At 40.7% G+C, this 144,179-nt stretch overlaps 1 protein-coding gene across 5 annotated transcripts; it reads left to right on the top strand.

Annotated features, from left to right (window-relative positions):
- The first annotated feature begins 68,094 nt into the window (after positions 1 to 68,094).
- On the top strand, positions 68,095 to 125,682 carry LOC129857559 (receptor-type tyrosine-protein phosphatase epsilon-like). Of its 5 annotated transcripts, none has more exons than XM_055925923.1 (21): positions 68,095 to 68,333; positions 84,588 to 84,890; positions 94,004 to 94,075; positions 98,767 to 98,863; positions 99,300 to 99,373; positions 110,055 to 110,191; positions 110,362 to 110,452; positions 110,604 to 110,680; positions 110,813 to 110,849; positions 111,027 to 111,124; positions 111,659 to 111,778; positions 112,283 to 112,446; positions 116,917 to 117,052; positions 117,147 to 117,296; positions 117,387 to 117,480; positions 117,728 to 117,804; positions 117,896 to 118,030; positions 119,896 to 120,021; positions 120,275 to 120,426; positions 122,700 to 122,835; positions 123,178 to 125,682. In XM_055925923.1, the coding sequence occupies exons 2-21, from the start codon at positions 84,773 to 84,775 to the stop codon at positions 123,250 to 123,252; spliced, it is 2,166 nt and encodes a 721-aa protein (XP_055781898.1). In that variant the 5' UTR covers positions 68,095 to 68,333; positions 84,588 to 84,772; the 3' UTR covers positions 123,253 to 125,682. The 5 variants fall into 5 exon arrangements, with proteins under 5 accessions (XP_055781898.1, XP_055781930.1, XP_055781920.1 ...); XM_055925955.1 differs by lacking the exon at positions 68,095 to 68,333 and adding an exon at positions 72,334 to 72,689; XM_055925945.1 differs by lacking the exon at positions 68,095 to 68,333 and adding an exon at positions 83,565 to 83,644.
- Positions 125,683 to 144,179: the final 18,497 nt, after the last annotated feature.

The following is a 144,179-nucleotide window of genomic DNA, read 5'->3' as shown; positions in this document are numbered from 1 at the left end:
TGCTGGCATGCATCCCACTTTATTATAATTTTTTTCCTCACCGAGATTTACATGCTAAAATCACCACTGCACATAATGTTAGCCAGCGAGCCAGTCAGCGAGCCCGCCAGCTAACGTTAGCTAGCTACCTAACAGTACGCTTTAACTTGAAATGGAAATGACTTTCTGTTAAACTTTTTAGTGATAGGGAGCAGTATTCGGATGAATGATGTGCCCAAAGTAAACTGCCTGTTACTCAGGCCCAGAAGCTAGGATATGCATATAATTGCTAGCATTGGATAGAGAACACTCTGACGTTTATAAAACTGTTAAAATAATGCCTGTGAGTATAACGGAACTGATATGGCAGGCGAAAACCCAAGGAAAATCCATCCAGGAAGTGGGATTTTATTTATGTGAGTGGTTTTCCATTGAATGCCTATTGACTATGTAATGGGTTAGGGCCCAGATTGCAGTTCCTATGGCTTACACCAGATGTCAACAGTCTTTAGACATGGTTTCAGGCTTGCTTTCTGAAAAATGAAGAAGAGTGAGACCTTTTGGTCAGGGGACTATGGAATCATGCAGTACTAGTTTGCGCACTGGTTTGTTCTTTTTCCTTTCTGTTGAATACGCTATTGTCCGGTTGAAATATTATCGATTATTTAGATAATTGACACCCTGAGGATTAGTTATAAACATTGTTTCACATGTTTCGACGAACTTTACCGGTACTATTAGGATGTATTCGTCTGCATGTTTTGACCGCCTTTGAGCCAGTGGATTACTAAACAAAATGCGCCAACAAACTGAGTTTTTGGGATAAAAAGAAGGACTTTATCAAACAAAAGAACCATTTGTTATGTAGCTGGGACCCTTGTGATTGCAACCAGATGAAGAGGTAAGTGATTTATTTTATTGCTATTTCTGACTTTTGTGACTCCTATGCTTGGTTGGAAAATTGTTGTATGCCTTTGTGTGCTTATGTTATGCTTTCGCCGTAAAGCCTTTTTGAAATCTGACAGAGCAGCTGGATTATCAAGAAGTTAAAATTAGAAATGTCTATTATCTGAATGTAGCTAGCTGGACTATCTTACTTGTATAGATGGATGGATGCTTCTCCCTCTCTGTCACAGATTCCATGGTTGCCTTTAGTTTGAAGATGTAATCCAGAGACAGGTGTTTTATGTGCCTTATGTGTGTTCTTTTTTCGACTCCATCTGCATATTTGCAATCAAAGCCAGAATATTCTCCATCTCCTTAGCTATCAAACTAATTCTACCGGGCCTTCCACTGATTTCAAACCTCAGTCCTCCAGAAAGTGGACGACAACACTTGGATATCTTTCAAATAAAGCCACGTTAGTAAGGATTACCTACAAATACTGACTAGTTCATGTTATAGACAGAAGCGTGCTACATGGCAGACCAATCTGATATCTCGGCATGTCCAGCCCAGCCATTATCTCAGCCAATCATGGCTAGTGGGAAGGTTCCTATAGAAAATTTGTGAGCTGAACTGAAAAAGCGTGTGCGAGCAAGGAGGTCTACAAACCTGACTCAGTTACACCAGCTCTGTCAGGAGGAGTGGGCCAAAAGCTACCTGAAATGTTTGACCCAAGTTACATAATTTAAAGGCAATTCTACCAAATTCTAATTGAGTGTATGTACATTTCTGACCCACTGGGAATCTGATGAAAGAAATTAAAGCTGAAATAAATCATTCTCTCTACTATTATTCTGACATTTCACATTCTTAAAATAAAGTGGTAATCCTAACTGACCTAAGACATGGAATTTTTACTGGGATTAAATGTCAGGAATTGTGAAAAATGTAGTTTAAATGTGTTTTGCTCGGGTGTATGTAAACGTCCGACTTCAACTGTACACATATACTGTATATTAGCCAGAAATGTGCATAAAATGTGTGGCGTGTTTTAAACCCTCATGTGTTTGTCTAAAACAAAGTCTTATTTGATGGAATTATAAAGATACCAGTAATGGAAATATAGCCCTCTACTATGCTGAATAGGTTTATACAATAATCCCATCAGGAGCGAAGTTCATCGAAAAAGCAGGTCCAGGACAAGGTATCACATTCGTTGAACAGGTCAGGGTTCCATAGCCGCAGGCAGAACATCAGAAACTGGATCAGCAGCACGACCAGGTGGACATGGGACGGGGTGTCATCAGGCCAGGTAGTCCTGAGGCATGGTCCTAGGGCTCAGGTCCTCCGGGAGGGGAGAGAGAGAGAGTGAGATGTGATAATTAGAGGGCGCATACTAAAAATCACACAGGACACCAGATAAGACAGGAGAAATACGCCATATAGGACAGACTGACCCTAGGCCCTGCACAGACTATCGCAGCATAGATACTCAAGAATGAGACAGGGAGTTCGGGGGACACTGTGGCCCTGTTGGACGATTCCCCCGGACAAGGCCAACCAAGCAGGATATAACCCCACCCACTTTGCCAAAGCACAGCCCCCACACCACATCATCAGATCACCAACTTACTACCCTGAGACAAGGTGGAGTATAGCCCACGAAGATCTCCCCCACCACACGAGCCCATGGGTATGCATAATCAGATAGGAAGATCACGTCAGTGACTCAAACCACTCAAGTCTAGTATAGTGAAAAAAGCCTGGAACGACATGATGCACCCCTCCTAGGGATGGCATGGGAGAGCACTAGCAAGCCAGTGACTCAGCCCCCAAAATAACATCAGAGGCAGAGAATCCCAGGGGAGATGACCAGGCAGAGACAGCAAGGGCGGTTCGTCACTCCAGTGCCTTGCCGTTGACCTTCGCATCCCTGGGCCAGACTACACTCAATCATAGGACCTACTGAAAAGATGAGTCTTCAGTAAAGACTTAAACGTTGAGACCGAGTCTGCGTCTCTCATATGGATCAACAGACCATTTCATAAAATTGAGCTCGATAGGAGAAAGCCCTGCCTGCAGCTGTTTGCTTAGAATTTTCAGGAACAATAAGGAGGCCTGCATCTTGTGACAATAGCGTACATGTAGGTATGTACGGCAGGACCAAATCGAAGAGATAGATAGAAGCAATTCCATGTAATGCTTTGTAGACTAGCAGTAAAACCTTGAAATCAGCCCTAGCATTAACACAAACCACTGGAGTAATATGATCATATGTTTTGGTTCTAGACAAGATTTTAGCTGCCATGGTCTGGGGCGGTGTGTCACACCATCATCGGACTGAGCTTGTTGTCATTGCAGGCAATCTCAACGCTGTGCGTTACAGGGAAGACATCCTCCTCCCTCATGTGGTACCCTTCCCGCAGGCCCATCCTGACATGACCCTGCAGCATGACCCTGCAGCATGACAATGCCACCAGCCATACTGCTCGTTCTGTGCGTGATTTCCTGCAAGACAGGAATGTCAGTGTTCTGCCATGGCCAGCTAAGAGCCCGGATCTCAATCACATTGAGCACGTCTGGGACCTGTTGGATCGGAGGGTGAGGGCTAGGACCATTCCCCCCAGAAATGTCCAGGAACCTGCAAGTGCCTTGGTGGAAGAGTGGGGTAACATCTCACAGCAAGAACTGGCAAATCTGGTGCAGTCCATGAGGAGGAGATGCACTGCAGTACTTAGTATCTGGTGTGGCCACCAGCTGCATTGACTGTTACTTTTGATTTTGACCACCCTCCCACTTTGTTCAGGGGCATATTATTAAATTCATGTTAGTCACATGTCTGTGGAACTTGTTCAGTTTATGTCTCAGTTGTTGAATCTTATGTTCATAGAAATATGTACACATGTTAAGTTTGCTGAAAATAAACGCAGTTAACAGTGAGAGGACGTTTCTTTTTTTGCTGAGTTCAGCATCGGTGATTTGTCCGAGATTTAAAAGTAAAACATTTACCGTCATCCACTTGCTTATGTCTGAAACACAGGCTTCCAGGGTAGGCAATTTGGGGATTCACCATGTTTCACCGAAATGTCGTCTGCATAGCAGTGGATGTTGACATTGTGTTTGTTCATGACATCACCAAGATTTAACATTTATATTGTAAACAATAGTGGTCCTAAAACGAAACCTTGAGGAACACCGAAACACGCCATAGATTTTTCGGAGGACAAGCCCTCCACAGAGACAAACTGATAGCTGTCCGACAAATAAGATCTAAACCATGTAAATATTTTCCATGTGGACCAATTAGGGTTTCCAATCAGGGTTTCCAATCTCTCCAAAATAATGTGGTGATCTATGGTGTCATCTAGGGGTACTAAGGTCTAGGAGTACGAGGACAGATGCAGCGCATTAGACTGACACCATTTCAAGATGATTTACTACCTTCACGAGTACGGTCTCTGTACTATGATGGAGTCTTAAAACAGACTGGAGCATTTCATATACATTATTTGTCTTCAGTAAGGCAGTGAATTGCTGAGCAACAGCTTTTTTGATATAGGCCGATTAGTTTTTAAAATGTTCCAGATCAAGGTTTGGCTCTTTCAGGAGAGGCTTTATTACTGTCAGTTTGGTACACATCTGGAGGACAGGGAGATGTTTTTAAAAAATGTTTAACACAGGATGGCAAAGCACAGGAAGTATCTCCTTCAGTAGTTTAGTTGGAATAAGGTCCAGTAGACAGCTGGAAGGTTTAGAGCCCATGCCTATTTTCATGAGTGTATCGAGAAATACAGTGTCTCCATTTATCTGAGGTCCTGACGGTTCTGTGCAGACTCAGGACAACTGAGTTTTGGAGAAATACGCATATTCAAAATGGAGTCATATTTTAAAAAAGGAGTCCAGATAATGCCTCATTTTATGATGGCTTGTCTCTGTGTCAATGTATCATGACCAGTTACGAGACATTCCCCTGGGTTAATTATTTTTTACTTGTACTATGACATTGCACTTATAGAGTACATTTAATCAGTAAAACAATATTTACAGTTTTGTAAAAAGTAAACAGAGATGGATACAACTCCAACATGTCTTTAGGGCATGACATATCTCTCCATAACATGGAAATACTATTACCGGTTTCGACTTAATGTCTCAAAGACCAACAAAATCAATTCAAATCTAGTTACATAGCGATTTCTATCTCTATCATCATTTGTCATAGAGCTCTCTAAAAGAGACCTACGTTTGAATCCCTCTTAAGGACAGCCTCCTATAAGTCAAAAGTAGTATGTAAGATATCCATATCTATCTATGACCCTTGACCCTCCAGCATCAGTTAGCAGTGACTGACCCTTAGCCTACAGGAGGATGATCCAAGGTCTATAATGACAGTCATTCAGGGGTTAGGGTTGAACGGACTTCCATACCCAGGATATAGTGATGTTTGAAGCTCACTTGCATCCTGTCTTGTTCTCTCTCACATCCCAGTCCATTGCTTTCTCTTCTGCTCTCTTGCTTCTCTCCCCATTTCTCTCTCTTTTTCTCTCTTGCTCGCTCGCTTCCACGCACGCACACACACAACCACAGAATACACTCTCTCTCTCCAGGCATGATGAGACACTTTCAATGTGCCTCTTCTGTACCTGTACAAGGCTCTTGTCTATGAGAAAATTCTATAGCTATAAAGATCCCCACTGTGAGAAAGTTGCTGGCCCACTCAATTTTTGTCTCCACAAAAAAAGCTTGGTAGAGTGATATGGTTGGGAAGGATCATAACATAACATTACAAAGGGTAGGAGGCAGATGAGTGTTACATTAAACAGAAAGGCATTACAGATAAAAAATGTATAGATAGATTTATTCTTCATGAATGTCAACATAACTTTCTAAAGCAATAATAATGTTGGGTTTCTTTAGGGAGATTGAAGTACACATTCTGATGACACTGGCTTTGAATGTTACTATCTTCCTAGCCGTGATGCAACACGTGATAAGACTATGCAATTAATATGAACAGTTTATGAAACTGTCTATCTGACTCCAAATAGATGATTTAGCAATGTGCAAGCAGGACTATTGATGAGATTAGCTAACTAAGATCAAGAAATGGTCAGGAGAAGTGAATGCAAAACACAATTATTATTTAATAACTTTGTAAAATGAATGCATTCACATATAAGGCATAGAGCTTAAGTTACAAGGCAATATCAAATCAAACTTTATTTGTCACATGCGCCGAATACAAGTTTAGACCTTACCGTGAAATGCTTACTTACAAGTCCTTAACCAACAGTGCAGTTCAAGAAGAGTTAATAAAATATTTACCAAATAGACTCGAGTAAGAAATAATAATACAAAGTAACACAATAAAAATAACAATAACAAGGCTATATACAGGGGGTACTGGTACTGAGTCAGTGTACGGGGCTACAGGCATAGCGTTCATCTAGGCATACAGCTTTTACGGTTAAAACACAAAGCATGAAAAAAGAGACACCTACTGTACTAGCGCATAGCAAGACGAACAAATAGGTTCTCAAATCAAATTATATTGGTCACATACACATGGTTAGCAGATGTTATTGGGAGTATAGAGGAATGCTTGTGCTTTTACAGTAGTTCCAACAGTGCAGCAGTATTTAACAAGTAATGTAACAATTCCACAACTATCTAATACACACAAATCTAAGTAAAGGAGTGGATAAGAATAGATACATATAAATATATGGATGAGCAATGACTGAGTAGCATAGACAAGATGAAATAGATGGTATAAAATACAGTATATACATATGAGATGAATAATGCAAGATATGTAAACATTATTAAAGTTGCATTATTAATGCGACTAGTGATCCATTTATTAAAGTGGCTAATGATTTCGAGGCTCTATGTAGGCAGCAGCCTCTCTGGGTTCGTGATGGCTGTTTAACAGTCTGATGGCCTTGATGTAGAAGCTATTTTTCAGTCTCTCTGTCCCTGCTTTGATGCACCTGTACTGACCTCGCCTTCTGGATGGTAGCGGGGTGAACAGGCAGTGGCTCGGGTGGTTGTTGTCCTTGATGATCTTTTGGCTTTTTTTGGATTCTCATTTTCGTATTTTGTAGCTAAAGGCAGCCAAGTGCTCCCCACTCCTTTGCTTTAACCCTTCTAATTTAGTGTACCCTGTGAGCACAACTGAGGGTATGGAAGGGAATGCAAAACATTACATTTACAAGCACGATGAAGCCCTAATCAATCTGCAAGAAACCTTTCCAGTTGAAGGGGCAGAGACCCCTACACTGAGGAGAGGACGAAGTGGGAAAAGCGATGAGCTTATCAGCTTATCGTAAATTGAGACAATATTCTTTTCCCCCTGCTCCCCAATACAATCTATACTCTGCTTTCCCCAAGTAACTGTTCTTCTCTATGAAGTAACGATAGAAGTAGCCGATGCCCGGTCACTGAGTGAAAAAAAACGTGAAGAACACCTGCTCTTTCCATGAAATAGGCTGACCAGGTGAAAGCTATTTTCCCTTATTGTTGTCACTTGTTAAATCCACTTCAATCAGTGTAAATGAAGGGGCGGAGACGGGTTATATAAGGATTTTTAAGCCTTGAGACAATTGAGACATGGATTGTGTACAGTATGTTTGCCATTCAGAGGGTGAATGGGCAAGACAAAATATTTAAGTGCCTTTGAACAGTGTACGGTAGTAGGTGCCAGGCGCACCGGTTTGTGTCAAGAACTGCAACGCTGCCGTTTTTTTCACCCTCAACCGTTTCCTGTGTGTATCAAGAATGGTCCACCAACGAAAGGACATCCAGCCAACTTGACACAACTGTTGGAAGCATTGGAGTCAACATGGGCCAGCATCCCTCTGGAACACTTTCGACACCTTGTAGAGTCCATTGGGGTGTAAAGATGAGCACTTAACAATATGTCTCAAGGAAAAGCCTTGGGTGGCTTAAAGGTTAAAACCACCATCAGATTTAGGGAGATGTAAATGGGTACATGTTGAAGATATCGACAGAATCTTTTCACATGTCTATTTTCAAACGATAAAGCTAAGAACATTAACAACGTCATAGTTAAGAACACTATAACAATACGGAAGAAAATGAAACAGATTCTACAAGTACCAAGAACCAGTTAGAAAGTTGGCTGTCAGAAGTTTTACAATTTAAGATTACTTTTAATCCATCTATCTACATATTTCAAGACATGGCATATGAGGGTGTGGTGAGATACCCAATGGGTTGGACCATACATTCTCATCAATAATTTTGACAACAAAATTACTTAAACTGGAATTCAAATGATCCTCCATCGTTAAGACAGTGGATGAATCAAATGTAATATTATTTAAATATTGAAAAATGGGGGCTACAGAGAAAAACAGATGAGTGCAATTTGAGACTATATGGCATAGAATGTTACAAGCACTGGAAGCGCCCAAGGTATAAGACTGATAGGGAATGTTGGCGTGGGACAAACGGGATGGGTATGGATGTGGTGGGAGCGTGGGTTTGGGCAGGCGTGATGTCATTGATGTTTGTTAGAATTTGTGTGTGTCTCTCCATTGTATGCTGTCTATGTATGTTTTCAGTTTGAAAATGAAAATATATATATATAAAAAAAAAGAAATCTGAAATATACATTTGTTTAGGCAGGTCCTAAGAAACATTAGAAGACAAATAACATGTATTTAAAATAGAATAGAATAGCATTTTTGGGGGTTTAATTAGGTTGCTGGTCTGTGCAGCCTATGAGCTACTTTGCTGCGCCATGCAAATGAAATCTATAGTTTCTCTTTCCTACTCTCACTCCACTTTGTTAGGGAGCAGGTGGAGGGTCTTATATTGAGAGTATCTTTATTGTGATAGCGTTAGAAAAGAACACCAATCTATATTTTCAAAAGCATGTGTCTCATGTTCATTTTTCACATCGTCTGTGGGCATTTAGAATTGCCTGTACACGATTGAGCAAAATAATAGACCTACACTTGACTTAGGTTACATTTTTGCAAATGTTTCTGATCAGTGAGAGTTGAGCAAATAAATAGATATGTTGAGGTAGTAGGCCTATAGCTCATGATCCCAGTGAGAGAACAATTAAGCAAATATAGAGAGGATGATTCAGTGAAACAAAATCACATTGACTGATCAGACAAGTCACATGCTTTTGGTCAGGAGTAGGCCTAGCCTACTAAGCGGCTGTGAGTGAAGTATTCCACTTGTTAATGAACATAACATGCTGGCAAAATATTGGGATCAGTGTTAATTAATGAACCAACTAGACAAGATGATCATAAGCATCTACTCACCTCAACCTAGCTATTATTTCCCCTGCCTAATTGTATTTATTTATCAAGACAAGTCCCCACACGTCTCAAAGAAGTGTGATGTCACTGTCCCAATCAAAACAGTGCTGAAATTATAATAGTTAATAAGCACACAGGTAAGGCTTCTGCTTTATAACGATTGGATGACTTTGGAAGTTTCAGGAAGCATTTGAAACATGTCTTCAATTGCATTAGCCTACTTTATTCCTATAGGTTCTACATTCAATGATATTCATTCCCACAGTAATTCTTTATGGATCCATCCAGTTGTGGCTAGAAAACAGTGCATGATTAGTGGTGGGCTATGCGAAGAGATGGGCGAAGTGACATGCATCGCAAAGTTTAGAACTGCCAGGAGGATGGTAACAGACTAGTAACAGGCGCTGCCTAGCAACCATCAAGAGCAGTGCGTGCCAATGCCGCCTCAGCATTACGGTTACGTTCATGATAAGCCGTAGGCAGAACTTTACTGCAATCATGACTAGGTCGGTTGGTGGAAATAAAAGTTCCAGGCTTTGTTGCCTGTAATTCCTTTCAGATATTGTTTGAAAGGTGTAAGAGAGCACATAACCGAAGGTCGAGCCTATATAATAAAGCTCACGCCCACAGGTCCAGCCTTTAATCAATTGTAGGATATGAAATCTGTCTCGTCAGAAAACATCAAAGACAGAAATATGGAAATTCTACATCCTCTCTCAGCAACTAAGAGGTTTTTCTCCCTTTGCACCAATATGGTAGTTGAAGAGAAATGCAGTGCTTCATTTCAAAGAGAGAAACAGCCATATGAAACATCTAATTATATGGTATTTTGCCACTTATTTTACATGTAGCCACCATTTCCTGAAAAGGAAAGGTGTTGGTAAGTGTGATATACAGTAGCTGTATAATAACACATAAGTTCCTCTGCATTTAAACAACGCTAGCCATGTCAATTTGATTGACACTGCACAGGAAGAAGGAACATAATGTCAGAATACCTCTGTATAATTCATTAGATGCTATCCTGATTGCGGTAGAATGTATTGAAACCTATGGCAATTAATGTATATTTTCTCATACTAAAAGATAACCTAAGGCTGTTGTCTGTCAAACCTGTCATAACAATGTTTTCATGTTTTATTTGCACAGCTATCAGCGATACCTCTGCATGTCTACAGTGTCTTCAAAAAAGTACACACACCCCTTGAATGTTGGTACATTTTGTTGTGTTATAGGCTGAATTTTAAATGGATTACATTTAGATTTTGTGTCACTGATCTACACACAGTACCCCATAATGTCAAAGTGGAACTATGTTTTTAGATTTTTTTAATAATACAAAATGAAAAGCTGAGATGCCTTGATTCAATTAGTATTCAAACCCTTTGTTATGGCAATCCTAAATAACTTCAGGAGTAAAAATGTTCTTAACAAGTCACATAATAAGTTGCATGGACAAACTTTGTGTTCAATAATGGTCTTTAACATGATTTATGAACGACTACCCCGTCTCTGTACCCCACACATATAATTACAGTGCCTTTAGAAAGTATTCATAACCCTTGACTTATTCCACATTGTGTTGTGTTAAAACCTGAATTACAAAATGGAAAAAAATACAATTCTGAGCCATCTACACACGATACCCCATAATGAATAAGCGAAAACATGTTTTTAGACAGTTTTGCAAATTTATTGAAAGTGAAATACAGAAATATCCAATTTACATAAGTATTCACACCCCTGAGTCGATACTTGTAGAAGCACCTTTGGCAGCGATTACAGCTGTGAGTGTTTCTGGGTAAGTAAGTCTCTAATCGCTTTACACACCGGGATTGTGCAACATTTGCCCATATATATATTTTTTAAGCAATGAATTTCAAGGAAAGATTCAACGATAAAGACCAGGGAGGTTTTCCAATGCCTTGCAAAGAAGGGCACCTATTGGTAGATGGGTAAAACAAATTAAAAGCAGACATTTAATATCCCTTTGAGCATGGTGAAGTTATTAATTGTTGGATTTTGTATCAATATACCCAGTCACTACAAAGATACAGGCGTCCTTCCTAACTCAGTTGCCAGAGAAGAATGAAAACGCTCAGGGATTTCACCATGAGGCCAATGATGATTTTAAACCAGTTAAATGGCTTTGACATGAATACATTATAGTTACTCCACAATACTAACCTATATGACAGCGTGAAAAGAAAGCCTGTACAGAATAAAAATATTCCAAAACATGCATCCTGTTTGCAATAAGGCACTAAAGTCATACTGCAAAAAATGTGGCAAAGAAATTAACATTTTGTCCTGAATACAAGGCATTATGTTTGGGGCAAATCCAACACAACACATCACTGAGTACCACTTTTCATATTTTCAAGCATTGTGGTGGCTGCATCATTTTATGGTTATGCTTGTCATTGGCAAGGACTAAGGAGTTTTTGGAGATAAAAAGAAAAAGAATAAAGCTAAGTACAGGCAAAGTTCTAGAGGAAAACATGGTTCAGTCTGCTTTCCAACAGACACTGTGAGACAAATCCACCTTTCGGCAGGACAATAACCCAAAACACAAGGCCAAATATACACTGGAGTTGCGTACCAAGATGACATTGAATGTTCCTCGGTGGCTTACAGTAGTTACAGTTTTGACTTAAATCGTCTAAAATCTATGGCAAGATGTGAAAATGGCTGTCTAGCAATGATCAACAACCAACTTGACAGAATTAAAAAAATAGTAATTGGCAAATATTGTACAATCCAGGTTTGCAAAGCTCTGAGACTTACCCAGAAAGATTCACAGCTGTAATCGCTGCGAAAGGTGATTCCATCATGTATTGACTCAGGTTGAATATCTATCTAATCAATATTATTATGTATTTTCTTTCTATTAACAACAATTTATTTTGTATTATTATTCCACTTTGACATTAGAGTATTTTGTGTAGATCATTGACAAAAAAATATGATTAAATCCAGTTGAATCCCACTTTGTAACACAACAAAAATGTGCAAAAAGTCAAGGGGTGTGAATACTTTCTGAAGGCATTGAATGTACTGTCCCTGTCAGGTGGGTTTATCTCCTTTTCTTACAGTACACAAAACTATTATTTTGTTTTGTTTGAAAACAGGGAAAAGAATATGTATTACTATGTAAATACAGCAATGTGGGTTGGAGGGAATTGAGTCGCTGGGTATCAGCGAGGGATCTCTTTTCAGTCCTCCTCGCCACCCATATCCTTGTGATACTTTATCTTGCATGAATGCCACTGAGGTCCTGTGTCAATATAGATATTTAATAAGGATGTGTCAGGAGATGGTAATACCCTGAGAGGCATAGTCTGGAGAAGAGTTGACGAGGTGGCTGTTATCCTCCTTTTTAGAGCGGTTGTGCTGCTGACATCAACCCTGACACTTAAATATAGGGACACATTTCCGAATGCTTTTCCGACATGACTTCGGTCAAATTTTGATCAAATAAAAATGTATCCCAAAATACAAATGTATTCATGTGGTATTGGGCTTTTTAGTTGGAAGGATGAAACAAATCAGAATGTTTAACAGCAATCTAACTCTGCAATATTTCCTTTACGGAACTCAGTTGGGCTTTCAACTTTCTCTTGACATTTGTAACAATAGTTACAATTTTGAAATTGGGTAGTGCATCAACAGCTTTCCTCTTGTCATGTCAGTCATTGCAGACCTTAGAGATGTATTTATAACTTGTCAGAAATGTCCAGATCAACTAGCCCATGTCAGTTAATGTTTTTAGCTAGGTTTTTTAGCCAATTGATTTCATTATAAAGTTTGAGTCACAAAATTGCAACATTTTATCTCCATGTATAGAATTGCAGGAAATAAGCTTTAAATCATGCATGTGACAGGGTGAAGGGAAACAGGGAGGGGCAATTGAATGCAGGCAACAACATTTTGTAAATATTTTGAAAACATTTCTAGCCTGTCTATCTATAGGTAACATGGTTGACGTGTTATGCTCAACCTTCTCAGTTTTCCACCACAAAACACCAGAAAATGGCCAAAAGGAGTCAAACAAGCTCACCTGCTTTCACACAATGATTTGACTATAAGATGCTCAATGTTTCTTTTGAAATAAAATATTTTAAAAGAAAATACACTGAGTACACACACATTAAGGGCACCTGCTCTTTCCATGACATAGACAGACCAGTTGAATTCAGGTGAAAGCTATGATCCCTTATTGATGTCACTTGTTAAATCCATTTCAATCAGTGTAGATGAAGGGGAGGAGACAGAAGGATTTTTAAGAATGAGACAATTGATACATGGATTGTATTTGTGTGCCATTCAGTGGATGAATGGGCAAGACAAAAGATTTAAATGCCTTTGAACGTGTTTTGGTAGTATGTGCCGTTGGCACCGGCTTTTGTCAAGAACTGCAATGCTGCTGGGTTTTTCACACTCAACAGTTTCCTGTGTATCAAAAATTGTCCATCACCCAAAGGACATCCAGCTAACTTAACGCAAATGTGGGAAGCATTGCAGTCAACATAGGCCACCATCCATGTGGAACACTTTCAACACCTTGTAGTCCATGTCCTGATGAATTGAGGCTGTTCTAAGGGCAAAAGGTTGCCAATTGGATGGAAAGCTGTCACGTCTACTCCTGTTCCCCCCTCCGGCATTCAACGTCGCTGGTTTACTAACCATCTGACCTGGCTACCCATCATTACGCACACCTGCGCCTCATCATCAGGCAGATCTCGACTATATCACCTTCATGACTACTCCCAATATATATACCACTCTGTTGTTATTTCCCATCAGGCGTTATTGATACTGTCTCCACGCTACTCCTGTTTTTGTATTGTTTATTGTTTGTGTTCTATTAAACTCTGCATCTGCTTCCTGAATCCCAGCGTCTACGTTACAAAACCTAGCTAATGTTGTCAAAAACTTGGAGAAATGTTTGGATTAAGTGTGTTACAATCTTTCTAGAAGTCAGAGGGTGCAAGGAGGGCTGAATTTTGGCACTTTATCAAGTGTTTATTCATATGCAAAATCATATTAATTTAATGATCTATGTGTTCTATATTAAAGGGCACTTCATTTAATTGACTGGCTTTTACGATTCAATATTGGTGCACAATTTCTACTTAAAATATCAAAGGCTTGCAAAAGGACCTCATTTCGTGGAACGAGCCATCAATGTTTTCAAGGAGCAGGATTTACATCAACTAAATCAGAGGTCACTCTTCAACACTCTACTGTTCACGGATGGTTCATCAGTAGCCGTAAGTGCTGTTTAAGATGAGGGAGGATGATTATTATTTGTTACACAATTTCTACTTAAAATATCAAAGGCATGCAAAAAGACCTCATTTCGTGGAACGATCCATCAATGTTTTCAAGGAGCAGGATTTACATCAACTAAATCAGAGGTCACTCTTCAACACTCTACTGTTCACGGATGGTTCATCAGTAGCCGTAAGTGCTGTTTAAGATGAGGGAGGATGATTATTATTTGTTTTATGAGCATGGCCTTATTTCTAATACAGCATGATGGATAAATGTAATTTAAATTCCATTCACCCCAGCTCAATGTAACATCGATAGGTTTAGGCTACTACCTGAAACTCAAATGTTCACTATAACCATCATGAGGTTGCTACAACTTAGCCTAAGAATTAAAGTTTACAACGTAGGTACACAGGTCAATAAATTAGAGTAATCAAGGTGACAGACAGTGACACATTTAATACCGCCTTGCACACTTTGCCTGCTTCTAGATGATCGAGGTTGTAATCATTAGTCCAAAAGTTGCAAACAATAGTTTTTTAAATTCAGGAATGTTTATCCCCGTTTCATTCCGTTTGCTTCCTTTTAAGAAACGTTTTTCAACAGAATTGGCGTAATCAATACACCCTGATCACACACAAACACAGAACTAGCAGTGACTGATACTATAACCCGTATAATCAATTTGCTCTTTGTATATTGTGCCAGTCAAAAGTTTGGACATACCTACTCATTCAAGGGTTTTTCTAAAAAAAAAAATATAACATCTACATTGTAGAATAATAATGAAGACATCAAATTATGAAATAAAACATGGAATCATGCAGTAACCAAAAACGTGTTAAACAAATCAAAATATATTTTATATTTGAGATTCTTTAAAGTAGCCACCTTTTGCCTTGATGAAAGCTTTGCAAACTCTTGGCATGATGCCACCCCCGTGCTTCCCCGTTGGGACGGTGTTCTTCGGCTTGCAAGCCTCCCCCTTTTTCCTCTAAACATAACGATGGTAATTATGGCCAGGATTAAATGTCTAGGATTAAATGTCAGGAATTGTGAAAAACTGATTTTAAATGTATTTGGTTAAGGTGTATGTAAACTTCCGACTTCAACTGTAGATACTTTTGTACCTGTTTCCTCCAGCATCTTCACACGGTCCTTTGCTGTTGTTCTGGGATTGATTTACACTTCTCCCACCAAAGTACGTTCATCTCTAGGAGACAGAACGTGTCTCCTTCATGAGTGGTATGATGGCTGCGTGGTCCCATGGTGTTAAAAGGCTAATTGATCATTCGAAAACCCTTTTGCAATTATGTTAGCACAGCTAAAAACTGTTGTTCTGATTAAATAAGCAATACAACTGGCCTTCTTTAGACTAGTTGAGTATCTGGAGCATCAGCATTTGTGGGTTCGATTACAGGCTCAAAATGACCAGAAACAAGTCCGTCTATACTTGTTTTGAGAAATGAAGGCTATTCCATGGGAGAAATTGCCAAGAAACTGAAGATCTTGTACAATGCTGTGTACTACTCCTTTCACAGAAAAGTGCAAACTGGCTATAACCAGAATAGAAAGAGGAGTGGGAGGCCCCGGTGCACAACTGAGTATGAGGACAAGTACTGTACATTAGAGTGTCCAGTTTGAGTAACAAACGCCTCACAAGTCCTCAACTGGCAGCTTCATTAAATAGCACCCACAAAACACCAGTCTCAACGTCAACAGTGAAGGCGACTCCGGGATACTGGCCTTCTAGGCAGAGTTGCAAATGAGAAGCCATATCTTAAACTGGCTAATAAAAATAAAAGATTAAGATGGGCAAAAGAACAGACACTGGACAGAGGAAGATTGTAAAAAACTGTTTTGGACAGATGAATGTAAGTTTGAGGTGTTCAGATCACAAAGAAGAAAATTCATTAGACGCAGAAAAATTGAAAAGATGCTGGAGGAGTGCTTGACGCCATCTGTCAAGCATGGTGGAGGCAATGTGATGGTCTGGGGGTGCTTTGGTGGTGGTAAAGTGGGAGATTTGTACAGGGTAAAAGGGATCTTGAAGAAGGAAGGCTATCACTCCATTTTGCAACGCCATGCCATACCCTGTGGACAGCGCTTAATTGGAGCCATTTTCCTCCTACAACAGGACAATGACCCAAAGCACAGTCAACCTACCAGGGTAGTTAGAAACAGCACAGTAATTAAATCATCAACATGTATTGATCACATTTTTACTAAGGCTGCAGATATTTGCTTTAAAGCAGTATCCAAATCCATAGGATGTAGTGATCCCAATATAATAGCCATATCTAGGAAAACCAAAGTTCCAAAGGCTGGGCCTAATATAGTGTATAAGAGGTCATGCAAGAAGTTTTGTTGATGATGTAAAGAATATTTGCTGGTCTGTGGTGTGTAATGAGGTGCAACCAGACGCTGCAATTGATGCATTTATGAAACTACTTATTCCAGTTACTAATAAGCACGCACCCATTAAGAAAATTCTGTAAAAACTGTTGAATCCCCTTGGATTGATGAGGAATTGAAAAATTGTATGGTTGAGAGGGATGAGGCAAAAAGTATGGCAATTAAGTCTGGCAGCCCAACGGATTGGCAAACGTACTGCAAATTAAGAAATCATGTGACGAACTAATAAAAAGTAAAATAAACTACGCAATGAAACAAAAATAAATTAGATAAAGAATGATAGTAAAAAAGCTTTGGGGCACCTTAAATGACATTTTTTGGGAAAAAAGCCAACCCGCCTCCTTCATTTATTGAATCAGATAGCTCATTCATCACAAAGCCCACTGATATTGCAATCTACTTTATAATTACCTTTTCATTGGCAAGATAAGCAAACTTAGGGATGGCATGCCAGCAACAAACACTGACACTACACATCCAACTATATCGGATCAAATTATAAAAGACAAGAATTGTACTTTTGAATTCCGGAAAGTCAGCGTGGAAGAGGTGAAAAAATTATTGTTGTCTATCAACAATGACAAGCCACCAGGGTCTGACAATGTAGATGGAAAATTACTGAGGATAATAGCAGAAGACATTGCCACTCCTATTTGCCACATCTTCAATTTAAGCCTACTAGAGAGTGTGTGTTCTCAAGCCTGGAGGGAAGCTAAAGTCATTCCGCTAACCAAGAATAGTAAAGCCCCCTTTACTGGCTCAAATAGCCGACCAATCAGCCTGTTACCAACTCTGTGAACTTCTGGAAAAATTGTGTTTGACCAGATACAACGCTATTTTGCAGTAAACAAATTGACAACATAATTTCAGCATGCTTATTGGGAAGGACACTCAACAAACACAGCACTTACACAAATGACTGATGATTGGCTGAGAGAAATTGATGATGAAATTATTGTGGGGGCTCATTATCGATCATAGTCTGCTGCTGGAAAAACTTGTGTTATGGCTTTACACCCCCTGCTATAATGTGGATAAAGAGTTACTTGTCTAACAGAACACAGAGAGTGTTCTTTAATGGAAGCCTATCAAAGATAATCCAGATAGAATCAGGAATTCCCCAGGGTAGTTTTTAGGCCCCTTGCTTTTTTCATTTTTACTAACAACATGCCATTGACTTTGAGTAAAGCCAGAGTTTCTATGTATGCAGATGACTCAACACTATACAGGTCAGCTACTACAGCGACTGAAATGACTGCAACACTGCAACACTCAACAAAAAGCTGCAGTTAGTTTCAGAGTGGATGGCAAGGAATAAATTAGCCCTAAATATTTCTAAAACTAAAAGCATTGTATTTGGAACAAAACACTCACTAAAGCCTAAACCCAAACTAAATGTTGTAGTAAATAATGTGGAAATTGAGCAAGTTGAGATGATTAAACTGCTTGGAGTAACATTAGATTGTAAACTGTCATGGTCAAAACATATTGATGCAGTAGTTGCTAAGATGGGGAGAAGTATGTCTATAATAAAGCGATGCTCTGCCTTCTTAACAACAATATCAACAAGGCAGGTCCTACAGGCCCTAGTTTTGTCGCGCCTTGACTACTGTTCAGTCATGTGGTCAGGTGCCCCAAAAAAAGGACATATGCATGTCATTCTCTCCTGGCTGAAAATGAAGGCGATTGACTTCATCACTACTTTTATTCATGAGAGGTATTGACAAGTTGAATGCACCAGGCTGTCTGGCGCCACCTGTGCCGGCTCCACGCACTAGGCCTCCAGTGTTCCCAGTCAGGTGCGTCCTGTGCCTACTCCCCGCACTCGCCCTGAGGTGTGTGTCACCAGTCCGGTCCCACTTGTACCGGCCCCACGCATCAGGCCTCCAGTGCGCCTCCCCAGTCCTGTATGTTCTGTGCCTGCTCCTCACGCTCGCCCTGAGGTGTGTGTCACCAGTCCGTTACCACCACTGCCGGCCCCACGCACCAGGCTTCCTGCGACGATCCCCAGTCCAGAGCTTCCGGCGACAGTTCCCAGTCCAGAGCTTCCGGCGACAGTTCCCAGTCCAGAGCTTCCGGCGACAGTTCCCAGTCCGGAACCTCCAACGACGGTCCACAGTCTGGAACCACCAACGACGGTCCACAGTCCAGAACCTCCTGAGACGGTTCACGGTCTGGAACCTTCTGAGACGGTCCACGGTCCGGAACCTCCTGAGACGGTCCACGGTCCGGAACCTCCTGAGACGGTCAATGGTTCGGAACCTCCTGCGACAGTCAACGGTCCGGAACTTCCAACTCCATGGCCGGAGCCTTCCCCTGTGACGATTCCCAGTCTAAGCACGGCGTCCAGTCCAGCTCCAAGGCCAATGTCTTCTTCTGCGTTGGTGCCCAGTCCAGGTACAGCGTCCAGTCCCGCTCCATGGCGGGAGCCTTCCCCTGCGCCGATGCCCAGTCCAGGCACGGCGTCCGGTCCAGCTCCATGGCCGGAGCCTTCTCCTGCGCCGGTGCTCAGTCCAGATACGGCGTCCAGTCCTGCTCCATGGCAGAAGCCTTCCTTTGCACTGATGTCCAGTCCAGATCTGGTGTCCAGTTCCGCTCCATGGCAGGAGCCTTCCTTGACATCGAGGTCCAGTCCAGGCACAGTGTTCAGCCCGGGTCCATGGAAGGATCCACGGGATGAGCGGGTTCTTCGGCCCGCACCAGAGCCGCCACCCAAGCTGGCAGATCCATGAGCTGAGCGGGTTCTTCGTCCCGCACCTGAGTGGCCCCCGATGCTGGCGGATCCGCGGGATGAGCGGTTTCTTCGCCCCGCACCAAAGCCAGGCACAGTGCCCTCCCCATTTGGTTTCAGGTTTTGCGGCCGGAGTCCGCACCTTTGGGGTGGGGGGGGGGTACGGTCACACCCTGACCATAGAGAGCCTTTGTTTTTTTATGGTATAGTAGGTCAGGGCGTGACTGGGGGTTGTTCTAGTTAGTTATTTCTATGTGGGGTTCTGGGTTATTATTTCTATGTTGGTGATTGGTATGATTCCCAATTAGAGGCAGCTGGTAATCGTTGTCTCTAATTGGGGATCATATTTAGGTAGCCTTTTTTCCACCTGTGTTTTATGGGATATTGTTTTGAGTTAGTGCACGTAGCATCTCTGTAGTCACAGTTCGTTGTTAGTTTATTGTTTATTTGTTTTTGTCTTTGCTAAGTTTCACTTTATTCATTCAATTATGTGGAACTCAACATCCGCTGCGCCTTGGTCCGTTTCTACAAATGAACGTGACACTCTCACTCTCTCGATCTCTTGCTTTTCCTTAATTTTGTAAGAAATTAATTTGTTCAAAATCTTTCAACTATTGTCTTTTTAACTCTTTCACATTGTATTCACTGCAGTGCTAGCTACATGTAGCTTTCAGTGCTAGATTCATTATCTGACCATTGGAATGGGTGGATAACATGTCAATTCATGCTGCAAGAGCTCTGATAAGTCCTCCAGAAGTCATAATTACTGTATAAGTCTATTGAAGGGGGTGAGAAGCACAAGCCTCCTAGGTTTTGCATTGAAGTCAATGTACTCAGAGGAGAATAGAAGATACAGAGTGCAGTGGCTTAATAAATTATTTGGTGACGTGAATATATTTAGTATAGCTTTTTCAAAAATGTTTAACTTTTTTTAATGTTAATGTTTCACTATTTGTTTCTGAAATTCACTGAGGATGGTCCTCTCCTTCCTCCTCTGAAGAGCCTCCACTGTGGTGTGTGTGTGGAGTGATGAATGTGTTGCACTCTATCGTGAGATCTCAAGGACATGGCAGCATTTGTGGGACCTGCCTCTGTGATGAACCTGTTTTACACAACAGTAATGCTCATTCCAATTATTTTGAGTACACACGGTAGTTGCAGCAGAAGACATTCTGTAAAATTGTCATTTTAAGTTTAACAATACGATGTTATGATAACTCACTACTATGAAATATACAGTTACAGATGTAGGATCTTAATTTGATCACTCTTTTGTTTCTGAGAATGTTCCTGCACAACAGGAAATGCAAACTTGAAGTATATCTGAGGTTTAAAAAGATATAAAAAGGTTTATAATTTCCAACCCCTCAAAATTGTCCATTAATTATAATTAATAAAATAATTAACATTTCCTTTTGCTGCAGGATTATTTTCTTGCTTGTAACAAACTGTCTCAAATTAAGATACTACATCTGTACTGCATAGATTGTATATGGCTTTAAATATGTGATCGGTGCCAGTGAGTGTTGTAAGACCAAGGTGTTTACCAATATTATGATGTGCCATTGATTGGTAAAGATTTGATGACTGCCAGTAAATACTCATAAATACATACACAGGGGCTCGCATTAATCATTGTTTATGATGTATAGAAGTTGCAGTTGCTGCTGCGAAGTAATTCGTTTGAAGGGTAAATGTGTAGTAACAAACATTGTTTATAACTGAAAAAAAAGAATCTGCCAAGACGGAACTGCAAAGCTCTGTAAATATCTATATACAGACAATAAGGAACCAATAATATCTTGCTTGTGAAATGTTTATGGATACTATGTATAATTGTAGACACAGGGACCAGTAGACACCGGTGTTAGTGAAATATAATAATTGTCTCATCACCAGCTTCTCCATTGGACTTGCATTCACATTGATTCTGACGTGGAAATTAGGACATAACCGTATTTCATCAGAAGGAATAAATTACAATTATTGAACCTCTCTGTCTTTCCTCTTTGAATATTCATTTTGCTTCACATTGAGAGAATAATTACTAATTGATTACCAATGCTTTTACGCCCAGACTGATCGATCGTTCCTTTGTAGTGAGAAGAAACCTACATTTAAAAGCACTGGAATTCAATTGGTTTGGGAATGGAATGTACAAGATACAATTCCATTGCCTTGCAAAAGTTCAGACCCTTTGGATGTCTTTACATTTTAATGTCTTACAAAGTGGGATTAAAATGTATTTTATGTAAAAAAAAATTGTCAACAATCTACACAAAATACTCTGACAACGTGGAAGAAATTATATATATGTTTTATATAAATAAAACTTTCATAACTAAAATATAGTCGCTGCATAAGCATTCAGCCCCTTTGTTTAGGCAATTAAGTAGTACAATTAAATTAGTGAAGTAGTACAATTTGGCTTAACAAATCACATAATAAGTTACATGGACTCTCTGTGTGAAATAATAGCGGTTGACATGATTTATTTTATGACTAACCTTTCCTCGGTCCCCCATACATACAACATCTGTAAGGTCCCTCAGTCAAGTGATGAACTTCAAGCAGAGATTCAACTACAAAGACCAAGAAGCTTTTTGAAACCCTCATAAAGAAGGGCAGTGATTGGTAGATGGCTAACAATAACCAATCAGACATTGAATATCTCTTTAAGCAAGGTCAAGTTAATAATTATGCTGTGGATTAAACACTGAACGTAACATGTAAATATAAACGTAACATGTAAAGTGTTGGTCCAATGTTTCATGAGCTGAAATTTAAGATCCCGGAAATTTTCCATATGCACGTAAACTTCTCTCAAAATGTTTGCACAAATTTGTTTGCATCCCTGTTAGTGAGCATTTCTCCTATGCCAAAATAATCCATCCACCTGACAAGTGTGGCATATCAAGAAGCTGATTAAATTATCATTACACAGGTGCACCTTGTGCCCGAGACAATAAAAGGCCTCTCTAAAATGTGCAGTTTTGTCCCACAACACAATTTCACAGATGTCTCAAGTTTTGAGTGAGCGTGCAATTGGCATGATGACTGCAGGAATGTCCACCAGAGCTGTTGCCAGAGAATGTAATGTTAATTTCTCTACCATGTGCTGCCTCCAATGTAGTTTTAGAGAATTTGGCAGTACGTCCAGGTGTAGAACGTCATTGTAAATAATAATTTGGTCTTAAACTGACTTGCCTAGTTAAATAAAGGTGAAATCAAATAAAAAATAAAGAGTAGACTGCGTGAGCCAAGCCTTCATGGGCGAATTGCTGCAAAGAAACCACTACTAAAGGACACCAATAAGAAGTAGAGACTTGCTTGGACATTAGACTGGTGGAAATATGTCCTTTGGTCTGAGTCCAAATTTGAGATTTTTGTTTCCAACCGCTGTGTCTTTGTGAGACGCAGAATAGGTGAACAGATTATCTCTGCATGTGTGGTTCCCACTGTGAAGCATGGAGGAGGAGGTGTGATAGTATGGGGGTGCTTTGCTGGTGACACTGTCAGTGATTTATTTAGAATTGAAGGCACACTTAACCAGCATGGCTACCACAGCATTCTGCAGCGATATGCCATCCCATCTGGTTTGCGCTTAGTGGGAATATCATTTGTTTTTCAACAGGACATTGAACCAAAACACACCTCCAGGCTGTGTAAGGGCTATTTGACCAAAGAGAGTGATGGAGTACTGCATCAGACGACCTGGCCTCCACAATCACCTGACCTCAACCCAATTGAGATGGTTTGGGATGAGTTGGACCGCAGAGTGAAGGAGAAGCAGCCAACAAGTGCTCAGCATATGTGGGAACTCCTTCAAAACTGTGTTCATGTTTTTAGTGTTATTTGTGTTTTGTTTTGCTTTGCTCTAATGCATTGATGTCTGTCTGTGTAATGTAACATAAGACGAAATACTAAATGATGGATAATGTAGCAGTTTGTGAGTGCAGTAAAATAAAATATTTGGTCATCAGTGATATCAACTGCCATCAGTTGGATGAAGTGCACCATGACATAATAGAAGCAAAAATATGGATGTCAACAGCAAACTGCTGACATACATCACACTTGAGGCATTTGTAATTACAGATGTGTTTATCACTGATGCTAATCATTGTCCTGTAAAGAATTTAACCAATAAAAGTTATACCAATATAAAAGGTGTACATGATAGTATTACTAAATGGCCTTCAATCCATTCAAACAATTCAATCTTCCTCATTGTCCAATGATTTAGATGATCTTTCCAGGTCAAATGGCATCCTGTGGTATATGGACTGGTGCTTTTTATATTTGTGTGGCAATTTCATCTCCCTTTTTCACAACCTCTTGATATTGTAATTCTTTGTCCTTATCTGGAAATGCAGTACTTAATTTCTGTCTCTCATGACAAGGACATTGGGTCATCTTTTTGGGAGACAGGAGTCTTTCAACATCATTGTTAAGTTTCTGTTTCGTTATTTGGTTGTGCTTCATTATTGGATGTCTATTTTTAGTGTTCTGGTTGCCACTTCACTTTGTCACACACCAGGGTTCTCTTTCCTTTCATTTCTCCCTCCCTCCCCTCCCTGTTATCCCACAATGTCTTTACCCACAAGACATATTTCGTCCTAGCATTCTCTAGAGATTTTGTGCCCGAAAATGTGTTTTTCAATGGGTCATCTATTGATCGATGATGGATAACAGAGATGGGACTTTGTCTCTCTGTCAAGAAATGCATAATATGGGCAACTTTTTCCTCTCACTAAAATAGCTGTGCTTGAACTTACACACAGCAAAGTTCTAAATAATAGAGGCTCTGATACTGTACCTCGCGATTGTATTGTGTGTAACGCATGTATCGCACTGTAAATAAATATCTGGTTAAAGTAAAGTTCCTTCTCACAGAAAAAAGTCACAACATAAATCGCGCTGCAGATTCTAATTTCATTTATAGTGCGTTAGCTCACAGCTCAGGCGTCTTTGCCAGAGAAAAATGTCACCCCATGTCTGCTTTTGTGCCATATGCATTGCGTCTGTGTGGCCGTAGCGTAATAGTTTAATCCAAACAATGATTTGATACTTTCATTTTCATCAATAGCATCAAACATGAATCATACCTCCCATGATACACAAACCTGTCTTGTGTCTGCAATGAGATGACTGAATAGGATTTGGATGCACCAAGTGAAGAGGTGCGACCCGTCACCCAAGTACTGCGATGTGTAAATGCTCTTACACATACCACATAATGACAATATTGTTACTACTTTACCAAGTGTAGAGCGGTTCCTCTCTTTAGCCCTAGCCAGTGACAGGGTAGTTGATGGATGTGGTGATTAACCCTCTATCATTTCACTTGGGGACAGTCCCTGTTCTTAATCATTGAGAGAAGAGAGAACCAGAGAAGAAACTCACTCTCTCTTAACTAACCATGTTTTATCCCCTTTTGGAAAAGCATAGGACTAAGGCAATAAAATTCAGAACAGCACAGATAGATAACTTGCATGGTGAGGCCAGAGTGATTTATTGGGAACAAATGTTTCCCCTGTTAGACTGACAGTGCATCCTTCTCCAGTTCCCTGACGAAGGGAACAGACGCTGCAGATGGTCAATGTGCCTCCGGTCATCATTACCAAGGACCATGTTTAGAATGTTCTAGATTGAAGGTTTCCCTCTCCCTTACCTGCAATTGCCGTTGGAACATGAGAGTTGTGATGTGCCAGGTAGAGTGAGCTAAAAGGCCTACGTAGGTACGTACCAGATGCTTGTAAAGAGAGAAGATTATGAAGCAGGATGTGTGTGTGTGTGTGTGTGTGTGTGTGTGTGTGTGTGTGTGTGTGTGTGTGTGTGTGTGTGTGTGTGTGTGTGTGTGTGTGTGTGTGTGTGTGTGTGTGTGTGTGTGTGTGTGTGTGTGTGTGTGTGTGTGTGTGTGTGTAGGGGTAAACTTTAGATTTATAGATCGCCTCGACAGACAGTGAAGCAGTAGACATTAATATTTTTTATATATTTTTTATTTCACCTTTATTTAACCAGGTAGGCCAGTTGAGAACAAGTTCTCATTTACAACTGTGACCTGGCCAAGATAAAGCAAAGCGACACAAACAACAACACAGAGTTACACATGGAATAAACAAACATGCAGTCAGTAATACAATAGAAAAGTTGTGTGTGCAAAAGAGGTAGGATAAGGGAGGTAAGGCAATAAATAGGCCATGGTGGCAAAATAATTACAATATAGCAATTAAACACTGGAGTGATAGATATGCAGAAGATGAGTGTGCAAGTAGAGATACTGGGGTGCAAAGGAGCAAAAAAATAAAATAACAGTATGGGGGATGAGGTAGTTGGATGAGCTATTTACAGATGGGCTATGTACAGGTGCAGTGATCTGTGAGCTGCTCTGACAGCTGGTGCTTAAAGTTAGTGAGGGAGATATGAGTCTCCAGCTTCAGTGATTTTTGCAGTTCGTTCCAGTCATTGGCAGCAGAGAACTGGAAGGAAAGGTGGCCAAAGGAGGAATTGGCTTTGGGGGTGACCAGTGAGATATACTTGCTGGAGCGCGTGCTAAGGGTGGGTGCTGCTATGGTGACCAGTGAGCTAAAATAAGGCGGGGGTTTACCTAGCAAAGACTTATAGGTGACCTGGAGCCAGTGGGTTTGGCGATGAATATGAAGCGAGGGCCAGCTAACGAGAGCATACAGGTCAAAGTGGTGGGTAGTATATGGGGCTTTGGTGACAAAACGGATAGAACTGTGATAGACTGCATCCAATTTGTTGAGTAGAGAGTTGGAGGCTATTTTGTAAATGACATCGCCAAAGTCAAGGATCGGTAGGGATAGTCAGTTTTATGAGGGTATGTTTGGCAGCATGAGTGAAGGATGCTTTGTTGCGAAATAGGAAACCGGTGCATTGTGTAACAAACAGAGACAACAGCAAAAAAACATGAACAGTCCCATAGAGAGAGCCAGCTGGAATACACTCTTTGTTCTCTTCCTCCTCGCAGTTGGAAAGAGGAATCCCTCTATTCAGCTCACTAAAATTGCATTATTCCTCCCAGTGTAATGAAAAAAACAAAGGCCATTCATCAAGTCTTTGCATTGCACTGTACTTGTGATGCTACTCATCAGCTATGGTACATAATCATGGGTCAATACAACCCACCATTTCCTGGCTGTAACACTCATCAAACCTTGCTTTTATTTTCCCTTCATTCTGCTCTGCTGTCAATATTATTAGTTCCATAAAGAAATGCTAGACTTATGTATTCACTGCATATGCAGTGTCTAGACATTGGTTGGAATCTGCTGTTTTGCTCGCTGTAAAGAATATTAGTTTCATATTGGATCTTGCTGATACGGCTCCAGATATATTGAAATGTTGCATTCCATCCATTGTTCATTGTTCATTCCAGATAAGTTTGGTGATTTACAGGAAAAGGCCTGAACTACAGGAAAAGACGGGCCGAACAGGCCCCTATTAACATCAACGGGGCTATAGTGGAGCGGGTCGAGAGTTTCAAGTTCCTTGGTGTCCACATCACCAATGAACTATCATGGGCCAAACACACCAGGAGAGTCGTGAAGAGGACCCTTCAGGAGACTGAAAAGATTTGGCATGGGTCCCCAGATCTTCAAAAGGTTCTACAGCTGCACCATTGAGAGCATCCTGACTGGTTGCATCACCACCTGGTATGGCAACTGCTCGGTAACTGATCATAAAGCGCTACAGAGGGTAGTGCGTACGGCCCAGTACATTAGTGGGGCCAAGCTTCCTGCCATCCAGGACCTATATAATAGGCGATGTCAGAGGAAAGCCCAGAAAATTGTCAGACTCTAGTCACTCAAGTCATAGACTTTTTTCTCTGCTACCTCACGGCAGAGAAAAAACCAGAGCGCCAAGTCTAGGACCAAAAGGCTCCTTAACAGCTTCTACCCCCAAGCCATGAAACTGCTGAACAATTAATCAAATGGCTGACTCGGTACCGATACCCCCTGTATATAGCCTCGTTAGTGTTATGTTATTGTGTTACTTTTTATTTTATACTTTAGTTTATTTGGAAAATATGTTCTTAACTCTTCTAAAACTGCACTGTTGGTTAAGGGCTTGTAAGTAAGCGTTTCACGGTAAGGTCTACACTTATTGTATTCGGCGCATGCGACAAATAAAGTTTGATTTGATTTAACCTTCGATGGAATGCCAGTTGTTTGCACAGCTCAAAACAGTCAGGGTGTCATTGATGCCAAATCCAACAGAAACATTCACATCCACTCCATGTTTGAGTTATTTGTTCCAATACCCACTGCAAGTTCATTTGACATTATTATCTCCTATTATCTATGACCGTACCCCCCCCCCACCCCCCCTTAACAGAAAGCTAATCCATCTCAGTAAACAATGGTTTTGGCCTTCACCCATCAACACTGTCCCCAATCTCAAAGCAATACATTATCTGTAATGCAACCTCAGCGCAAAGGGATGGGTGTAGGCCTAATTGTACTTGCTGTAAGGCAAATTATATGTCCTCTATCGTTGTCTCCTATTAGGATGTTTAGTGGTGTACCTACAGTTTATCAGCGTGTTAAGTGTTGTTGAAGTATCAAAGCAGAAACATTGGTTTGGCAATAGATTTCCCTGGGAGTGAAAAGAAAGAGTTTGCAATGTCCATGTACTTTTCTGACTAAAAGTTTCAACCATGCTCTACAGTATGTGAAAGTTGTAACGGAGGCTCTGATGTGGTGTTTGCTCTGATATCTGAATTAGTGCTTTGATTGACACCATCAAGGAACAGCTAACTGTGGTTTTAAAAAGGCTGTATAAAGACATCTGTACTGAGTCATCTGCAGTATCCTAGTAACGTGGCATAGTGCCAGAAAGATACAAATCTCACCTTTCTGATAAAAATTACAGTAAAAAAAAACACAACAATGAAGAGACTGCTGTAACAATGTAGACAGACAATAGAGGCAGTATAACTGTAGGGAGTTAATCTCGCTCTTGCTTTCATGGTCAAAGCATTACAATGGTCCAATTACATTTAATCCTAATAGATTTGGTTTGTAGAAAACAAGCAAGAGTAAATCCTTGTTGATTGGTTTAACTAAACTAGTTCACTGCAAAACAAAAACAAAACTGTAACAGTCCTGACCTGTTTTATGTTGTTTTTATGTGTTTATGGTCAGGGCATGTGTTTTGGGTGGGCAGTCTATGTTATTCGTTTCTATGTTGGTTTTGGTTTGCCTGGTATGGCTCTTGATTAGAGGCAGGTGGTTTGCATTTTCCTCTAATCAAGAGTCATATTTAGGTAGGGCGTTATCACTGTGTGTTGGTGGGTGATTGTCTCCTGTGATGTCTATCGTGTTGTCGATGTTTTTTCACATTTGGAGCTGTTTTGCTGTTCGTTCGTTTTGATGTTCGTTCCTGTTCGTAAGTTTACGTTTGTCCATGTAAGTTTATGTTCAGGTTCCGTTGTACGTCGTTTTCTTATTTTGTAAGTTTTTTGAAAGTATTTTGTTTTGTTTCGTGTTGCCATCAGTTCATCGTGTTATAAATAAAGATGGCATATTTCCCTGACTCCGCATTTTGGTCCGAAGATCCTTCTCTCCTCACCTCTTCCGAGGATGAGGAGAGCGACAGCTCTAACAGAATCACCCACCAACACACAGTGATAACGCCCTACCTAAATATGACTCTTGATTAGAGGAAAATGCAAACCACCTGCCTCTAATCAAGAGCCATACCAGGCAAACCAAAACCAACATAGAAACGAATAACATAGACTGCCCACCCAAAACACATGCCCTGACCATAAACACATAAAAACAACATAAAACAGGTCAGGACTGTTACAAAAACACAAAATAAACTAACATTCTCTTTCATAAATATACTATGGCACAATAAAATTGTTGACATTACTTCTGTGCTAGATTGCTAAAAATAAACAATGGCTTACATTCTAAAAATGATTTCAAAACGTTTTTTGCAACAGAGCAGACATATTCAAATCTGACTTGAAGTAATCCCAATCCATTCAACTCCAAATGAATAACTGCAACAGGACCTGCCTTTGGTACCTTGACCATTTTGAGTGGTGTTATTAAAGGGGCAATCTGCAGTTGCTACATCCATTTTTGGACTTAATTAATTATACTGTATATACCCATTGATTCAACTGTCATACCCCATCAAAACCCAAAATATAAAAATTGTTTTACTCCAATGTTTGTAAACAAAGTAATTGTAAACTAACCGAATATAGCCTCAAAACATGGTTAAAACGAATACAATTGTGATATCATGGATGCTCAGTCCTTGCATCCATTGCTCTGTCTATGAATTAGAGTGGTTACATTTCTTCAGCCCCATCCCTCATCTTTCACCCAACCAGGGGCAGGGAGTACGTTTTGTTATTGTTTCAACCGCTGATTGCCCTTTAATGGCTTGCTGTGTACACACAGAAAGGAGGAGGCACTATGTTAAGAGTGCCTGTGACAACCCACTGTTTCTCTTCAGTCAGCATGGCATGGCTGCTAGGAAGCCTTGTAGTGGCTCTGGATGCTCAGTCAATATGTTTCCTTCTGTTGTGAGTGTATTGAATATTGATTAATCTTGGTGGTTCTTAAATTGATGTGAAGGAAACACAGAATATTCAAGTAGGATACACCAGAAATATACCTCCAATTAACCTATATCAAACATACTGTACATCGTAAGCCATGTTTAAAACTCTCCCATTGTGGAAATATGTACAACTGTGACTCTCTCTGCACATCAAAACACTGGTTGTCACTTGGGATGGGTGGGAGCCAGGGTTTCAGTTAGCCAGTAAAAGCCAGCTATTGGCCATAAAAAGAAAAAAAGAAAACCAGATTAATAGAATTGACACCGACCAATTGTTCAGAAGGAAAAAAATCCCATTGAAAAATAATGCTTTTTAGCCTATTCATTGATGGAAATACCAGTTGATGGAAATACATTTGACCAGACATGCTTATCGGTCTATGGAATTATGTGCGTAATTTAGTGGAATTAAATTGGGCTTGTGTATATTTGTTATTTATCTTATTTCTCACAAGCACAGCATACAGATGCAGAGACTTTTAGCAGAAAATATTTTACAAGCCCAATCGTTGCCCAACAATTCCAAAATGCAATCCTGGATAAAAAACTATTTTTGGGGACAATATTAAAAATAACAACTCTCACAGCTACTTCTTTAGCTTGCCGGCGCAAGGTTAGCTAGCTAGCTAATGTTAACGTGTTCTAATTAGCTCGATGCGATGGACAAAAATCTGCCACATTTGGCGGCCAAAACCAAATCTATGATTGAGAAATATACATTATTGTAAGGACAGTTTTGAGGGCACTATGGTGTTGAACGCTGAGCTGTAGTCAATGAATAGCATTCTCACATAGGTGTTCCTTTTGTCCAGGTGGGAAAGGGCAGTGTGGAGTGCAATAGAGATTGCATCATGTGTGGCTCTGTTGGTGAGGTATGCAAATTGGAGTGGGTCTAGGGTTTCTGGGATAATGGTGTTGATGTGAGCCATGACCAGCCTTTCAAAGTATTTCAATGCTACAGACGTGAGTGCTACGGGTCGGTAGTCATTTAGGCAGGTTACCTTAGTGTTCTTGGGCACAAGTACTATGGTGGTCTGCTTAAAACATGTTGGTATTACAGACTCAGACAGGGAGAGGTTGAAAATGTCAGTGAAGACACTTGCCAGTTGGTCAGCGCATGCTCGGAGTACATGTCTTGGTAATCCGTCTGGCCCAGCGGCCTTGTGAATGTTGACCTGTTTAAAGGTCTTAGAGCTGATGCTCTCATGCATGTTTCAGTTTTACTTACCTCGAAGCGAGCATAGAAGTTATTAAGCTCATATGGTAGGCTCGTGTCACTGGGCAGCTCTCGGCTGAGCGTCGGAGCCAGTGTAGTACGATTCGAGCTTAATCTTGTATTTACGCTTTGCCTGTTTGATGGTTTGTCGGAGGGCATAAGGGGATTTCTTATAAGCTTCCGGGTTAGAGTCCCGCTGTTTGAAAGCGGCAGGTCTACCCTTTAGCTCAGTGTGAATGTTGCCTGTAATCCATGGCTTCTGCTTGGGGTATGTACGTACAGTCACTGTAACGACGACGTCCTCAATGCATGATAAAGCCAGTGACTGATATGGTGTACTCAATGCCATCGGAAGAATCCCGGAACATATTCCAGTCTGTGATAGCAAAACAGTCCTGTAGTTTAGCAACTGCTTCATCTGAACACTTTTTTATAGACCAAGTCACTGGTGCTTCCTGCTTTTATTTTTGCTTGTCAGCAGGAATCAGGTGGGTAGAGTTATGGTCAGATTTACCAAAATGGAGGGAGAGAGAGAGATGTGTACGTGTCTCTGTGTGTGGAGTACAGGTGATCTAGAATTGTTTTCCCTCTGGTTGCACATTTAACATGATGATAGAAATTAGGTAAAACGGATTTAAGTTTCCCTGGATTAAAGTCCCCGGCCACTTGGAGCGCCTCCTCTGGATGAGCGTTTTTCCTGTTTGCTTATGGCGGAATACAGCTCATTGAGTGAGGTTTTAGTCCCAGCCTCAGTCTGTGGTGGTATGTAGACAGCTACAAAAAATACAGATGAAAACTCTAGATAGATAGTGTGGTCTACAGTTCATCTTGAGATACTCTATCTCAGGAACGACGTGCTTTCAGTTTGTCCCATTTATTTTCCAGATATTGAACGTTAGCTAGCAGAACGGAAGGCAAAGGCAGATTAGCCACTCGTCGCCTGATCCTCACAGGGAATCCTGATCTCTTTCCGCTAAACCTACGTTTTCTTTTCCAGCGAATCACGGGGATCTGGGCCTGGTCGAGTGTCTGTGGTATATTCTTCGCATCCCACTCATTGAAGAAGAACTCCTCATCCAATTTGAGGTGCGTAATCCCAGTTCTGATGTCTGGAAGCTCTTTTCGGTCATAAGAGACGGCAGCAGCAACATTATGTACAAAACAAGTTACGATCAAAGCGAAAAAACAAATAAAATAGCATGGTTGGTTAAGAGCCAATAAGATGGCAGCCCTACCCTCCGGCACCCTCTTGCTCCAGGTAAAGTATTCTCAGAAAAAAATCACTGTTTAATATTTAGCTGGCTGATGTTTGTTGCTGCAATTTAAGCCACAGGCCCTGCTCTGCTAGCCAAGCATTGTACGCATTTCAGTAACAGGATACCTGGATCGGTGAATGCATAGATTTCACTCCTTCACGTGCATAGATTCAATCCAATGAGAACAGTGATTTTATTCTATGTTAGGGTCATGATGTGAGTTCAGTGAGGAATTTTTGCTCAGTGTTACTGAGGACTTTTTGTTCAGTGTTACTGAGCAATGAGCAATTAATGTTATGTGGTTTGTGTTGAATACCTCATTTGAGAACCCAAGCAGTACCCCCATTGATAAGACGAGATAAGTGGTTTACGTTGCTTGATTGACTACCTGGCTGAAGATGGAGGTGTCCTCATTAAAGACTACCATATATGAGGGCAATAAAGCATTTCTGACCTGAATATTCTATCACCTGTGTGTGTGTGTGTGTGTGTGTGTGTGTGTGTGTGTGTGTGTGTGTGTGTGTGTGTGTGTGTGTGTGTGTGTGTGTGTGTGTGTGTGTGTGTGTGTGTGTGTGTGTGTGTGTGTGTGTGTGTGTGTGTGTGTGTGTGTGTGTGTGTGTGTGTGTGTGTGTGTGTGTGTGTGTGTGTGTGTGTGTGTGTGAGTGAGTGAGAATGTTCACTGCATTCTGATAAATATAAGGGCATATCGTAATCTATCTTGATTTAAATTTGCATGTAAAATTTGATCCCAACATTAAAAGAATATGTCTGTATTTTTTATATTTTTTACAGGAAGCTGAAGGGGATGATGTCCTGCAGGACCTTGCACAACATGATCAAGAAGGAGGTTGCCATGGTGAGTGACGGTCCAGAGGAGATAGGCTTTGTCCTAGAGCGTGTCCAAGTGATCACCGGTCTGGGCAGTGTTGCACAGGCTTTCTTCTTGGCATGACATGCTCTGAATATTAGCTACCCAAAAAAGCTGAAGTACACATTTGAGGCATTCCAGAAACTGTTTGTGGAGCTGGACAGCTGAAAGCTCACAGTCAAGAGTAGGCCGTCATTGTAAATAAGAATTTGTTCTTAACTGACTTGCCTAGTTAAATAAAGGTTAAATAAAAAAAGAATAAAAAGAAAGATGACAGCCCTCAAGAACAAATTGCTGTCTTAAGCAAAATGACAGCCCAGAGGACAATTGTCATTGACTGAATGTCAGGTTTACTTTGTAACACCTTCGTAGTTAAACACTGAGGAGCCTCTGGAACTCTTCTCTCCCGTCATTTGTGCGGGTAGCAGGTCAGACACGGTGTCCTCAACCACAGGCTTGCTTGTTGTTGTTGTTGTTGTTGTTGTTGTTGTTGTTGTTGAAGCCACCTGAGGCACAGAATCTGTGCCCACTGAAAAGATCTCGGCTAAATAAGTTACAGGTTAAAGACAACACATTTATTCTTCAAGATGTGATTTAAAGGGTCACTGCCATGGTATTTAAAAAAATATATATTTATTTACTTTTTACATATTTCTCTCCCCAATTGGTAGTTACAGTCTTGTCCCATCGCTGCAACTTCCCTACAGACTCGGCAAAGGTCGAGAGCCATGCATCCTCCGAAACACGACCCTGCCAAGCTGCACTGTTTATTTTTTTTAAACATTTTTTTTTTTTTGGGGGGGGGGGGTAGATAGATGGATATTAGATATTGCAGATAGATTGTAGCTTGCATCAATGTAATTGTCTGCATCACTTCCAATCCCCCATATATTTTTTTGCATATATATATATATATACACTACAATTCACACACTACTACCACACACCCTATCATTCAAAAGTTTGGGATCACTTTGAAATATCCTCGTTTCCCATTAAAACATACATGAAATGAGTTGCAAAATGAATAGGAAATATAGTCAAGATGTTGACAAGGTTATAAATAATGATTTTTAATTGAAATAATAATTGTGTCCTTCAAACTTTGCTTTCGTCAAAGAATCCTCCATTTGAAGCAATTACAGCCTTGCAGACATTTGGCATGCTAGTTGACAATTTGTTGAGGTTATCTGAAGAGATACCACCCCATGCTTCCTGAAGCACCTCCCACAAGTTGGATTGGCTTGATGGGCACTTCTTACGTACCATATGGTCAAGCTGCTCCCACAACAGCACAATAGGTTTGAGATCCGGTGACTGTGCTGGCCATTCCATTATAGACCGAATACCAGCTGACTGCTTCTTCCCTAAATAGTTCTTGCATAGTTTGGAGCTGTGCTTTGGGTCATTGTCCTGTTGTAGGAGGAAATAGGATCCAATTCAGTGCCATCCTCAGGGTATGGCATGGTGTTGCAAAATGGAGTGACAGCCTTCCTTCTTCAAGATCCCTTTTACCCTGTACAAATCCCCCATTTTACCACCACCAAAGCCCCCCACAGAACATCACATTGCCTCCACCATGCTTGACAGATGGCGTCAAGCACTCCTCCAGCATCTTTTACATTTTTCTGAGTCTCACGAATGTTCTTCTTAGTGATCCGAACATCTCAAACTTAGATTTGTCTGTCCATAACACTTTTTTCCAATCTTCCTCTGTCCACTGTCTGTGTTCTATTGCTTATCTTAATCTTTTATTTTTATTGGCCAGTCTGAGAGATGGCTTTTTCTTTGCAACTCTGCCTAGAAGGCCAGCATCCCGGAGTCGCCTCTTCACTGTTGACGTTGAGACTGGTGTTTTGTGGGTACTATTTAATGAAGCTGTCACTTGAGGACTTGTGAGGTGTCTTTCTCAATCTAGACACGCTAATGTACTTGTGCTCTTGCTCAGTTGTGCAACGGGGCCTCCCACTCCTCTTTCTATTCTGGTTAGGGCCAGTTTGCGCTGTTCTGTGAAGGGAGTAGTACACAGTGTTGTACAAGATCTTCAGTTTAGAATAGAACGGCCTTCATTTCTCAGAACAAGAATAGACTGACAAGTTTCAGAAGAAAATAAAGGCAGCCAGCACAATTTGTGCAATGCGCGCTGCAAATACAAAATAGATGATTGTTGAGTTGCACCTGTCAGTGAAAAATAGAGAGAACCAGCCAGGCATATGGCAATATTTCAAAATTCAATTGTGGGAATACATAGTTTGATAAGCAAATGGCTATTGCCGTAAAGAGAAGACAATGAAAATACTCAACATTTGTCTTTCAGTTGAGCAAACAGTAGTCCTATTGCCTATCATATTGGCACCAGCGAAGAGGATTGGCCATATCCCCTGGTGAGTTCTCACTGTGTAAATTCACTTTTTATCATTGTTGTGTCAGTGCCATGAGATTCAAACTCACAACCTTTGGCCTTAAGTAACCATATGTCTTATGTAACCATACCAAACTTAACATATCATGTTAAATGGTGAGTCTCGGATTTATGTACAGAATAATACGAAATGCTCTGAAACCAGGTTAATGCATAGGCTAGTGATTTTGCTGTTCAGTTACTAGTCTTGTTGTCTGAGGAAAACTAAGTATGGACAGTTATTCTAACATCTTCAAAGTGCGCAGACACGTCATTGCATCCTCGACTTGCATGTTCTGTTAAGATCAATTACCATAATCGAAATGTGATTTCTGTCATCCTGAGCACTGTGGATGCTGCCGGTCAAATGTCCGGCACCACATTTTCATAACATAAACCCTGGTGGGAGAATGTGCTGTGCACACAGACACATGAACACACACACATAGTCTTGTATAATTAACCTACAGCATTTTCCCTAACCCCTAACCCTAGCACGTAACCATAAACCCAACCCTAGCTCCCAACCCTAACTATAAAACTAACCCTAGCTCCTAACCCTAACACTAACACTTATTCTAACCTTAACCCTAAAACCCCTAGAAATATCATTTGACCTTGTGGGGACTAACAAAATGTCCCCAGTTGGTAAAATATTCATTTGTTTACTATTCTAGCCAGATAGGACCAGAAGTTGCTAGCCAGATAGCTAACATAAATAACATTCCTCTCTGTTTGAGTCAGGTTGTTGAGAAGGTTAAATTAGCTGCATTAGCTAAGTGAAAGGTAAACTAAGAAGAACAAAAATTACAACGAAATATAGTTCTCTGCTGCTTCTTTAATTTGTTAAAAACTGTTCAATTATTGTCTCTCTTTGAGTCAACTACTCACCACATTTTATGCAGTGCAGTGATTTTAGCTGTAGCTTATGCTTTCAGTTCTAAATTAATTCTCTGATCCTTTGATTGGATGGACAAGATGTTAGTTCATACTGCAAGAGCTCTGATAGGTTGGTGGACGTCCTCTGGAAGTCTCATAATTACTGTTTAAGTCAATGGAAGAGGGTGAGAACCATGAGCCTCCTAGGTTTTGTTTTCAAGTCAATGTACCGTACATGGAGAAGAGGACGGAAAATAGCTGTCCTCCGGTTACACCATGGTGTTACCCCAGAGTGTGCTGTTGAGGCTACTGTAGACCTTCATAGTAAAGCAGTGTTTTAAATAGTTAAATATGACTTTTTTAATGTTTCACAATTTTTACTTTTATTAAAAAATTAGGATGGTTTTCCCTTCCTCCTCTGAGAAGCCTCCACTGTTAGTGTGTTCACCTCCAGGTGGCAAGTGGGCAAATGTAATATATGTGTGTACTTAATGCAAGATCAGTCCTGGTTTCAGGAAAGAAAAGTGGTCATTTTCATTAGAGGATGTGCCAATTGGGAAGGTCAGAACTGTCTATAGAAAACAAATCAAGCCAGTATTCGCCATTACTCAAGCTCTCCACAGGCACATAAAAACGAGGCGCCTGTCAGAATAAAGGAATCTGGATTTAGCTCATCTCATACAACATTGAGCAAAACATTTCAAGTTTAAGAATTGTTATTTCGGAGCGATTTTTCTATAGAACTGTCATAGTTTAATATCTAATTTCTGTCTCTATGTACTGTATGTTTGTTATATAGCAGGAGTTGTTTCTGCATGCAGGAAATATTACACATCAGAACCAGAGATATACAAAATACAATTAGCTAAGTCTTACAACAATGTTACCATACCCCCAAATCATCTTCGCCTGCAGTAACCAATCGCTCTCACATTCATATCTTATTTTTGAGAATTCTTTAACAAGACTGTTCCGATGGTTCCTGTCCTGCCTGACCATCTCAAGGTCATCCGTGGCTGTGTGTGGAGCTGTTTGTGAGGGGGATTAGAGACCTAGTAGACAGTGCCCAGCTCTAATGAAAGGCCTCTGTATTGTCCCCGATCTACAGATCACAAGCTGCCATTTCCATTTTCATGCGTGCCCAGACGCATCACCAAGGGAATTTCATGGCGGATTTGTTGTTCTCTGTGGACTGATTGTCACAGGTGTGTGTAAATAATAGAAGAGGGTTTTGTGTGTGTGTGATCCTGCCTAAACAGTCGACATGTTTTAATAACAGTTATTTGGCTAATATCTGTGCACGGATCGATTACACAGACAAAAATATGACAATAAACATAGCATTCACACAGGAATATAAAGCACGAAAGAATCTCAGGTCCTTCCAGTCACTCAATCTGAAATACTTATATTATACATGAAGTATTAGAACCTGCCATTTGCTCAGGTAGTGTTTTCACAGGTAGATTCGTTTGCAGCAGATTCTGCTATACCTAACTTTTTTATCAGTAGAATCTGTAAGAGCTCAACTAAATAATGACCATATGTAGAGAGGAAGAGTGAAGGACAGCAGAATTCTCCCACTTGCTTGTTGTATCCTGTCTGCACAGTGTAACACCTGCCTTGTGACACTGATGGTTTTCACGGACTCAAATCCCCTCTCGATACCCACAATGTGAAGGTTAATGGGGGAGAAAGGACTTTGTCATAAAGCAGAGCACCTTGTGTCTCATTTGTGTCGACATGCAGTTAAAGAAGAGGGATGCAGTGACACCGATCACTTCAGAACAACTTGTCATAGCGTCCTACTTCAGAATACTATATCATGTAGCATTACAAGTGGATGTGTCAAGTACAAGGACATACAGATGAAGTCGGAAGGTTACATACACCTTAGCCAAATACATTTCAACTCGGTTTTTCACAATTCCTGACATTTATTCCTAGAACACATTCCCTGTCTTAGGTCAATTAGGATCGCCGCTTTATTTTAAGAATGTGAAATGTCAGAATAACAGCAGAGAGAATGATTTATTTCAGCTTTTATTTCTTTCATCACATTCCCAGTGGGTCAGAAGTTTACATACACTCAATTAGTATTTGTTAACACTGCCTTTAAATTGTTTAACTTGGGTCAAACATTTCAGGTAGCCTTCCACAAGCTTCCCACAATAAATTGGGTACATTTTGGCCCATTACTCCTGCAGAGCTGGTGTAACTGAGTCAGGTTTGTAGGCCTCCTTGCTCGCACACGCTTTTTCAGTTCTGCCCACAAATGTTCTATAGGATTGAGGTCAGGGCTTTGTGATAGCCACTCCAATACCTTGACTTTGTTGTCCTTAAGCCATTTTAACACAACTTTGGATATATGCTGGGGTCATGGTCCATTTGGAAGACCCATTTGCGACCAAGTTTTAACTTCCTGACTGATGTCTTGAGATGTTGCTTCAATATATCCACATAATTTTTCTTTCCTCATGATTCCATCTATTTTGTGAAGTGCACCAGTCCCTCCTGCAGCAAAGCATCCCCACAACATGATGCTGCCACCCCTGTGCTTCATGGTTGGGATGGTGTTCTTCGGCTTGCAAGCCTCCGGCCTTTTCCTCCAAACATAATGATGGTCATTATGCCCAAACAGTTCTATTTTTGTTTCATCAGACCAGAGGACATTTCTCAGAAAAGTCTGATCTTTGTCGCCATGTGCAGTTTTATAGCGGTTTTGGAGCATTGGCTGCAAAACCCGCGGCCTTTCAGATTATGTCGATATAGGACTCATTTACTGTGGATATAGATACTTTTGTACCTGTTCCTTCAGCATCTTTACAAGGTCCTTTGCTGTTGTTTTGGGATTGATTTGCACTTTTCGCGCCAAGTACGTTCATCTCTAGGAGACAGAACACGTCTCCTTCCTGAGCGGTATGACGGCTGCGTGGTCCCATGGTGTTTATACTTCCGTACTATTGTTTGTACAGATGAACATGGTACCTTCAGCCATTTGGAAATTGCTCCCAAGGATGAACCAGACTTGAAATATATCCACATGTACAGCTCCAATTGACTCAAATGATGTCAATTAGCCTATCAGAACCTTCTAAAGCCATGACATCATTTTCTGGAATTTTCCAAGCTGGTTAAAGGCACAGTCAACTTAGTGTATGTAAACTTCTTGACCCACTGGAATTTTAGTACAGTGAATTATAAGTGAAATAATCTGTCTGTAAACAATTGTTGAAAAAATTACTTGTGTCATGCACAAAGTAGATGTCCTAACCGACTTGCCAAAATTATAGTTTGTTAACAAGAAATTTGTTGAGTGGTTGAAAAATGAGTTTTAATGATTCCAACCTAAGTGTATGTAAACTCACGACTCCAACTGTAGATGTAGAGTGTTAGGGGAGGGTATGGCCGGGGGGGCTTTACAGGTATGCCGTCATTGTAGATAAAAAATGTTTTTTGCCTAGTTAAATAAATCAAATGTAGCTCAGTTAAAGTACTTGAGGTCTTCCACAACAGTTTCTTCTACCAAAATGCGATCCATTTTGGACCAGGTTCCTTTGCTGAGGCCAAAACATGCATTGAATGCATAGTGTCATTGTGCATTTTTTATATCACACATAAAAATGTTAAGCAAATTGAATTCGCAATTTCATCCACTGAAAACATTTAGAAAGACAGTAGTCACCTTTAGAAAGACAGTAGTCTATTTGACATGCAGAAGAAAAATATGTAACTCTCAAAAGGTCTCCTGGGCCTTTAGGGGAGTGACTGCACTCCATTGCATCTCATTCCCTTTCCAGACCACGTCTTTTTCTCGTGATATTTCCACAGAGCCAAAGTGCTTTGTCACTGTGATGACAGTATGAATGTCTCCAAAAATGTTGAATAATTCACATTTGCACTTAACTCTATGTTGGAGACAACATGGCAACCCTTTGACTTTTACACATTACTGGTTTTCCACTGTAAATAATTGTGTGACGGATCACAAGTTTCTGACTGCTAATCAATCACAACATTATATTTAGGAAGTTTGTACCAGTATTTTGACCATTTCCTATCCTAGAGAGGAAAATCTCTTTTAAGGTTCCATCTCCGAAAAATGACAAAGGCTACTTACAGTGCATTCGGAAAGAATTCAGACTCCTTGACTTTTCCACATTTTGTTACTTTACAGCCTTATTCTAAAATTATTAAATATATTTTCCCCTCATCAATCTACACACAATAGCCCATAATGACAAAGCGAAAACAGGTTTTGACATTTTTGCAAATGTATAAATATAAAAAACAGAAATACCTTATTTACATAAGTATTCAGAGCCTTTGCTATGAGACTCGAAATTGAGCTCAGGTGCATCTCGTTTCCATTGATCATACTTGAGATGTTTCTACAACTTGATTGGAGTTCACTTGTGGTAAATTCATTGGACATGATTTGGAAAGGCACACACTGGTCTATATAAGGTCCCATAGTTGACAGTGCATGTCAGAGAAAAAAACCAAGCCATGAGTTAAAAGGAATTTTCCGTAGAGCTCCAAGACAGGATTGTGTCGAGGCACAGATCTGGGGAAGGGTACCCAAACATTTCTGCAGTATTGAAGGTCCCCAAAACACAGCAGTCTCCATCATTCTTGAATGGAAGAAGTTTGGAACCACCAAGACTCTTTCTAGAGCTGGACACCCGGCCAAACTGAGCAATCGGGGGAGAAGGGCCTTGGTCAGGGAGGTGACCAAGAACCAGATGGTCACTATGACAGAGCTCCAGAGGTTCTCTGTGGAGATAAGAGAACCATCCAGAAGGACAAACATCTCTGCAGCACTCTACCAATCAGGCCTTTACGGTAGATTGGCCAGATGGAAGCCACTCCTCAGTAAAAGGCACATGACAGCCCACTTAGAGTTTGCCAAAAGGCACCTACTGTAAAGACTCTCAGACCATGAGAAACAGGATTCTCTGGTCTGATGAAACCAATATTGAATTATTTGGCCTGAATGCCAAGTGTCACGTCTGGAGGAAACCTGGCACCAACCCTACGGTGAAGCATGGTGGTGTCAGCATCATGCTGTGGGGATGTTTTTCAGCGGCAGGGACTTGGAGACTAGTCAGGATCGAGGGAATGATTAAGGGAGCAAAGTACAGAGAGCTCCTTGATGAAAACCTGCTCCAGGTTCACCTTCAAACAGGACAACAACAAGCACACAGCCAAGACAACGCAGGAGTGGCTTCGGGACAAGTCTCTGAATGTCATTGAATGACCGAGCCAGAGGCCGGACTTGAACCCGATCTAACATCTCTGGAGAGACCTGAAAATAGCTGTGCAGCGACGCTCCCCATCCAACCTGACAGAGCTTGAGAGGATCTGCAGAGAAGAATGGGAGAAACTCCCCAAATACAGGTGCGCCAAGCTTGTAGTGTCATACCCAAGAAGACTTAAGGCTGTAATCCCTGTCAAAGGTGCTTCAACAAAGTACTGAGTAAAGGTTCTGAATACTTATGTAAATGTGCCTCGACATAGTAATTCATCTTTTTTGTATTTAATACATTTGCAAAAATGTCTAAAAAATGGTTTTGCTTCATCATTATGGGGTATTACGTGTAGATTGATGAGAACAAAAAAAACATTCAATCCATTTTAGAATCAGGCTCTAACGTAACAAAATGTGGAAAATTCAAGGGTTCTGAATACTTTCCGAAGGCACTGTATATCATACAGTGGACACCTAAGCCTATAGCCTATTCATGCAATACCCTGATGCATTTAGTGTACATATTCACAAATTGGGTATGGGAATTTCCACGTGGAGTTGATTAACATCAACAAATAGGGCACTAACAGCTACTGTACCAGTGTAGCTAGCTGGCATGCTAACCATATCTAGCTAGCTAGGAAAGCCAAGTCAGCCTGTGCTCATGGTTCTCACAGAGGAAGTAAAATGATAGGCTACAATGACTTTGCTCATGATCATGCACGCTGCAAATGACATATAACTATATAAGTTCCTTAAATTTTCTATCGCGGGTGCCTTTTCATTATCTGGATAGACACTTGGTTTCTAGCTAATGTTATTTCAGTCAAAACAGTTGAATGTGTAGTGAAGCAAAACTTTGGTCAAATTTGAATTTGATCCATGGCTCTGGCCATGGTGCTAAGTGGACACGAGGATGTTTGGCTCAACTCAATCGCAAAGACGAATCACTTTGCATCTGTTTATGAATAATAAACATTGTCCTGTTGGTGGGTGGTAACATTCAAATAAAAACACAGCCCTAAAATGAAACATAGGTTGAAAAAAAATGTTATGTCATCATAGGAAAAGATATCGCATTAACAGAGATTTCCACGAAGTGGGCAGTTCGGATTTGTCACTTCAAGCCTTAATATATCATACTTTGACAAAAAAAATGCAACAATATATTTTTATATATACCTAAAGGGGTCCTAAAATTCAAAATCATATAGCAAAATGACCCATGGTATGACCATCTTAAAATAATTCCATATTTTGGTTTAGTTCCCCCCTACAGACAAAATGTACTACAAACAAAATCATTCTGAAGCCCTGTAACATGCTTCCCGCTGGGCACAGGAGTCAGTTCAACGTCAGAGTCAGTTCAACATCTATTTTTGTCAACTATCATGAATTCAACCAAAACGTTCACCCTGTCATTGGATTTAAGTTAAAAGTTGAGAGAAAAAAATACTAAAATTCCCTTGAGTTGATGACTTTTTGCAAATCCAATCAGTTTTCCACGTTGATTCAACGTCATCACATTACATGTTTTGGTTGAAATGTGGAAACAACGTTGATTCAATCAGTTTTTTCCCAGTTGGTTGAGTCAATGTTGTATTTTTAAATCAGCCATTAGACGTGTACAATATCAATCAAAGTCTGAAATAGCACATTCACACAAATCCAGACGTATAATACTTCCACTCCATGTCACTCAACTGAAGGGCATCTCCATTGCTATGCTACATGTTTTTTTTTGGTATGTGGGGAGGTAGATATGATGAATTGAAACCAGATGACCTGGAATTAACTCCTGGTCAGTTGGACAGAGTATCAGAATGACCCTAAGAAGAACCCATTGATGGTGTGCAGCACAGCGGTGCAGACTGGTTCAGAATCGTTCTAGGACATTGTAGTCTGAATGTTTCAGGTTATCCCTTATTACATGAAGGCCTACAGCAAATTAGTTCTAGTACTGATCAAACTCTAATACAATTTAAGCAAAACCTTATTTCATCTAAAAACAGACCACAACAAAACATTCACTTGGCCTTGCATTTCACCCTTTAAAGAGGGCATATCTATATCTATATTCACTCCCATCCTATTTGAGTGCAGACCACAGCATATACCATCCATCAAGTGTTTAGTGGAAGGTGTTGTGGCACCTCTAGGGGGACAAACATGTAGAGTGATATGTGTGAGCTGACCTCAAAGTGTCCATTTGATTAAGGCAGTAAACTGTGTGTATGTCTACGAGCGAGTCCAAATTATGAGTCAGGTTGAAGTTTCACTCAGTGTTTGAATAACTACTCTGGGATATGTAAAAGGACCCATGAGCATCAACATGTGAAGTTCATAGGAGCATGTCAAATTGGGTGTCAAGTGAAAGCTAAGAGTCTATATTTGAGAAATGAAGGCATAATACATTTTTCAACCATTTTCCATCCTAAGAATTGGGAATAAGCAAAGGCTTTGATTGCTGGTCAAACAGATGGAAAATAGGTCTTAGACAACATTTACCAGAAAAGCAATAATGTCGATGTAAAGACATATCAACACATATTTCATTTGAGAAATTATTTACCTTCTGTAAGTTTAGGAAACATTGCATTGTCTTTTAATTATGTTACCAAAAACCCACATTTTAAAAATATTTTCTAATTTCTCTCCATGAGGGGGGATTATGAGTCCACAGAAGTAACAAGTAAAGGTACACCTACAAATTAGTTTTTTTTACTGATATCAAATTTGATAATGAATTATCAAGTGATTAAAACATGTAATTCTGTTACAAAATCAGTAAAGGAATTACTGAAAACTTAGTAACGGAAATACTACAATTGAATTGGCCAGAGCTGCCTCTCTGTCCGGAGCTGCCCTTCAGTCCGGAGCTACCTCTCTGTCCTGAGCTACCTCTCTGTCCTGAGCTACCTCTCTGTCCTGAGCTACCTCTCTGTCCTGAGCTACCTCTCTGTCCTGAGCTACCTCTCTGTACTGAGCTACCTCTCTGTCCTGAGCTACCTCTCTGTCCTGAGCTGTCTCCTCTATCTAGGGGGGACCTTTATGAAAGTTCCTAGACCAGGGTCGGGGGCGAGGGTCGCCACTCAAAGGACGCTAAGGAGGGGGACAAAGACAATGGTGGAGTGGTGTCCTCGTCCTGCGCCGGAGCCGCCACCGCGGACAGATGCCCACCCAGACCCTCCCCTTGAGATTTAGGGGTGCGTTCGGAGTCCGCACCTCAGGAGGGGGGTACTGTCACGTCCTGACCATAGGTCTTATGTGTGTTGCTTGTTTTAGTGTTGGTCAGGACGTGAGCTGGGTGAGCATTCTATGTTGTGTGTCTAGTTTGTCTGTTTCTGTGTTCAGCCTAATATGGATCTCAATCAGAGGCAGCTGTCAATCGTTGTCCCTGATTGAGAATCATATATAGGTGGCTTGTGTTGGGGATTGTGGGTGGTTGTCTTCTGTCTTTGTGTTCTGCACCAGATAGGACTGTCTCGGTTTTCACATTTGTTATTTTGTATTTTGTATAGTGTTCACGTTATTGTCTCTTCTTTATTAAATCATGTTGAACAATAGCCGCGCTGCATTTTGGTCCTCTCCTTCACCCCAGGAAGAAGGCCGTTACAGGTGCATTTTAATGTTTGGAAAACAACAAGGAAAATGAACATCGGATAGCACAATCAAACCTCAAATCAATGTAAGGTAAAATGTAAAAAAATCTGAGGCAACTCAGAAAATGAATGCAAAGAAAATAACATAAATAAACTGGACTACCCTACCTCATGTAATGAAACAAAAAACGCTGCAAATAATCAAAAAGCCTAACCTTGCGGTGACAATTAAGATGCAGCCGGTCACTGCTATAAAGGGTGTGATTGGGTTGTGAGTGCCTCAGAAGGAATCTATTAGTCCTAAAATAAATGACACCATCGTTTTCATGTGACAGATGCTCTAAAAGCCGATTTGTTAGAGACGCGACCCACTCGTTCGTTCTTTGTGTTCACTTGCATTGCTCGCTGGCAAAGTTCTAATCCCTTGCTGCGGCTAACTAGCCAGCTAGCTACGACTAACTCTGCAGCCAGAATAGTTACTGTTTTCTATTGACATTCATTTGGATACATCCATAACAATGAGCTGATAATGCCTGATTATACCTGGCATAGCTAGAAATGTTTGACGCCTTGTCAGGACACTCGTCTACACTGACTGTTACTTACTAGGAGATCACATTGCATTTCAAACAAGATGCTAGAAGCTAGCTAAATAGTTTGTTGCTAGCAAACCTGCCAATATGACAACCCATATAAAACACTATCAGTTGCTGAAAACAGCTGGTCAAAATAGAACCATGTGGGAAGATTTGACAGCTTTAGCGGCGGAGGGGACCGTAGAAATTAATGTTCATCACTCACCACGTTAGGTCATCAGATTCTCCAAGAACATATGCCTCTGCAAAAAGCAAATCAATGCTAGCTAGCTTGCTAACTAAGTTTTTTCCTCATTGGACCTACATTTACAATGTATCCCATTTCTGTTTGTTTAGTTGTTGGATTAGCTTCCTGTGTCCCGATATCTTTTCCAACTGTCCCGTTATGCATTATCTGGTTGTAATGTCCATTCTAGAATGCCCTTCTTGCCAATAAGAAATGAGTATTCAACAATGCTGTGGTTTAATTCCCTGTAATGTGTGGTATATTTGCCCGGTAGAATTCAATGGCTATAGTTCATTCTTACATGTTCTATGTTTGAGCTGCCTTTGAAAGCAAAAGTCTAATTGAAACGTTATTGGCATTGTTGAATTTGATTTTCATAATAGAAATGATGGCTTGGTTACCTAAACTAGCAAGTAGTTGTGTGGTTACCAAGGCAACAACTGTCACTATCTAGTAAACTTGCTAGCTAATGTAAACTCACATAAACTCGTACATCGCCTTGGTCCGTACAATTGACCTTATTTTAGCGCCCCAAAAACGTAATACTTCCAGATCAACTGTAATTTCAATACCATTGTAAAGCACAATTTCCCCCCTTTCCAACACAATTCATGCCGAGACCTTCACGCTGCCCGTTTCTGCATAATTCAAGAAGGCAATGAGCTCCTTCGGGTCTTTTTAAAAATGGCGGGTGAGGAAGCCACACCAATGCGTTATAGTGAGAAGGACAGATGTCGTGTGGGAAGAAAATGACGAAAAAAATGACTAGGTATCCCCCCTTACCCCCGTCACTGTCCATTTCTTGTTTTTAAACGATGAGAGAAGTGCTACACCTGGTGGAGAGAGATTGTAAGACAGAAATAGTTGCTTTATGCGTGCTGTACGTTACGACATGACACGTCAAGATGTAACGAAGGGTCAGTTTTTTCAACTTTTCTCCAATACTATAGAGCCATTACCATGTCGATCAACGCTTGAATAGAGACCTAGTTCACACCCCCGATTTGGAAGTCAACACAGTCGCTAAAGTCCCATTCGTTTTCTTTGTAGCCTCGTTTGAATGTCACGGTTACGCACATTTGTACGGAATGGGGTGAGTTTACTTACTTCAGTGGAGTTTGAACACATTTCTACCTGCAAATGAACACATTTGTTAAATTATAGCCATGATATGAAAGAGAATCATCTCGGGGCTCTATGTTTTCTCACGAAAATAATGCAACTCCATTGAAGGTTTGTTCCACTACGAACACACCTTCCACGTCATTCATTATTTTTCCAGAGAACGCATAGCCCGTAGTTGATTATCCCTTACATGTTCATGGTAGTAACCAGTTGTATAAAAGTGAAAAAGCACTCGAAGCTGATGTTTGGAGGATACATTGGCACGGTTTGCCGGCACTCGACTTAATCTCGGTTCTAACAAAACCCGTGCAAATATATCCTCCAAACACCTGCTTCTCAGGCATTATCACTTAAATATTACATTGTTGCTGAACTCATAAGCGGAATGATTTTCCATGTTTGAAGCGGGCCTGTATAGGCCTATTTATTTGGCAAGACAGATGTACATGGCTACATCTCATTGTGGGTGTGTAACGGCTGTCCTCCTCTTCTTCATCCGAAGAGGAGCAGGGATTGAACCAAGGCGCAGAGAAGTTTGAACACATAATGAATTTAATGACAAGACGAAAAACGAACACGAACTACACTTGAAATGATACAAAATAACAAACGACGTAGACTGACCTAAACATGAGAACTTACATAAACACGAAGAACGCACGAATAGGAAACAGACTACATAAACCGAACAAACCGTATACAGTTCCGTATGGTGCAGACATAACACAAACACGGAAGACAATCACCCACAACGAACACTGTGACAACGCCTACCTAAATATGACTCTTAATTAGAGGAACGCCAAACACCTGCCTCTAATTAAGAGCCATACCAGGCAACCCAAAACCAAACACAGAAACAGAAAACATAGAATGCCCACCCAACCTCACGTCCTGACCAACTAACACACATAACAACTAACATAAATAGGTCAGGAACGTGACATTACCCCCCCCATAAGGTGCGAACTCCGGACGCACCAGCACAAAGTCTAGGGGAGGGTCTGGGTGGGCATCTAACCACGGTGGTGGCTCAGGCTCCGGGCGAGGTCCCCACCCCACCATAATCCATCCTAGCTTCCTCCCTCTAAGAATGTCCACCCTCTTTTTACCCCCACAAAATCCTCTTAATAACATCACTAAAAAGGACAGCACCGGGACAGAGAGATAAATCACGACAGAGGGATAGATAAGAATATAGAGGTAGATCAAGATAGAGAGGGAGATCAGGATAGAGGGGCAACTCCGGACTGAAAGGCAGCTCCGGACAGAGAGACAGCTCTGGACTGATGGGCAGTTCTGGGTATCTAGCCGTTTCAGGCTGAAGGGCAGCTCATGGCTGACTAACGAATCTCGACGCTCATGGCTGGCTGACGGCTCTCGACGCTCATGGCTGGCTGACGGCTCTCGACGCTCATGGCTGGCTGACGGCTCTCGACGCTCATGGCAGGCTGACGGCTCTCGACGCTCATGGCAGGCTGACGGCTCTCGACGCTCATGGCAGGCTGACGGCTCTCGACGCTCATGGCAGGCTGACGGCTCTCGACGCTCATGGCAGGCTGACGGCTCTCGACGCTCATGGCAGGCTGACGGCTCTCGACGCTCATGGCGCTCTGACGGCTCTGGCTGCTCATGGCGCTCTGACGGCTCTGGCTGCTCATGGCTCTCTGACGGCTCTGGCTGCTCATGGCTCGCTGGCGGCTCTGGCAGATCCTGTCTGGTTGGCGGCTCTGGCAGATCCTGTCTGGTTGGCGGCTCTGGCAGATCCTGTCTGGTTGGCGGCTCTGGCAGATCCTGTCTGGTTGGCGGCTCTGGCAGATCCTGTCTGGTTGGCGGCTCTGGCAGATCCTGTCTGGCTGACGGCTCTAGCGGCTCCTGTCTGGCTGACGGCTCTAGCGGCTCCTGTCTGGCGGATGGCTCTGTAGGCTCATGGCAGACGGGCGGCTTTGCAGGCTCATGGCAGACGGGCGGCTTTGCAGGCTCCTGGCAGACGGATGGCTCAGACGGCGCTGGGGAGACGGATGGCTCAGATGGCGCTGGGGAGACGGATGGCTCAGATGGCGCTGGGGAGACGGATGGCTCAGATGGCGCTGGGGAGACGGATGGCTCAGATGGCGCTGGGGAGACGGATGGCTCTGGCCGGATACGGTGCACTGTAGACCTGGTGCGTGGTGCCGGAACTGGAGGCACCGGGCTAAGGATAAGCACCTTCCTACTAGTGCGGGGAGCAGGGACAGGGCACACTGTATTCTCAAAGCCCACTCTATAACTGATGCGTGGTACCGGCACTGGTGACGCCGGCCTGAGGACAAGCACATCAGGATTAGTAGGGGGAGAAGATACAGTTTGTACAGGGCTCTGGAGACGCACTGGTAGCTTAGTGCGTGGGGCCGGAACTGGAGGCACCGGGCTAGATACACGCACTACAGGGAGAGTGCGTGGAGGAGGAACAGGGCTCAGGATACGCACTGGTAGCCTAGTGCGTAGTGTAGACACTGTAGGTACTAGGCTGGGGCGGGGAGGTGGTGCCGGAAATACCGGACCGTGGAGGCGTACTGGCACTCTTGAGCATTGAACCCGCCCAACCTTACCTGGTTGAATGCTCCCGGTCGCCCGACCAGTGCGGGGAGGTGGAATAACCCGCACCGGCCTATGTAGGCGAACCGGGGAAACCATGCGTAAGGCAGGTGCCATGTATGCCGGCCCGAGGAGACGCACTGGAGACCAGACGCGTTGAGCCGGCCTCATGACACCTGGCTCAATACCCAATCTAGCCCTACCAGTGCGGGGAGGTGGAATAACCCGCACTGGGCTATGCACTCGTACAGGAGACACCGTGCGCTCTACTGCGTAACACGGCGCCTGCCCGTACTCCCGCTCTCCACGGTAAGCCTGGGAAGTGGGCGCAGGTCTCCTACCTGCCCTTGGCCCACAACCTCTTAGCCCCCCCCCAAGAAATTTTTGGGAATTACTTACGGGCTTTTTGGGCTTCCGTGCCAGACGCGTTCCCTCATAGCTCCGGTTCCTCTCCCCGGTAGCCTCTGCTCTCCTCAGTGCCTCCAGCTGTTCCCATGGGAGGCGATCCCTCCCAGCCAGGATCTCCTCCCAAGTGTAGCAACCCTTTCCGTCCAATACATCGTCCCATGTCCATTGCTCCTTCTTCTCCTGTCCCTTTCTCCGTTGACTCCGCTGCTTGGCTCTGGTATGGTGGGTGATTCTGTAACGGCTGTCCTCCTCTTCTTCATCCGAAGAGGAGCAGGGATTGAACCAAGGCGCAGCGAAGTTTGAACACATAATGAATTTAATGACAAGACGAAAAACGAACACGAACTACACTTGAAATGATACAAAATAACAAACGACGTAGACTGACCTAAACATGAGAACTTACATAAACACGAAGAACGCACGAATAGGAAACAGACTACATAAACCGAACAAACCGTATACAGTTCCGTATGGTGCAGACATAACACAAACACGGAAGACAATCACCCACAACGAACACTGTGACAACGCCTACCTAAATATGACTCTTAATTAGAGGAACGCCAAACACCTGCCTCTAATTAAGAGCCATACCAGGCAACCCAAAACCAAACACAGAAACAGAAAACATAGAATGCCCACCCAACCTCACGTCCTGACCAACTAACACACATAACAACTAACATAAATAGGTCAGGAACGTGACAGGGTGGCTATGTTTTGGTTATTTAGATCTCCACTTGCCTTTTGTTTATTGTTAATGTAACTATCCTAAATATAGATTGTGTCATGCCTTTATTTTGCATTTACATTTTTGGCATTAAGAGCATTCATCTTAAGATAGCTAGGTTTGACAACCACATATCACAGGCATAGTATGTACACTTTTCCTCAATAAAATAGTTATTAGTAATTAGGGGGGGTGAGGTGAGAAAGAGGATTATTTAAGATACTCTTTGAAGAGGTAGGGTTTCAGGTGCTTTCGGAAGATTGGCAAGGACTCTGCTGTCCTAGCTTCAAGGGGAAGCTGGTTCCACTATTGGGGTGCCAGGACAGAGAAGAGCTTGGACTGGGCTGAATAAGTGGCAGGGGTTTGATGGCACAAGTGGGGAGCCCAGCCAACAGTGTGTTGCTGTAGTCCAGACGGGAGATGCCTGGATTAGGACCTGCACTACTTCCTGTGAGATGTGGGGTCGTACTCTACGGATGTTGTAGAGCATGAACCTGCAGGAGCGAATCACTGCTTTGATGTTTGCAGAGAACAATAGGGTGTAGTCCAGGGTCACGCCAAGGTTATTTGCACTCTGGGAGAAGACACTGTGGAGTTGTCAACTGTGATGGAGAGGTCTTTGAGTGGGCAGGCCTTCCCCGGGAGGAAGAGCAGCTCCGTCATGTATCTCAGCTTGAGGTGGTGGCTCGACATCCAAGCTGGGATATCTGCCAGGAACTCTGAGATGCGTGTCACCACCTGGGTGTCAGAAGGCATAGCAATGATAGGAGATACCATGTGAGGATATGACGGAACCAAGTGACGTGATGTATAGAGAGAAGAGGATAGGGCCTAAATGCAATCCAAGAGTGTGCAGAGCCTAAGACGGCCATTCCTGAGAGGGTAGAGAGGAGGATGTGATGGTTCACAGTGTCGAAGGAAGGGGATAGATCTAGGAGGATGAGTACAGAGGAGAGAGAGAGTCAGCTTTGGCAGTGCGGAGAGCCTCTGTGACACAGAGAAGGGCAGTCTCGGTTGAGTGACCCTTCTTGAAGCCTGACTTGTTAGGGTCAACATTATTGTTCTGAGAGATAACAAGAGAGTTTATCAGAAACAGCACGCTCAATTGTTTTGGATAGAAAAGAAAGAAAGATCATGCAGGTCTATAGTTGAGTTGTGTTGGTTTCTTGAGGAGGGGACTGACTCGGGCCATTTTGAAGTCAGAGGGGACGCAGCCGGTGGTCAGGGATGAGTTGATGAGGGAAGCAAGAAATGGGAGAAGGTCTCCAGAGATGGTCTGGAAAAGGGAGGAGGATGGGATCAAGCGGGCTGGTTGTCGGGCGGCCAGACATCACTAGTGGCATGATTTCATCTGGAGAGAGAGGGGAGAAAGAGGTCAAGGCGTAGGTCAGTTCGTTAACGATCTGATATTTTGTTTACTAGGCGGCCTACTACTTCGCACCGCTGTTTTGTTCTGTTCACATTTGTTTGCATTCGTTGTTGTGTCGGTATTCTAAGCCAAACTGCTGTTCAGTATTTCTTGTTGCATGCATGAATAACTAAGCTACGACTTTCAGCATTTAGTCTGCATTATTTTGATAAGATAGCTGTGTGTATGGCTGGATTCACATAGGCTGTTTGTAATAGGTGAATTGGCCTATTTATCTTGTATCTTATATTCATCACCAAAATGGTCTAGCTGTAGGGCGCTGTCCATTGTGCTGATACAGAGCAGCAGAGATCCAAATCTCTCAATGATCTCGGATTCCCTGCATTTAAACGTTATGTTTATTGTGGTATAGCTTGATTATATAAGCATAATTCAATATAATACCAATGGAAGGACCCCAGAAAATGTTGCACCCTGCCGATTTCAACTGCCTTCTTCGTTAATTTATCCTGGTGCTGGTGTGGTGATATAACTTGATCCCTTGGAATAAGGCCTGAGGAGCACTTATTTCAAAGAGTGCTCCGTAAGCCACGCGCCAGTGGGCAGAGCTAGGCATGATGGACTGGGACACGTTTTAATATGAAGAAAAGGCTCTAATTGTACAATGGGTCCGCCGTGGTTCTGTGTAAGCTAGTTATGCCACAATATTGGAATACATTGAGTGAGTTGACAAAACAGACCACGGGATGCCTTTCACACAGATATTTATATGTTAATGGTCCATGGTGGGTCTGTGTAAACTATGCGATTATATTGTAGACAGGTTTATAGCAGTGAATGTCATCTATTAATTTACTGTTATAGTATTAAGTAGCAGCATACCAGCAGGGGAAACTAACTGTTCTCACTTTATGATAGAACATTAAGATTTTTCTGCCTGACTGTGGTGCTCTTTACCTGAATTTGTAGGATTTCCTTGTGATCATAACAAAATGACTTTATTTTGTTCAAATAAACCACGTTTCCAATCATAGTTTTTATGCGAATAAGGGACAGATCATGATTTACTGGGTGGAGGGGGTGGTCCAAAATAGGGGAGGTTTGTCAAACCTTTTTCTTTTTTGCTTTGGGGAGGTTTGTGTGTTTTTTTACACCCTTGTTTACAGGTTTTACTGTATAATTTCCTCCATCCTAGACAAATTTCTTCATCTGCTTGCATGCACTTCCCCTATATCAAGGTGTTTTTGTACTTCCATTATGCACTGCGCTTTTCCGTGTTCTTACGTCAGTATAGTCTACCAGCCTAACGGTCCATCCTGCCCTCTTTGCACCATTCATAGTGACAATAGTGCTAGGTGGATCATTTTTCTAGATCTGCAATTGGCTAACTAGCAATCATACCACACATAAAAGCATTCAAAGCTGCATCAATTTTAAATATGAATCCACAAGAACAAATAGGAATAGCTGATAGGCAGTGGTGAGGCCAGGTGCATAATTTCACATGAAATAACAGTGAAGACATGACACACAGCTCAAAAAGCTCCCCTATTGATCTTGTTTAGGGACAATAAAATGATCCTACCTAGACTAGCCTAATTAATTAATAATTTAATTGTTGTTTTCAAGCAAGTACAAAATTATATTCTAGTCTGCAGTGAAAATTTAATTTCAATAACGAAACCAAATCCCTGTGATTTGAATCTTTCATTCAATTTGGATCAGCTGTGGATCTACTCTCAAAAGTTGATAAGGTCTAGAAAGCCACAATAGCAAGCCAGTCTGGCTGTATTCTTACTTCTGATACTGAATGCACTGTCGGTTGCAGATCATCACTCTCCCAAGTTGTTCCATGATAAGGTGGCTACATACAGTGCATTCGGAAAGTATTCAGACCCCTTGATCTTTCCCACATTTTGTTACGTTACAGCCTTATTCAAAAATGTATTCAATATTTTTTCCCCCTCATCAATCTACACACAATAACCCATAATGAAAAACCAAAAACAGTTTTTTAGAAATGTTTGCAAATTTATAAACAATAAAAAATGGAAACATTACATTTACATAAGTATTCAGACCCTTTATTCAGTACTTTGTTGAAGTACCTTTCGCAGCAATTACAGCCTCAAGTTTTCTTGGAAAGGGATTGGGGGATACCTAGTGGGTATGACGCTACAAGCTTGGCACACCTGTACTTGGGGAGTTTCTCCCATTCTTCTCTGCAGGTCCTCTCAAGCTCTGTCATGTTGGATGGGGAGCGTTGCTAAATAGCTATTTTCAGGTCTCTCCAGAGATTTTCGATCAGGTTCAGGTCCGGGCTCTGGCTGGGCCACTCAAGGACAATAAGAGACTTTTCCCAAAGACACTCCTGCGTTGTCTTGGCTGTGTGCTTAGGGTCATTGTCCTGTTTGAAGGTGAACCTTCGCCCCCAGTCTGAGGTTCTGAGCACACTGAAGCAGGTTTTCATCAAGGATCTCGCTGTACTTTGGTCTGTTCATCTTTGCATCGATCCTGACTAGTCTCCCAGAGCATGATGCTGCCACCACCATGTTTCACCATAGGGATGGTGCCAGGTTTCTTCCAGACGTGACGCGTGGCATTTAGGCCAAAGAGTTCAATCTTGGTTTCATCAGATGGTCTGAGAGTCTTTAGATGCCTTTTTGGCAAACTCCAAGTGTGCTGTCATGTGCCTTTTACTGAGGAGTGGCTTCCGCCTGGCCACTCTACCATAAAGGCCTGATTGGTGGAGTACTGCAGAGATGGTTGTCCGTCTGGAAGGTTCTCCCATCTCCACAGAGGAATTCTAGAGCTCTGTCAGAGTGACCATCTGGTTCTAGGTCACCTCCCTGACCAAGGCCCTTCTCCGATTGCTCAGTTTGGCCGGGCGGCCAGCTCTAGGAAGAGTCTTGGTGGTTCCAAACATCTTCCATTCAAAAATGATGGAGGCCACTGTGCTCTTGGGGACATTCAATGCGGCAGACATTTTTTGGTACCCTTTCCCAGATCTGTGCCTTAACACAATCCTGACTCGGTGCTCTAGGGACAATTCCTTTAACCTTATGGCTTGATTTTTGCTCTGACATGCACTGTCAACTGTGGGACCTTATATAGAGAGAGGTGTGTACCTTTCCAAATCATGTCCAATCAATTGAATTGACCACAGATGGACTCCAATCAAGTCGTAGAAACATCTCAAGGATGCTGAATTGAAACAGGATGCATCTGAGCTCAATTTCGAGTCTCATAGTAAAAGGGTCTGAAAACTTTTGTAAATAAGGTATTTCTGTTTAAATATATATATATATTAGCAAAAAAAACAACTGTTTTCACTGTCATTATGGGCTATTTTGTGTCGATTGCTGAGGGGAAAAAATATTTAATCAATTTTAGAATAAGGCTGTAACGTAACAAAGTGGAAAAAGTCAAAGTGTCTGAATACTTTCCGAAGGGACTGTATATCATAAAGTGGACACCTAAGCCTTTAGCCTATTCATGCAATGCCCTGATGCATTTAGTGCTCAAATCTCCGACAGCTGAACCGTGAGATGGACAATTATTGTTTTAGGAAAGTAGCCTAAACCCCCCCCCCCTCCTCCCCCCCAAAAAAGGCGATAAAAAATTTGCATATGCTACACATCGAAACCCAATGAATAGTGTTTTTGTAAGTTGTTATAGGCTGTTTGGAAATGGAAATGTGGCTCATTTGGCCAATATCCCTTGTTTATTGGTAGCGCGTGCTGCACCAGGTCGGATCTGAATGGATATAGATGTCTGGTAAATGTATCAAATGTCCAGTTATTTAAAATCTTCATGTGTACGCTGTCCAGCGGCAAATGCTCCTAAAGGAAACTCTGAAGTGTGCATATTGTTATTATGCAGATATTAGAATATTCACATGAAAATCTGTCACCAATTTGATGCAAAACTTGCTATAGCCACCCTTTGGGAGAAGGACAATGGATATGTAGCCAAAGTTAATGGTCACACACCTTTGAGTCATTAGTAATAAAGGGTATTCTATAAAAGAGAACATAATTGACACAAGTTGTTGTAGTAGTAACGTTAGGTAAGACAACGGATCCAGAGCTGTATAGGTTAACTATGGACTTTAAAGTAGCAGACAGGTAGCAGGTAGAGGGAGCCCAGGTGGGATTGGGCCAGGAACGTCCAGGTGTCAGGCCAGGGTGTCCTCAGTCGTGGTCCTCACTCCTCCCCCGGAAGGAGAGACAGCGAAATATATATATATATTTTTAAATGGTTAATGAGAGCATGGCTAAGAATAATCAAGTGTTGCAGTGGACACTGGATTATCTGACTAACACACACACACTTGTTTGACCTGGCTGTGATACTGTAGGCCTACTTATTTTACTTTTCTGAGTCAATTCAGGTAGCATTCAATATCCTCTTTTCAAAGAAATACCATTTATTTCAATTATTTTGCTTTCCTTTCTTGTTACCTGTTAAATAACAAACAACCATGGATGACCACAATGAAAGTAAGGTGGAGAAACACCCATGTCAGCCAGGCCCATATTTTTACTAAAGAAACACCATTTTTTTCAATCTCTAGTTTTATTAACATAAATCGTTTTGTTCTGGTCACAAGATAATCCAGAAAATTGCGGTAAATAGCGCCACACTCAGGCAGAAAACTGAATGTTCTATTCTCAGCCAGGCCCGTCTTTTAAAAGAAAACACAATTAAATTATACATCTATTTGAAAAAAAATAAGTAATTTTGTTTGATCATAAGAAAATCCTAATAATTCAGTTAAAGACTGACAAAAGTCAGGCAGACATCTGAATGGTCTATCAAAGTGAGAATAATTAGTTTCCCTGGCTGATATGGCTGCTACTTAGAAATACTATAACAGTAGATGACATTCACTGCTATAAACCAGTCTCCAATATAATCGCATAGTTTACACAGACCCACTGTGGACCTTTGACAAACAAAATCTCTGCGTAAAAAGGGGTCCCTGGACTGTTTTGTTAACTCAATCAATATATTCCAAACACTGGTGGTAACCAGATGATCCCAATAATTGATTTAGCCAAGTAAACGATGCCCCCCTTTGGTATGTTCTATTGCGAACTGTCTGGGACTTGTTGTGGTTTCCATGTTTACTACCCAAAGATATTTTACTTATTAAGTCAAAAAAGAAATGAACAGCAATACAATGGTCTCAAATATATTAGCATAATCAGGCTACACAGAATCACGGCGGACCCATCATAAAAATAGAGTTTTTTTCTTTGTATGAAAACGTGCCCAAGTCCAACATGTCTAGCTCTGCCCACTGGTCCGTGGATTATGGAGTGCTCTTTGAAATAAGTGCTTAAATCGCCTTATTCAAACTGATCGAGTTCTCACCACACCGGGTCTGCCTGTGATACGTAGCCTACATAAATAACGTGTATGTGCGCGTGTGTGATAAACGTTTTTATCATAAAACGACCATCATCATGTGACTGTAGAGCTCCGTTTCCCTACAGACAAGCTCTTTCACGTTGCTATTAACTATTAAAGTGTGTAGGCTACGCGTTATGCCCCACACTGAAACCATTGTGTTGGTTGTTTTGCAACGTGTGTATAAACTAATGTTTAGTTGATTACATGTTGCATTGTTTTTGCAAACTTAGTTCTCTACTCATCTGAGCAGATTGTGATTTGGCAACATCATGTCTTAGCCATATCCTTTCTAGCCAGTGGCTACCCGTCATTCAAGGCAGGTGGGTCTTTTGAGGCCCACATGTTTGGGGGGCTTTCCTGTTTTGCATGCTATTTTGGCAATAATACGTGTCACATATCAGTTTGCAAACAATGTAAAAAATATATAATTGAGTTAATAAGGCTGCATACAAACATGGTCTCTTTTTTTTGTTTTCTTGAGTAAAACAGCTCCAAAATGCAGCTGTTTCAGTCTAGCTCTGACTTTCTATGATGGTGGAGCAAGTCAGCAGAAAATACTGAGCGTTGCATTGTGATTGGCTCAAGGTTCTGTCACTCATGGGGACAATACGTCAAATCAAATTATATCTACAGTAGCTTTGATTGGACTGATCATGTCAACATCATACTTTCAAAATCTTAGCTCGCAGTCATCATCATGAATCAAGTCGACAATCTGCTGGCAAATCCTTTTTAATCCTTGTCATATGAAGATAAATAATAAGTATACATTATAGATAAAACGTATTGGTGCTCATCACCCATTCGACATAAACATTACACAACAAGTTGGAAATTGCAAATTCAACAATGCGTGGTTTGGAAGGTATCAGTGTGTCTAACTGCAAGCATTGCAAAGGTCCAAAGTTTAAGATTACGGCCAGGCACCACAGGCAAAAAAAAAATGATTTTGCTTTCATTTGTCAATTTTCAGATTTTGGGATATTTTGCAACTATAACATCCATAAAATGTACAAATAAATCGTCAATAATGTATGTAAATACTTTTTGTATCATTTTATCCCAAATCTGTCAACCACACCTACCATAAATGTCGTTCTTGATAGCATGTTTCATTTAAGACTTCAACCGCTGTCACGACTTCCGCCGAAGTTGGTCTCCCTCCTTGTTCGGCGGTCGAAGTCACCGACCTTCTAGCCATTGCTGATCCACTTTTCATTTTCCATTGGTTTTGTCTTGTCTGCCATCACACCTGGTTCCAATTCCATCAATTACATGTTGTGTATTTAACCCTCTGTTCCCCCCATGTCCTCGTCGGTAATTGTTTCTTGTAGTGCTTATGCACGGTCTGCTGGTATTTACCGGGTTTTGTTTGACCCATTTATTGTATTGTATTGTATTGTATTGTATTGTATTGTATTGTATTGTATTGTATTGTATTGTATTGTTCTGTTGACGGTGGTTTATGGATATTTAACGACACCGTTGTAAATCAGTTTTCGCTCTCCTGCGCCTGACTTCCCTACCACCAGTACGCACCTCACTACAACCGCTCTTTTTAAACTCCATGTTGAATCATACATCATTCAAACGCTTGTTTTCCGGAGCATATCATTAGCTAGTCCACACATGGTTATATCCTTTGTAGGCGTAGTGCTTCGTGCTGAAAGATTAGTAATATCCTGACATCCGATTGGTTACTGACATTTAAAGGCCCTTTCCGGCAACCTGATTGGTTAAAATGCCTCGAGTGCCGCGCTTTACTTCCGCATTTGAAAATATCTCCCGCGAAGATTCCATGTAAAGAGAGACAAAATGAGAACATCTCGAAGAATATACCTACAGTAAGTGAATAAAAATAGGAGATCTCAGTTAGCCAATGCGAGAAAAGCAGTGAATGAAAAAAAATTGCCTGATCGTCCGATCGAGGCGGTGGCGATATAGGTAGAGCAGCCCACAGCAGCGCGTCAAGATGCAAATTAGTTGAGATCAAGATGACAACTAGCAGCGATCAACCAGACAGCAGACATAGGCTTTTATTCCACATGTCACAAATAAACCAAAGTGTACATGATTTGATTTGCCATAAGTGTCTAAACACTGGACTGAAAATGACTATAGACCCCACCAACCAGGGATTCTGTGAGTTGAGAGAGCGGATGCTGCTTCAATGTACGTAGTGTGCCAAGCGTAGGCGCAGGTCCCTTGACACTGTCAAGAAAGTAAAGCCGCACCAGCAACTCAGAGGGCCTTACATATGGGGTAAGAATTGCTGATTAATGTTCTGCACATTTCAACAGCCATTCAAAGTCCTTGTATGTGACAAATTGAGCAAAGTGATATGAGAATTTTCCCAAAACTGCATATTTGCCCAACAGACCAGTATTCAAAGCATATGCTCAATTGCTTGAAACAAATGTATTAAACGTGGAAATGTATTTGAAAAGGTATATTTTGTTTATTTGTCAGTTTAGAAGTGATATATGAATAAGAGTTGAAATAATGTGACATAAATTGTCATATTTATGGAAAGTACATTTTAATTGCATTAGCTTATCATTATCGGCAATTTTCTCAAAATGACATGTTCCCCGTGCGCCAAATTATTTTTCTCAGTCTTCAAAGGACGTAGACGTACATTCACATTATCCCACACACAGGTTCTTAGGTCTTATTGTCAGACTTTTACAGGGGCTTTTTTTATATCTTGTGTCGTTTTGATTTTAAGTGTCATTTTATGTGTAAATATATGAACACTATGCATCCGACATACATGTGAATAGTGTTTAAATAATTCCATGAAATTACAACATTTTTATAAAATAATCTGTAAAAGTCTGACCATTGAGTGTCTTATCACAATAAAAAAAGATAAACAATTATGCCTTGAAGCAATGTGTTGAAAAACGGATTCTAGTAATATGGAAATGAGCTCATATTTAAGGAGGGTTTACATCATTTGCATAATATAATTTTTAAATAAATAAAACTTGTAATACAATAATATATTTTATTTATGTATACTTTCAACTGGTAAATAACAATATTAGCCTATGGTGCCTGGCCTTACTCTTTTCCTAGTTTAAAATTATAAACATTCAACATTGGCCATGCTGTCAATGAAGCATGATTTGTGCCTTGCTCAAAACAACTGTTAACTCAGAACTGCAAAATCTGACTTTAGTGAGTTCAAGACAACTGGGATCTCGGGAGAAAACGAGCTACGACTGGGAAAATAAGTTTTCAACTTTCATCCAAATGAACTCTGGCCTATTTCTAGAGCTACAACCTGAAGATCACTGACATCATCATGATTCAACCTTTTTTTCCCTGAGTTCCCAGTTGTCTTGAAAGCACCATAAATCCAGAGAATGCCAGACTTTGATGACAAAGTTTAATGACAAAATTTGCCCATGAAGGCCCACCGCGCCACCTTCCTGCTCAAGTGAACACACCACAACAAGGTGAGTCCAAAAATGTCTGTATGCTGCTGTATAAAAGATGTAATATGCCAGGGAGATATGTATACTGTAGCTAAGAAAGTAATACTAAGTGTATGTTGTGTAGTAAGCTGTTAGTAACCCATGTGCCTCACCCTAATACTTTGGTCTATTTTCACCTCTTAATTTCACCTACTGTTCTGACTTGGTGGTGCACAAGTAGCCTATAACCTGTTTTTGAGAAATAGAATCATTGAATATTGTAAGAGCATTCATTATCTGCTTATATGCCCCCTTTATTTATGCTACGGTTCTGACTTGGTGTACAGGGAGAACACTGTAAGAACGACCCATGTTCTGATTTCTGTTGCTGTACATTTCAAAAGTGCTGAACAAATAGTTATATTGACTACGTCCATCGTAGCTCTCTCATTAATGTCTCCCATTAATTTCTCCTTCTCTCTTTCTTTCTCTCGGAGGACCTGAGCCCTGGGACCATACGTCGGGACTGCCGGGCGTGGTGGCTCCTTGCTGTCCCCAGTCCGCCTGGCCTTGCTGCTGTTCCGGTTTCAGCTGTTCTGCCTGCGATTATGGAACCGCCACCTGTCCCAGACCTGTTGTTTTTCAACTCTTAATGATCGGCTATGAAAAGCCAACTGAAAATTATCCATGACTATTATTTGACCATGCTTGTCACTTATGAACATTTTTGAACATCTTGGCATAGTTCTGTTATAATCTCCACCCGGCACAGCCAGAAGAGGACTGGCCACCCCTCATAGCCTGGTTCCTCTCTAGGTTTCTTCCTAGGTTTTGGCCTTTCTAGGGAGTTTTTCCTAGCCACCGTGCTTCTTCACCTGCATTCTAGCTGTTTGGGGTTTTAGGCTGGGTCTCTGTACAGCACTTCGAGATATTAGCTGATGTACGAAGGGCTATATAAAATAAACTTGATTGATTGATTAATTAATCGAAATTACGGATTGCCTCTCATCCGCTTGTCGTCACCTTATGCCATAGTTTATACATCTCAATTGTCAGTAGAAACCACATTTGTTTAAGCAAGTCAGTCATATCAGTTATGTTTTTTAAAGGGTATTGATTTAACTGTTTTGCTGCCTGACAAGGCTCCGCTGATAGCCAGGTATTGCAGTGGTAAGGTGTTGGGACTGCTGTTTGCGACTCTGCTGTTGGGACAGCTTTATGTAGGCCCTACCAGTTTGTGGGCACCATCTGTCACCGTTATAGTGCAATTAATGTATTGTTTAGTGTTGTGTTGTGTAGTGGCTTTGCTGGCATGCATCCCACTTTCTTTCTTTTTTTGGCCCATCAAGATTTACATGCTAAAATTTCCACTGCTCACAGCTGTAATCGCTGCTGAAGGTGCTTCCACAACGTATTGACTCAGGGGTGTTAATACTTATGTAAATTAGATATTTCTGTATTTCATTCTCAATAAATTAGCAAAAATGTCTAAAAATATGGTAGCCTAGTGGTTAGAGCGTTGGACTAGTAACCGAAAGGTTGCAAGATTGAATCCCCGAGCTGACAAGGTAAAAATCTGTTGTTCTGCCCCTGAACAAGGCAGTTAACCCACTGTTCCTAGGCCGTCATTGAAAATAAGAATTTGTTCTTAACTGACTTGCCTAGTTAAATAAAGGTAAAATACAAATTATGGGGTATTGTGAGTAGATGGGTGAGAGAAAAAATCTATTTAATCAATTTTGAATTCAGGCTTTAACACAACAAAATGTAGAATAAGTCAAAGTGTATGAATATTTTCTGAAGGCACTTTAGCCTTCCATTTGTATTTTATATTTATACCTTTGCTTATTCTATCTGGTCATTAACACAGGCCTACGGCATTGCACCAGAATATTGTTTCAAAAACATATAATCTGTGCTTCAGAACCAAAAAGTTGTGTGTCTTCACTGTTGACAAAATGACCAGTCATCAGCACTGGCCACAAAGGCGGCACACACATCCATATTTGTGACCAGAAAGCCCTTGTTTAATTTTCTCCGGTATTGCCTGGCAAAAACAGAGTAGCGTACCTACCGGAACCTTAATATTATACATATAAAGTGCCGTTTAGAAATCTGCTATGGACGCATTTTTGCCACAACATTGATCATTTTCATATTTCAGATAGACATAGTTTGGGTATAATTCATATAATTATATTATAATTATAATTCAGCCTGGTCTCATAAACTACATGTAAAAGTAAATCCGTAACACTCAAATTTTGGTATGGTTACATAGTCTGCAGTGGAGGTTGCAGGATTGGATGGAAAGTATGAACAGTCTGTAGCTTTTTTATTACGCACACATATCGTAATTAATTCATAATTATTGAAGGTAGTGCGATGTTACAGCTATCTTTAGACATGCAGTGAAATATATACAGTGGGGAAAACAAGTATTTGATACACTGACGATTTTGCAGGTTTTCCTACTTACAAAGCATGTAGAGGTCTGTAATTTTTTATCATAGGTACACTTCAACTGTGAGAGACAGAATCTAAAAAAAAACAGTAAACAACATTGTATGATTTTTAAGTAATTAATTTGCATTGAGACTTGTTTGTTACTCGAATAATAGTGACTTGGTCCCAACTGTGCTATTTTTGTTGACTAAATTAACACTGCCCTAAAATCTACTTACCTGATGCAACCTGTTTACATATGGCAATAGTAGGCCTATATTCCACTAGAGTGAGCTTCCTGACACAGAGGGTATTTGAATCGGTTGGTTTCAGTCTTTGGGATGAGAAGGAGAATGTAAATGTGTGTGCTGCTGTGTGTTGCTACGTTAGCCATGTCAAGTGTGGGCCAATATATTTTGCTCCTTTTCTTCTTAATTTCTCCTTGGTCTTGAGCACATGAATGCTGTCGCCAATGATAGCTCCCTAACCCGTTATTGAATAAATCCGGCACCAATTGGAAATCATCTTGCAACCTGTGCTGCCGACCTACAGTAGGTATCATCTCTAGTGATGGGTCGTTCGCGAATGAGTTGGCTCTAAGAGCTGGCTCTTGTAGGTAAACGTTGGGATCCGGCTCGCACATCAGAAGAGCCGAATCTATTTAAAAAATAACATATGAATAATCAAAATATTGAAATGAATAGAATTAACTAATTCAAAGAACAAAAAATAAATAATAATAATATAGGCCTAAATGCTCAAGCACATACACATTCATTCGTTCTGTCTGCTCAGACTAACAGCCTCACCTGTTGTTCCTGTCAATCAGACACGCAGTGTTAACCAATGAACCAAAGATGCGTGAGGGAGGGCCGAGCCAACTCACTCACAATCACACACTTAGCAGCTGAGGAGAGAGAGGAAGGACAGCTGTGAAAACAACAGCTGGAAAATGAGTCGGAAGCACAGTGGCATTTGGATGTATTTTCATAATGTAGACAATGTTAGAGCACAGTGTAAAATTTGCCAAAACAAAATCTCATATAAAGCCAGTTCTACGCACAATCTACACCGGAATATGCAAACTGTGCACCCAAATATGAAGCTAGCTGTAGCGCCGCTTCGAGAAACTAGCGGGCCTGCTAGGGATAGTGGTGGAGCCAGCGTATCCACTCGGTCAAGTAGGCCTACTCCGCGACCCACAGCAGCGCAGTCTTCTATGGACGAGTTTATGCCAAAGTCTATGTCTGTAGCAAAACAAGGCCAAATTGATATTGCATTGGCTAAAACGATTGCCACCAATTTTCAGTCATTTTCGATCGTGGAGGTCAGAAGTTTTAGAAATTATGGCAATAGTCTAAATCCAATGTACACAATTCCAAGCAGGAAAAACCTTTCAAAATCACTTATTCCACAACTGTATGAGAGCACGAAGGCTTCAGTGTGGGAAAGAGTCCAAAAACCTACTGCAGTTTGCCTTACCACTGACTGGTGGACATCAAGAGTAACTACTTCTTACATGTCGGTTACATGTCACTTCATTGAAGATTTTTCGATGTCTAACTGTCTTCTAGACTGCTTTGAGTTCAGTGACAAACACACCTCAGAGAACCTGGCAGAGGAACTGTTGAGAGTGGCCAGAGAATGGCAAGTAGATGGAAAAGTGGTCTGTTGTGTTAGCGGCAATGCAGCTAACATAACCAAAGCCATGAACATTTTTAAATGGACCCGTCATCCATGTCTTGCCCACACAAAAAACCTGATTGTAAGAGATGCTCTGAAGGTGATGAAGCCCACTGTGGACAAAGTGAAAGCAGCTGTGGAATACTTCCACAGGAGCACAGTAGGTGCTGAAAAACTAAAGTCTACACAACGCCAGATGGGGATGCCTGAGCTGAGGCCTAAACAAGACTGCACTACAAGGTGGAATTCAATATTTTATATGTTGAAGTGGTTTCTTGAGTCAAATGATGCCATTTATCTCTACCCTGGCCATTGTCAATGCACCTGTTGATGCTCTGACCCAAGAGGAATGGGAGGTGGTGGAGGAGGTGTGCAGAGTCCTGGAACACTTTGAGCAGGTCACTGTGGAGATCAGTGGAAAGAAGTACAGTAAGCAGTTATTACTACATCATTATTTAATCCAGTATTATATATGTATATGAGCAGTAGATGAGAATGTAGTATCAGTAGACAAAACATGAACCTGAACTAATAAGTTACTGTTCACTATTTTCAGTTATGTGACAGCCTCAAAAATGGTACTCCTGTGTAAGGGTCTGCAGCGAATCACAGCTAGCTGCCAGAGAGAAGCAAATGTAACCATAGGACATGTGACAGAGTTGATGGAGACCCTATGTTCATCAATGGACAGAAAGTTCCACAGAATGCAACATAATCACGTGCTATCAGAAACCGCTGCACTTGACACCAGGTTTAAGAAGTTAGCCTTCTGTGATGCCAGAGCGATTGATGAGGCTCTTCAAAGAATAACCTCAGCAGCAGGGAGGGACAGCCCCAGCGGTCAGCTGGCTCAGGCACCAGGGCAACTGGAAGAAGAGAGATCAGATGGAGCAGAAGCACCACCAGTAGTGCCACAAACGTCTGCTGTTTGACGAGAGAGTAACTGGGGATGCAGCACGAAAGAATCCCTCAGCAGATGCCATAATGGAGGTCTGATCCTATTTGGAGGAGCCCCTTCTAGTGGAGCTAGTGCAAGAACAAGGCCTCTGTCTACCCACGGCTTACTAAAGTCATTACAGGGAGACTCTGCATAGTGGCCACATCTGTTCCCTCTGAGAGGGTCTTCTCGAAAACAGAACAAATAATTACTGAGAGAAGAAACCGCATCACCCCCTCGAAAGTGTGAATGCATTTCTGAATGCAAATCTCTCATAAAAGCAAAATATGGTCAGCATTGCTGTGTGCTGCTGGTTATAACATGGCAATAAAGGAGAGAAAAGAGGGACCAGTTTAATGTTTTAAGTGGGATGCTGCAGTTTTGCAATTCTTTTTTCTTTTTTCTGATATGGTGCAATATTCTTTTATGCTGGTCAGATTGTATTCGTTTTGAATGGTTAGATTTATATGCACTTTGTTTATATACATTAAAAAGTTACACTTTAAATGCAAATGTTTAATAGCATTCTTTTTCATAAAAAAACAATGCATTTTTAAATACATTGTGGTTAAGTATGATTTAATTTAATAATTTAATTCGAATAGTTTTAACACCAATCATAGTCAAACTATCGCAAACTGCCTTGAAACAATATAAAACATATTTTTTTAAAGAGCCGTTTGGGAGCCAAAAGAGCCGGCTCACTGAAAAGAGCCAGAATACCCATCACTTTTCACCTCCCTAGGCCCAGACACACTGTTGGCTATCCATTGTTTGTGTGTGTTGTAGGCTATGTTTGCTCTCTCTTACCAGCAGATGGCTCTGTTGATAGCCTACCGTAGTTATTGTGTGATTCTCGAACAAGATAACAACGTTAATCAACCTTTCAATAAAACGGTGTAGGCTAATAATTAAGTGTGTAGCTTATGTTCAGGAATTAGTCATTGTAGGCTAAACACCTTAGAAAGGCCTAAACATAAAACAAAAACGACATATTTAGGCTACGAGAAAATCATCTGACTTTAATTCTCTTCACTTCATGTGCTATGTGCCTGTTTATTATATATATTAGGCCTATTACACTTATGCTAGTAGCCTACTTGTGCGATGTCACTTTAATTTCAATACGTAGGCGTGTTTACAGGAAAAACAGAATCATAGAGAAAATTATTATCATGGAACGTCCAGCAGCTATCATCATTACGAATTGAGGGATGTAGAAGATGCGCCGCTCTGCAGTGACGCTCACTCCTACCTGCCTGGTGTAGATTCATGTAGCCCAGGGGTGTCAAACTCATTCCACGGAGGGCCTTGTGTCTGCAGGTTTTTGGTCTTTCCTTTCAATAAAGCCCTAGACAACCAGGTGTGGGGAGTTCCTAACTAATTAGTGATGTTAATTCATCAATCAAGTACAAGGGTGGAGCGAAAACCCGCAGACACTCGGCCCTCCATGGAATGAGTTTGACACCTGTGATTAGCCTATGCGCCCCGTGGGACGGACCAGGCCTACTTCGCTCATAGCGACTTTTGTACTACGGCATCATCGGCCGGGCAGCAAGATTAATCTTTTCCTAAGAGGTTTGCCGCATGGAAGATAGTCTTCATTTTCATATCCACTTCTCATTAACACCAGCGAATAAAAATACTGAGCTTTTTTCTCAGCCAATAAACCATATAATTCCTCAAGACGCTGCGAGATCACATTTCCTACATATCTACGGTAAGAATGTATCTGCTTTGATGATGCCACTTCTATTCATATGCCAGCCTGAGCCTAGCAGCCTGAGCCTAGTGAACAAAAAAAAAACAGTTCTGAGATAGGTTTCTAATGTAGACGTATCCGATATAGCCTACCCAACCAATCATGTTTTACAATTCAAATCGTGTCAACGAGCACTGTGAATAGGCCTAGCGCATTTATATATGGCAGATGTCAAAACATCTATTCTCATATTGTCCATGCAGCAGGCATATTGTGTGCTAGCTTTGAATGCAACATGAATAATTCAATATTTTGCGTACCGCAGTTCCTTAAATTGGCATGATAAGAGGTTGGCGACGTTCCTAGAGCAAACCCGTTCCTCTTGCGACCACCAAGAATGTTCACGAATGCATTCATTGATAACGTTTGATAACTGTGGATCTAAACCTGATTAAATGGCACTTTTCTGAGCCGTCAGAAGCTCATATTCACCAGCAGTATCTTACACCGTCACTAAGGACAGGGTGTTGAGGTTAGCCCACCCGGTTTAGACGGAATCAGGCAGGGGCGAGGAGCAGAGAACACATTGTATATTTATTGGTAGGCTACCCAATACAGCAGCAGGTTGCCTAATGTCACAACTGTGGTTCACCCTTGACCACCTTCAATGATAGATGCTGTATGAGACATGTGCATCTTTTAAAAGTAGATATTCTAGCTGTGTATCTAAGAAATTGCTCGATACTGTAATTGGTAGGGGTGCAGTAGATATGTTATCTATTGACATGGGTTTCTACAAGGGCTGGCAAACCATGCCAATATATCCTCCAAACACCACCTTCGAGGGCATTATCACTTTTATACAAAGGGTTACCAACATATTAACATAATGATTGACATATTTTCATAAAAAAACGTTATTTTTATGAATTTATTCATACCATTTCATCCTTCAACAATATATATCCCCGACACAAATCTAGGGTTGCTACCCAAGCCAGGCTGGTCGTTAAGTATGTTTATTCTATAGTTATGGACGTGACCCAAACGTTTCGTTCTAAATGTTCTATTGCAATGGTTATTTGGAGACATTTATTTCTAGTGACATTTATTTGGAGACATTCATAACAATTAGCTAATGATGCGATATTTCACCTGGCATAGAACATGTGCTCTCATCAGGACACTGCTCTTCATAGGAGCTAGCCAACAACACAGCTAACCCACTCAAGTCAAACCGAAGCTGGGAAGACTGCAAACTAGCTGCATTTCGTTTCACCTGTTTTCTATTGACTGTATATATCCATAAAAACTATGCTGATTCGTGATTTCGACTGGCTGATAAAAGCTGCCTGCCTGTATTTCTCGTCTCGACTCCCAACCCCTACATGTTCTTTACTATGGGACAGCTGGAGATCGAATTTCAATATTGAAACAATGTTGCCAATGTCAGAGCAACAGACAGCAAGGTTTATACACATTTCTGCTATTGAAAACCAATGGCTAGTCTAAAAGAAATGGGAGATAATGGCTAGATGCTTTTTACAGTGGAGATCAACTTTATAAATTGTCTTGCTGGACTGGTAGACAGTGGATTGCGCAGTCAGATGGAACAGAGTAAATAGACATTTCAACGTAATTGCTTTAGCCAGTGGTAATTTGTGGAATAGGTACCGGCTAGAATGTGGTTTTAATCAATCTACGTGCAGGATTAGACCCACCCATTGTATACGTAAGTGAGAACGCCCGAGAAGCCGGTGTTTGGAGGATACATTGGCATGGGTGTTCGTCTCAGGCCTGCAAACCAGTGCCAATATATCCTCCAAATACCGGCTTCTCGGGCATTATCACTTTTATATAATGGGTTACCAACATATTAAAATAATGATTGACATATTTTAATTAAAAACTTTATTTTGCTGAATTTATATATACTATTTCATCCTTCCACAAGATATAGTCCCGACACAAATGTAGGGTTGCTACCCAATCCGGCTGGTCGTTCATTCCATTGGTTCGGTTGCCAGAGACCGACCCAGTCGTTCAGTCTTTTTGTTCTGTGTATATGAACATGACTCAGTTGTTCATTCTAAATGTTCCAATTGCCATACTGGCTGGCAACGTTCTTATCCCTTGCTTGCTATTGCTACAGTGCCTTGCAAAAGTATTCATCCCCCTTGGCGTTTTTCCTATTTTGTTGTATTACAACCTGTAATTTAAATTGATTTTTATTTGGATTTTAAGTAATGGACATACAAAATAGTCCAAATTGGTTATGTGAAATGTAAAAAAAAATACTTGTTTAATTATTATTTTTTAAAACAGAAAAGTGGTGCGTGCATTGTATTCACCCCCTTTGTAATGAAGCCCCTAAATAAGATCTGGTGCAACCAATTACCTTCAGAAGTCACATAATTAGTTAAATAAAGCCCACCTGTGTGCAATCTAAGTGTCACATGATCTGTCACATGATCTCAGTATATATACACCTGTTCTGAAAGGCCCCAGAGTCTGCAACACCACTAAGCAAGGGGAACCACCAAGCAAGTGGCACCATGAAGACCAAGAAGCTCTCCCAACAGGTCACGGACAAAGTTGTGGAGAAGCACAGATAAGGGTTGGGTTCTAAATAAATAACAGAAACTTTGAACATCCCATGGAGCACCATTAAATCCATTATTAAGAAAAGGAAAGAATATGGCACCACAACAAACCTGCCAAGAGAGGGCCAGGCAAGGAGGGCATTAATCAGAGAGGCAACAAAGAGACCAAAGATAACCCTGAGGGAGCTGCAAAGCTCCACAGCGGAGATTGGAGTATCTATCCATAGGACCACTTTAAGCCGTACACTCCACAGAGCTGGGCTTTACCGAAGAGTGGCCAGAAAAAAGCAATTGCTTAAAGGAAAAAATAAGCATACACGTTTGTGTTCGCCAAAGGGCACGTGGGAGACTCCCCAAACATATGGAAGAAGGTACTCTGGTCAGATGAGACTAAAATTTAGCTTTTTGGCCATCAAGGAAAATGCTATGTCTGGCGCAAACGCAACACCTCTCATCACCCCGAGAACATCATCCCCACAGTGAAGCATGGTGGTGGCAGCATCATGCTGTGGGATGTTTTTCATTGGCAGGGACTGGGAAACTGGTCAAAATTGAAGGAATGATGGATAGCGCTAAATACAGGGAAATTCTTGAGGGGAAACCTGTTTCAGTCTTCCAGAGATTTGAGACTGGGACGGAGGTTTACCTTCCAGCAGGACAATGACCCTAAGCATACTGCTAAATCAACACTCGAGAGGTTTAAGGGGAAACATTTAAATGTCTTGGAATGGCCTAGTCAAAGCCCAGACCTCAATCCAATTGAGAATCTGTGGTATGACTTAAAGATTGCTGTATACCAGCGGAACCCATCCAACTTGAAGGATCTGGAGCAGTTTTGCCTTGAAGAATGGGCAAAAATCCCAGTGGCTAGATGTGTCAAGCTTATAGAGACATACCCCAAGAGACTTGCAGTTGTAATTGCTGCAAAAGGTGTCTCTACTAAGTATAGACTTTAGGGGGAGTGAATAGTTATGCACGCTCAAGTTCTGTTTTTTTTGTCTTATTTCTTGTTTGTTTCACAAAGAATATTTAGCATCTTCAGAGTGGTAGGCATGTTGTGTAAATCAAATGATACAAACCCCACAAAAATCTATTTTCATTCCAGGTTGTAAGGCAACAAAATAGGAAAAAATCCAAGGGGGGTAAATACTTTCGCAAACCACTGTAGCTAGCCAACTACGGCTAATTTACAGTCAAGTCCAACAGTGCAGACAGAATAACAACAGTAGCTGTATTTGTTTAAGCTGTTTGCCAGTGACATTTATTTGGAGACATCCGTAACAATGACCTAATGAGGCACGATTTCGCCTGGCATAGAAAATGTGCTCTCTTTAGGACACTGTTGTTTAGGGGAGCTAGCCAACAACACAGCTAACACAATAACTTCAAACTGAAGCTGGAAAGACTGCAAAATAGCTGCACTTCGTTTCGTTTGACCTTTTTTCAATTGACATTTCTTTGTATATATCCATAAAAATTATGCCAGCTGATTCATGATTTCGACTGGCTGAGAAAAGCTACCTGCCTCTCTCTCGGCCCGAATCACGAACCCTACACGTTCATTACTATGGGACAGTTGGAGATCGAATCTGAATATTGAAACAATGTTGCAAATGTCGGAGAGATAGACAGCAAGGTTTATACAAATCTCTGCTGTTGAAAACAACATGTTAGTCTTAAAGAAATGTGAGATAATGTCTAGATGCTTTTTATAGTGGAGATCAAGTCTATCATTTCCCTGCCTGGGCTGATGAGACATTGGATTGCGCAGGTGAGAGGCAACACAGTAAAAAGGCATTTCAACGTCATAGCTTTTAACCAATCAGTGTCCAAGGTTTAGACCCACCCATTGTATAAATACATTTATGTGTGCTCTTCATGTAGGTAATATTGATTCTCCTGTCATGTGCATAACAGGAGCCTGCATTTAACCTTTCAGGTTTCTGGGGGACTGGATTGATTGAATGTGTGCTGTGATTTGTTTACATACCTTTCTAAAAATCCTCTTAACAAAGGCACATCATTGAAAGGATTTACCATGTGCAACAAGTCATTTCTCCTGTTTTATGTGAAGAAACCCTATTAGCCTGTATAACAGCAAATAGACTCTGAGGTACATTTGGCAGTAATTGGTCCAATATGTGACATAGGCCTAGCATTCAAATTAATCAGTATTCTCACACATGAATTATAGATGTTATTCATTCACAATATCAGTGCTGTAATGTCCTTCAGTTCTATCCCTGATCAAATGACCAAAATAAAGCTAGATCATTTTAGACTGATAAACAGATGCTTCATCCAGAAGTCGATGAATAATATATTGGCTTTTTTCCAGACCTGGAGATATGTGGGATGGGATTAGATACGTGTTGCTCAAATGGAGATGATTCATTTCATGATTACTTTTTTCCATGTCCTGATTCACATTCCGGGTAGTGGGTAATCACTTCAATAATAGTGTTTCGCAGGTTTGGCTTTTGCTGAATTGCAATTCAGTTAAAGACAGACATTTCAAACAAATGGCATAGTTTATACTGTATGTGTATTTTGTGTGTAACTTGGACCTTTACAAATACGTACTATTCCCATGGAGTAACAACATTACTCTTTATGCTTTTGATTGGACAAAACATTTTACCAAACAGTTTGGTATCTCCTCAGCATTCAATATGCTGTGTCTACTCTTACAAGGAAGAGGAAGGAAGGGCTAATTGAAATAATTTAGCAGAAGTACTAGTTCAGATTATTAGAATCTTGAGTTACTATTGGTTTAAGTTCACTCAAAATGGTTTAGCATTGACTGAACCTATGTACTAAGCTTATGTACTTCCTCATCTTGACTCAAGTAACCAGTGACCACATTCAGTAAGGCTGAACCATTGGCTAAATCAATGTGTGAGTATCTCTTCATCTCCTTTTCTTTATCGGCACCAATTTGACACCACAGAATAGGTTAAATAAATGTGTAGTTGAATGAATCACTTGTTTTTATTATCTTGAGAGTAAAGGTATCACTGCTCTTTCTGTTCACTAGGTTCATACACTAGAACACATACTGAACACGCCCATGGTTGCCCAGGGTTGTTATATGAATGTCAAGATCCACTTCCGTGCTCTGACATTGTTTGCTGAAAAGATTCAGATTGAATTATTCCTCAGGCAGATGGCAATGGTTGCCATAGAAGCACAATTATATTACAGCTATAAAATCTAATCCTGCAGCCTTTACAGTCCCATCAGGTATGCAGTTGGACATGGGATGGATGAAAAGGGGAGGGTGAGAGGGAGAGATTAGATGAGAGGGAGTGGATATGGATGAATTGTCCATCTCTGAGGAGAATTAGTCTAGATAGAGGTCAATTTAGCCATTTTTCCTGCTAATCTGAAGTGGGAATTGGCTGTGAATTGTTTACCATTCCATCAATAGGGAGGACACTGGGAAGCCGTGTTCACTTCACTGTGTTTGCAAATCGCAGGGAAATAAACAAAGGCTACATTGTCCATCTTTCATTATTCATATTCTGCTTGGAGTATGCTGCAAGATTTTGGGTTTCGTTCATTAAAATCTTTGCAAGGATTGAGTTGCATAGTATTGTCAGGAAGTGTTAAAGTCGCTGGCTTATATAAAAATGTATGAAATCTCATAGAAAATGTACAGTTTATTTTTAACTGCCCTGTATACCCACATGTGCTGATACAATCCACCTGGTTTATGTTTCAACCCCTGGTAGTATGCTCCTACTTGGCTCATTTGGCATATATTGCAGACCATATGGATTGACTGACAATTGCAAACCACCCTGGTGTGTGTTCTACTAAAGCTAAGATTGAAGGGTGCATCTGAGCTTATTGCTACCATACATCTGTTTGTGAGCAGCTGGGTAATTACAATTGGGATGATGAAGTTAAGAGGCTCTAGAATGTTGTTACATATTTTATTTAGTCTGCCTTGTGTCCTTGAAGTAGAATGCTTAAGAAGTCTTCTGCTGCTAAGAGGCCTGTTGGGGTGAGAGAAAGTAAAATGGAGAGAGAGAGAAGGGGCAGAGATACCTTGTATGCACTTGTGTGCATGTGCATAGGCTAAATCTGTCCCTGGGGGAGAGGAAACATGACACAATGAAGTATCAACCTGAGTTTGCATGTTACAGTGCATTAGTCACACTAGAGCAAACCAAGTCGATGAGTTATGCCTGGTCTTTCACTTCCCTGTAGTGAAAGCCGTGGGAGGAGGTTGGCTTTCCAAAAAAATACACAACGTTTCCTTGTAATCATAATGATAAACTGTGTGGGAATGGAATTGCCCATGCTCCTTATATGGATTGTGGGATGTGGGACTGGGATGTGTCAGTTATAGTGCACTGCCTTACAAAACCTCTGTCTATGTTATCATCATTGGGCCTTGCTATAAGATCACTGTAATAGACAGTTTATAGCAGCATCACAGAGAGCAAGGTCATCAACAGGATGACCACATCGACAAGTGATTGACTGTTGTGTGTTCTACATCAGATATCATTAAACAACTCTATGTGTCCTGATCTGACTCAGTGGAGAGGATGTTCATTTATAGGGAATGCAAGTGAGTAAATGTTGAGGGAGAGAAGGATGTGTCTTTTCACTTTACTGTGCCCGTCTGCAAGCTAACACAAAGAGCTGTTTCTTTAAAACTTAATTTAAGCAGTCATGAAACCCAGCTGTGAGAAGCTAATTTGAAACATTTTAAAAGATGACGGTGCTGCGTAGTTCTTGAATGGCCTCCTAGAAACTGAAACTGTAAAGTACAGTATGTTTTATGATTCCCGTGTGGCTCAGTTGGTAGAGCATGGCACTTACAACGCCAGAGTTGTTTGATTCACACGCGGGGCCAGTACGAAAAATGTATGCACTCTGGGTAAGAGCGTATCCAAAATTACTAAATTGTAAAATAATTATGACACTAGTTACCATGTATTTCCCATCATTGTTAAATAACTGTAATGTTTATTTTTCAGCATGATGAACATGTGAAGTGTTCTGATAAAGTTGGACCCCACATTGTAGGAGGATACGTTGAGTTGTAATTGTAATGATTATGTTTGCCGGTTCCTGGTCCCGCCTTGGCTGTGGCCTAGAAGTGTAATTTTTGGTCCCCTAAAACTCAAGGGTGGGGATCTCTGGAGTCATTGGTTGAGGTTTTCTTTGCTCTTCCATCCACACTCTAAATCGATCAGTCATTTATGACATGAAATGCAATATATGTGATGAATATGTATCTAGCATTAGCATTTCAAAGGCACATCTCCACACATCCACTTGGCAAAACCTCCTCAAACGTCCCCACACATCCGTGTTCAGTATGTCTAGAAACCACAACCACAGATGTTAGTGACAAGGAATGTTAAACACCTTACCATAAGATCAGCTGTTCTCTGTGAACCTATAGCTTGATTTCCTATCCTGCATCCCAGAGATATATCGACATGTACGTGGAATAGCCTTTTTAACTCTTCCTGCTTAAAGATGCCTCGTAGTGGAGCAACTAGCAAGACACTTCCCTTAAAATAAAACATTGTCTTATGTCATTAACTAAGAAGCCTACAATGCATTTGTAATCCAACACCGCCATTTAAAATGTCACATTATTTTGAAATATTTTCCAACCAATGTTTTGGCTGCTATGTGTAGGCTATGCATGGCTTATGCACTACTTGATGCTGTGTGTTTGTAAGTAAGTATGAATGATCAAGTCACAGAGGAGTGCTACACGATGACCTCACACATACTGTACAATCTTAATGACTGGCGTCTGTCCTCTCTCTTAGTCAATGGGCAAATTGAGTAATTATTCTGGCCTATAGCATGTGTCTACTTTACACTGTAAAATCTTTCCCTGTAATATACAGCATTATATTGACATCAGAGTTGCCAACTAAATACTGTATGTTTTCTATACAGCAGGGATGCTGTAAAATTATTTACAGTAAGAAAAACAGTGGTATTATACAATACAGCATTATACTGTAGCATACTGTAATCACTACAGCAACACAGCTGTATTATACAATTACAGTTGTTTGCTGGCAACTCTGCTGCCAGTATAATGCTGTAAACGTATAGTACACAATGTTACCATAATCAGGTTCATGATACTAATGCTCTTACAGCCTTATTCTAAAATGGATTAAAGAAAAAAAAAGTCCTCATCAATCCATAATGACAAATGAAAAACTGGTTTCATTTTTTTTTTGCAAACTTATATCACATTTACATAAGTATTCAGACCCTTTACTCTGTACTTTGTTGAAGCTCCTTTGGCAGCGATTACAGCCTCAAGTCTTTTTGGGTATGACGCTACAATATTGGCACAACTGTATTTGAGTTGTTTCTCCAATTAGTCTCTGCAGATCCTCTCAAGCTCTGTCAGGTTGGATGAGGAGCTTCGCTGCACAGCTATTTTCAGGTCTCTACAGACATGTTTGGGCTCTGACTGGGCCACTCAAGGACATTCTGAGACTTGTCCCGAAGTCACTCCTGCGTTGTCTTGGCTGTGTGCTTAGGGTTGTTGTCCTGTTGGAAGGTGAACCTACGCCCCAGTCTGAGATCATGAGCGCTCTGGAGCAGGTTTTCATCAATGATTTCTCCTGTACTTTGCTCCATCTTTCCCTCGATCCTGACTAGTCTCCCAGTCCCTGCCGCTGAAAAACATCCCCACAGCATGATGCTGCAACAACCATGCTTCACCGTAAGGATGGTATTGGTTAGGTGATCAGCGGTGCCTGGTTTCCTACAGACGTGATGCTTGGCATTCAGGCCAAAGAGCTCAATCTTGGTTTCCTCAGACCAGAGAATCTTGTTTATCATGGTCTGAGAGTCCTTTAGGTGCCTTTTTACAAACTCCAAGCTGGCTGTCATTTGCCTTTTTACTGAGAAGTGGTTTCCGTCTGGCCACTCTACCATAAAGGCCTGATTGGTGGAGTGCTGCAGAGATGGTTATCCTTCTGGAAGGTTCTCCCATCTTCAGATGAACTCTTTCAGAGTGACCATTTGGTTCTTAGTAACCTCCCTGACCAAGGCCCTTCTTCCCTGATTGCTCAGTTTAGCCGGGCAGCCATCTCTAGGAAGAGTCTTGGTGGTTCCAAACTTTAAGAATGACGGAGGCCACTGTGTTGTTGAAGACCTTCAATGCTGCAGAAATGTTTTGGTACTCTTCCCCAGATCTGTGCCTCGACACAATGCTGTCTTGGAGCTCTACTGACAATTCCTTTAACTTCATGGCTTGGTTTTTGCTCTGACATGCACTGTCAACTGTGGGACCTTATATAGACAGGTGTGTGCCTTTCCAAATCATGTCCAATCAATTAGTATGGGGTATTGTGTGTAGATGAGGAAAAACATTTATTTAATCCATTTTAAAATAAGGCTGTAATGTAACAAAATGTGGAAATAGTCAAGGGGTCTGAATTCTTTCCGAATGCACTCCAAGAATTCCCACTGTAAGGATTCTAACATACATGTTAGAATCAGCTTTGGCAGTGATTACAGCTGTGGGTCTTTCTCTCTAAGACTCTAAAAGCTTTGCACACTTGGATTGTCCATTATCTGCTTATTATTTTCAAAATGCTTCAAGCTCTGTCAAAATGGTTGTTGATCATTGCTAGACAACCATATTCAAGTCTTGCCATAGATTTTCTAGCAGATTTAAGTCAAATCTGTATCTTGGCCACTCAGGAACAATCACTGTCTTCTTGGTAAGCAAATCCAGTGTAGATTTGGCCTTGTGTTTTATTGTTTATTGTTATTGTCTTGCTGAAAGGTGAATTAATCTCCCAGTGTCTGGTGGAAAGCAGACTTACCAGGTTTGCCTGTGCTTAGCTCCATTTGGTTTATTATTTTCCTGAAAAACTCCCGACATAGTGGACGCTTAGCGATATTCCACGTTAGGGTAATGTGACTGATCTAGCCCCAGATAATAGTTGGTCATTGATATTCACATATTTTTCAATTGCAAGTACTGCTTTACTTCATTCCCTTCCTCGTCTGTAAATAATATCATAGTGACGAAACGTTAGTAAAAGTCCAGTAGAAAGCTAAAGCAGCATTATCTTTCCAGCTCCAGAGATCACTCACAGAGCCATTTCTGCCGTGATACACTATGATTCATATTTGACTGACAGCTTCTCTAATGTGATTTGTTTGTGCACGACCTGGTCAGGGGGTGGGGCTGTGCCATCAGTGATGGTCCTGTGTCAGTGTGGGGCTCCTGTTACTGTATCTGCTGGACTCTTGCAGGCTACTGTGCACAGCGTGGTGATCAAGGATTGAGGGAAATGTTTTATCATGTTTAGCTTTGCTTGTTATTGTGCAATTGTTCATCTACAATTTAGTTTTTCACATTCTTGGATTACAAGTACGGAGTGCAATTGTAATAACTTTACTATATTTTGTGACGTTCAGTGCTGTTGTACTTGTTTTGGTTGTGCAGGCGTTTCAATGCCATGATAGAGGGTATCACGCCTGCTGCAGACGCAGTTGTCGTGTCTCTGACTATGATTAAATTATATGACATGCTATTTTATCAAATCAATTACCTAACGTTTAATTGATTACGTGATTTAATTCAACCATGCAACAATTAAGCCATTAATAACCTGGGGCACCGCGGAAGCATTCATTTATATAGATCGGTTATCTCCCGAATCCACTCTCTTAAAGATCTGAAGATCTTTACTATCAATAGCAGTCAATTATTAATCGTCACCTTATTCAGTACTTGGTTATCTGCACGAACCCTAGCTTATAAGTTGAATCAGCAAAACACAAATTGGCTTAATTATTTATTTACTAAATACATAAATAATCACACAGAATTACATATATACACAGGAAAGATCATACATCGATGACTAATCACGTCATGAAAAGCCCCTAGTGCTAACCCGATATGACGGCTGGTTACACAAAGGAAGGGGGTTGGGTTTGAAAGAAAGAGTGGGAAGACTGAGGGACAAAGGGATTGGGTCTCTATCGGACCTTGAGAAGCTATGCTACCGTAAATACAGAATCGTATGCCTTCTAATAACCACCCATTCGGAAAACGAAAATGCAAGATATATTTACACTGAGCTGCGCTTCGATAGATGGGTCGAAGATGGAAGACTGGTTACCCAGCAGAGATCACCATTGTCCTTTGAACAATCTTTCTGATCGTAGTGTTATAGAGCGGATACGTTAAAGTACCTTGCCGTTATTAGGAGATCTGTCCTTTCCTAGACCACGTACGTTTTCAGCTGCAGCTGATAACTCGACATCTAGGAGGTATCACTTCTTATTTAGTGAATAATCGTTCAAAGTTCATACCAAGTTGCCACAATCAGCTCACACTCTATTCTGGCTGTTCTAGTCGAAAGTCCTAACATTTCTGGAACTAAATGTTAAGTTGTAGTTGAAATTAGTCCTTTAAATGAATGGACACCAGTCCTCACGTCATCAGGAACTATGGTTGACTTCAACAGGCTTTTGTACTGGGGGAGAGAAGAGCGTGTTTCATAGTTCTCAACCAATGTCTGTTCCCTTGGGCGTGGACACTGAGTGAGCATAGTTTACTTATGAAAACAATTCTCTCATTTTGAAGCTAAAATTACATTTCATCTTTTCACAAATAGTTTCATATTTAAAATTTAAATTGCACAACAATTCCATGTGAATCTGATAACTAGAATGTGTAGACTTTCCAAGATACAAGTTATGTCGTCCTATCATCAGATATAATGTCCCAGACACCAACTGATCTGACATCATATTCTTTACGTACCAACTGACACTTTCAACTGCTTGAGAAAGGGAAATCTTGTTCTATTCCCCAACCTATTGATGTTACCATACTCTCTCAATGTTAACAAAGGGCTTTCCAAGAGTCTATTCTGTGAGTGGAGAGAAAGGGGGGAAAGGTATTTATGGGGGGGGGGGGGGGTCATAAACCTCACCCAACAGGGCAACGTCATGACACAGTTGATTAGCTTATTTCTCGAATCAGTTGTTTGAATAGCGCTAGGAGTGTGTTCATGCTTCCAAGTTTCAAACATGTTCTCAAATGCCATTGAAATGGCAGCAGTGGAATGAGAGCCAGCACATTCTTGAGCATGCAATACGGCTTTCCTCAGTACAAAATCCTCGTCGACCCACTGTGTTCTCATACTCAGCATGCTCATGGGGCTGACATCACTGGTCCAAATGTCAATTCTGAAGCTAATAGCAGTGACACCCATAGCAAGTAGCTCATAGATGTGCATTTCAATAATACTGTGTAACTCCGGTAGGGCAACATCTGAAAAATAGCGCCTACTTGGTAGTGTGTACTGTGACTCGAGGTGCTCATCAGTCGGCGAAAGCCAACATCATCCACAACAGAGAACGGTTGATTGTCAAAGGGCAATGAATTCCATTATCTTGGTGTTAATGGATTTTGTCTTTTGAGTTGTCTCGCTGAAATGTTCTTACTCTTTCAAATGACTGCTCTACTTGAATTTGTTTAGTTGTTGGAAGTGTGCGCTTAGTATTTTTCTGCTTTTGTTCTGTGTCTGCTTTTGTTCTGTGTCTGCTTTTGTTCTGCGCTGTATTTTTTGTTGTGTCATTATGTCATCTAACTACGTTATATACAGTTGAAGTCGGAAGTTTACATACACTTAGGTTGGAGTCATTAAAACTCTTTTTCAACCACTCCACACATTTCTTGTTAACAAACTATAGTTTTGGCAAGTCGGTTAGGACATCTACTTTGTGCATGACACAAGTCATTTTTACAACAATTGTTTAGAGACAGATTTTTTCACTTATAATTCACTGTATCACAATTCCAGTGGGTCAGAAGTTTACATACACTAAGTTGACTGTGCCTTTAAACAGCTTGGAAAATTCCAGAAAATTATGTCATGGCTTTAGAAGCTTCTGATAGGCTAATTGACATCATTTGAGTCAATTGGAGGTGTACCTGTGAATGTATTTCAAGGCCTACCTTCAAACTCAGTGCCTCTTTGCTTGACATCATGGGAAAATCAAAAGAAATCAGCCAAGACTTCAGAGAAAAAGTGTATACCTCCACATGTCTTTTCATCATTGGGAGCAATTTCCAAACACCTGAAGGTACCGCGTTCATCTGTACAAACAATAGTACGCAAGTATAAACACCATGAGACCACGCAGCCGTCATACCTTCTGTCTCCTAGAGATGAACATACTTTGGTGCGAAAAGTCCCAAACAATCCCAGAACAACCGCAAAGGACCTTGTGAAGATGTTGGAGGAAACAGGTACAAAAGTATCTATATCCACAGTAAAACAAGTCCTATATCGACATAACTTGAAATGCTGCTCAGCAAGGAAGAAGCCACTGCTCCAAAACCGCCATAATAAATCCAGACTACGGTTTGCAACTGCACATGGGGACAAAGATAGTACTTTTTGGAGAAATGTCCTCTGGTCTGACAAAAATAGAACTGTTTGGTCATAATGACCATTGTTATGTTTGGAGGAAAAAGGGGGATGCTTGCAAGCCGAAGAACACCATTCCCATCCGTGAAGCACGGGGGTGGCAGCATCATGTTGTGGGGGTGCTTTGCTGCAGGAGGGACTGGTGCACTTCAGAAAATAGATGGCATCATGAGGGAGGAAAATTATGTGGATATATTGAAGCAAGATCTCAAGACATCAGTCAGGAAGTTAATGCTTGGTCGCAAATGGGTCTTCCAAATGGACAATGACCCCAAGCATTCTTCCAAAGTTGTGGCAAAATGGCTTAAGGACAACAAAGTCAAGGTATTGGAGTGGCCATCACAAAGCCCTGACCTCAATGTGGGCGGAACTGAAAAAGTGTGTGCGAGTAAGGAGGCCTACAAACCTGACTCAGTTACACCAGCTCTGTCAGGAGGAATGGGCCAAAATTCGGCGAATTTATTGTGGGAAGCTTGTGGAAGGCTACCTGAAACGTTTGACCTAAGTTAAACAATTTAAAGGCAAGGCTACCAAATACTTATTGAGTGTACGTAAACTTCTGACCCACTGGGAATGTGATGAAAGAAATAAAAGCTGAAATAATTATCATTCTCTCTACTATTATTCTGACATTTCACATTCTTAAAATAAAGTGGTGACCCTAATTGACCTAAGGCAGGGAATTTTTACTTGGATTAAATGTCAGGAATTGTGAAACTAAGTTAAAATGTATTTGGCTAAGGTGTATGTTAACTTCCGACTTCAACTGTAGGTATGCACGTCAGCTTTGACATCGGTTTTGCACATCGGCTTTAAACTAGACATCGGGCCGATGCTGATGTTGGCATTTTTAGTTAATATTGTCCGTTTCCGATATGCTGACCGATATATCGTGCATCGCTAAAGTAAGCCAATGAACAGTGAAAGTCATCTACTATCAACAGGGATAAGTAACTGTTTGTATAATCTGTGTCAGCAGTTTTTGAATGTGATAATTATCATGTAACCCAATAGAAGCTCCTCATCTGTCCCAGGTTCTCGTTCATTATTTTGAATCAGTAGAAAACTGACATTGCACAATAGTTCTTCCCTTTTTCCTAGAGGCCCCATTTTCCCATCACAGCTCTGTATGAGAAGGCTTCTCCAGCTAAGCTCACTGACTCACCTCTGCTCTGTCTCAGTGGCCGGGTGCTAACAATCTGGCTTTGTGTTTCCACTTGTGGGTAGAGGAGCTCTGGGGCTGGGAGAGCGAGATGGAGTGAGTAGGCACTCAGTGCCATGCTTTTTCCTTCGTACACTGCTAGAGCCATAAAGTAATGCCACTGTCAATGCTTTGTTTTGGGCGCTCAGATTCCAAAATGCAACAATGTGTAGCAACACTTAGTCGTTTAGAGCACATTGGAATGAAATACTGTCAATTCCAAATATGTACAGAACTGGATGTGTTTTGTGTAGATGCTATAATAAAAAGAGCATTGTACTCTATATGTGTTTGGCTTGGCTGTCATGTAAAACATTTTTAGTATTCAATGTTTCTATTGTTGAGAGATAGCATAACTGATTGTCTATTCCTCACTCTGTTCTGAAATTCTGCCGTGGGTGGGATTAGATTGCATGCTTAGCGATTTAATAGCTCTTGAAATTTTCATATTTTGCTTTTCCACACTGTGTGGGCTAGAACAAAGGGGTTTGTCTCAGTGCAGACAAAGGAACAGAATAACACACACATGCACACATGCACACGCACTCGCACACACACACACTCACTCGTGACTGTGAACACTACACCACTTCTCTTTCTTTCTCTCTCTTTTCCTCTCTCTATCCTCGACCCTCCCTTCTCTCACCCACACAGTCTAGCATAGTACAATCTCTCTCTACGGTACAGTTCACTCAATCAGACACCCACTCCTGGTGTACACAGGAAGTAGCTTTATTAGTTTGTTCATCTCTTTTATGAAGACTTTTCCTCTGAGTCAGGCCCAAACAATGAGCAAGAGAAACATGTATTTTGACTGACAAGCAAACAGTGGAGTCCAGGTCATGACTGTATTCATGGAATTCCCTGGTCTTTTTAAAGCTATTTTGAATGTACTATATCTGGGGGTGTCACCATAGTAAGGAGGCAATAAGGTTTTCTATAGCCACTTTAATAGCAGCAACCATGGTCCAACCTTTTCTCTTGTCTTCTCTTTCTTCAGGTGGTATGTGTTTGTGAAGATCACTGAGCTCGAGACGACTTTTAAACCGTGTAATGACCTGAAACTTGGAAGTCCCCTGGAACCCAGCCCACTGGACCTTAGCTACAGGAACAAAGTGTGTCCTGATCACAACCAATACTTCCCCGGCCAGTTCCACCAGACCCTGTTCCTCTGAGACTATGTGAATGTGGACTGTGTTATGGGTACAGAACCCCAAGGGCCCAGTCAGGAAGAGAATCAGACTTTCAGGTTGCTATGGACTATTGGATCAACTCCTGAATCCTGTCAGCTCTGCTTGGAACTGTGAGTAAACCCAGAGTCAATTTCATTTAAACTCAATCAATTTAGGGAATCAATCTAAAGGCCATCTATTAATGCAAAGGGCCCCTTGTTTTCAATAAGGAATTCAATTCTTGAATTTACCCTGTTGACCCTTACCATTCTTCCGACACAGTGATATAGGAGATTACAAAAACAAGATTATGGTACAGCTTCAATGGCAGTGCATATGATACTGTGGCGACTTGTGTGTATGGATAAGCTTAGTGCTTGTTGGCTGAAAGCAAATCCCATAACAGAGGCTCGATACAGTATCATGCTTTTGAACAGGCGAAAATATTCAACCTTCCGTCATCCCACAACAAAGGAAACATCAGTTTGTGTCAACTAGCCATTCTTTTGACAATTGATGCCATAAAGCATATAGTGGTGATTGTGATATTTGTCTGTAGCAGTTCTTACCAGTGAAGCCATCCTTCCCTCTAGTACTGTTGCTGTTTGTCTGATAGGGAAGTTTCCCATTATGGCTGCTAATGCTTTACCCAGGGCCCAGACATGTATCTTTTCCAGCCTCTCGTCTCTTCTCATCCTCTCCTCTGTTCACCCGCTCTTCTGACATGTATTTGTTTTGCACTTCCACTGACTGCTCCAGCCAGGCAGCCATGCTGCTGAATGTGTTTGGGTGTTGCTTTCCACTGTCTTTCTTTTTTCTCTCCTTGTAAAAAAAAAAATGCTTTTAGGTTTTATTGATTCATGGAGAAATCTGAAGTTAAATGGATGTGGATTGGGTTGCCACATGAAGATGAATGTTTCATAAGACAAATGGTACACTATTTTAAATGTTTTTATTTAACTAGGCAAGTCAGGAAAGAACAAATTCTTATTTACAATGACTGCCTAGCCTGGTCAATTGTGCACTGCCCTATGGGTCTCCCAATCACAGCCGGATGTGATGCAGCCTGGATTAAAACCAGGTACTGCAGTGACGCCTCTTCCACTGAGATGCAGTGTCTTAGACCTCTGCGACACTCGGGAGCCACTAGTCTAGCCAATCTGATGAAATCTCTTTGAAATTGGAGATAAGGAAAGATTTCAAAGGCTGTAAATGGATTGCTGTATTTTGGATGCCTTCTTTATGCTTGAAAACAATTTTGCAATCCATGTATGTTTGCACCATGTCCATTGGTAAAGAACGTACACAAAACATATTTCCTTGCTCGCGGATACAATATACATTGTCCTCTGACATTGGGACCCGTAAGATATGTTTTAATCCATGTCTCATTCATTACTTTTGACCTTTTAGCTGGGTTCATCTGGGTTCTTGTCAGGTTGTATACCGTAACGTTTTTCTTTACCCACATGTCAGAGTGGATATTTTGGTAACAATGTACAATTAGGAATTCAAATGCATACTCTTCACCAGATGAAAGCGGCATTCAGTTATACGTGCGTGTGTGTGTGTGTGTGTGTGTGTGTGTGTGTACACGTGTGCGTGCGTGCGTGTGTGTGTAGACATAAAATAGCTTTCAGGGCTTACTGAAGTAAAGTAACAATGAACATTAGGATTTTCCACTTAGGGTTATGGCTGGGATTAATATTTACCCACCTATAACCATCAGTGTTGCTGACGGTCAAACTAGATCAGAGGGGATTCATCACATTTAAACAGTTACTTTCACTTCATTTGACACACATACAGTACGAGTCAAAAGTTTGGACACATCTGCTCATTCAAGGGTTTTTCTTTATTTTTACTATTTTCTAAATTGTAGAATAATAATAGTAAAGCCATCAAAACTATGAAATAACACATATGGAATCATGTAGTAACCAAACAAGTGTTCAACAAATCAAAATATATCTTATATTTTTGATTCTTCAAAGTAGCCACCATTTACCTTGATGACAGCTTTGCACACTCTTGGCATTCTCTCATGCAGCTTCACCTGAATGGTTTTCCAACAGTCTTGAAGGAGTTCCCACATATGTTACTCACCACCTGGATTTGGTCTTATGTAGCGAAATGGTGCTTTTTACATTGGGTAAAAGTAGAGACTCATAGCTACGAAATGTTATATCATACACTGCATTTGAGGAACAATGGGAAAGTAATTCTGCTTTGAAAGTTGATCAACATGTAAACACACTTTTGAGAAAATCGCCTTTGAATGTTTTGGTATCTAGTGAAGAGCTCTGCTTTGTCTACACCCATTCAGCATCGTTCACACCCTCTTAAGCTTTAGCCCCACCCATCTTGTTTCGCTCTTGGAGCGCACACTTGACGCTCTGGCCGATGATTTGTTTACCTCTGGATAACATAAAAACAGTCAAATCAGTTCTGCTGGCAACAATTTCATTACGCTTTTTTGCAGATGTTTACTGACATAGGTCATATTCAATGGGTGTTGTATACACGTCATGTAACATTAGCTAACGAGCCAGCCAGCTAACGCTAGCCTGTTAAACAACAATGAACAAAGTGCCAACCCCGCTAACATTAGACTCTAACTAGAAAAGCAAACTGCTCTGACAAACAAGTAATAACGTCCGCTAGGTAGCCAGCTAACAGTAAACTTCAGCTTAAGACATATAGCTAGCTAGCTAGCTAGGTAAACAATGAACCTAGACAGGTAAACAACGTTTAAGATCACACACGTCACGTAACGTTAGCTAACAAGCAAGCCAGCTAACGTTAGCTAGTTAAACAACAATGAACAAAGTGGCAACAATGCCACAGTGCTGGGAGCTAACCAACCAGGTCCAATGTTAGCTAGCTAACATTAGGCTCTAACTAGAAAAGCAAACGGCTCTGGAAACAAATAATAATGTCAGCTAGGGTGCCAGCCAGAAATCGTTAGCTAGCTAGCTAACAGTACACTTTAGCTTGAAATGAAACCACTTTATGTTAAAATTAGAAATGTGTAATATATGAAAATGTAGCTAGCTCACGCTAGACTATCTTGTCTGCATACATCAACATGCATCATGGACGCGTCTCCCTGTCAGGAATACTGTACCACGGTTGCCCTTAGTTTAAGTTGTAATCCGGACACAGGTGTTTTCTCCATCTCTTTAGCTATCATACTCTAATTCCACTGATTTCAAAATGTGTTCCTCCATGAAATGGAGAGCAACACTTATGCAGCTCCACTACACAATACATTCTTTTTTAAAGCAGCGTTTGACAGGTTTACAAAGACAGACTGACCAGCTCAAATAGACAGACCGCTTCAATATGGCAGACCAATCCGAACTCCTCTCTCGGCATGTCCAGCCCACTCATTATCTCAGCCAATCATGGCTAGTGGGAAGGTTGCTTTCTTTTTCTGTGGCTTAACCAACAAGGCTCATAATTTAACAGATGTCATACAAGTTTGTTATTAAGGCATATGAAAGTTCACATGTTCGAGAAGACATTTCTTCCCAAAGAATATTTTGACCCCAAAATATTTTTGAGCACTTGTTGGCTGATTTTCCTGATTTCCTGATTTTCCACTCTGCGGTCCAACTCATCCCAAATCATCTCAATTGGGTTGCTGTTGGGTGATTGTGGAGGCCAGGTCATCTGATGCAGGACTCCGTCACTCTCCTTCTTGATCAAATAGCCCTTATACAACCTGGAGGTGTGTTTGGGTCATTGTCCTGTTGAAAAACATAATGATAGTCCCACTAAGCAGAGACCGAATGGGATGGTGTATTGCTGCAGAATGCTGTGGTAGGTGTGCTAGTTAAGTGTCCCTTGACTTCTAAACAAATCACATACAGTGTCACCAGCAAAGCACCCCCACACCATCACACCTCCTCCTCCATGCTTCACTGTGGGAACCACACATACATAAATAATCCGTTCACCTACTCTGCGTCTCACAAACAGACGGCGGTTGGAACCAAAAATCAAAAGTACAGATTTCCACTGGTCTAATGTCCATTGCTCGTGTTTCTTGGCCCAAGCAAGTCTCTTCTTCTTATTGGTGTCCTTTTGTAGTGGTTTCTTTGCAGCACTTTGACCATGTAGGCCTGATTCACAGAGTCTCCTCTGAACAGTTGATATTTAGATATGTCTCTTACTCTGTGATGCAATTACAGTGGCAAGAAAAAGTATGTGAACCCTTTGGAATTACCTGGATTTCTGCATCAATTTGACATAACATTTCACAACAGTAAATGAACACAGTGTCCTTAAACTAATAACACACAAATGATTGTATTTTTCTTGTCTATTTTGAATACATCATTTAAACATTCACACTGTAGGTTGGAAAAGTATGTGAACCCCTAGGCTAATGACTTCTCTAAAGCTAATTGGAGTCAGGAGTCAACTAACCTGGAGTCAAAACAATGAGACGAGTTCGGAGATTTTGGTTGGAGCTGCCCTGCCCCATAAAAAAACACTGACAAAATTTGACTTTGCTATTCACAAGAAGCATTGCCTGATGAATCATGCCTCGAACAAACGAGAAGACCTGAGATTAAGAATGGTTGCCTTGCATAAAGTTAGGAAGTTTTACAAAAGTATCTCTGAAAGTCAGTTTACGGTAAGACAAATTGTCTATAAATGGAGATATTTCAGCACTGTTGCTAATCTCCCTAGGAGTGGCCATCCTGCAAAGATGACTGCAAGAGCACAGCACAGAAGGCTCAATGAGTTTAAGAAGAATCCTAGAGTGTCAGCTAAAGACTTACAGAAATCTCTGGAAGATGCTAACATCTCTGTTCACGAGTCTACAATCCGTAAAACACTGAACAAGAATTATGTTAATGGGAGGATGCCATGGAAGAAGCCACGGCTGTCCAAAAAAACATTGCTGCACGTCTGAAGTTCGCAAAATAGCACCTGGATGTTCCACAGCGCTACTGGCAAAATATTCTTTGGACAAATTAAACTAAAGTTGTGTTGTTTGTAAGGAACACACAACACTATGTGTGGAGAAAAAAAGGCACAGCACACCAAAATCAAAACCTCTGTAAACTATGGTGGAGAGAGCATCATGGTTTGGGGCTGCTATGCTGCCTCAGGGCCTGGACAGGGCCTGGACAGCTTGCTATCATCGACGGAAAAATGTATTGCCAAGTTTATCAAGACATTTTGCAGGAGAATGTAAGGCTATCTGTCTGCCAATTGAAGCTCTACAGAAGTTAGGTGATGCAACAGGACAACAACCCAAAAGACAGAAGTAAATCAACAACAGAATGTCTTGAGCAGAAGAAAATAAGCCTTCTGGAGTGGCCCAGTCAGTCCTTTCCTAAACCCGATTGAGATGCTGTGGCATGACCTCAAGAGAGAGGTTCACATCAGACATCCCAAGAATATTGTGGAACTGAAACAGTTTTGTAAAGAGGATCGGTCAAATTCCTCCTGACCGTTGTGCAGGTCTGATCCGCAACTACAGAAAATGTTTGGTTGAGGTTATTGCTGCCAAAGGAGGGTCAACCTGTTATTAAATTCAAGGGTTCACATACTTTTCCCAACCTGCACTGTGAATGTTTACACAGACTGTTCAATAAAGACGTGAAAAAGTATAATTGTTTGTTTGTTATTAGTTTAAGCAGGATGTGTTTGTCTATTGTTGTGACTTAGACTTAATTTATGCAGAAATCCAGGTAATTCTAAAGGGTTCACATACTTTTTCTTGACACTGTATTTGGGCTGCAATTTCTGAGGCTGGTAACTTTAATGAACTTATCCTCTGCAGCAGAGGTAACTCTGGGTCTTCCTTTCCTGTGGCAGTCCTCAAAAGAGCCAGTTTCATTATAGCGCTTGATGGTTTTTACGACTGCACTTGAAGAAACTTGAACAATTCTTGAAATTTTCCGCTTTGACTGAACATTCATGTCTTAAAGTAATGATGGACTGTCATTTCTCTTTGCTTATTTGAGCTGTTCTTGCCATAACATGGACTTGGTCTTCTATCAAATAGGGCTATCTTCTGTATACCACCCCTACTTTGTCACAACACAACTAACTGATTGGCTCAAACGCATTAAGGAAAGAAATTCCACAAATGTACTTTTAACAAGGCACACCTGTTAATTGAAATGCATTCCAGGTGACTACCTCATGAAGCTGGTTGAGAGAATGCCAAGAGTGTGCAAAGTTGTCATCAAGGCAAAGGGAGGCTACTTTGAAGAATCTCAAATATAAAATATATTTGTTATACTTTCTTCGCTACTACAGGATTCCATTTTAGAGTTTTGATTCCTTCACTATTATTCTACAATGTAGAGAATAATACAAATGGAATGAGGATGTGGGGACTCTTTTCTTTGCTCAGCTCTAGGCATTGCAGGGCTTGGTAATGATATCAAATCAAACTTTGTTTGCCACATGCGCAGAATACAACAAGTGTAGACTTTAACGTGAAATGCTTACTTACAAGCCCTTAACCAACAGTGCAGTTCAAGAAGAAGAAAATATTTACCAAGTAGGCTAAAATAAAAAGTATGACTAGGTAACAAACAAACAGCGACTGGTGAGAGAGAGAGAGAGAGAGAGAGAGAGAGAGAGAGAGAGAGAGAGAGAGAGAGAGAGAGAGGAGAGAGAGAGAGAGAGAGAGAGAGAGAGAGAGAGAGAGAGAGAGAGAGAGAGAGAGAGAGAGAGAGAGAGAGAGAGGAGAGAGAGAGAGAGAGAGAGAGAGAGAGAGAGAGAGAGAGAGAGGAGAGAGAGAGAGAGAGAGAGAGAGAGAGAGAGAGAGAGAGAGAGAGAGAGAGAGAGAGAGAGAGAGAGGAGAGAGAGAGAGAGAGAGAGAGAGAAAGGAGGAGAGAGAGGAGAGAGAGATGAGAGAGAGGAGAGAGAGAGAGAGAGAGAGAGAGAGAGAGGAGAGAGAGAGAGAGAGAGAGAGAGAGAGAGATAGAGAGAGAGAGGAGAGCGAGATAGAGAGGAGAGAGAGCCGAGAGAGAGAGAGAGAGAGAGAGAGAGAGGAGAGGGAGAGAGAGAGAGAGAGAGAGAGAGAGAGAGAGAGAGAGAGAGAGAGAGAGAGAGAATTCTACACCATTAAAAAACAAATTCTAATTGAAATACCTATTAAGATTTGGCTAAACTAATTGAATGTGTTATTGAACTAATTGCACTTCATGGCAGCGAGGTGTGGGGTCCACTTGTAAAACAATATTTCACCCAATGGGACAAACACCCTATTGACACCCTGCATGCACAGTTCTGTAAGATTCTCTTACATGTCTAGAGGAAAACTACAAACAATGCATGCAGGGCAGAATTAGGCCAAAATCCACTAATAATAAAAGCTCAAAAAAGAGCAATTAAGTTTTGGAAACATCTAAAATACAGTGACCCCCTCTCATACCGGACAATTTACATTTACATTGACCCTCCCTTGTACACTGCTGCTACTCGCTGTTTGTTTGTTACCTATGCATAGTCATACTTTTTATTTTAGTCTACTTGGTAAATATTTTCTTCTTCTTGAACTGCACTGTTGGTTAAGGGCTTGTAAGTAAGCATTTCACAGTAAAGTCTACACTTGTTGTATTCTGCGCATGTGGCAAACAAAGTTTGATTTGATATCATTACCAAGCCCTGCAATGCCTAGAGCTGAGCAAAGAAAAGAGTCCCCACATCCAGCTGGTCCTGGGGCTGAGTTGACAAACCTGTTCAACTAACACACTGAAGCCTCAGGACCAGAACATCCAATCCATCAGATCAAAAAAATTACAACACAGTCAAAATAAAACTACAGTACTTATTGGGAAACACAAGCAGAAAGTAAACTCCAGTGCTATCTGGCCCTAAATCAACTGTACACCGTGGCAAACTATTTGACCATAGTTACTGATCAGTACCTTAGAAAAACCTTGACAAAGTACAGGCTCAGTGAGCACAGCCTTGCCATTGAGATGGTTAGACACTGTTGGGGGGAGGATGCAGAGAGCTGTGAGTTGGCAGCGCACTACATTTCTGCCTGTCATAAGATGAGGGACAATGTCTGACAGACCAACCAACCTGCACATGTCCTCTATGCTTATTGTTAATGTTTAATGAATGGTTATTTTGACCCTTGGTTATTGTTGTTGTTCCTTTGACAACATTGATTATTATTTTAAATTATGTTAATATTGTAAATCTCCAAAGTACGCTTTGGCAATATGTACATTGTTACGTCATGCCAATAAAGCAAATGTAATTGAATTGAGAGAGAGAGATTATTATTAACAATGGCAGTATTAATGATTATATATATGCCATACAGCTTTTTCTGACTTTAACAGAGAATAAAGTGGTGCTCTCAAGTCTGCACATGGATAAAACTGTTAACAGTAACTGTACTCTGGTTTAATACAGCCTATGTATCCTTGTAGTGCCTTCAGGCTGCATAGAGTGACTCAATGGTAACAGGAGATTCCTCATCCTTCAAAGTGATTGTTCCGAGAAAAGGATATTTCTCATTTCGGTTTTCACTGTTTCTCGCTCCCTCCTATCCAAGCGCTGCTCATTGCTATGTGAGCTGTACATCTCTTGAGCTTATGTTTAGCTTTGCTCCAGTCTGTCTAGGACCACAGGGGATCTGGTTTCTGTTGTCTATGAGATAATGCTGCCTGTTTGGACATTGATATGTGTATTTTAGGGATATGAGGTCAGAGGAGATGCACCATGCTGCTAAGTGGATATGCTCGGACAGGACAGGAAACTGATAGGCTATAAGGAGTTACAGAATCATACAGTCAGAGGGCCTGGCATCATCCTCTTATTTACACTGACAACACTGACATCGTCAGGCCAAAATTGGTTTGTATCGTGGGCGCCCTCTAGTGGAATTTAGTTAGTGGATTTTTTTTTTACAGCATTCAAATCCAATCAAATCAAAGTTTATTTGTCACGTGCGCCGAATACAACAATAGACCTTACAGTGAAATGCTTACTTACAGGCTCTAACCAATGGTGCGGGAAAAAAAGGTATGTGTGTGTGTGTGTGTGTGTAGGTAAGTAAAGAAATAAAACAACAGTAAAAAGACATTTGAAAAAAGAGTAGCAAGGCTATATACAGACACCTGTTAGTCAGGCTTATTGAGGTAGTATGTACATGTAGGTATCGTTAAAGTGACTATGCATCTATGATGAACAGAGAGTAGCTGAAGCGTAAAAAACATGTATTCACTCATGTTCTGTTTTATCTCCACAGTCACAATGGTGTTGTTTCTGACTGCAACTATAATAACCTTGAATAACTCCTCTCATGAGAACCAGACTACAGGTAAGTAACTTTCATACGAATAGGGAATCAAACAGGGCCTCGTTTCCCAGTTGCGATGTAATTTAAGCATTTCGATGATCTTACCGGATGCATCGTTATTTACGAGTCAACTTTTTAAGTGTTTCCCAAACAAGCACGTAGAGAGAACGTTCATTAAGTGCAACGCTAGAACATCTGTCGATACTGATGGGATCGAAAGAAAAGCAGCGCTGCTCTCGGATCAGTTTTCTCCATTCAAATCTTACCTTCGCATTATAATTATTCCACAATACTAACGACAGATCAGCTCCTAGAGATATATGACCACTTCTGGCTGCAGATATAGAGGCGGCTTATTCTAAATGCTGAACCTATCATTTTAGTATTTATTAGGATCCCCATTAGCTGCTGCTAAGGCTTTGTGTGTGTGTCTGCATTGTGCTGTGAGGTGTTGTTTTGTCCGTTTTTCTTTTCTTATTTTACTGCTCGCTTGAGAGTTACTTGATGTGGAAGACAGTTCCATGTAGTACAGTGCATTTCTCAGAGTCTGTTCTGGACTTGGGGACTGTGACCCAAAAGGGTTCTAACTGGAACCAAAAAGGGTTCTCATATGGGGACAGCCAAAGAACCCTTTTGGTACCCTTTTTTCTAAGAATGTGGGTGTCTGAGCTGTGTGTTACCAGTTCGTACAGACACTTCAGTGCTTTCAACACATCAATACCTCTCACAGAGACAAGTAGTGATACAGTCAATCTCTCCTCTACTTTGAGCCAAAAGATTGACATGCATGTTGTTGATATTAGCCCTACGAGTACATCTAGCCCTTCCTGCAGTCAAATTACCAAATCGACATCTAGTGGCCTCATTGGTGGAATGCAATTAATATTTGTCCTAATTTAATAAACATAAGTTCAAAAAACCTTCCGAAAACCCGGTTTTTCTATATCAAACAAATTTGTAGGGTTGAATAATGAACTTATCCTCTTAACTATAATGAACTTATCCTCTGTAGCAGAGGTAACTCTGGGTCTTCCATTCCTGTGGTGGTCATCATGAGGCAGTTTCATTATTGTGCTTGATGTTTTTTGCGACTGCACTTGAAGAAACTTTCAAAGTTCTTGATTCTTTTCATTGACTGACCTTCATGTCTTAAAGTAATGATGGACTGTCATTTCTCTTTGCTTATTTGAGCTGTTCTTGCCATAATATGGACTTGGTCTTTTACCAAATATGGCTATCTTCTGTATACCAACCCTACCTTGTCACAACACAACTGATTGGCTCAAACACATTAAGGAAAGAAAATCCACAAATTAACTTTTAGGTACACCTGTTACACCTGTTAATTGAAATGCATTCCAGTTGACTTCATCCCCCTCCTCTCCCCTGTAACTATTCCCCAGGTCGTTGCTGCAAATGAGAACGTGTTCTCAGTCAACTTACCTGGTAAAATAACGGTAAAATAAAAAAAATAAAAAATAAACTACCTCATTAAGTTGATTGAACGAATGCCAATAGTGTGCTGTCATCAAGGCAAAGGGTGGCTACTTGTTTGGTTACGACATGTTTACATATGTGTTTATTTCATAGTTTTGATGTCTTCACTATTGTTCTGCAATGTAGAAAATATAAAAAATAAAGTTAAAACCTGGAATGAGGAGGTGTGTCCAAATATTTGACTGGTACTGAACATCAAATCTTCTTTATCATTTACAAGCAAAATATCCTGTTGACGCAGGCAATACAAGTAACGTTAATAGTAGCACTAGAGGACATCTTTGGCAGGCTAAGCTAGAAGAGTATGCGCGCTGGAGGCCTATGGACAAGTCGACGAGCAGCGAGCTAACACTGTGGAGGACGAAGGCTTGAGGGATATTATTTGGATAGGATCGGATGACTCAACGTATGAGTTACCCTCGAGCCATCGTCGTTACAAAAATACACAAGCCTTGTGAAAGCGAGAGGGCTACGATTGCGGAGGAGTTGAAACATGCAATGGCTGTTGCTCTCACAGGAGACCACTGGACTTCTGTCTGTATCCACAACTACCTTGGGGTTACTGCGCACCACATCAATAAAAACTGGAAACTGCATTCATACGCTATGGCCATAATGAAGACAGAAGACAGTCACTATGCTGAAACGTGCGCTCGGCATTTCATGGATCTAGCAAAGCAGTGGAACATTGAAAACAAAGTTACCACAGTTTGCACAGACAGTGCACGCAACATGATTGCAGCAGCGAGACATCTGCCTTTTGAACACAACTGTAGAACCTGGAGGCACTATGGGAGCCCTGCAGGTAATATTCTTTATCTCTATATTAGTGTTATAATAAGATGTTGTGTGTCTATGTGTGAGAGAGAAATTGTTTCATTGTGTGTGCGTGTGTGAGAGAAAGAGTCTGTGTGTAACAAGCCTCTCACAATTGACTGAAGTAATTTTGAATTATCTTTCACTGCAGGTACTTGACTGAACTTCTGATAGGAGAGAAGTACATTTCCTGCTCAGAGGTGTTGCCTGCTTTGTGTCATCTCTTTTGGGTGATGGAGAGCTCTGATGATGACCCTGCCTACATGGTAAGATTCAAGCTGACATTCACAACAGACCTGGAGAAACGCAAGGAAAACACCAACATCACATGGCTGAAGATCGCCATAGCTCTCAACCCAAGGTTTAAGGACCTTAAGTGCCTTCCCAGATCTGAGAAGGGTGAGGTGTGGGCTTTGGTCAGCAACTTTCTGAAGGAAGAGAGGCCTGCACAGCAACCTGATAAAGCAACAGAGTCAGAGCCCAAAACAAAGAAGGCTGCCCTTTTGTTTAATTCTTCTGAGTCGGACTCTGATGAAGAGGAGGAGTTCATTGAGAAATGTGTAGAGCGTTACAAGGTAGAGCCCAGCAACAACATGGAGGAGTGTAAACTACAGTGGTGGTCACAGCATGCAGGGGCACACACCAGGCTGGCCTGCATTGCACAAAGGTACCTGGCAACGCCTGCTACATCAGTACCTTGTGAGAGGTTGTTTTCACTCTCTGGGCATATCGTGCAAAAGTAAAGAGCAGCTTTATCATCTGAAAATGTCAACAGTCTTGTTTGTCTTGCTACTGGCTCAGTGAAAAGAAACAGGAGGATGACTGAAGTGTATGGTCACAGGTTTATGTTCTGTGGAATTCATGACATTGTTGGACAAGTTAATGCTCTTTGTTCTTTGTGTCCATAGAGACAGTAATTGTTTTCTTATAGCTAACCCTCCAATCAGTAATTGGAAGAGCAATCATTTGGAATGGCTGAGTGGTGTGTGTAACTATTCTTGTGGGGACTTATGGTCTCCACAATAATAGTAAACAAATTAAAAAATTGACCAACTGGGAACATTAGACATCAGAATTAGAGTTAGGAGCTAGGGTTGGGTTTAGGGTTAGGAGCTAGGGTTGGGTTTAGGGTTACGGTTAGGTTTTTGGGTTAAGGTTAGGGAAAATAGGATTTTGAATGGGACTGAATTATGTGTCCCCACAAGGTTACCTGTACAAGAATGTGTGTGTTTGTGAGAGAGAGCATTAGTAAGTTACAAGACTTTTCCATCTATTTCTCCCCAATTTTGTGATATCCAATTGCGATCTTGTCTCATCGCTGCAACTCCCCAACGGACTCGGGAGAGTCAAAGGTCGAGTCATGAGTCCTCCAAAACATGAACTGCTAAACCACACTCCTTAACACCTTCCCACTTAACCTGGAAGCCAGACGCACTAATGTGTCGGAGGAAACACCGTTCAACTGACGACAGAGTCAGCCTGCAGGCACCCGGCCTGCCACAAGGAGTCGCTAGAGCACGATGAGCCAAGTAAAGCCCACCCAACCAAACCTTGACGACACTGGGAGAATTGTGCAACACCCTATGGTACTCCCGTTCACGGCCGGTTGTGACACAGGTCTGTAGGGGCTCTTCAAGCACGGCGATGCAGTGCCTTAGACCGCTGCGCCACTCGGGAGGCCGCGATTAATTATTTTAATTGTTTGACAGCCATAATATATTTATTTATTTTCAAGTTTGCAAAAAGTTCCTGACCTCCATGTCCTCATGTAGTTATAAACCTGCGCACATGTTGTTACACATCATGAAATATGAGGAAAACATTACAGCCAGCAGCCTAGAATTAGCAAAATAGAATTCAATGGAATGAATATAAAATGTATGTTAATGTGATTGAAATATATATGCCTACCTGCCCTACAATGTATTTATCTTTTGCAGTCATCTACATTTTCATTTGAAGCATCATTTTATTATTTGCTTGTATTTGTAGTCAACTTCGTTAGAGACAGGTATAGCTCTTCATTCTGTGTTTACCGTATATCTTCTGTGTATGAATTGATGCGGAAGGGGGAAAAAAGCATCTGACACCGCACTTAGCTGTTCTACGAGTGGTCTGAGGCAGTCGGTAAATAAAAAGCGTTTAAGTGCCTCTTTAGTAACTATGGTTTTGAGAAACTCAGCTACTAAAGATGGTTCTAGCGATGAGCTTAACGCTATGAAGGCTCTGGGAAACGAGGCCCAGAACAATCAGCATACATTAACACGATCCTAAATGTAAACAATTGTTAGACATGCACAGTGCAATTATCTATTTAAATGGGTGCATATAGATGTGAAAATATTGACAACACTTGTATGTGTAGTATACAAAATAATATATTTATCTTTGTTTCCCAGAAAACCCCACCCCCCAGGGTGCCCATGTACTTTCCTCTATGCTGGTCATCTCTCTTCTTCTCATCATCATCGTTCTCCCGACAGTATACTTCCTAAGGTAACAAACACTGGGTGGCTTCACCTCACCCCCATCCTTTCCTTTATCATCAGCCCAGCCCACCCCCACATTGTGTGTGTGTGTGTGTGTGTGTGTGTGTGTGTGTGTGTGTGTGTGTGTGTGTGTGTGTGTGTGTGTGTGTGTGTGTGTGTGTGTGTGTGTGTGTGTGTGTGTGTGTGTGTGTGTGCCTGCCTAGCTGGGTGTTATTATACCATGCTCTCTGACTCACTCAGTCACTCAGTCAACTCCTCTCTCAGTGGTGAGGATACTCTGTGCTTCTCATGAGAAAGAACAGCTTACTGTACAGATGGTGGGTTTCTATTTATTCTGACTTGTTGAGCTGAAATCTTCTCTTTCATCGGTTATAGTCGGATAACGTTTTAGTTCTTTCCTCTTTTGTTTCCTTTTCCTCTTCTCTGTCACACTCTCTGGTTAGGTTTAGAAACCACAGGAAGGCTCTTGTCACCTCAGTTGATAAGAAGATTCCAAATGGCTTCTTGGAAGATCAAGGTACGTCTCACAACTTCACATTTCCACATACATCTTATGTGTAGGACTGTTGCGGTAACTGTATTTCCGCCACACCGGCACACCGGAGTCTTGACCACAGTAAAATTCCACTTGACCATTGACTCACAGTAATCTCCTCTTATGCACTCTAGCCATGCGTTAGTAGTACCCAACTCGCTAACGATCATCGGGTTCTAATGGCCTGGTACTCAGGGCTCAGGGCTGTATTGTCATCTGACATCAACGCAAATGCAATTGAAAATCACATCAAACACTTATCATCAAAAGAGTATGTGCTTTTAAAATTCTACTCACTGTGACGATCAATTTGAAGAAAGGAGTTCAACAACAGGTTGAAACTGAGTGTAAAACATGGTCGTTGTGGATGTTTCAAAGCCTAACACAACGAAATGGACAGCGCTTTCGAAAGTGATGGATGATTAATTCAAAACATCCATATGTGACCTGTTTCAGGAAACTAGGCAGATGTCGCGGGTCACTACTTCACAGGGGAGCCGTTTGAACGTAAACTTTATTTGTCAAAATGTGTTTTTTGGCAGAAATGTGCACTTTCATGTGCCTTATTAACAAACGTGTATGCCATCTGTAATTACGAATGAAATTGTTAAATTACGAGCCTAGTTGGTTTAGCCATAGAAAAAGCCAGCAACCTTCCCACTAGCCATGATTGGCTGAGATGATGAGTGGGCTAGACATGCCGAGAGATAAGTTTGGATTGGTCTGCTACATAGCATGCTTCTGTCTATTTGAGCTGGTCAGTATGTCTAGGTAATCCTGTCGAACGCTGCTTTTTAAAACATTTATTGTGTATTAAAACTGCATAAGTGTTGCTCTCTACTTTCTGGAGGACTGCATTTTGAAATCAGTGGACTTCGAGTATGATAGCTAAGGAGATGGAGAAAACACATGTTTCCGAATTACATCGTCAAACTAAGGGCAACCATGGCATCCGACAGGAGACCCGTCCAACCTTGAATGATGTATATGGGTAAGATAGTCTAGCTAGCTACTATTGACTAACCCCATCCCGTACAAATGTGTGCAACCGCGGCATTCAAACGAGGCTGCGATGAAAACTAATGGGACTGTAGCAACTGTGTTGGCATCAAAATCTGGGGTGTGAACTACGTTTCTATGCCAGCGTTGGTTGACATGGTAATGGTCCGATAGTATTGGAGAAAAGTTGAAAAAAACTGACCCTTAGCGCCGCCCTAAAAACCCAATTCAATTTCGACACAAACCTTCAAATAGGTATGCAATGACACATTTAATAAACTCTTTATAGTGGTTTTATTTACATTTTAGAGGTGATGTTGGACAGATCGGATGAAAAAAGCTGTTTCCCCACATGGCTCATCTCCCCCTTCCCCTGCCACGCAGTAGGTTTCGCTTCCCCACCCACCATTTTTAAAAAGACCCGACGGAGCTCATTGCCTTCTTCAGTTATGCAGAGACGAGCAGCATGAAGGTCACGTCAATGATTTTGCTGGAAAGGGGAGAAATTGTGCTTTACAATGGTATTCATATTACAGTTGACCTGGAAATATTATGTTTTTGGGCTCTAAAATAAGGTACATTGTATGTTACAGTGCGTTAGCTAACTATACATTTTCAGATATTACACGTTTCAAATTTTGACAAAGAGCCGTTTGCTTGGCTAGCATGATGATAGCTAGCTAACATTGAACCTGGTTGGTTAGCTACCTGCAGATTCATGCAGGGTATTAAATGTCATGATTTGTGATTATGGTTCATTGTTTACCTAGCTAGCTAGCTACATGTCTTAACCAAAGACTCCACTATGCAAGTAACCATTTCGGGTGCATTCGTAAATTCAGTCTGGCCATCTACTCCGATTTTAGAGCACTCTTGTCTGAGTGTGCCAGAGAGAGCAGAATACACCCGTTTAATATGGCCGGTGTCAGTAAACGTCTGCAGAAAAGCGTAGTTCAATTGTTGCCAGCAGCACAGTTACAGTCACCAACGCTCTGGATAACAAAAAAACAGCCTCACCAGCTCTGCCAGGGTGAGTCAAATTGTGGAGTGTTCTCTCATTATGTGTTTGGAAGTAGTCAATGTTAGTCAGTTAGCTTGGGTACTTGACTGCCGTTGTGAAGTCAGAACGTTCGGATCAACCCTACTCATCGGCCAGAGCGTCCGGTGTGCGCTCTGATCACGAAATGCTCTGAATTTACAAACGGACAATCTGACAGCACAGTTGCAGTCACCAACGCTCTGGATAACATAACAGCCTAACCAGCTCTGCTAGGGCGAGTAATGTTCAGTGATCTGTTCTCTCTCACTTAAATGTCTGGAAGTAGCTAGCAAGTTAGCTTGGGTGCTTGACTGCTGTTGTTAGTACATTCGGATCAACCCTTAAAGAGATGGGTGGGGATAAAGCTTAATTTGGTGTGAACGATGCTGAATGGGTGTAGACAAAGCGCTCTCCAATAGTAGTACCGAAACATTCAAAGGCCATTTTCTCAAAAGTGAGATTACAAGTTTATCAACTTTCAAAGTAAAGTTACTTTCCCATTGTTTCTCCACTGTAGTGTATGATATACCATTGTGTACAGAGTCTCTACTTTTATCCAATGTAAAAAACTCAATTTCAAATTTTGCTACATAACAACGATTTTGAGCCGGTTGGGCACATATGCATATTAGAGCATATGCATAAGCCTATATATGCAAATATCACATTAACATAAGAATTCAGACCACCTACTCAGTACTTTGTTGAAGCACCTTTGGCAGTGATTACAGCCTCAAGTCTTCTTGTGTATGATGCAACAAGCTTGGCACACCTGTATTTGGAGAGTTTCTCACATTCTTCTCTACAAATCCTCTCAAGCTCTGTCAGGTTGGATGGGGAGCTTCGCTACACAGCTATTTTCAGGTCTCTCCAGAGATGTTCGATCGGGTTCAAGTCTGGGCTCTAGCTGGGCCACTCAAGGACATTCAGAGACTTGTCCCGAAGCCACTCCTGCATTGTCTTGGCTGTGTGCTTAGGGTTGTTGTCCTGTTGGAAGGTGAAACTTTGCCCCAGTCTGAGGTCCTGAAAACTCTGGAGCAGCTTTTCATCAAGGATCTCTCTATACTTTGCTCTGTTAATTTTACCCTCGATCCTGACTAGTCTCCCAGTCCCCTCTGCTGAAAAACATTCCCACAGCATGATGCTGCCACCACCATGCTTTACCGTAGGGATGGTGACAGGTTTCCTGGAGATGTGACGCTTGGTATTCGAGCCAAAGAGTTCGATCTTGGTTTCATCAGACCAGAGAATCTTGTTTATGGAGCAGGTTTTCATCAATGATCTCTGTACTTTGTTCCGTTCATCTTTACCTTGATCCTGACAAGTCTCCCAGTCTCTGCCGCTGAAAAACATCCTCACAGCATGATGGTGCGACCACCATTTCTCACCGTAGAGATGGTGCCAGGTTTCCTCCAGACATGACGCATGGCATTCAGGCCAAAAGGTTCAATCTTGGTTTCATCAGACCAAAGAATCTGGTTTCTCATGGTCTGAGAGTCCTTTAGAAGCCTGTAGATAAATTCCAAGCAGGCTGTCATGAGGAAAAAATACAATTTAATCCATTTTAGAATAAGGCTGTAATGTGACAAAATGTGGAAAAAGTCAAGGGGTCTAAATGCTTTCAGAATGCACTGTATATAGACAGGTGTGTGCTTTTCCAAATCAGGTCCAATCAATTGGATTTACCACAGGTGGACTCCAATCAAGTTGTTGAAACATCTCAAGGATGATCAATAAAAACAGGATGTACCAGAGCTCAATTTCGAATCTCTATAGCAAAGGGTCTGATTACTTATGTACATTTTAATACATTTAAAAAAAAAAACTGTTCATTTTGTCATTAGGGGTTATTGTGTGTAGATTGAGGGGGGGGAAATATTCAGTCCATTTTAGAACAAGGCTGTAACGTAACAAAATGTGGAAAAAGTCAAGGAGTCTGAATTCTTTCCAAATGCACTGTATAGGTTCCAAAGGCACGCATCAGCGGCTTCTATGCTGGTGGCCTGGAGATGCTTAACGTGTTTATGTTAATTAACAGCCAATTACCATGAGACCGGCAGGCTTTTGCATGACAATAACCGTCTGACATAATTTCATGACCGCCACAGCCCTAATTATGTATATAATATTTAATTTGAACCATTGAGTATGTGTTGTGGGATCTGATGCATGCCTTAGGTTGTGTGTACATAGTTCTTGTTGAATTTCAATACTGATCTGGTCTCTAGATAAGTCGTCACAATCAAAACACAAAGTCAGGTCTATTCTGTAGCGATATCCTACTGAAGGCATATTCTGCTATTGAGATCTGTCAAGACGAATTAACACGTCTAAAATGGTAGAAAATTATACAAAGATTCACTGTCTACCTTACCACATGCAGTTGAAGCAAAATTCATTGTAACTTTCTGACCTTGTAATTAATAATTATAATTTATTACATTTGTAAAGCACTTTTCATTATACACAATCTCAAAGTGCATAAAATATGATATTAAAGAAAATACCAAATAGAAAATAATGAACACAACTAAACAGGTCAACTGACACAAAGAACACAGCTGATGCTACAAGGGACAAGGACACAAAGTAGCACAGGCATCTCTCTTTTCTCTTCTCTTCTCTCTATCTCTCTATTGTCGAGAACTATTTTATAATTTAATGGTTTTATTGTTTGTCTATCTTTTTTATGTATTTGTCTACAAGTTTATATATGTTTACAACAAGCAAGGAGAAGATATCAAAATAGGGGCATTGGAGAATAATAACATATTGTACGGATTACATTTGTACTCTAGTGAAGCCGTCTATAGTAATGCAAGGTTTCTTTCATGATCATGTGAAATGCCAATTGCTATGGAAATGCTGGGATGTGTTATTCAATTATGTTAAAGGTAATTATGATGCAACTATGAATGTGATATGATATGGATTACAATTATTAATATTAAGGCTGTACGCACTACATGTTACACACATAGACACTCAAACATGCAAATTGGCAGAGTTATTATTTATTTGGACATCACAAATTATAGTCTTACTCTTATACAGACATCATACACACTCTCATTATATCATAGCCAATATCATACACATCAACCTACTCAGATTTGTTACACACATAATTTGTCTCAATTTTCTAACATCTTTGGCATTGGCTCACAAGCAAACAGGCAAGGGAATAAAACAAATATTGCTTGAAACTATTTCTTGAATTCTAAATATCAGACATTTGAAAGCTCTAACTTTGACCGCCATAATACCTCTGATGGCAGTAACTTTACAAGCACGAATTATGGTCAATTTAGCCTGAGAATAGTATCTAGTTATAGTAAGGGGTGAAATAAGTATAGCTAGTTATAATTGTAAAGATTTGGCAGATTATAAAAAAAGATCAGTCTTTACATGGCTAAAAGAAAAGGAAGATAACATATACTGTTTACAGGAAACTCACTCTACATCCTTAGATGAAGTTGCGTGGAAAAAGGAATGGGGTGGTGAAATGATTTTCTGTCGTGGACAAAGGAACTCAAAGGGTGTGATGATATTAATTAACAAAAATGTCGATCTGAATGTGCAAATAGTCAGGAATGATTCGCAAGGAAGGTGGATCCTTTTGAATATGAAAGTGGATGAAAAAGAGATTTCGCTCATTAATCTATATGGTCCAAATCAGGATGATCCACACTTCTTCGAAAACATTTATACCAATTTATTGAACTTACAGGCAACAAATGATCTAATCATTATGGTAGGAGACTAACACAGTGTTAAGTACCTCAATAGACCGTAAAGGTAATCACTCTACAAACTATCATCACTTTACCCTTAAGGAAATCACAAATATTATGCACACATTAGAAATAGTGGATATTTGGAGACTAAAAAACCCCGACCTAGTGAGATATACATGGAGGAGACTTAATCAAGCTAGTCGTCTTGACTACTTGTCTCTTTCTCTCTTGCATCAAAGGTTAAAAAAGTTTTAATAGGAGACAGAATGCGATCGGATCATCATCTAATTCGCATTCACATAACTCTTATAGATTTTCCACGTGGACGGGGATATTGGAAATGTAATCAAAGTTTACTGGAGGACAACTTATTTTTAACTAAGACAAAATAATTTATAACTGAATTTTCCCAGTATAATATAGGTTCAGCAAATCCCCTTATTGTTTGGGATACCTTTAAATGTACATTCAATTGAATATTTATCAATAATAAAAAAGCAGTTTCTGGCTAAAGAAACAAGACTAAGAAGGGAAATCCATGAACTAATAGTACAGATAGATAGCAATAAAAACAATACTACAGAGATACAAAATAAGTTAGAGGAAAAATAAAAATAACTTGAACTTATTCAAGAACGATCTAATGTAATCTATTACAAAAATAAAGCAAACTGGATGGAATATGGAGAAAAATGCACAAAATTCTTCCTGAATCTCCAACACAGGAACGCTAACAAAAATAATTTGCAGAAACTCGTTACTGAAGAAGGAGTCATCTATTATTCTCCGAATTATATTTTAAAAGAGGAAGCTAATTATTTTAGGCATATGTTCTCTTTTCTGTCTCATCCTCTCCCACTGAATGAAGATTACGGTAAGGAATTATTTCCAAATACTTAAAAAAATAAAAATTAAACAAATGTACAGAAAGATCAGTGCGAAGGCCAAATTACAGAGGAAGAAACTTTTGAGGCTATTAAATCCTTTCAGTCTGGAAAAACCCCAGGGCTTGATGGCATACCAGTAGAGGTATATCAAGTGTTTTTTGATATACTTAAAGCTCCATTGTTTTAACTACTCCTATAGAAATGGTAGTCTGTCAGGTAGGTCTGATTTCTCTATTATTAAAACAAGACCCAGGTGGCAAATAATAAGACCCGGTCTATCTAAAAAACTGGAGGCCCCTTACACTTCAATGTTGTGATGCAAAAATACTATCAAAATGCATAGCAATCAGAATTAAAAGGGTTTTACCAGATATTGTTCATCCTTATCAGACTGTTTCTTACATGGACGATACATTGGAGATAATATACGACAACTACTAGAAATAATAGAACATCATGAAACATTTAAGAAGCCAGGAATGGTATTTATAGCGGATTTTGAAAAGGCATTTGATAAAGTAAGACTGGATTTTATTTATAAATGCCTGGATTTTTTCAATTTCGGTGATTCTCTTATAAAATGGGTAAAAATAATGTATAGCAACCCCAGGTGTAAAATAGTAAATAACGGCTACTTCTCAGAGAGTTTTGAATTGTCAAGAGGAGTTAAACAAGGGTGTCCGCTGTCACCATATCCTTATGGCCATCGAAATGCTAGCTATTAAAATCAGATCCAATAGCAACATTAGAGGATTAGAAATCCAAGGCTTAAAAACGAAGGTGTCCATGTACGCCAATGACTCAAGTTTTATGTTAAGTCCGCAAGCTAGATCCCTGCAATGTCTCATTAAAGATCTAGATAACTTTTCTGTACTCACTGTACTAAAACCTAATTATGTTAAGTGTACAATATTACGTATTGGATCCTTAAAAAATACAACTTTTACATTACCTTTAGCTTACCTATAAAATGGTCTGATGGTGAAGTAGACATACTCAGGATTCATATCTCAAAATATATAAATAAGCTCTCCACAATGAATTTCAATAGAAAACTTGTAAAAATAGACAAGATCCTGCAACCATGGAGAGGTAAATACCTGTCTATTTATGGAAAAATTGCCCTGATTAACTCCTTAGTCATACCTCAGTTTACTCACTTACTTATGGTGCTGCCTACTCCTGATAATTCGTTTTTCAAATCATATGAGCAAAAAATATTTACCTTTATCTGGGACGCTAAACCAGACAAAATAAAACGAGCATATCTATATAATGAATATGAATTGGGTGGGTTGAGATTATTAAATATAAAAGCAGCGAGAGGAGGTAGGGAGCTGGTCTGTCTGCCCAATATAAAGGATCAAAACTGGCGGAGGAATAAAAATAGCATAAATAGGAAAGTATACCAGTTTCATTTGAGGACCAGGATGTTGAGAACTGTGCCATACAGATTGCAAAATAGAGATTTTTGATGTACCGATTCCATGGTACAGGGTGTACGAGTTGATATATAAAACAACGCAAGATTCAAGACTTCGTGCTTTTCAGCTAAAATTATTATATAGAATTCTTTTCACCAACAAAATTTTGAATATTTGGGGCATAAAATCATCGAAGCTCTGCAGATTTTGTTGTGAGGATACAGAATCAATAGACCATTTATTTTGGTATTGCCCTTAGGTAGCCTGTTTCTGGTCTCAGGTTCAGGAATGGCTGAAAATGCATAGCATTGATCAAAAATTGACCCTAGAAATCGTACTGTTAGGAGATTTGGAGAGACCGGGTCAGTCAATTAGTAAAATACTAATACTATTAGTAAAAGTATTTATCTTCAACACGCAATCTGTATATTCTATTTGATTAGATAGATTGAAATTGTACATTAAACATCATAGCATAGTTGAAAGATACAGTGGGGAGAACAAGTATTTGATACACTGCCGATTTTGCAGGTTTTCCTACTTGTAGAGGTCTAAGTATGTAGAGGTCTGTAATTTTTATCATAGGTACACTTAAACTGTGAGAGACGGAATCTAAAACAAAAATCCAGAAAATCACATTGTATGATTTTTAAGTAATTAATTTGCATTTGCATTGGGGGTGGGGAATGGAATTAATTGTATTTATTATTATTTTTCTGGGGGGGGGGGACTGTGCGAGGGGTCTCGAATGGTTGAGGGATAGCTATTGGGGAACTGTGGGGGGGATCTTGGAGGGTTCGGGTTTCACAAGATTGTGATCATGAAAAAGGAAACTATGACATATTTTATATCACTATCACGCACCCTCACACATAAGGATGGATAAGGATGGCTCTGTTGCGGAAAGACTAATACATGTTTGATAGTGTCTTGATGCTGTATCGTTTGTCCTTCATGTTCTAATACTTTAATGTTACCCATTCCTTGTGTTTTATGTGATAAATAATTATAAAAAAATATGTATATAAAAAAAGGAGCACAGCTATCAGCAGAAAGCCTTCTTAGAGAGAAAGGTATTTAGGACCATTTTAATGGAGCCCAGAGTCTGTGGTACCTTCAGGTGGTCCGGAAGGGCATTCCAGAGGTTGAGGCAGTCTAGCTGAGTGTGGGGTTAAGGGAGGGCAGTTATTTGAGATAAGGAGGGGCATTGCCATGAATACACTGGAAAATCAGCAGGAGGGTTTTGAATTCAATCCGGAATGAGACTGGGAGGCATTGCAGAGATGCCAGAACGGGGGTGATGTGGTGGCGTTTCCACACTCTGGCAGCTCTGTTCCGGATGTATTGGAGCTTCTGGAGACTCCTGCCAGGGATCCTGATGAAGGGTGTGTTGCAGTAAACCAGCCTCGAGGAGATAAAGGCATAGACAAGCTTTTCTGTATCAGACTGAGTGAGGGTGGTACAGAGTTTGGCAATGTGCTTGAGGTGATAGAATGACGCTTTACAAAGGTGTCTGATGTGGCTGTCAAAGGTCAGGGAGGAATCAAGCTTTACACCCAGATTGGAAACTGACAGGCTGACTACACCGCTCGCGTCGCGTGGGCGAGTGTTGCAAAATAAATGTAGAAATCTATATTATTCAATTATTGCACCCACACTGCTCGCGCACGCCAACGAGCGTCTGCATTGCCAATGGCTAAAATAGAAGTCAGTTCTATTTCTGACGCAGATCGCGCTGCAAGTCCTGTCTCTCCGATCTCATAGGTTTATAGAAGCAGGTACCCACGTGCCATCTCCTCATTGGTTATACCCACGTGGGGGATTGAAAGAAGAAATAGGTCGGTGGCGATAATGCACGTAATTTATGAAAGTTGCCAATCGTAATATAGAGTCAAGAGAAGAAAAAGCCTGGAAGGAGGAGAGATGACAAGAAACGATTCGGTTGACCATTTTATGTGTGGATTAATTGGTGGAGTAGAGGACCTTGTGCATTTCAGGTAAAATAACAACTCAATGTTTATATCCCAGGACAAATTAACTAGCAACAGCAAGCTAGCTAAATAGGACAAATTAGCTAGCAAGTGCAAGCTAGCTAGCTAAATTGCCATAAATGTTTAATGCTTTTTGACCTGTCCCCAAATTAATATGATTGGTTCAGAGTTTGTTTTGATATTTTAACCTGCGTGTCGTGATCGCGTTTGGTGTGGGGGGACAAAATACATTTATGCACGATGGCGCACGATGGCGCACGCGCGCAGCCGGTTTGGGTTCCGTGTGAGGGTGAGAGAAGGATGTTCTGTCCTGCGATGGTGAGGTGTGTTATTGTAAGTTATAATGTAACTTTCACATGTAAAGTACAATGTTTAGCAAGTGTGAGTGAGAGTTGAAGACCCAGTCAGTTGTTTTTATGAATCCCTGTATGATTTCACCCTCCTTATGTTCACCTCATCACATGTGTTATTAGGTCATTTACTTTTCCCCTTTAAAAGAAAAATGCATAACTATTATTTCAGTTATATCACAATTATTGTACTGAATGTAAAAACATTGATGTTTACATGTATTTAATTTACACAGGAGAGCAGACAGTGGTCCTCCTCCCACGATCCCCATCCCCATCCAAGCGTTACTTCCCCATCCCCCTGGACTCGCTAGAAGACCAGTTCCGGATATGCTCGGCAGACGACTGCAAGCTTTTCAGAGAGGAGTTCAATGTGGGCTCCTTTTCATACAACACATAGTAGTCAGGAGTGTGATACCTTCATTTGTTAATGCTAATAATGTCATGTAGAGTTTATAGTTGTTACATATTATGCTGCATGTATGAGGGCTTCATTAATGGCTTCATACTTTGACCCCCTGTGTTTGTGTTGTGTTTGTGTAGTCACTGCCCTGTGGCTACCAGCACAGCTCCTTTGAGGAGGCTAGCAGGGTGATCAACAGGGACAAGAACAGATATCCAAACATCCTACCATGTGAGTGAGGGAATTGTTATGGGAATACATTTTGCAACTATTAAACCCACTTAAGAGAGATACAAATAAAATGATAACATGTAATGAAATAATTATCAATAGGATACCAGTTTTCCTAGTACAATTTTGTCTCTTTTGACATTTTCAACAGATGACCATTCCAGAGTGTTGTTAACTCAAATCGATGGTTATTCTTGTACGGACTACATAAATGCCTCATACATAGATGTGAGTTATATTTACTGTGTATTTCGTTCCATCCTATTATAAATCATTTCAATGCATCCAGTGTTACTTCCTTTCTCATTACAGTCTAATAACTACTGTAACTTGCCAAAACATATTTCATTTTTTCACCAGGGTTATAAAGAGAAGAACAAATTCATTGCAGCTCAAGGTAAATAAGCTATGTGCAACATTATTGTGCAAAATACTGTACTACTAGAGGATTCATTTTTTTCAATTAACTCTTTTATGTAAGCATATGCTATTTTACAGCACACTAGGCCTACTTTATATCTACAGTATGTCTTCTTACGTGTGTGGTAACCGTGTCACTCTCTCTTTTCCATAGGCCCAATGCACGACACTGTGGCAGACTTTTGGCGGATGGTCTGGGAACAGAAGACTGCTACTATAGTGATGCTCACTAACCTGAAAGAGAGAAAAGAGGTTTGACTGCTCCCCTATCTGCTTATACAACCAGTAAAGAATATCTTCAGATTTGCTAATGGGATCTCTTGTGGAATGATTTGACAGTTCAACATCCTTAGATGTTCTAAAGGGCCTTTGCTAGGCCCCTTCTTGTCTTCTCACACCTCAAGGTCATGGGTATAATTTATTTGACCCTTTCCTTACATTCCCAATCCATACAATATGTCACCCCAAATGACTTGGCATCACATTCCATTGAACCTCAAGGGGCTGATCAATAAATAACAAAACAGAGGGATTAGCGGCACAACAATTTGTTGATAAAGTCATCCCAAGGCTTGATTATAATTAGTCTGAGAGTCTCATTAATGGTCTAGAACATCAGAGTGATTCACTTATTGACTGACAGACTATCACTTCTGGCAACTCTATCACCTGGTCAGTAATATTAGTCCCCATAAAAGTCTCTGCCATTCACATTGGTGAAACTATTCAAATAGTGTCTATTTTGTCATTTCTGCTTTGCTGAATGTCCATTTTGCCTCTCTTCAGGACAAGTGTTACCAGTACTGGCCAGACCAGGGCTGTTGGATGTATGGGAACGTGAGGGTGGCAGCAGAGGACTTTACTGTACTGGTGGACTACACCATGCGCAAGTTCTGTGTACAATATGTAAGTGTCATTGTATGTGCCTACATGACAACCCTGCGTATGATCCCTCACTCAGAAAACGTGATGCTGTGTGAGACTGTGACCAGGTATTTACTATCAGGACTCAGGATAAGACCCAGATGCAGACAGTTCGAATCATAGATGTTTATTACAAAACAGGTTGCAGGCAAACCCTGTTTTGGTCAGTAATCCAGGGCAGAGTCAGTAATGTACAGAATGGCAGGCAGGGTCAGGGCAGGTAGAATGGTCAAAACCGGAAGAACTAGAAAACGGACTAGAGAGAACAGGAGTACGGGAAAAAACACGCTGGTAGGCTTGACGAGACAAGACGAACTGGCAACAGCCAAACAGAAAACACAGGTATAAATGCACAGGGGATAATGGGGAAAATGAGCGACACCTGGAGGGGGGTGGAGACAAGCACAAGACAGGTGAAATAGATCAGAGTGTGACAATTTGCAGTTTATTATCTAAATGATTTATGTGTTTTCCTGTTGTAAACAGCAGGGGAGTGATGGCCCCAGGGGCCCCTGCATGGTCACCCAGCTCCACTTCACCAACTGGCCAGACTTTGGGGTGCCCTTCTCCCCCATCGGCATGCTCAAGTTCCTTAAGAAGGTGAAGACGGTCAACCCGTCCTATGCAGGACCCATCGTGGTGCACTGCAGGTACTGAACCAGGGGAGGAGACTGGGGATTGTAACTGGGAATTCATATCTACAGGCTGTACTAAATGAAGGCTATAGTGATTAATATAAACGGTATGATATGTATAAGTTAACAAGATTATAGTGTAAAATTGTTTACTAAAAAAGTATGCCAATCATCTTCCCTTTATTTAGTACTGGTATGGCTGGAATTTCAATGCCTGTGTCATGTCATATGAAACTACCTTACCAAAAGGCATCATGAACGATCTAAGGGGGCACACGATACGTGAGGATGGCATGGGGGGTCAGTTGGAGAATTGTGCATTATTTAAACACCTGAAACAGCCTTTTCCTGCAATCTAGAGCCATAATCATTATGCTTGATTCTATGTATATTTTTCTGCATGTCTACAGTAAGAATACCTCTTGAGCTGTCTGTATCCTCCTGACTGGTGGTTCTTTTTTTTAAAGAAACTAAATATGCTTCTCTGCATCTTTTTGATAAAATCTGGGTAAAAGATTGAACGGAATGTGAGTCTTATACAGTACATTTAGATTTGCTTGCTTTTTTAAGGTCTACCAACATTGCCAGCAGGCATGCCAGCTAAGATAGTTAGACAAGCTAGCTACTCTAACTTGATAGCCTGAAATGACTTCTTGGTAGCTAGTTATGCAGTTGGTGGATTGGGAACCTATCTGGGCTAGATAAAGCCAACTTCATAAAATTGCTGGTTGGATAGTAATATTACTATATTCAGGTGAAGTCCGAAGTTTCCTTACACCTTAGCCAAATACATTTAAACTCAGTTTTTCACAATTCCTGACATTTAATCCTTGTAAAAATTCCATGTCTTAGGTCAGTTAGGATCACCACTTTAAGAATATGAAATGTCAGAATAATAGTAGAGAGAATGATTTATTTCAGCTTTTATTTATTTCATCACATTCCCAGTTGGTCAGAAGTTTACATACACTCAGTTAGTATTTGGAAGTATTGCCTTTAAATTGTTTAACTTGGGTAAAACGTTTCGGGTAGCCTTCCACAAGCTTCCCACATTAAGGTGGGTGAATTTTGGCCCATTCCTCCTGACAGAGCTGGTGTAACTGAGTCAGGTTTGTTGGCCTCCTTGCTCGCACATAATTTTTTCAGTTCTGCCCACATATTTTCTATGGGATTGAGGTCAGGGCTTTGTGATGGCCACTCCAATACCTTGACTTTGTTGTCCTTAAGCCATTTTTCCACAACTTTGGAAGTATGGTTGGGGTCATTGTCCATTTGGAAGACCCATTTGCGACCAAGCTTTAACTTCCTGACTGAACTCTTTAGATGTTGCTTCAATATATCCACATAATTTTCCTGCCTCATGATGCCATCTATTTTGTGAAGTGCACCAGTCCCTCCTGCAGCAAAGCACCCCCACAACATGATGCTGCCACCCCCGTGCTTCACGGTTTGGATGGTGTTCTTCGACTTGCAAGCCTCCCCCATTTTCCTCCAAACACAATGATGGTCATTATGGCCAAATGCTTCTATTTTTGTTTCATCAGACCAGAGGACATTTCTCCCAAAAAATTAACGTCTTTGTCCCCATATGCAGTTGCAAACCGTAGTCTGGCTTTTTTATGGCAGTTTTGGAGCAGTGGCTTCTTCCTTGCTGAGCAGCCTTTCAGGTTATGTTTATATAGGTCTCGTTTTACTGTGGATATAGATACTTTTGTACCTGTTTCCTCCAGCATCTTCACAAGGTCCTTTACTGTTGTTCTGGGATTGATTTGTACTTTTCGCACCAAAGTATGTTCATCTCTAGGAGACAGAAGGCATCTCCTTCCTGAGCGGTATGATGGCTGCGTGGTCCCATGGTGTTTATACTTGCGTAGTATTGTTTGTACAGATGAACATGGTACCTTCATGCATTTGGAAATTGCTCCCAATGATGAACCAGACTTAGGTCTGAGGTTTTGGCGGATTTCTTTACATTTTCCCATGATGTCAAGCAAAGAGGCACTTAGTTTGAAGGTAGGCCTTGAAATACATCCACAGGTACACCTCCAATTGACTCAAATGATGTCAATTAGCCTATCAGAAGCTTCTAAACCCATGACTTCATTTTCTGGAATTTTCCAAGCTGTTTAAAAGGCACAGTCAACTTAGTGTATGTAAACTTCTGACCCACTGGTATTGTGATACAGTGAAATAATCTGTCTTTAAACAATTGTTCGAAAAATTACTTGTGTCATGCACAAACTAGATGTCCTAACCGACTTGCCAAAACTATAGTTTGTTAACATAAAAATTGTGGAGTGGTTGAAAAATGAGATTTAATGACTCCAACCTATGTGCATGTAAACTTCCGACTTCAACTGTGTGTGTGTGTGTGTGTGTATATATATATATATATATATATATATATATATATATATATATATATATATATATATATATATATATATATATATATATATATATATTGGCTAAAATTATACATGGCCAAAAATATGTGTACACCACTTTAAATTAGTGGATTCAGCTATTTCAACCATATACAGTATAAAATCTAGCACACCGCCATACAAACATTTGGCGTTGAATGGTCCGTACTGAGGAGCTCAGTGACTTTCAACGTGGCACCGTCATAGGATGCTACCTTTCAAACAAGTTTGTCAGTTTGACCATTTTTGCTCTGCTACAGCTGCCCCGGTCAACTATAAGTGCTGTTATTGTGAAGTGGAAATGTCTAGACGCAACAATGGCTCAGCCATGGAGTGTTAGGCCACACAAGCTCACAGAACGGGACCGCTGAGTGCTGAAGCGCGCAGGATGTGCCTGCAGGAAGTGTACCACATGAAGGAGGAGGATGTCTTCCCTGTAATTCACAGCGTTGAGATTGCCTGCAATGACAACAAGCTCAGTCCGATGATGCCGTGACACACCGCCCCATACCATGACGGACCCTCCACCTCCAAATTGATCCCGACAAATCCGCGACTCGTCAGTGAAGAGCACTTTTTGCCAGCCCTTCTTGTCCAGCGACGGTGGGTTTGTGCCCATAGGTGACGTTGTTGCCGGTGATGTCTGGTGAGGACCTGCCTTACAACAGGCCTACAAGCCCTCAGTCCAGCCTCTCTCAGCCTATTGCGGACAGTCTGAGCACTGATGGAGGGATTGTGCATTCCTGGTGTAACTCGGACAGTTGTTGTTGCCATCCTGTACCTTTTCGGATGTACCGATCCTGTGCAGGTGTTGTTACACGTGGTCTACCACTGCGAGGACGATCAGCTGTCCGTCCTGTTTCCCAGTACCGCTGTCTTAGGCGTGTCACAGTACTGACATTGCCATTTATTGTCCTGGCCACATCTGCAGTCCTCATGCCTCCTTGCAGCATGTCTAAGGCTCGTTCACGCAGATGAGCAGGGACCCTGGGCATCTTTCTTTTGGTGTTTTTCAGAGTCAGTAGAAAGGCCTCTTTAGTGTCCTACGTTTTCATAACTGTGACCTTAATTGCCTACTGTCTGTAAGCTGTTAGTGTCTTAACGACCGTTCCACAGGTGTATGTTCATTCATTTTACGAATTATCTTTGAAAGATTTTCTACTTTGTAGAATAATAGTGAAGACTTAAACTATGAAATACAACACATGGAAAATTAAAATATTAAAATATGTGTTATTTGAGATTCTTCGAAGTAGCCACCCTTTGCCTTGATGACGGTTTTGCACACTCTTGGCATTCTCTCAACCACCTTCATGAGGAATGCTTTTCCATCAGCCTTGAAGGAGTTTGCACAAATGCTGAGCACTTGTTGGCTGCTTTTCCTTCACTCTGCTGTCCAACTCATCCCAAGCCATCTCAATTGGGTTGAGGTCGGGTGATTGTGGACGCCAGGTCATCTGATGCAGCACTCTATCGCGCTCCTTTTTGGTCAAATAGCCCTTACTCAGCCTGGAGGTGTGTTTGGTCATTGTCCTGTAGAAAAACAAATGATTCTACAATGTAGAAAATAGTAAAAATACTTGAATGAGTAGGTGTGTCCAAAATTTTGACTGGTACTTTACACAAGTATTTAAACAGGACAAATCTGAGGGTACACCTTCCCCCTATGGGCATGTTACCTCTGACTACACCTCTGAAGTCAGACACTTGCAGGAACAACTGTTGAAGCAGGTGTTTGCACTGGGGCTTTGCTTCTTGAATGGGCCTCATCGATTGGTTTCCATCACCCTTAGCTGGTATCCCAGACTGCTGTCTGTGTGACTGGCCCTTCAAACACTGTGGATGTTGTTGGCTTGTAGACATGTGGCTTTTTAGAATATTTCTTATGGACATGTTGCAATGTAGCACATTTTAGGCCATACCACAATCAAGAATCCTGTTGCAAACTGAGCCACAGAAATACAGTGCATTAGCTTTCAATTGAATCATCTTAACTTACCTCAGAGTTCTATGACAATGTCAGGGTCACTCTTCTGTCCTGTGTCTTGTCTTTCCTCAGTGCTGGCGTAGGAAGGACTGGAACGTTTATCGTCATAGACGCCATGATTGACATGATGCATGTAGAGCAGAGGCTGGATGTCTTTGGGTTTGTGACCAGAATACGGGAGCAGCGCTCTCAACTCGTCCAGACGGATGTAAAAGTGTTTCCTGACATTTCAATGTAATCCTGCAGTACAAACATGCAAAGATGCCTCTTTCACCCCATTTCTCACTCTGTCTGTATTTCAGATGCAGTACTCATTCATCTATCAGGCTCTGTTGGAGTATTATCTGTATGGTGACACAGAGCTGGATGTGTCCTCTCTGGAAGGCCACCTGCAGAAGCTCCACAATACCAGAGCACCCCTCGAAAGGCTGGGCCTAGAAGAAGAGTTCAGGGTAAGGGCCAGTCAAACACTTACTGTATATCTGCTTTCCTAAATTGTCTCTCTTAAGTAGTCCTAATTTCACTCCATGTCCTCTCCTCAGAAACTGACCAATGTACGCATAATGAAGGAGAACATGAGGACCGGAAACCTTCCTGCCAACATGAAGAAGAACCGTGTGCTTCAGATCATTCCATGTAAGGAATATTCTGACACTCTTCACTGTTCCATAATACATTACAACGCTACCACCATCAAACTCTTAGTGCTGTATTGATGCTTGATATTAAATCATTTTAGGCCTAAAAACTTTGCCAAGTTACACCTTTCAAGTAGTCTTAGTTTTTGGAATTAATATACTGTAGTTAAATGACACCAACGACACAAGTAGTTGAACTATTGTTGGAAATAAATGAAGTTGTTAAGGTTTTTGCTTGACCACAGATGACTTCAACCGGGTTATATTGTCAATGAAAAGGGGCCAAGAGTTCACGGACTACATCAATGCATCATTTATTGATGTAAGTATTTAGAAGCACATTTAACTTTCTCCAGAGCCGTTTATGTCTTTACGTATATGATGCCCTGAACAGTATGGGGTTTCTTTTCCAGGGCTACAGACAGAAGGACTACTTCATCGCTACCCAAGGTCCTCTGTCCCACACGGTGGAGGACTTCTGGAGGATGGTGTGGGAGTACAGGTGTCACTCTATTGTCATGCTCACTGAACTCAAGGAGAGGGAACAGGTACGGACCCCACTGTGGCAAGAGCTAACTACAGCCTAATCAGTAAATAACAGCTGTTATTTTAGCAACAGTCATCAAAATTGTTAAAAGGTTTAAAATACAATTCTGATGAATGCTGCAGTTGGACAATGGATGAAGATCCTCTGAACTTTTTACGTTTTTAAAATCCATCTAATATCAACGGAATTATAGCACATAACACATTGTACTGGCACAGACAAAAAATGAATGGAGTTCAGGCATTTTGGTTGGAATTCAGGAATTCAACTCATTGTAAATTGTCACCTTTTTTTCTAATATACATTTTCTTAGTATATGAGGTATTTTTTAAATGAATTATATGTGCCTCATTTGCATGTACTGTATATACTGGGTGTATTTGCATACATTATATAACAGGTTTGCAACCACCAAAGACTTCCTCTGTTTAGGCCTACGCAGTGCTAACCTGCGCTGTCTATACTGCCTCATTAATTATGAATTACTGTTGTTGTCACATTCCCTTGCATAATTTAATAAGTGTGTAGAGAAGGATACCCACGCGATTTAAAAACAAAATGCTTGGCTGTAGAGTACACCTATCTATGCATACTTTACATCAGGGGTCTCCAACATGTCGATGTGATTTAAGAATTGACATGGACTCAGAACATCCAATTTTGTTGTTTCTCTATGAACAATTGTAATTTTAAGAGTGAAAAACAAAATGGAGACATCATTTGGGAAAATATATTTTTAAAGTATTGTATAGGGCCCCCCCCTTACAGTTGTTTATAAAATGTAGTGCACTACTTTCTTTTGTGCGTTAAGGACCTGGGGAAGAGTTGCAGGGGAGAGGAGAAGAGAATAATGTGCCTATTTAAAAGCTAGAATTATATATTTTTTTGTAGCATATATATATTTTTTGAAGTAACTCTCTTGCTAGAAAAGGTTGGAGACCCCTGCTTTACATTGTTTGAGAGATCAGTATCACTATAATCCGAGTGTTCATATTCGGTAATTGCTTTAATTTCAGCGCATCTAATTTGTAAAAATGTAAGCTTTATTAAATGTTCACTTTTTCATTTGCTCAAAAAATCAACACCACTAGATGCAACGGAAAACCATTGTATTCCATTGAGCCCATTTCAGCCATTACTAGAATGTGTTTAACAGGTCATTTCAAATGTTTCCGAGGTCTTAACGTTAATGGGGGGGGGGGGGGGGGGCACAAGCAAGAGTGGGAAAGAGCCAAGCCAACAGTGTAAAATTAAAGCAATCAATCCAACAAGATTTAATTGACAAATCGATTTTGCACCCCTCAAATACAGGAAATAGAGATCCTCAGGTGAGCTGGGCATGCACGTTGCTAGTTAGCTGCCTCTAATAGTGATACACAACATATTTATTTATCTTAGAATTTTGGGGGGGTTAAAATGTTCTCTAGTCTTGAGCTTCTACAGAAATGTAGAATTGCCTTACATCAGGGGTGTCAAATACATTTTGCTCCGTGGGACCACTTCAGTGGTCTGGAAGTCCGCTCAAACATTCCTTGTCATCAAAATTAGCAAAGACATTTCTATCCATCGTTTTTCTGTATTTTCAATGTGCCCTGACTGTATAGCTTTAATTTCGGGAATTTGTATTAAGCTGAACAGAGAGACTATAAATGTAGATCCATTTTCATTATATTTTATTTTCAACCATTATACTTTCTACACAGTTTCGATTTGTTATTAGTAATTTCAATGTAGATGTAGGTTGTTTTTCCCACCTGTGGGCTTTATGTTTGACACATTACATTTACATTTAAGTCATTTAGCAGACGCTCTTATCCAGAGCGACTTACACACCCCTGCCTGACATGTACCTGTCACTTTCCCCAGGACAAATGTTTCCAGTACTGGCCAGCAGAGGGCACTGCGACATTTGGAGACTATACTTTGGAGCTGAAGGGGGATGCCCTATGTGACACTTTCACTCTGAAGGACATGGTGCTCACATATGGACCAGTGAGTTTCCATTACATAAACAAGCATTTACGCGAGCTACCCGATATGGATGTATTTTAAATATATTCTTTGTGATCTTTATTTTTGTCCTTGAGGATCACTGGGTTTGGTCCTCTAATCAATGTCATTCTGTTATCTAAATGTGTGTCTTATCTTGAAGTGAATTAGGTCAAGTTCATGTTAGGTTTATTTTTATTGTTACCAGGTATATAAATGTATGTAATGATGAATCGCATATGTTTCCCATCACCAGGAAAAACAGTCAAGGCACGTCCGACACTTTCATTTCCACGGCTGGCCTGAGATCGGAATACCGGCAGAGGAAAAGGGAATGATCGACATCATTGCTTCAGTGCAGAGACAGCAACAACAGTCTGGAAACCACCCTATCATAGTACATTGCAGGTAAGGTACATGTACTGTACACACACACCAAATCTGGTAGCCCAAAACACTCATTACTACTGCCCTTTTAATTCTGTAAGTTGGGGGGGTTGGGGGGCTGGGGGGTGCAAAGCTGAAATATGATAAAACATTTTTCAGATGGTTATTCTATGGATCATTTAGCTATTGGATTTTGAATTTTAGGACCCCTTTAGGTATAAAAAAATATATCCCAAAATTATTTGAGAAAATATTGATTTTGGCCTTTACTACTAAAGCCCATAGAAATGCATTGAATAACGCATTCATAAATAGCAAAAAGGACAGTCAAAAAATAAATAATAAAAAAACAAGGTTTTGTAGTATCTGTCCTATCTAGGAAATATAAAAAAAACTCTGTTTGTTTTTTAAAACCGATACAGGTTACCTTAAGGGGTCGTAGAGCATAGAGTGGTCATAATAGTTTGTAGGTCAAACCATTCGGATGTTACAGACATTTTTGTGCTAGCTCTACTACTTTTCACCAAAGATGTGGAAGTGCACTGGCAGATGTGGTGGATTGAGACACATCCAATGCAAAAGAAACAACAGATATATCTCTAGCTTAAACTGACAGATTTTGATGGGGATATACTGTATATATTTTTTATGTAACTTCAATTTTTGTTGTTATGTACTGCGTCAATGGAATCTAGGGGGTTAAAAACACATTAGGATCATACCAAACACAAAATTATGTTTTAGAGAATATTGATTACTTTTTTTCCATTTTGGGCATGTCAGTTTCAATAAATGGTACATTTAGCCTTTGTAGACTGTTCTACAGGCCAACTCTTTATAACTACTTGTGTGAAAGACTGCTGTGAAAGCTCTGATCAGAACATACGTAGCTCCAGGTGAAGTACTTATCATGCAGCACGGCCCACTGGGATTGATCCAATCCACTGATTCACAGTCAATTAAAACCTCTCAAAGTGAAATCTCTTACGACTCGCGCTTTGATTAATCTGATAGAATGAGCTAACGACAGGAAATGGTGTCATCACTCTCTCGTATTCCTTCATCAGGGCCTGTCTAAAGAGGGGCTTTTTAAAGCTTTTTCTCATCCGTTGGGAATGGGTGCTGGCCCATTACAATCGCCCTCTCTCCTCTCTCGCACTCACCGGCATTGTAAGCACGGACTCAATCCAAAGAGAGTGAGAGATAGCAGATTTATTAGTGCTACCGTTTGGATTAGTGTCTCTTTAAGGGAGGCTGATTATTAGTACTATTAGTCAAAGGTCACCTTTTCTCCAACTAATTGTTTTCAATACAAATGGCAGTATAGCCCTATGACTAGGGAAATGGGAGACTAGGAAGGTGTAGATCTAGGAGCTCTACTGTTAGAGATATCTCGTATCAACCTCTAACAAGATACACTATATATACAAAAGTATGTGGACACCTATTTAAATGAGTGGATTTGGCTATTGCAACCACACCCGTTGCTGACAGGTATTTAAAATCAAGCATTACGCCATGCAATCTCCATAGGGACACATTGGCAGCAGAATGGCTTTACTGAAGAGCTCAGTGACTTTCAACGTGGCACCGTCATAGGATGCCACCTTTCCAACTGTAAAGTTTGGTGGAGGAGAAATAATGGTCTGGGGCTGTTTTTCATGGTTCGAACTTGGCCCCTTAGTCCATGGCAACAGTTTGGGGAAGGCCCTTTCCTCTTTCAGCATGACATTGTCCCCATGCACAAAGTGAGGTCCTTGCAGAAATGGTTTGTCGATCGGTGTGGAAGAACTTGAATGATCCTGCAATGAGCCCTGACCTCAACCCCATGGAACACCTTTGAGTTGTATTGGAACTCCGACTGCGAGCCAGGCCTAATCGCCCAACATCAGTGCCCGACCTCACTAATGCTCTTGTGGCTGAAAGGGAAGCAAGTCCCCGCAGCAATGTTCCAATATCTAGTGGAAAGCCTTCCCAGAAGAGTTGAGACTGTTATAGCAGCAAAGGGGCGACCAATTCAATATTAATGGAATGAGATCTTCGACGAAGAGGTGTCCACATACTTTTAGTCCTGTAGTGTAACTTATCTGAATGTTGTGAAATCAGTGCATTGCTTTGGCGCTCATTGCAGCCCAAACAGCATGACAGTGAACTGGTAGAACCCTGAGGGTGTATGTAATGTAGTATACTCCTTTGATTCACATTCAGTTCTAAGCACATCATTTCAATACCCTCTAATGGTAGATACTCGATGCTGTAGATGATGAGGATTCTGTCCCGGGTTTATTTCTCAGTGCTGGTGCGGGTCGGACTGGGACATTCATCGCCCTGAGTAATATTCTGGAGCGGGTGAAAGCCGAGGGCCTACTGGACGTGTTTCAGACAGTCAAGAGCTTACGCATGAAGAGACCACACATGGTTCAGACTGTGGTAGGTATGACTTATTGTAGCATCACCACATTGTTTGCCATGTTTGGATACAATATCTATCATAGAGATTGAATGCATGATGTTAGCCTAAATGAATTAAAAGATACAGTATAAAGATTACATACATTCAAATGATCTTCAAAAGAATGACAATGATTATTGTAGCATCACCACATTGTTTGCCATGTTTGGATACAATATCTATCATAGAGATTGAATGCATGATGTTAGCCTAAATGAATTAAAAGATACAGTATAAAGATTACATACATTCAAATGATCTTCAAAAGAATGACAATGATGTATTTCAGTGATTTATGTTTGTTTTGTTTGTTGTTTCAGGAACAATATGACTTCTGCTACAGAGTGGTTCAAGATTTTGTTGACATTTTCTCAGACTATGCCAATTTCAAATGACAATATCTGCTACATTTACCCATGTATTTTTCCACCAGGCATATACCATTTTGTTAGATCGCTCTTTTTACGCTTTGCACTTAAACACAGTACTTAAACTTATTGTACCATATTGTAATATATTTGTTTGTGTCTCTGTCTGTTTTTTTGTTTGCTCGTTCAAAACAGCCCAAAAGGAAATTGAATATTATGTCTATTTAGTCATGGACTTTTCAACTAGCTTTGTGTCCTCAGTATTTGGATGTCAAACGTTTTGAATTGAAAACCTAAGACCATTCAATCAAAAACGGGAATGAAGGGTTTATTATGTTAACATTATGTATATACACTGAGTGTATAAAACATTTAAGGACAGCTTCCTGATATTGAGTTGCACCTGGTCAATCTATGTCATGGAACGAGTAGGTGTCCTTAATGTTTTGTACACTCAGTGTATATTAATTAACTTATGCATATAATCTTTATCTATTTATATAATGTAGAATTTAATGTACATTTTGATTATGTTAAAAGCATTACCACGACATTGCCTTTCGTTGCCTGTGGTCTGTACCATAGCTATGGCACATACTGTGGAAGTCCACAGATCTGACAAAAAAACTGCTGTTGTAAAGATACACAACCTGCCATAAGAGTTTGTCATTGTGTTACTGACCTTACAAGTGACTTAAAGTGCCATTTAATATTTGCTGTGTATGATGTTTTTTTTATATCAACAGTATAGTTTTTTTTCTTTATTTGTGCTATTTTCTACATTGTAGAATAATAGTGAAGACATCAAAACTATGAATTAACACATATGGAATCATGTAGTAACCAAAAAAGTGTTACTCAAATCAAAATATATTTCGAGATTTTACAATCACCCTTTGCCTTGATGACAGCTTTGCACACTCTTGGAAATCTCAAATATATTTTGATTGATTTATTTAACACTTTTTTGGTTACTACATGATTCCACATGTGTTATTTCATAGTTTTGATGTCTTCACTATTATTCTACAATGTAGAAAATAGTACAAATAAAGAAACACCCTGGAATGAGTAGGTCTCCAAACTTTTGACTGGTACTGTGCATACAGTTGTAATAACTTTTTAAAGGTAGAATATATAGCATTTGTATGCTTATCAAAATAACTACAGTATATTGGACCTAACATTTCAGCGTTTGCATGAAGCAGTGCCATACAAAGATTGGAAAACCTTTCTGATCAAGAAACAATTGTCAACAAGTGACTTCAACTTCAAGTAGACATAGCTAAGCCAGCAGACTGTTTTTATGTTTTTCAAGACTAAATTAAGAAGTTAGATTTCAACAAAATATACATTTTACTATTTCCATATAGTTAATAAAACAGCCTTCATCTCTGTAATAAACATGATTGGTGATAAGGGAAATTATTATAATACCAATATACCAAATATATATGATTTATTCTGTTTATAGAGTTCTCAACTTGAAAAGTATAATTTAGAAACAGGCATCAATTTCCTCTTGATAAGGAGTGTTCAGTCATAGTGCCCTCATATCAATCACTAATTAACTTGATTATTATTATCATTTAGCAGACACTCTTATCCAGAGCAACTTACAGGAGCAATTATGGTGAAGTGTGTTGCTCAAGGGCACTTCGACAGTTTTGTCACCTCAGGGATTTCGAACCAGTGATTTTTCAGTTACTAGCCCAACCGCTAGGGAACACGTTAGGCTACCTGCCACCTGGTTATTGACAATAGCAAATTTCAGAAAGCTAGTTTCTGGAATTTCAATGTACTGTCATTTACTGTGAAATATATACACAGTATATGATCATAAATGTAATATAACACAAATTTGAATTACTTGGTTACCTGGTTATTAAGTGTTTTTAGGCTATCCTTTTCATACCAAAGGTACATTTATGCATCCATAACCTCTAAGGAGTGGTTATCTGTAGCTCTGTTGGTAGAGGATGGCACTTGCAACGCCGGTATAGTAGTGGGTTCGATTCTCAGGACCACCTGTATGTACTAATAAGTGTAAGCTAAATGGCAAACTGTATTAGGTAAAGATATAAGGATTGTCTCTTCATTTAGAATCAGTCTTATGTACTGAGTATGAAATTAAGGCTAGTGGTTGCTGTAGTGCACAAACATCTTGTTCCTCTTATCATTTTTTTTTTGCAGTTTTTTATTTGACCTTAATTTAACTAGGCAAGTCAGTTGAGAACAAATTCTTATATTCAATGACGGCCTAGGAACAGTGGGTTAACTGCCTTGTTCAGGGGTAGAACGACAGATTTTTACCTTGTTAGCTCAGGGATTTGATCTGGCAACCTTTCGGTTATAAGTCCAACGCTCTAACCACTAGGCCACCTGCCACCCCAATCATAAGTCTGTATAAAGTTGAAAATGTTTTATTCTGAGTGCAATAAATGCAATAAAAATAAACTAATTTGCCATTCATTTCTGAATATTTGTAAAAGATACAAAACATGTGTATCAAACAGTAGAGGCTGGTGGGTGGAGCTATAGGTGGACGAGCTCATTGTAATGGTTGAAATGGAACTAATGGAACGGTATCAAACATATGGAAACCACATGTTTGACTCCGTTCCTTTTATTCCATTCCAGCCATTACAATGAGCTCGTCCTCCTATAGCTCCTCCCACCAGCTGCCACTTGTATCAAAGTAACTTTTTTATTGAGACAAATATATTATTTATTTTACAAACATTACATATTTATAATATCTACACTGACGTCACCTCTTAACACATTACGAATGTGTTTGTTTCCATCAAATTCAGATTGAAGCTTATGCACTAAGCAGGTCCCGTTGGTGACGTTTAGTGTCCATTAGGCACTTAGTGTGTCACACCTGGGGAAAAGGGATTATAATCCTAATGACACAGACTGTTCCATTTCTAACCACCCTTATAAAAAGGACCCATGATTATTCCCACCACACTGTAAGAAGGAATAGACAGAACGGAGACAGTATGTGATTCATTCATATGCTTTCAAGTACATTTAAAATTGTTAACTGATTTATGTGTTGATAATATCTACTAAGTGCATGTTCAATAGGTAATCATTGCAAGACAATCCCAAACTATATTTGAGTTACGATAAAATATTTTGGACTATCAAATGTAGCTTGTATTTTACTAGCTTTTTTTCCAGCTTCCATGGATCTTAGCAGCAAAACGGTTGTGCAGGTGGTGATGTTGGCGTTGATAGCTCAGGTCACTTTATCTCAGCATTGGTCGTATGGGTGGCTACCTGGAGGAAAGAGAAGTGTTGCGGAGCTGGAGGCCACCATCAGGGCAAGTACTATTTACCCTATGTTTACCTGTATGTAAGTAACTATGTCTATCTGAACATACATGTAATTGTCCTTTAAGTAAATCTACTGTGCCTTGAAAACCTGTGAACATGTTTATATACACTCATGGGTCAGTTCCCCGTTCACGAAAATGTATCGCTCCTACAGAAGGTTAGTCACGTGGCCTTGACTTGCTAGTCACGTGGCCGTGGTTTGCTATATAAAGCAGGCAGACAAGCAACAAGGTATTCAGTTACTGTTCGATTGAACGTCAGAATGGGCAAAACGAGTGACCAAATCGACTTTGAGCATGGTATGATTGTCGTGCCAGGCGTGCCAGATCCAGTATCTCAGAAATGGCTGTCATTTTTGGAGTGGGATATTTGTTCAATAAGCAGTCTTTTCAAGAGTACATAGGCAAAGTTTATGAAGCTCTTTGAGGGTGTTGCATATCGAGTATATGGGTAATAACATTACACATTCCTCTTACATATTGCTATCAAGATGATGGACACAGGTGGTGCAATGGCTCTTCCTGAGAAGACAGGTGCCCATGTCCCAGAGAGACTGAGAGCATATGATGTAGTAAGTATTCATATTCATATTTTAAGGTTAGATAATGTATTCATTGTATTTCTAATGGTAAATTCCTTGTTTCGTCTAAAGATATTGAATTGATGTCTCCTTGTGATATGTTGTAAAAAGATATGCCAAAGTATCTGAAAGAAATGTTAAGATGAGAGTATTGGCTGACAAACGGAAAGCTTTCCTGAAGTGGAACTTATAAATGTATGGAGACAATGTTGCTCATTTCTGATACATCATTGTAATATACTGTAGATACAGTATTATACAACATAAAGTAGACTTCTGACATTGACACTTTGTTTCCCTAGATGTCGAAGAAACGGATGCCACATAAATAAAGAACTGTGAGACAATTCTTCACAAAAAGCAAGAAGACAACGATGATGGAGAATTCAAGAACAGTTGTGTCCATTTCCAACTAAGATCACATTTAGATTGATGTCATTCACTTGAAGTATGAAACACTAACCTCCTGTAAAATTGTAATAAAGACTGATTGAAAGATATGTGTCTTTGTATGTCTTTACAGTACAGTATCTTCAGTGTCCTATCCAATTTTGGATTCATCAATTAGTGACCCATCATGAGATTGAGGTTGAGTTGACAAACCATGAATTGATTATTATCGTATATTTGTTTTCCATGACCGACAAGCATGATCAACTTGTAATTCAACAACCTTAGCATGACAACAGCTGGTGATTAAGTAAATGTATTAAAATTCAATGGTGTCATTAGATTTGAAACAGTGGTCTATGTCCCTTTTATAACTAGATCGCATTGCTTGTCAGTCATTTATAATTTCATCCATAAAAACCACTAGACCAATTGAATTTTGAAACAGGACATTTATTTTACCTCAAATGTATGTGAGTATGTCCCCTGTTGAAAAATTGCATTTTGTTTAGTTAAAAATAATCATTTTTTGAATAGTTTTGCCAGGATCATAGACATTACTAAAAGACTGTAAAACTTTAATGTCGTTCAATAAATTGGTGTTAGTTATACACATTTTCATTTCATATTAGGCAAGGAAATGAATCTGCAGGGGGCATTTGTTTGAAATAGAAAAGCGAGCTGAGATAAGGGGGGACTTTACCTAGCAGGGTCTTGTAGATGACCTGGAGCCAGTGGGTTTGGTGACGAGTATGAAGCGAGGGCCAGCCAACGAGAGCGTACATGTCGCAGTGGTGGGTAGTATATGGGTCTTTGATGACAAAACGGATGGCACTGTGATAGACTGCATCCAATTTATTGAGTAGGGTATTGGAGGCTATTTTGTAAATGACATCGCCGAAGTCGAGGATCGGTAGGATTGTCAGTTTTACGAGGGTATGTTTGGCAGCATGAGTGAAGGATGCTTTGTTGCGAAATAGGAAGCCAATTCTAGATTTAACTTTGGATTGGAGATGTTTGATGTGAGTCTGGAAGGAGAGTTTACAGTCTAACCAGACACCTAGGTATTTGTAGTTGTCCACATATTCTAAGTCAGAACCGTCCAGAGTAGTGATGCTGGACGGGCGGGCAGGTGCAGGCAGCGATCGGGTGAATAGCATGCATTTAGTTTTACTAGCATTTAAAAGCAGTTGGAGGCCACAGAAGGAGTGTTGTATGGCATTGAAGCTCGTTTGGTGGGTTGTTAACACAGTGTCCAAAGAAGGGCCAGAAGTATACAGAATGGTGTCGTCTGTGTAGAGGTGGATCAGAGACTCACCAGCAGCAAGAGCGACATCATTGATGTATACAGAGAAGAGAGTCGGCCCAAGAATTGAACCCTGTGGCACCCCAATAGAGACTGCCAGAGGCCCGGAAAACAGGCCCTCCGATTTGACACACTTAACTTTATCAGAGAAGTAGTTGATGAACCAGGCAAGGCAATCATTTGAGAAACCAAAGCTATCGAGTCTGCCGATGAGGATGTGGGGATTGACAGAGTCGAAAGCCTTGGCCAGGTCAATGAATACGACTGCACAGTATTGTTTCTTATCGATGGCGGTTAAGATATCGTTTAGGACCTTGAGCGTGGCCGAGGTGCACCCATGACCAGCTCTGAAACCAGATTGCATAGCGGAGAAGGTGCGGTGGGATTCGAAATGGTCGGTAATCTGTTTGTTGACTTGGCTTTCGAAGACCTTAGAAAGGCAGGGCAGGATAGATATAGGTCTGTAGCAGTTTGGCTCAAGAGTGTCCCCCCCTATGAGGAGGGGGATGACCGCAGCTGCTTTCCAATCTTTGGGAATCTCAGATGACACGAAAGAGAGGTTGAACAGGCTACTAATAGGGGTTGCAACAATTTCGGCAGATAGTTTTAGAAAGAAAGGGTCCAGATTGTCTAGCCCGGCTGATTTGTAGGGGTCCAGATTTTGCAGCTCTTTCAGAACATCAGCTGACTGGATTTGGGAGAAGGAGAACTGGGGAAGGCTTGGGCGAGTTGCTGTGGGGGGTGCAGTGCTGTTGATTGGGGTAGGGGTAGCCAGGTGGAAAGCATGGCCAGCCGTAGAAAAACGCTTATTGAAATTCTCAATTATAGTGGATTTATACGTGGTGACAGAGTTTCCTATCCTCAGTGCAGTGGGCAGCTGGGAGGAGGTGTTCTTATTCTCCATGGACTCTACAGTGTCCCAGAACTTTTTTGAGTTTGTGTTTCAGGAAGCAAATTTCTGCTTGAAAAAGTTAGCCTTGGCTTTTCTAACTGCCTGTGTATATTGTTTTCTAACTTCCCTGAAAAGTTGCATATCACGAGGGCTGTTCGATGCTAATGCAGAACACCAGCAGATGTTTTTGTGCTGGTCAAGGGCAGTCAGGTCTGGAGTGAACCTAGGGCTTTATCTGTTCCTGGTTCTCAATTTCTTGAATGGGGCATGCTTATTTAAGATGGTGAGGAAGGCATTTAAAAAAATAACCAGGTATCCTCTACTGACGGGATGATGTCAATATCCTTCCAGGATACCCGGGCCAGGTCGATTAGAAAGGCCTGCTCGCTGAAGTGTTTCAGGGAGCGTTTGACCGCTGACCCATTACGGATGCAGGCAATGAGGCAGTGATCGCTGAGATCTTGGCTGAAAACAGCAGAGGTGTATTTAGAGGGCAAGTTGGTTAGGATGATATCTATGAGGGTGCCCGTGTTTACGGCTTTGGAGTGTTACCTGGTAGGTTCATTTATCATTTGTGTGAGATTGAGGGCATCAAGCTTGTCCCAGTTTAGGTCACCTAGCAGCACGAGCTCTGAAGATAGATAGGGGCAATCAGTTCTCATATGGTGTCCAGAGCACAGCTGGGGGCAGAGGGTGGTCTATAGCAGGCGGCAACGGTGAGAGACTTGTTTTTAGAGAGGTGGATGTTTAAAAGTAGAAGTTCAAATTGTTTGGGTACAGACCTGGATAGTAGGACAGAACTCTGCAGGCTATCTCTGCAGTAGATTTCAACACCGCTCCCTTTGGTCATTCTATTTCAGAGATTTCAGAGTTTTTGGTGGTCTTCCTAAGCCAGGATTCAAACACGGCTAGGACATCCGGGTTGGCTGAGTGTGCTAAAGGAGTGAATAAAACAAACTTAGGGAGGAGGCTTCTAATGTTAACATGCATGAAACCAATTCTATTACGGTTACAGAAGTCATCAAAAGAGAGTGCCTGGGGAATAGGAGTGGAGCTTGGCACTGCAGGGCCAGGATTCACCTCTACATCACCAGAGGAACAGAGGAGGAGTAGGATAAGGGTACGGCTAAAAGCTATTAGAATTGGTCGTCTAGGACGTCTGGAACAGAGAGTAAAAGGAGCAGGTTTCTGGGGGTGATAAAATAGCTTCAAGGTATAATGTACAGACAAAGGTATGGTAGGATGTGAATACAGTGGAGGTAAACCTAGGCATTGACTGATGATGAGAGAGATATTGTCTCTAGAAACATCATTGAAACCAGGTGATGTCATCGCATGTGTGGGTGGTGGAACTGAAAGGTTGGATAAGGTATAATGAGCAGGGCTAGAGGCTCTACAGTGAAATAAGCCAATAAACACTAACCAGAACAGCAATGGACAAGGCATATTGACATTAAGGAGAGGCATGCTTAGCCGAGTGATCATAAGGATCCAGTGAGTAGTGAGGTTGGTTGGGGTCCCGGCGATTCAGACAGCTAGCCGGGCCATGGGTAGCAAGCTGGCAGAGGATGGAGGTCTGTTTTTAGCCACCTCGTGCGTTTCCGTCGGTAGATTAGTGGGGTTCCGTGTGGTAGAGGGGACAAATCCAATTGGCAAAATAGATATAGTTATAGTGACCCAAGAAAATTGTCCTATAGGCCTATTCAGATAGCAGCCGATAAGAGAGTTCACGATTAGCGGGCCGCAGATGGACGTTCAGGTTACGTTGCGACGGAGGGGCCAGTTGGATAACTCCCTCGGGCAGATAACGTCGGTAGTCCAGTCGTCAAGGCCCGGTGGGGCTCCGTATCGGCAGTAAAACGGGTCCACATAATGAGTGAGCTGGATATGCAGAGTGAGGAGTTCGGATTGGTCTGCCATATAGAAGGCTTCTGTCAATTTAAGCAGGTCAGTCTGTGTTGGTAATCCTGTCAAACGTGGCTTTTTAAAAAATGTATCATGTAGTGGAGCTGCATAAGTGTTGCTCTACATTATCTGGAGGATCGAGTTTTTAAAACAGTGGAATTAGAATATGATAGCTAAAGAGATGAAGAAAACATCTGTCTCCAGATTACTAGCTAACATTGAACCTGGTTGGTTAGCTCCCAGAAGATTCATGCAGGGTAGTAACGACATGATTTGGCACTATGTTCATTGTTGTTCAACTAACTAACGTAAGCTGGCTGGCTTGTTAGCTAACGTTATGTGACGTGTGTGATCTTACACGTTATTTACCTAGCAAGGTTAATTGTTTACCTAGCTAGCTAGCTTCATGGCTTAAGCTAAAGTGTACTGATAGCTAGCTAACATTAGCTGGCTGGCTCCCTAGCTGATGTTATTATTCGTATCCCAGAGCCGTTTGATTTGCTAGTTAGAGCCTAATGTTAGCTAGCTAACATTGAACCTGGTTGGCTGGCTCCCAGCAGATTCATGCAGGGTAGTAACGACATGTTTTGGCACTATGTTCATTGTTGTTTAACTAGCTAACGTTAGCTGGCTGGCTCGTTAGCTAACGTTACGTGACGTGTGTGATCTTACATGTTGTTTACCTAGCTAGGTTCATTGTTCACCTAGCTAGCTAGCTACATGTCTTAAGCTAAAGTGTACAACACCCATTGAATATGGTCAGTGTTGGTAAACGTCGGCAAAAGGGCATAATGAAATTGTTGGCAGCAGAGCTGGTTAGGCTGTTTTCATGTTATCCAGAGGGAAACAAATCATTGGCCAGAGCGTCATGTCTGCGCTCTGAACTCTCCGAGAGCGAAATGAGATGGGTGGGGCTAAAGCTTGTGTGAGAAAAAAAAGCTTGTGTGAACAATGCTGAATGGGTGTAGACAAATAAGAGTTCTTCACTAGATACCAAAACATTCAAAGGCCATTTTCTCAAAAGTGTGTGTACTAATTTATCAACTTTCAAAGAATTTCTTTCCCATTGTTCCTCAAAAATTCAGTGTATGATATACCATTTTGTAGCTCTGAGTCTTTACTTTTATCCAATGTAAAAAAAAACACAATTTAAAATGTTGCAAGTTGGTGAGTCACATATGAATCGAGAGTATTTCTGGTGCAGCACGGAAATACCCTTATCCAGAAGGTTTGACAAAGGTATTTTCTAACAACCTGCTAACTTTCTTTGTTGTTACTTTTAAGGTTGGAACCAATGATTTATATATACTACCGGTCCAAAGTTTTAGAACACCTACTCATGCAAGGGTTTTTCTGTATTTGTATTATTTTCTACGTTGTAGAATAATAGTGAAGACATCAAAACTAAGAAATAACACATGGAATCATGTAATAACCAAAAAGTGTTAATCAAATCAAAATATATTTTATATTTCTGAATATATGGAGTATGGTACTCTAATGTCTTGTGTTGGATTTGCCCCAAACATAACACTTTGTATTCAGGACAAAAAGTTAATTGCTTTGTCACGTTTTTTTTGCAGTTTTACTTTAGTGCCTTGTTGCAATCAGGATTCATGTTTTGGAATATTTGTATTCTGTACAGGCTTCCTTCTTTTCACTCTGCCAATTAGGTTAGTATTGTGGAGTAACTACAAAGTTGTTGATCTATCTTAAGTTTTCTCCTATCACAGACATTAAACTCTGTAACTGTTTTAAAGTCACTATTGGCGGTTTACTTCCTCTCCGGTAACTGAGTTAAGAAGGACGCCTATATCTTTGTAGTGTCTGGGTGTATTGATACACCATCCAAAGTGCAATTAATATCTTCACCATGCTCAAAGGGACATTCAATGTCAAAAATATTTTTTACCCCTTCTACTAATAGGTGCCCTTCTTTGCGAGGCACTGGAAATCCTCCCTGGTCTTTTGTATTTGAACCTGTGTTTGAAATTTACTGCTCGACTGAGGGACCTTACAGATAATTGTATGTTAGGTGTACAGAGATGAGGTAGTCTTTCAACAATCACGTTTAACATTATTATTACATACAGGGTGAGTTCATGCAACATATTATGTGACTTGTTAAGCAAATCTTTACTCTTTCATTGATTTAGGCTTGCCAAAACAAAAGGTTTGAATACTTATTGACTCAAGACATTTGGCTTTTCATTTTTTATTAATTTGTATACCTTTCGAAAAAACATAATTCTACTTTGACATTATGGGGTATAGTGTTTATGCAATGACAAAACAATCTCAAAATAATCCATGTTATATCCAGGCTGAGTATTACAGGACACTACATAACGTTCTGTTGATTTATGAAGGTTCTTTCATAATCCATAGGTTACTATAGGGTGTTTAGATGGGTTGATGGACATGCAAAGTTTTCATTGGTTTGTGTGTGTATGTGTCAAAGCCAAGATGATTTGGAGTAGTCCTACCTGAGACTACCGCACCAGATATTCCTCTTCTGTTCCCATGCTGGATGGAGACCAGGGCTTGATTACAACCTGTTACAATGATCCAAACTGTCAAGCCCTGACCTTAGAGAACCTTTTTATGTCTCTATTTGGTTTGGTCAGGGTGTGATTTGGGGTGGGCATTCTATGTTTTTGTTTTCTATGATTTTGTATTTCTATGTTTTGCCCGGGTATGGTTCTCAATCAGGGACAGCTGTCTATCGTTGTCTCTGATTGGGAACCATACTTTGGTAGCCCTTTTCCCTCCTCTCAGTGTGGGAAGTTAACTTTGTTTGTGGCACATAGCCCTTAAGCTTCACTGTGGTTTTGTATTGTTTATTGTTTTTGTCGGCGTCATTTATAATAAAAGGATCATGTACGCTCACCACGCTGTGCATTGGTCCACTTCTTACAACGGCCGTGACACAAACATTTTGTTGCTGATCTTTCAGTGGGGGAGAGGGTGAATGTGACAAAGACCTGACTGGGCCCAGCACCGCACAGTGTGGCTTGTTACATTGTTGTGTGTGTGTTTGTGTACTGAAAAACCTGTAACTTGAATAAGCCTGGGATATAAACCATTCAAAGTTTGCCTTAGTAGGAGTGACATTCAGGCTATGTCCTTTGCCAGAAAAACATTCCCCCCTGGTCGTCACTAGTTAACACAGTCACAAAGTCCTAATCATGGCAAAACCCTGCCCATTTCTAAAATGTATCTTCTTCAAATTTGATTTCAAACCTAACCTTAACCCTAACCTTAACCACAGTGCTAACCTTATGCCTAACCCTAAGCTTAAATTAAGACCAAAAAGCACATTTTTGTATTCAGGATCTTTTATTTTTTATGATTTTTTATGATTTAGGCAATTTTGAATTTGTGTATGTGCTATATAGTAGAAACTATTCCCGCTGGCCTCAAGGGAGGAAAAAAACGACATGCCCTACCTTCCAGCTAGCTAATTACGTAGCAAAGAACCTATCTAGCTAGCTAATGGCTTCACCGAAAGAAGAAAGACTACACCCTTAAAATCTGTGGTCAATGTGTGTGGCGCTTGCGGAAAAACGATCCAAATAAGAGCTACAAACACCATCTCTTTATTGCCAAGATGTCGGACCAATATGACAGAGGTGCACACGAGATGTGGGAGAAGGTGTTGTGGAAGATGATTGGTTGGTAGATCAAGCTGCAATAGAGCATAATGGGAAATATGATAATGATGGGTGTGGTTTTGTTTCAACTCTGTTTATTAACACCAACAATGGGATTATTTTTGCACCACTGGGTGCTACTTTAACTTTTTACCGTGTTACTTTAACTCTTGCATCAACACTAGAAATGTTATACTGAGAAATCAACACTAGGTAAAATTGTCCCATTTGCTGTTTGGTATGAAAGGGACACATCTGCAGGCTTCCATACCGTAGATGCCACGTTAAGAATGTTAAGAACTCAAAAGTTGTTTGTTGGGCATAAGTTCTCCAAGGAACCTTAAGAGCTGAGGAAGAACCATTTAAAAAACAACATTTTTCTCAGTGTAGAATTATTTCGACAGGGAGACAACATACTTTTAGCTAATATATATTTTTTTATTCAATCAGTGCAGTTTTTCATACTTTTTCATCCAAGTAACACATAATTGGTTCATGAGGCAGGATGAGGGTATATATTTGGTTAAAATATGTATAGGTCTACCCACACATTCATTTAATGTTGTTCCAATTGTAACCAGTACACCTTCTTAAATCCCCCCTTTCTTTTCCAGATGGCCTCACCAAGGACCTAGTTAATTGCACATATTTTAATACAAAACAAAAATTGCCGGTATCTATGTTTCCAAATTTGATTTAACCTCACTTTCTCCTTTCCAGACCCCCTGGTGGATATTCACTTTGTTTACCTGAAATTAAACCTCATATTGTTTACAGCCTCCTAGTCCCTGAACATTTTATAGCATTTTGGAGTTATATATTTATTTCTTTTTGGTAATGATTGTAGTGTTGGGATTCATTTCAATGTTGCCCTCATCTGCATGAAAATTATATAATTAACTTTTGATTAACCAGCTCTGTTGCATTTTCTCCCCCATGCACACTGGTGAATAGTACCCACTGCATTCTAATGACTGTTTTCCAATTGACTGGTGACCTTTTCATCCAAGACCTGCAACTGGAGCTTAACAACAGTGGCAAATAATCATGGTGGAGACAATAGTAGAGGCCGGCAGGCTAGGATGTCATCTTTAAATATAACAACAGAGATAAAAAAGCAACCTTATAGGGCCTTAGTGATGGTGGCAGAAAGCCAAGTGCTTGTGTTATTTGTTGGCTATTGTTAAAGATGGAGGTCACATCCATTGGCGCATTGAGAGGGAAAGGACAGGAAGGTAGAATAGCCCATTGTTACTTGTCCTCGCTCGGAGGGGATACTATTATGAAGAGCAATACATTTTGATTCTTTGTGCCATTGAGTAATCTTCCAAACAATACTTCCAAACAATAAAATGTCTCAAAACCCATCCATCCAAGGCCAAAGCATTTCATTTTCTATCTGTCAAAAGAGCACATCCAACAAGCGTCCTACTTTGTTATCATCATTTCAGTATCAGTTTAGAGATTATTATCTATAACAATTGGTTTCAGTATACTTGCATTGAAGAGAAAGAAAAAATGCTATTTTCGAACATTCATCAGTTAGACCAGTTAAGACTGAGTGTATGATGAAGATGTATGCCCTAGTAGGTGACTTATTATTGTGTCTCTTGTTATTAACAGCTTGGTGAATTTCCCATGAGGTAACCGTGAGATGGAATATCAATTGAAGTTTCATGTGGGTAGTACAATGTTCACGCAGGCTATAGAGAGAAGCAAAGTTAGTCTTCAGAGAGAGTTTAAATGCAAGGGAGGCCATCAAATACTTCAGAGGGAACTTAAAGGGATTTTAGTATCTCATAGTAAGGGTATCCATCAAGGAACTTGGGATGACAAGGTTATGTGGTGGTTTAAGGCAATCATTAGCCTATTTGATCTATATTATTTGACATATCAAATCATTTTTATATGTTTTGTAGTGATTATGTTATTGTTAAACTTTGGACTGTGACAAACAAAGCACCAATTCAGTGTATTGTACCAAAACTAAAATTGCCTAATGGATGATGATGGTCTCATAATACATCACATATTACATTATAATGTTTTGCCATATCCATATTTCCCCACATGGTGACACTCTTGAGCTGTCTGATTATGAATCTAGTCCATACCTCATCAAACATTTCAATCATATAAATTTAACATTTCTTAAAATCAAACAAAGAATTGAATCAAACAGCTGTCACTTCAACCTAAAACATGCATGTCACATGTTGGTGAACACATTTAAGAATAATATATTTTAATTGCCGAGGCTGGGTTACACTGGTCTTAAAATCCAGGTGGCACATGCTACTGTTTTCACAAAAATATTTGCTAGGATGAACAAAAGTACTTAGTGAAAGTATAAGTATGTCTCTCTCATTAACACATACTGTAAATACACATTGTAATTTCTGAGTTACTGTAACAACAGGTATTTGCTATTATTACAGTAGACTGGGCTCCTCTCTTCTACTGTATGCTGGCAGAGAACCTTCCTGTTGAGAACCAAGTTATATCCTTTGATCAAAGAATAGTGTTAAAGTACTGTGAGAAGAAGTAAGTATGAAATATTAATGAATACAGCTGTGCTTTGATGGATATGTGTGTCGTTCCATGAAATGAGTCCCTTTTGGGTATAGTATAACTTGGTGGGGAAAAAACTTTTTACTTCACCTAATTTTAACATTCTGTCATGAAGAGCACATTTTCAACTTAATAAAGAAACATGTTTTCCAATCTCAAGAGGTTAAATAAAAAATAACTATATTAAGTGCCTATTAAGTGACAAATAAAGTAACAGGGTTGACCGTAACAGGGTTGATGATTTAATCTGAAATTAGCCATAAATCCCCCAATGAAAAGGGTAACTGAAGCTTGTTGTGTATGACATGGTGGTGTAATCAAATGCAAGCTTCACCAAACATTTTAATTGTTAAAAAAAAATGTTTTTCCTGTCTATATATAAGTAACAGGGTTAACGTGTTATGCTAGACCCACTCAGTTTTCCACCATAAAACCCTAGAATCAGATTTGACTATTAGATGTTCAATGTTTCTTAAAAAAAATAGTTTCACCATATTACATTTTTCAGATCACATAACAGTGTTGAGCTTAAAGGATCGTACCCTTTTTGTCAATTTTCGTCTAAAATGACATGCCTAAATCTAACTGCTTGGAACTCAGGACCTGAAGCAAGGATATGCATATTCTTGATACGATTTGAAAGGAAACGTGTTGAAGTTTGTGGAAATGTGAAATGAATGTAGGAGAATATAACACATTTGACCTGGTAAAAGATAATACATATATTTATTTTATATATTTTTGTACCATCTTTGAAATGCAGGAGATAGGCCATACTTTCAGATTGGAGTCTAGGTGTAATTTAGATTTTGGCCACCAGATGGCAGCAGTGTGTGCAAAGTTTCAGACTTATCCAGTGAAGAATTACATTACTGCACAATATTCTGTATCAAGTCTGCCAGGAGTTTGCCCAAATGTGCCGAATTGGTCAATTGATACATTTTCAAGTACATAACTATAGAGAACATACAAAATGCTATGGTAATAAATAATGAAAGTTTACACACTCTCAGGAATGTCATACATGATGAATCATTAGCTTATACACTACATCTAGTTGGCCGGGCGGGGTGGGTGTGGAACCAGAGACAGCAGTGGGGTCAAACTGTGGACCCCAGTTGCTACATTTGCACATAAAAATAGATTTGATCAAACAAACCTATGCTGCATTTTATCTCCGGGACCCTCAGTATGACACATCAGAGTAAGTTTACTGAATGTAAGTACATTATTTACCTTCAGAGGTGAATGTATCAAACCAGTTGCTGTGATAAAAGTTTTTGTTGTTGTTGTGCACTCTCCTCAAACAATAGCATGAAATGTTTTCACTGTAATAGCTACTGTTAATTGGACACTGCAGTTAGATTAACACGAATTTAAGCTTTCTGCCTATTTAAGAAATGTCTTTTTCCCAGAAAGTTGTCTGTTGTATACAATGTCATTCTAGTCACATTACCGCACGTTAGCAACAACTGTCCCGGTTTAGGGACACCCATCCTGTAGAGTTAAAATGAGGGCCAGGTTTTTTTTACACTTAAAATGAAGGGGGATATCATCATTCATATGAACTCATCATTACCATGAAATAAACAATCATCTTCAGAAATGATTTTGTTAAAGCAACCAAATAACTAGGGCTTTATTTAATGTTCCATGTGGTCTATAATAAAGGGAAAGTAATTTAATATAACAGGCTTTTAACATTCAATATTGGTGCACATTATTTACTTACAATATCAAAGGGATGCAAAAGAGATTCATTTTGTGGAATGACCCATGTCTCAAAGTACCCCAGTAAGACACTGCTAAAGGCCAGTGTTTGCATTTTGGAAATGCTATCTTAGCAGCTTGTTTCTTACAACAGTTAGCGCTGAATGTTAGCTCTGTTTTGTTTGCACATAGATCAATCATGAATCATACAGCATGTGTAAATAATTTATCCAAGAGGATGTGATGTATAAATGATAATATCATACGTTTTTGTTTGATTTTGAAATCTTTTTTGGACAAATCGAATAATGAGTTTTAAGAAACGAGTTCTACTGTAGAGGCAGAGTTCCTACAGATGGTATGAGATCACAACAGCAGATGAGGTGGTTGAGGCTTTGTCACCACTGTGTGCAGATTTTCATTTCCTGTTCCTAATGCCCATTGGGAGCTGTGACTCATCGGAGGTTATAATTGAATAATGTACTGTAGAACTGTTCTCATCGGAATGAAGGGGGATAGCATCGTTTACATGAACTCATCAATAGCAAAGATATGTTTTCTCAATGAAACATTTTTATTTTCTTGTGACCTCATACTTTTGAGAGATATCCTTCTTCTGTTGCCCTCTCTTTAAACTTTTCTGATTGAAATGTTAGTCTTTGGACCAGAGTTGAGATGAAGTCGCTGTACTGTTAGAGGTGGGTCATAACAGTAAAAGTACTTCCATGATCATTTGGGTACGCCACTCCCCATGACCCACAACATCTAACACTGGACGCATACCGTAAGCCTTCCTCCCTTGACTTTTCTATGCCATGTCCACTAAGTAGGTTTTAGCCCATCGCTACACAGCAATTAGCAGTATATGGCAAGCTGTGAGGGAGGACAGGATCCATGTCCACGTTTCAACCCCAGATCACGAGTCTCCAACCCGACTTCAAGGCAAGCCTTGCAATTAGCCACAATAATGATAATGTGTTATAGGTGAACAGTGCTGGGGTGTGATGCGAATGGGAGGCTAATGGGGGGGGGGGGGGTATATGTTGTGGGATATGGAGAAAATCAAACATACAATGCAGTGATGAATTACATTCTAGCCTCTAATTATCCATTCCCTTATGTGTGGACAACAGCATGTTTTTTGCATACTAGCCATCTCTGGCCAGTGGCCTTCAGATATCACACTGGGGTTCTAGCTTTTATTTCTTGTAAGAAAGGAGTGCTAGATGTAACTCGTGCAGCTAGGCTGCTGAGAAGAAAGGGAAGATCCACTGACACATTTCTTAGTTAGACTTTGCACAGCTAATGAAATACATTTGAATATATTTTGTATTAGTACAGACAGATGAGAGATGTGAGCTATTGTATATTTGACCATTAGAGATGTTGTATGTTGATTCTGTCCCAACATATTTGAAATGACCCATTCCTTTACCACTGTACTAGAGGATAGAACTTCAGCTTACCAATAGATAGAAAAACAGACTGCCTTGCTCAGAGCACTAAACATAGCTCTGTTCTCTGTGCTCTGGGAACAAGGCCGTTCCTCCAGTCTACCATTGGGCTTTATGGAGGATATTTCACTGGGTGTTGTGCAAAACGAACCAGTTCCCCAGAGTGGCAGCAACTTCACCTTGGTGGGGTAATGCTGTGATATTCTGTTTATTCTTCACTCACTTCATTTTACTCAGAGCAAAGCCCCTGGAGATGGCTTATCTTGGAGCTGGAACAGGTGCACTCTAATTTACTCCTATTGCTTGGGGAGCCCAGGGCCCCTGTAGAGAAGAAAGTAGCAATGTAGCGCACTCCACTGTAAGCCACAAACAGACAGACAAAGAGCATTTAATGGAAAACTAAAAAGCTACTGTTTTGAGGGCATTAGAATGTAGCGGTCCTTTTCTTGACTTTTGGAATTTGTTTTGTTTTTGTCACATAATTTGAGGGAGTTCCATTCATACAACACACACAGTCTGATTGTGCCCACGTCCACTCAGTTTTAAATGAACATCAACTCCCAGCACAATGTAGACAAAGTTCAGATGAAACCATGCTAGTCTCAAAACATGGATATTTGTATTTTATCAATTTTATTTTTCATTTAATCACACATGAAAACATATTGTCTCATTAAGACAAAGTGGTTGCCTTTGTTCCCCAAAAACAAAACTATTCCAAATATTTTGATCACCTTAATTCTCTTGATTGTGACATTAGGAAGATGAGCTAGTAGTGGAGCCTTTTGTCCCACTGGAACAGTGTTTTGATCCTATTAGGCAACATAGACAGTCTGGGCTATGGCCTATACGCTTCTCAGTCAGGAAAAAAGGTTGTATCCTCTCTCAACGTCATTCTCCAGTGCCTTTAGAATGAGCTAAGGTTTCAAGTAAGACTTTATTTTCCAATTCCTTCTCTTTAGGAACCATGGATTCGAAGAGTAGAGCTGGTTTGTTATTTGTTCGGTATATTATAGGTCTGCATTCAGTCAGTATTTTTGTTTTGTGTTGTTCTTCTCTGGGGAATTATGCAATCAAAAGCAGATGCCTCAAGCAGTCTGGAAAGTGCCTCTTGTGAATAAGAGAAAATCTTGTACACGGCATTTGGGGAGGGGGGGGGGGGGGGTAAGGAATGAAAACATGGCAACAAAGCTAACATATATAGTATTGTTCCATGCAAAATATAGGCTTACCTGCCTGCTGCTCATTTTTCAAAGAGATACAGTATCCCAGCCCTCTACATTATGGTTCAATCCATAACTGTTTGAGTATAAAATTAATAGACATTCATCAAAACAAGAAACACAATTTCCTTCTGAATCATTTGCATTAGAGAGTTTTTCCTCAAGGCTCTCACAGACGAAAAATATAAGTTCTTCAATGATGGTAGGTAACCTAGGATGTCAGTGTTAAAAAGTAGAGGTCATTCACTCTAAACAAGGCAAATTAATTGAGGATAGAGAGAGTGTGTGTTTGGAGTGTGTGTGTGTGTGTGTGTGTGCGTGTGTGAGATGAAAGATTATATGCACTTTTAATGAGTGTATGTACTCTAAGCGCGCATTTTTAATTACCTTGCTGGGTGACACAATTTGCTGGGAGTTTAAATATGCCTGAAAGGTTTTCACTTTTTGCTGTTGTCAACTCGAGAGCATTTGAACCAATCAATACCTGTCTGTCCTGTGGCACACTCATAGTTGGCCATTAGGAGAGAGCTGCTTATAGTGAGCTCAGCCAATACTATTAGCCCTAGCCTAAGGGCAGTTCCATGCCTTAGTCAGGGTAGGCACCTGCCCCCGTCATCCCCACCTCACCCCATAACCCCCCTTCACCCCTCCCCCACCATTAAGCAGCTCCCACTGGACATCATTTGGACACATCGGCCAAAGAGCACTTCTTTATTCCCTCTCTTTTCTTTCCCTGGCTCCACCAAAAATCAATACATCTCCCCTTTTTCTTAGTTTCACATTTTGCCTCGATATGATTCACCTCTCAGCTGAATACACATGCAGGATCAGCTTCTTTTATCTTCTATTTCCTGTGAGTTATAGGTCCACAACTCTCATTTAAAGCAAAGAAATAGAGAAATGATTGGCAAGTTATTTTGCTCTTTTGATACAAAACAGATCCTATAATCACTATTTTATATAGCAACTAGGTAGTTCATTTTTTTCTTACACGTTGTGATCTGGTCTCTCAGAGAATTTGATGTTACCATTGTAGGTTTACAAATGACTGCCATTGTAACAATAATATTGACATCATGGAAAACACATCTCCAATGTCAATTTTACAAACACGTTGTTCATGGTATATGAAGTTCATCAACCCTAAAATATCTTCTCTGTGATTGTTAAGACTCTACTCTACATCTCACTAGGGCCAGGATTCAATCCGTATGCCTTTGTCAACAAGGGTGCTTTTAAAAGCAATGATCCCGCATTTGCCGGGACCTCGTACAAGGTAAAGACTGGATATGCCGGCTCAATTGAAAATTACCTTAAAATGAAGCATTTTCCGCAAAGTGCGATGTGATTAAATCCCAGCCTAGGTGTCTCTTTTCTTAGCGATGTGTCATACCAACCCCATATAGAAGACGGGAGACCAGAACACCCACTTATTACTTCCATTTTTATTGCAGACAATACTCTTTTGCAGACTAAAGTAGTATATGTTATAATTAAGGTAGCTACAGTCATTCACTTACTCAGGCCAACCTTCCCCATTTACAGCCATAAGGAGAGGAAGACAGCCCTGTCTCAGACACTCCTGTTTACAATAATAACTCTGAAGAGTGATATAGCTGGTTGGTGGTTCTGCAGCGCTGGCGATCTCTGTGGTCACCTCTATCGACCGGGGTCCTAATGAGCAGCAGTAAGGTTGTGGCTAATGGTGTTGTGTCTGGCGTCCGTTGTAAACGCCCACACTGAGATTATCATTCCCAGGGGGCTGTGGGAAAGGTTGGGCCAAGCCAAGCCCTCAGGGTGGTGGCGACACACTTCAGAGGTCAAGGTAAAGGATCAAAATGCACAGAGTCAGGGTTTCCCTCGTTGTCTTGAGGTAAAACAGATCTAGTACTGTGTACACTGTTGTCTATCTCAATCCTAAC

The sequence above is a fragment of the Salvelinus fontinalis genome, chromosome 1, assembly GCF_029448725.1.
Source record: "Salvelinus fontinalis isolate EN_2023a chromosome 1, ASM2944872v1, whole genome shotgun sequence".
NCBI classification, from domain to species: Eukaryota; Metazoa; Chordata; class Actinopteri; order Salmoniformes; family Salmonidae; genus Salvelinus; species Salvelinus fontinalis.
This window is presented reverse-complemented; position numbering and strand designations above follow the sequence as displayed.

Excerpts from the sequence above, each read along its gene's own strand:
- LOC129857559 (XM_055925923.1), top strand. The coding sequence starts at position 84,773 with ATGTGGACTGTGTTATGGGTACAGAACCCCAAGGGCCCAGTCAGGAAG. Across the intron at positions 110,192-110,361 it reads TTTTCAGAGAGGAGTTCAAT|TCACTGCCCTGTGGCTACCA; the intron begins GTGGGCTCCTTT and ends GTGTTTGTGTAG. Across the intron at positions 117,297-117,386 it reads GCCTAGAAGAAGAGTTCAGG|AAACTGACCAATGTACGCAT; the intron begins GTAAGGGCCAGT and ends TCCTCTCCTCAG.